The 112,855-nt window shown below is 44.0% G+C and overlaps 2 protein-coding genes and 1 pseudogene across 13 annotated transcripts in view; 2 read left to right on the top strand and 1 right to left on the bottom strand.

Annotated features, from left to right (window-relative positions):
- Shc4 (SHC (Src homology 2 domain containing) family, member 4) overlaps positions 1-11,911 on the top strand; it is a 96,710-nt gene extending 84,799 nt beyond the window's left edge. For 3 of the 4 annotated variants that reach the window (XM_006499656.4, XM_006499655.4, XM_006499657.4), the window contains 2 exons: positions 1-86; positions 9,580-11,911. The exon at positions 1-86 is cut by the window's left edge and continues 168 nt beyond it. In XM_006499656.4, coding sequence (XP_006499719.1) covers positions 1-86; positions 9,580-9,735 — 242 coding nt within the window. In that variant the 3' untranslated portion in view covers positions 9,736-11,911. The remainder of the gene's footprint in view (positions 87-9,579) is intronic. The other variant, NM_199022.2, reaches the window with a different exon arrangement.
- A 2,264-nt stretch (positions 11,912-14,175) lies between these two features.
- Cep152 (centrosomal protein 152) lies at positions 14,176-89,486 on the top strand. 9 transcript variants are annotated; one of them, XR_001783212.2, is made up of 29 exons: positions 14,184-14,474; positions 18,084-18,177; positions 18,960-19,063; positions 19,281-19,353; positions 19,460-19,684; positions 20,809-20,977; positions 24,919-25,062; positions 26,274-26,413; positions 28,142-28,342; positions 33,867-34,014; positions 36,417-36,508; positions 38,038-38,201; positions 44,279-44,477; positions 49,118-49,240; positions 49,785-49,894; positions 51,329-51,457; positions 51,623-51,749; positions 52,876-53,019; positions 55,286-55,558; positions 57,523-57,654; positions 59,326-59,976; positions 62,495-62,636; positions 67,517-67,681; positions 69,699-69,795; positions 70,423-70,526; positions 72,661-72,817; positions 73,029-73,141; positions 83,526-83,690; positions 89,280-89,486. XR_001783212.2 is itself a non-coding variant. In XM_011239870.2 (28 exons), exons 2-28 carry the CDS (start codon positions 18,091-18,093, stop codon positions 75,948-75,950), a joined length of 5,208 nt encoding a protein of 1,735 aa, XP_011238172.1. In that variant the 5' UTR covers positions 14,201-14,474; positions 18,084-18,090; the 3' UTR covers positions 75,951-76,262. The 9 variants fall into 9 exon arrangements, 6 of the variants coding, with proteins under 6 accessions (XP_011238172.1, XP_017174843.1, XP_006500537.1 ...); XR_001783213.2 differs by lacking the exons at positions 83,526-83,690; positions 89,280-89,486 and adding an exon at positions 74,953-76,262 and having other exon boundaries at positions 14,176-14,474; positions 62,454-62,636; XM_011239870.2 differs by lacking the exons at positions 83,526-83,690; positions 89,280-89,486 and adding an exon at positions 74,956-76,262 and having other exon boundaries at positions 14,201-14,474.
- On the bottom strand, positions 41,326-41,756 carry Gm34949 (predicted gene, 34949; annotated as a pseudogene).
- Positions 89,487-112,855: the final 23,369 nt, after the last annotated feature.

The raw sequence follows: 112,855 nt of genomic DNA, 5'->3' as shown, positions 1-112,855 counted from the left end.
GTGTGACATCTCCCGGCCAGTTTGTACTGAGTGGACTGCAAGGTGGCCAGGCCAAGCATCTTCTCTTGGTGGATCCAGAAGGCAAGGTATGACTGAGTTCTCATTGTGCTCCACACTTTGCATCCACAGACAGTGTATGGGAGAGGTCAAGGCTAAGTGCTAACGTCTTCTGGAACCATATAGCCAGTACTAGTGGTGTGGTTAGCATTGGAAGCTGCCCTGGAGTGCCATGTGGAGGGCGGCTCCCTTGTATCCTTCTCAGTTCAGTTCAGCGGGACAAACCTGTAGCCATAGTGGACTCCTGCAGGTGAATAAGATCACACCCAAATTACAGTAAAGCAGAGTTAAATGCGTAGAGGAGAGAACATGGTTTGTGGTGTGTGATACTAAGAATTGCAGCTTTCCTAAGGGTTAAGAAAACTGACAAACTTTTAGTTAAAATACAAATAAAATAGGAAATGTACTACAATGGATATCATGTAATTATATAATTTTTTTGGAGACAAGGTCTCTCTGTATTGTCCTGGCTGTTGTCCTGGGCTCTGTCAACCAGGTTGGCCTTGAACTCACAGAAATATGACTGTCTCTGCCTCTCAAATGCTGAGATCAAAGACATGTGCCACCACCACCTGGTATAAAAGATTTCCATATGCAACTGTATGGCAACAAATTGAATAAACTAGAAGAAATGGACAGGTGTATAAAAACATATCACACCCCAGGACTGAGTCCCAGGGACATGGAGAATCTAAACATAATAGAACGAAGAGAATTCTTAAGCTCAAGCTGAGAGGAAGACTTGAACTTGTTTGAGGAGGTGTTGTCCCAACACCATGGCCCTATTTAGGGAGGACCTCACCTTAAATGATCTAATCAAGCAACTCCTTCACAAGCTCGCCCGGCTGCTTGGCTCTTAGATGGCTCTAGATGGAATCAAATTGACAATCAAGATTGGCCATAACAAGTGGGAAGAAGAATAAAAACTGTGTGATCATCTCCATGAACATAGAACAGTCATTCTTCGACAGAATCCCACACCTTTTCATGATGGAAACACTTTAAAAAAGAGTAAGAAGACAGGAAGAAATTAATAGTAAGAAATGGATTTTTTTAATGCAAAATAGGTTGAGTCTCTTACATACATACAAAAACTATCAAAAGGAAATGAAGAAAACAGTCACAGATATAACGGTGCAATAGGAAAAAGGAGCTCAGGACTAAACTCAACTTAGAAGAGATGCTTCCGCAGCGAAAACTATAAAACATCAGTGAAAGGAACTAAGGAGACAAAATACAAGGAAAGACATCTCCTTCGTGTGTTCAAAGACTGAGCATTACTCAAGTGTTCACACCACTAAAGCAAGCCACATACACAATTGCAATTTTTAAAAGAGAATTGTATTTGTATATTCTAATTAATAAGACATTTAAATAATTCTAAATTATTTTGTATTATTTTATTAATAATATAATAATATTCTATTATTTTGTTAATTATATTGTTTAATTATTTTAATAATTAAAATAATTTTAAATTATTTTTAATTGCATTTTTAATCTTGATGGCATTTTATAGACACAGAAAATCTTAATATTTGGTCAACTGATACAAAGAAGTCTGAATAACCAAACACTTTGTTCTGGAAGAACAGTAAAGCTGAAGACCCGGTGATGCTACAGAGCTACGCTAATCAAAACAGTAGTGTTGACATAGAGTTAGACATTCAGGCCAACGGGACAGTGTAAAGAACCCAGGGATGAAGTCACATGGCCTGTCAAGTGATCATCAGGAAGATCACTCATTCTTCCTAAAGTAAACCCTGGGGAAAGGACGCTGTCCAAACGCAGATGGGAAATGAATACACCCCTGCAGAAGGAGGAAACTGGATCCTTGCACTAGTAAGGAAATTAACTCAAGTGGGTCAAAGACACAGGAGAACGCACAGGGCGGTGCTTTCATAACAATGGTCTTATAAATTGTTAGGTAAGACTGTCAGAATACAAGCTTTAAAAAGCAAACACAGAGGAGTGGCTCTGTGTTAAACTAAATGCCTTTGCACTATAAAGTTTATATCAGCCCAGAGAAGGAGGTCAACATTTGCAAGTTATGAGTTTATAGAGTTAACATTCAAAACACAGAAGGAAATTCTGCAATTCACAAAAACAGAGCAAAACAAGACATTCCCTCCAGGGTGAGACATTTCTCCAGAGGAGAGGAGAGGAGAGGAGAGGAGAGGAGAGGAGAGGAGAGGAGAGGAGAGGAGAGGAGAGGAGAGGAGAGGAGAGGAGGCCCGAGATAGAGTAGCAGCTCCGTGAGAGGGTGCCCAGCATTTCTAAACAACAAGAAATGGAAGTCAAAGCCTCTAAGAGCGGAGTCTCTTAAGCTGGTGATTATCTAAAACCAGAAAACAGTTTGCAAAGTAGCAGTCTCACTTCTGGGCAATAGTTTAAAAAAAGAATGGGAGCCACCATCTTCAGGAGAGTTCTACTCGTGCTCATAGCAATGATATTCCAATGGCCAAGAAGTGGAAATAATTTCCGAGTTCATGGACGAGAGGAGAAAGAAGATATGCTGCATACATACCAAGGAGTACTGTCCAGCCACGTGAAGGACAGCACGCTACATGCTGTTGAGGATGTTGAGGGGCATTTTGTTAAGCAAAACCCAGCCAGGCTCTGGACAAACCACTTGATCTCACTTAGATGAGGCATCTTAAAAAGTCAGACTCCCCAAAACATAAAGTGGAATGATGGCTGCTTAGGTCTGGGGGAATGGAAAGTCATGGTTTTGAAAGTAGCAGAGTTTCAACTGGAGAAAGTTTGAGTTGACAGTATCGGACTACACACTTACACACTTCGTCTCATGTAATGGCCTTTTAAAAAAGTCACAGGACTCTTAAAAGCTTTCGTGGATGGGGTTGCAAAGGCAAATGTTTGTAGGGCCTGACCAGTACATAAAGAAGCGGAAGTGTGTAAGTAATGGAGTGAACAGAGGGTGTGGCTGACTCTGCTGAACTTCAAAACAGTCACCACTCAGCTCTACCCAACTGCTGCCATGCAGACGAGGGGCCCAGGAGTGCCGGGCTTATTTTTGCCAAGCCACCAAGTGGAGTTTTCTGTGCATGCTCTCCAGTTTCAACTTAGAATACTTTAAAGCTTCTGATATAATGACATCTGGTGCATTTGTCCAAAGTGGCCGGTTTTGGTCTTCATACTAGAAGGGTTATCCAGACAGCTATCTGCAGGATTGCCTGGAGGGCATAGTGGAGGGTATGGGGCAGGCAGAGACAACAACTGTGTGCCCCAGGGTAGGAACTGCCAAATCCTGGACCAGAGTGTTGGCTGGAGAGACATGGAGGAAGAAGATAGACAAACTGGGATTAAGAGCACAGCAGGATTGGTCAGCTACACTGGAGCAGGGAGAGAAACTTCATTAAGGTTCGAAGGCCTTAGGGAACACACTAAAGCCACTGTCTCCTTATCTTAAACGCGTTCTCACGACCGGCCAGGAAGAACACAACAAACCAGAATCTTCTGCGGCAAAACTTTATTGCTTACATCTTCAGGAGCAGGAGCGCAAGCCCCCAGCCCCAAAAACGAAAGCCCCCCGCTTACATCTTTAGGAGCCAGAGCGCCAGCGCGCCAGCGCGCCAGAGCGCCAGAGCGCAGAGAGCGCAAGAGCGCAAGTAAGAGAGAGAATGGCGGAAACCCCGTCCCCTTTTAAGGAGAATTATCCTTCGCCTAGGACGCATCACTCCCTGATTGGCTGCAGCCCATGGCCGAGTAAAGGCAGAGTACATGTAGTGGAAAATACCCTTGGCACATGCGCAGATTATTTGTTTACCACTTAGAACACAGGATGTCAGCGCCATCTTGTGACGGCGAATGTGGGGGCGGCTCCCAACATCTCCCCCTTTCCTTTTAATAAGAGCAATAGGCCACCCATATTAATGAGAGTGGAGATAGAGGTCAAATCTCCAGTGTGCAGGTAAAGGAGCCATGTACAGGATTAGCTCTTAGGCTCACAGGCTTTTACCCAGAGCAACCCTGACCTGCTCCCGTGTCGTTTTGCCTGGAGAGAAGGACACTTGGACACTCAACCTTCTTGAAAGATGACATGTCTCCCTAGAATAGGCTCATATATGCCGCAGAGCCCTTCTACTGCAGTGCTTAGCCGTGCAACTCTCTTGGGCTGCTGAAGCACACTCACTCTATCCCGTGCAATGAGTCTAGCCTCGTGGGATGCAAGAGCTGAGTGGCCAGCGACCTATTGCCTAAGCATAGATATATCAGGGGAAGCACCATGTTCTAGAGCTGCAAGTGCCTGGGCAATAACCACCTTGTCTCTCCTAGTTTGGGCCTTAAGCTTACAGACCAACCAAAGAAGCAACACTAATCCACAGCAAAGTGTATCTCCAAATAATATCAATCCCACCCATTCTTTAAAGAAGGGAAATGCTGAGGAGATCCAATTGGGTAATCCTTTGGTCAGGGACAGGTCCAAGCGCGTGGAGTTGACCTGAAGTCTCAATTCCCGAAGGATCTGTTCAAATTCAGCCGTCCAATTCTGTAACATATACTGAAAAAGACTTTTTGACAAATTAGCTGCCCTAGTAAAATTCTCATACTGAATGGAAGTAATGGACAATCCCGGAAACTTTTGTTCACATCCCAGCTGAGCTATTTGCCATAATACATCTAGTTGTTTCTGGACAAGATCTATGAGTTGATTAACCAGCATGAGACCACCCTGTATCTTGACATTAGCTGAGGCCTGTTTATCTATGACTGTAGTCACTGAGGCTGACAAAGTGTTAATGGTGTCAGTCGTCTGGACCTGTCCAGACAGAGCCAAGGCTGTCTGAATCAAGGCCAAACCCAGTTCCTAGTTAGTGGTAAAAAAGCAGGGGAATACTTGAGCATTATACATCACCGTCATTAGGAGTGGAAATGTCGACATTATCCCCCAACGCTGCTCTCTCTTTATTATTGACGCCCTGGACATCACCAAGATGAGGGACATCAGTATTCCCTTGGTCAGTCTGGATTTTTCGGGTGAGTCTTTCTGGTATCCAAAATGGGTTGTCTTCATTCTGTGGGAAAACACAAACCGCTCCCCTGGATCTTATCAAAATAGGATCCGGGCCATACCATTTATTATCAAGGACATTTTTCCATTTAACCATTTCATTGGGCCTATCTGGCTCTGAACAATGACGTTCAGCCGCAGTATGGCCATGAACATCAATATTTAAAAAATTGAGTGTAAAGAGTGCCATAGACACAGACACTCTTGGTACTCGGGGTAGAGTCTCCTCAATTCCCCTCTTCTGTTTTATAAGATAGGCTTTGAGGGTACGATGCGCACGCTCAACAATACCCTGTCCTTGAGGGTTGTATGGAAGTCCAGTCAGGTGGGTTACGTCCATCTGACGGCAGAACTGCTGGAATTTTTGAGATGTATAAGCTGGTCCATTATCAGTCTTAAGGAGTTTGTGTTTCCCCCAAGCACTCCATGTCTCAAGACAATGTTGAATCACATGTGAGGCCTTTTCTCCGGTTAACGGAGAAGCAAACATGATGCCAGAACATGTGTCAATGGACACATGGAGATATTGAAGTTTTCCAAAGGAAGAAACATGTGTAACATCCATTTGCCAGACCCGTAGAGGTCGAATATCGTGTGGGTTAATTCCCACATGAGGAACTGGCAAGAACTCACAGCAGCTTTGACATTGAGTAACAATGTCACGGGCTTCTTTTCTTGTCAAGGAGAAACGACTGCGTAATGTTTCAGCCGTCACATGAAAATTGTTATGAAAATTTCTTGCAGCCTCTACCGGGGATGATAGGGCAGCAGCCACCACTTTAGTGGCCTTATCTGCCAAATCATTTTTCAGAGCCATGGGGCCAGGTAGGCCTGAATGGGCTCTAACATGAGTAATATAAACAGGAAATCTTCTAGATAACAAAACTAATTGTATCTGCTGAAAAATATTGGCAACTCTACTGGAAGGCTTAATCACTCCAGCCACTTCTAAAAGATTTACTGCATTAACCACATAACAGGAATCTGACACAATATTAAGGGGTTCTAAAAAGGTTTTTAAAACTTCTAAAACCACTAAACATTCTACCACTTGAGGTGAATTTTCATTATATTGTTTGGATACCACTTTACCATTAGCCACATAGGCACCTATGCCAGTTTTTGATCCATCAGTATATACCACAATCCCATTTTTAAGTGGGTTTCTTACTGTTATTTGTGGAAACACAACAGATTGATTTTGGGCAAACTGTAAAATTGGATGTTTTGGATAATGGTTATCTATTTGTCCTGAAAAGGAGGTAACTAAAACTGCCCAATCATTAGATGTGGCTGCCAAGGTTTGAACCTGTGCAGCGGTATAAGGTACAATTAAAAGATATGGACTTCGCCCAAAGTGGGTGATTGCTGCTTTTAGGCCTTTAAGGGCAAGCTGTGCAATTGCATCAGGATACCAATCTATTATTTTAGCTGGGGATACGTTTGGATGGATCCACAACAATGGCCCATTTTGCCACAAAACTGCGGTTGGCAATTGTGCTGTCTTAAAGACACACAAACTGAAAGGCTGCGAATCCTCAATACGTTGTAATTGTGCATTCTGTAAGGCTTTTTCCACCTTTTGTAAGGCCTGGTTAGCAGCTAGAGTAAGAGCCCTAGGGGAGGAGATATGAGGATCTCCTTCTAAAATACCAAACAAAGGCCTTAACTCAGCGGAAGGAATCTTTAAAAAAGGTCTGAGCCAATTAATATCTCCCAACAGCTTTTGAAAATCATTTAAGGTATGGAGGTGATCTCTTTTTATCTAAACATGTAAATATTGATTTTTCTCAAAGGAGGAAATATGTGTGACATCCATTTGTCAGACCTGTAATGGCCTGACGCCACGAGGGTTTACCCCTACGTGAGTAGATAAAATTTGACAACAATCTAAAGGCATTATTAAGTAATCAGAATCATTTTCAGTAGAACCAATCCCTCTTGCAGCTCTAGGAATACCAGAGGAAGAAAAAACAGCCATGTAGGCTTGGCAAAATTATTAGTTGAGCTATTCTGTCCCTTTGTGATATAGAAAAGACAACTTGAGGACAAGAACAGAGAACCTGAAGTTCCCCTTTATAATCCTGATCTACAACTCCAGGGTGGACAATAAGACCTTGTAGGCTGCAAGAGCCTGCCTCTGTCATTATTGTCCAGTGGCTTTACCTGCTCGGGAGAGCGCCTTCCAGGCCCTAATAGCCTTTTCATCTGATTCAGAACTATTAAAAACTGGCTCCTTGAACTCACCTAGTGATGAGTATAGGCTCCTTCTCCTAGAAACCTCCGCTGATTGATCTTTTTTCTTTTTTTTTTCCTTCTCCTTCCTTCTAATCTCTCCCCAGGTATTCTTACCTAACCTAAACTTTTCCTCGGGTTCAAGACCCGTGGAAAGGCCTGTATGCTTATTTTGTGTACCATATTTTCTCTTTGCTCCTATTCTCTCTCCCCGCTTTACTTCTGATAGATTGTCCTGAATTTCATCCAGAATCCTCCCTGCCTTAACCACTTGATAACATGTGAAAAGGAACAAAAGGGCTTCTAACACTAGAGAAAGTTCAAGGCCAAACATACCTTGTAAAGCTATTTTCCACTTTACTTCTGATAGACTGTCTTGAATTTCGTTAGAAAGTTCAAGGCCAGGCGTACCTTGTAAAGCTATTTTCCACTTTACTTCTGATAGACTGTCTTGAATTTCGTTAGAAAGTTCAAGACCAGACTTACCTTGTAAAGCTGTACTCACTGGTACTCCTGTTCCCCAGCTGAAAAGTTCTGAATTCATGCAGTTGAATCCTTCTCAACAGTCTGTTTTACGGGAACACTTTATTACCGCCATTCCCCAGCTGAAGAGTTCTGAATTCACGCAGTTGAATCCTTCTCAACAGTCTGTTTTACGGGAACCTTCATTACCATAACCCGCAGTTCTGGTTCCGGAATGAGGGATCTTCCTTGAGCCGGTGATGGTTAACTCCCGTCCCGAGTTTTTCTTCCCGGGTTTCCGGCACCAACTCTTAAACGCGTTCTCACGACCGGCCAGGAAGAACACAACAAACCAGAATCTTCTGCGGCAAAACTTTATTGCTTACATCTTCAGGAGCAGGAGCGCAAGCCCCCAGCCCCAAAAACGAAAGCCCCCCGCTTACATCTTTAGGAGCTAGAGCGCCAGCGCGCCAGCGCGCCAGAGCGCCAGAGCGCAGAGAGCGCAAGAGCGCAAGTAAGAGAGAGAATGGCGGAAACCCCGTCCCCTTTTAAGGAGAATTATCCTTCGCCTAGGACGCATCACTCCCTGATTGGCTGCAGCCCATGGCCGAGTAAAGGCAGAGTACATGTAGTGGAAAATACCCTTGGCACATGCGCAGATTATTTGTTTACCACTTAGAACACAGGATGTCAGCGCCATCTTGTGACGGCGAATGTGGGGGCGGCTCCCAACATCCTTATCCTTGTCTTGTGTGCTTACAAAACTAAGGACACTCTCTCTCATAGCTCTAGCATAATAATCAAAATCAGGAAATTCAATTATAGACATTGTCATCTGATTTATAGCCCCTATTCAACTTGTACTAGTTATTCCAATATGGTCAAACCAATATGCAGACAGAGCTCTGACTCCCATGTAGGCAGGTGGCAGAATTATTAAGTAGGTGTGCTGCTAGTTGTAGGCCTTCCCTCTCCTGGCAGGTTGCACTGACTACATAGGAGCCCATGGACAGGGAAGCATGCAGGATAGATGCACGGTAACGTGAGGAGGAGATTCTGTAAATCCACTTCCTCCAGCAGGCAGGCAGTGAGGACCATGGAGAAACAGGTATTTATGAACCAGCTATTGTTAAAGAAGCTTGCAGGAAGATGACTCCCGGTGCCTCTTAAGAGGGTCTTGGAGGAGACAGGATTTGTGTTGAGGTTCTAAGGAGAGGCATGATTTCTCTGAGGGGTCTGCTTTGAGCAGAGATGGGGCTAATATAAAAGCACTCCACTCTACAGAAGATAGTTGTAATCCTGGGACTGTGCCTGAACACACATCAGCTAGATATTTATAGAAGCATTGAAGTGACAGAATCCATCAAGTGCAGCACTGTAGAGAGGCTGGCTGCAGATCTGGATTGAATGACAAGTGCTTGCCATTGTCTGAACTTGTAAGACTGCTACTGCAAAGGGGAATGGGCAAAGATAAACTGGTGTATTAAGGAAGACAGAACTGAAAAGCACCTGTCCTTCACTCAACAGAATAACTTCTTTAGGAACACTCCCCCGCAATTGCTTACATCTTTCAGAACTGTTATGTTTGTTTGTTTGTTTGTTTGTTTGTTGAGACAGAGTTTCTCTGTATAGCCCTGGCTGTCCTGGAACTCACTCTGTAGACCAGGCTGGCCTCAAACTCAGAAATCCACCTGCCTCTGCCTCCCAAATGCTGGGATTAAAGGCATGCGCCAGCACTGCCTGGCTCAGAACTGCTATTATTCAACCTAAATATATGTATGTTCCTTTTCCAGGTGAGGACCAAGGACCATGTGTTTGATAATGTTGGCCACCTTATCAAATACCATATGGATAATAATTTGCCAATCATCTCTTCTGGAAGTGAAGTACGCCTTAAACAACCAATAAGAAAATATGATAACACAGGACTTTTGCCCCCCAAGAAATGATGACTCCCGGAACTGTGTCAGTGCTATGAGAAGCATATTCCTTTGGTGCCAGGAACAGTGGCCGCTCAACCCTTTTCTTCACACAAAGTAGAACATAGACTGTGAAACATGTCTTTCTTAGACCGCCACAGACCAGGTCTTTTATAAAACATAGAAGTAACAAACTATCTTCTGAGTATGAAAATCAGAGAATAATAATTTTGGTCCATTTGGAAATGCGATACTCATCTGCACGGAGGTCACTTTTTAAAGGTCACATTGCATTGGTGAAAAGCTAAAAGCACAACTTCAATTTCAGATGCTAAAGACAACTTGAACTGCTCAGGCAGTGGTACGTGCCTTTACCTTGATAATCCGGGGACATTTTCCTATGGGGGAGATTAGTTACACGTGTCTTCACGTTCTATAGCTACAGAACCAGTTGCCAAAAAAGTTCTTCCTTGCTAAAAACAGCAAGAAGCAGCATTTTGACTAGTAGTGTTGACTTTATTACATTTTGTTTAGTAGCACTTTTTGCTGCCATGTTAACAATGACACTGACATCAAATTCAGACTGTGCCTGTGCTTGTGGAATGAAAGCAAACACCGCTGATGGTTTCCCAATTCTGTCTCATTTGCTGATTGAGAGGCTGGGGCTCAAATTCACTGGCCAGCGTTCCTCAGTCTTTGCTACCTGAACTGTCCGTAGGCAGCATGGGACACATTCAGGAAGCCAAATCTCTTGGTTAGTTCTGATTTGGAGTATTTGGTTATAAAAGACAGCAAACAAAGCCATTGTTCTTCATGCTCAGCCCATACTGGTGCCATTGAAAATGCATTAAGGCAATCTAAAGTATATGAAAATCTCCTTGTGATTGGCTGCCACTGCGCCCTGGTGTCACCTCGGTATGTGTCTTATCACCATCTGTACGTGTGATCAGACAAAATGCAGAAGGGCTGGGAAAGGTCTGCTACACACCGGACAATGGTTCAACCAGTGGTGAGATTAAGAATTCTCAGAGAAGCCCAAGGCTCAGACTATTCACCACTGTGAGTCTTGGCAGGTCGCTAAACCTGTCTGGATTCCAGTTTTCTTGTCCATAAGATGAGGGAGCTTGAGGTGCACTCAGAGGGCCGTTGCTATCCTAACATAGTAGTTTTTTTCTTTGTTAAAAGTTAACACTGATAAGCAGACTGTGCAGTTGAGGGCAAATATTTAGGATTTTTCCCTTTATTCTGTGTCTATACTCTACAGGTAACAGGTTTAGCCAAATTACACTCTCATAGTCTGACCCCAAGTGTTTCAGCATAAATCAGGTAATGTTGGTTTAGTGGATCTGGTTGTCTTTAGTAATAGCAGAAATGCTTCAGTCAGTCCTTACTTGCCTATGCATATAAAGATACAGTCACTACAGGAGAGAGAGAGAGAGAGAGAGAGAGAGAGAGAGAGAGAGAGAGAGAGAGAGAGAGAGAGAGAGAGGAGAGAGGAGAGAGGAGAGAGGAGAGAGGAGAGAGGAGAGAGATCCTAAGCTTTCTGGATAGTTATCTCAACACCACTTCATTTTGGCTAAGTAGAGACAACTTAACCTTTGTGATTATGATGTATTTGGTAAGTTTTAAGTATAGTATGGGATCGTTCCTATGGGTAGAAATCATCAGAAATCAAGTACATTGAAGCCTGGCATTTTTACATAACAACTCACCATTTTATTTCTGTCGCCACTGGCTTCTTAGGTAAGTTTGTTTCCTTTCCACAGCTAGAAAGTCGTGCATATTCCATTGCTTTTCCTCCATCTATCTTAGGTCTTAATCATTTTTCTTCGTAAGAGGGATCAGCATAGTGATAGGGACTCATAGGTAACCTGCAGCAGAGACAGGGCGGGCCTACTGCCTCCTTCCAGCTGGGGAACGCAGACTGGGTGGCCAGCGGAGTTCCAGATGCAGGGGGCACTGTGGTGTGAGCCGCACGCATGGGCAGTCAACACTGGACTGGTGCTGTTGTAGCCTGGGAGGCAGATGCTGCACTTTCAGATGCCATAGACACTGTTCACCAACCCTAAAAGATGTAAGAAATGTCTGCATGCGGTTTTAATCTCATAGTCTCAACCTCTATTTTAAAATGGTGGTTCATTTGCCTATAAATATCTGTAAATGAGTTTTCTTTAAAAAAATAAATGATTATTGCTTTATGACAGCTGACAATGTGTGGTGTTTGGGACTTAGACATTTTATCAGGAATGTGATGGATCAGTGTCTCTGCAGGAAACAGATGGCTCATTCAAACTGGGTAATTTGAGGCGAGACTAATAAAGGAGATTTAAGGTACAGGCAACGTATAGAGAAACCACAGGCAGAGTGCAGTGGTCTAGGGCCCAGGACAAGGGAGAGGGTGGGAACAGTTACTGATCATGGAGAAGGACTGTCTGACTACATGGAGGAGCTGTGGACAATACAGAGGTAACGGCTGATCTCGGTGATGCAAAAGAGATTAGCTAAGTCATTAATAACCTAATTTTTTTCTATTCCCATCTCTGATCTACTGGGATTCTTCACTGATTGAGATAACATAAAGGCAGAGTTGGGGGGTGGTGGTGGAGGGGAGCTTGTCTTGAAGGTCAGCTTCCTAGGGCACAGTGGAGTGAGACCAGAGAAAGCAGGGTCTCCTGCTGGGGTTCTTGGTGTTCTTAGTAAAACAATCTAAGAATGGACTCAAACCAAGCTTGAGGACAATGAGACTTAGAGTTCAAAGCAAAGGTTCAGGGTAGGCAAGCTGTAAATCATGGGGCTGCCCAGAAGAGGAGAAAGAGCCATGCTCTTTGAGTTTGGCTGGTTCACAGGTCAACCACACGGTGGACCAGCAGCAGGATGGGGGAGGGGGAGCTTTAGAGAAAGAGTGAAAAAGCTCAAAGTCCCAGAGAAAACTGACTTGGGCCAGCATCCAAAAGCAACAGCTGGGAAGCAAGAGGAAAAGTTAACACCTGCTGGGCTCAGGACTCACAAAGGCAGGTGGGCCCTGCGGAACTTCGTGGCGGATCCAGACTAAGTACACTAGGGACAGACATCCTGGAAGGAAAAGTACACTATCTCAACACAGAGCAAGTTATCCCCCTATGTCCCCTGCCATTCTCATGCACTATTGCATCGTAGACCTCAGCATGGGGCACTGGACATATCTTTCTCATTAGCCGATACTTGGATCACCTTCGACAAGTGCCATTTCCCCGAAGGCCTTTCATTAGTCTTTTCTTGACCAACATCTTCATTTGCCCATTCCTTCATTTATTCACTAATGAGTTAACACAGTTGTTTTGAGTGCCTAGCATGGGCCATGAAACATGAAGACAAATGCTCAAGTGAATACCCCCAAGACGTTCATATTGTTCTACCAGTGAAGCAGACACACGGTAACAGATCGTAGTAGAAGAGAAATCCATCTTCTCTTGGGGTCGGTATGCACCCTGTGTACAGTGGTAGGGAGATCCAGTTCCACTGAGTGACGTCATGTGTTTCGAGGGCTGAGTGGGTGAGAGGTGGGGCAATTGACTCGAAAAGCAGCCCAGGAGATGGGGTGGGAGGAGGGGAAACAGGAGCCATCCCAGAACTATTGGTAGTGCAGCCTTGTGACTTGGTTCTGTTTCTCTCACTCAAGCTCTTATTCTGTATCAGACCCCTAGCTGAGGGTCAATGTCAGCCGTACAAGGATAGGATGCAGGTGGCAGACTTAGCAAACAGCCAGATTTGGAAGAGCCTTGGACAAGTATCTTACTCCACACGGTACACAGGGGAAAGATTTAAAAAGATGTGGGCATCCAAGTCACCAAGTTCTTGGCATGCACTAGAGCCCTTCTTACCAAAGAAGCCAGAGACAGCAACTGTTCCAGAACTCAGGTCTCGAACATGCCAGGTCCAGCCACCCTCAACAAGCCAATCAAGAGACACACATTAAAATTGAACAGCCAAAGTGATATTTATCCATTGTGTTTGCGATCTCCAAGTTCGATGATATAATGGGATTTAACGACAGGCTAACATCTAAGAACATTCGCGGAAATTCGAGTTTTAGGGAGGAGGCACCTGGGAGCTCCTCCAGTTTTATCAGTAAAGAAACACAAATCTTAACCAGCCAAGTCTGAAGATGATGCCAAATTTAACAACGACCAGGGCTGGCAGTGGCACTTCAGAGAGCAAAAAGGGCCATTGGATGAAACTTAGACGTGTAAGGGGAAAAAAAGGAATGTCCTAGCTAACCTCTGGGAGGGCAAACAGTCCGCCGTATCTAAGCAACCGTAGTCCTCTAGGAGGCTTTTGTGATTGGCTCACTATTTCCCCAATGGAGGCTCCGGGAAGCTTCCCGCCGCCACTGGCGCCCTCTTCGAACAGCCGCGCTCTTGCAACTGCGGGCGACTTCTCAACCGACCTTGTGGGAGGCGGGTTTTCCGCCCCATAGCTCCGCCCAGCCGTCAGGCCCATCGAGCAGCGGCGGCGATTGGAGGAGGCGGCTGCTCGTCGAGTGGCGGGGTTCGCGGGCTAGGGTGTAACCGGGAAGGTGCTCGCGGCTGGAAGTCAGGGCAGCGGGTTGCGGGTTGCGGGAGGTGACTGCGGTCTCCCGGCCAGGCTGGCGGCTGCGGGATCGGGACCCGCGTTCGAGTCTCCTACACCGGGGCTGTGCTTGCTGGCTCCCTTCTCGATCTTCAGCCTGGGCGTCCCATCGGCAGACCTGTGCGCGCCCGTGGTTCTTGGACCCCGGGCCCAGTTCTTTGGTAAGGGCGCTGCGTGAGTACACCCAGTCGAGGGGGCTTCCTGTATTTTGGGGTTACTGTCTTCTGCTCACCTTGGTTTTCCATGCTGCTATCGGTACTACCGAGCTCAAGAGATTGTCATTGCCCCCTCCCTCCGTACTCTTTGTAGTAGGAACAGGATTTGGAAAGTGTCTAAAATAGACTGTTGCGTTCTGGCTGTTTCCACCCTGTAAGAGAAGTTAGTGTGTAAGCTAGTGCGTGCAGTTTTCTAACTCCCAGGGCAATTACATTTAGTCCATCTTGTAGTCATGCATTTTTCAGTGTGATTTAAGCTGAATTTCACTTCGTAGCTTCACAATTCTTGATTGTTTGCATGTAAATAAAGGCTGAAGTTTGAAGCCACAAGCAAAGGATATAAGCCATGCGCTCTGGAAGTGGCCAGAATGCACTTTGGATGGAGCAGGCATCTAGAGGAGGGCGGAGTCCTTATCCGGGAGTTGTAAGGTTTCCCACACCTATGATGTTTTCACCGTTTCATTACTAAAGAAACGGAAGCAGTTACGATTGCACAGCTGCCAGAGCTGAGGATCTTCAGTTCTTAATTGCTTACAGCCATATTACATCCTTTGGGATGCAAACAAACAAACAAACAAACAATTTGGAATGTAAACAAATAAAAAGAGATCTGCCTAAAGACCCTATCTACTCCGGTGGGAGTAGATAATAGTTTCAGCAGTTAAGAGATTGTCAATGCTCTTGCAAGAGGCTGTGAGTTCATTTCTTGCACCCAAATTGTATAGGTCACAACTACGTGTGACTCCGGCTCCAGGGGAATCCTAAGGCCTGTGACCCAATGGATATATTCACTCATAATGATGATGATGATGATAAATATTTTTGGAAAGGAAAATATACACTAAAGTTTGCTCACAAAACAAGTAAATATTTTTCCCTCTATGTGAGGGGGTGGAAGGGGGTGACCAAAAACTACCAGGGACAGTGCTGACAAGTATTGTCAGACAAGTATTGACAAGCTGGGTCAGAGGTGTAAGAGAAGACAGCTGTGCTTCTTGTATTCTTGTAGTGGGGTTAGGAAAAGTTTCCCGGCTAGAGTGAGACTATTAACCAGGGAGCTGTATTTTAGGGAGCACACTGCCCACGTTGATCCCTTGGTTTATGTTTTAAGTGGTCAGCTCTCTGGTCAAGCATAGGAGTAGGCCACTGTTCCTACTAATGGCATAATTTTGCCATATTCACCAAGATACAGTTTTACTATGGCAAATGCACATTGCTATCGATTGTTTTCATGATGATCTGTCAGCACACATCTCACCAGCAATTTATTTATTAAAGCCACAAAAAAACATAGAGTTGTGGCCATTTTCAATGTAGTAGTTGAAGGTAGCACGGTGCTACTTAGAGTACACTTCCTGAATTCTTCATGGACTTAACCTCTGTGTGTGTGTGTGTGTGCGCGCGCGCGCGCGCGCGAGTGGATATTTGTATGGCTCCACCCTGTTAGAGACTGGTATCTGTGGCTGTTCAGTGTTTAGGCCATGCTAGCTGGCGTTGCCCAGGACGTTCCAGACAGCCTCTCACCTGTGCCTCCCCGTCCCGTAGAAGTGTTCCTTACAGATGCCTGGGCTCTCTGTCTGGCCTTAATGTGGTTTCTGAAGATTTGAACTCAGGTCTGCACACTTGCATGGCCACTTGCACTGAGCGATCTCCTGAGCCTGATGAACTCAGACTGTAATAATATTCAATGAACATTTATATTTCTTTCTAAAATGGATTTTTATGCTATTTTCTCATCTTAAGTTGTCATTTTCTTAGAAAAAAATGTTTACTGATACTTTTTATTAAGTGATTTGTAAGTAGTTTTACAGTTTTGTAATTTCATCTCTTGACTTTGTAAATGTGTTCTGTGATATATACTATTTGATTGATGGAAGTGGCCAGAATGGACTTAGGATGGAGCAGGCATCTAGAGGAGGGCGGAGTCCTTATCCGGGAGTTGTAAGGTTTCCCACACTTATGCTGTTTTTTTACTGTTTTAAAAGGCTGATATCTTTTGCTTGAAACAGTTTAAAAATTTTATTTTTACTTTGTATGCCTGAGTCTTTTACCTGCAAGTTTATCTGTGCACCACTTGTGTGCCTGGTGCCTGTGGAGGACAGAAATGGGCCTCTGGTCTCCTGAAACTGAAGTTATAGACATTGTGAGCTGCCATGATACTGGGAATTGAATCTTGGTCCTCTGCTGAAGAGACAAGCACTCTTGACCTCTGAGCCAACTTTCCAGTCCCGGGAAGGATCTTTGTGTCTTCTGGAAGATTGGGTGCCTTTGGCTTGGCTTTGTCTCACATCTTTAGGGTCATAGGTTAAAGTGTATCCCGGTTTCCATCATCTGAGACTCTGTAAGTCTGATGTCTGTCTGGAGCTATGAACTAAACCCCGATATGAGAGAAATGTTTTCTCCTCACCTTACAGCGGTCTTAGATTGTTGTATTCTCACCTTTCTCTGATGATCTGTGTATGAGAATTCCAGTAGGCTTTGAGGAGAGACAAAGCGTACATCCCAGTGAGTGTGCATGTGCTTCATGCCATGTCTGGTTAAGAGCACACATCTTCTATTCACATTTTAACAGCTATAAAACACTCAGTATTTTAATAGTGGTGTTGTTTCATAATTGGTTTCTTCTTCTTAATGTACAAATGGGCCTACAACCATGCAGTCACAGGTGTCTTAGATCTGTTAAAGTGTGTGTGTGTGTGTGTGTGTGTGTGTGTGTGTGTATGTACGCAGGGCTCATGGTTACAAAGTTTATGATGCAGTTCACAACTGTCAACAACAGGGAATTATAAGCTTTATGGTAAAATGCATTTGTGTTGCTGGGGTCCTTATACTTCTTATGTGACACAGTTTAATGACATTTTACAGCCTGGAAATTGTGGTGAATGAGTTGTGGCTCAGACCACACACAAAAGTACATTTCCCAGGTGTGAGGAGCCTGGATTGAAGAACAATGTTAGCCAGGCCACTGGTAGCACATACTTTTTTTTTTTTTTTTTTTTTTTTTTAGATATTTTCTTCATTTACATTTCAAATGCTATCCAGAAAGTCCCCTATCCTCTCCCCCACCGGCCTGGTAGCACATACTTACTACTACTATGTCAAAGACGACCACATTGTTGTCATCATTGTCGTCATCCTCCTCTTTCCTCTTCCTCTTCTTCCTCCTCCTCTTCTTCCTCCTCCTCCTCTTCTTTCTCCTCCTCTTCCTCTTCCTCTTCCTCTTCCTCTTCCTCTTCCTCTTCCTCTTCCTCTCAGGACTGGGGAGTTCCCTTTTGGGATGCATGAACTTGGTATTTGTGGAATTCAGAGCATGGAGCAGACTCTGTAGGACCCTCACTGTGCCCTGTACATAAAATTGAGGCTTTGCTTGAGCTATTCTTAAGTTTTTTATGTCTTTCAAGTTTTAAGTTTTTTGTTTGTAGATATCTTACTGTTGAAAATATCCTTTAGCCACTTGGGGACCCTGGTTACTGTTTTGTTGACTGTTTGCATTTTTTTCTTTGCCATGAATTGCTGTCATATGGCTGCTTTTTCATGAGTCCCAATTCTTCCCAGGAGGACCATGTCATTGGAGTTTGGCAGTGTAGCACTGCAGACACAAAATGAAGATGAAGAATTTGACAAAGAAGACTTTGAAAGGGAAAAAGAGGTGAGTTTATTGGAAAAAAAGCTCCCGAGCCCAGTGTTCAGCAGCACATTATAATTCTATCATCGTGTGTCATTTTGAAATGATTTATAATTCACCTAATGTCAACAAACAAAACTTATAACCTGATTGAGACTGGACTTTTAAACAGTAGAGGAACTGGGGCTGGCAAAATGGCTGTGTGGGTTCTAGGGACCCCTATTATTATTATTATTATTATTATTATTATTGCATAGAGATGTTTGGTTGTTTCAGTGTATGCCTTTGTGTCTTCTGAGCGCAGAGTATCACGTAGCGCTTCGTCCTGGGCTTAGATGATTGCCTCTAATTATTCACTCCCTAGAGGCTCTCGGGTGCTTTACCCGAGCTTAAGGGGGCCCTGGACATCTGTGCTGCTGCTGCTCCCACCACCTGGGCAGATGTCACTCCCCCAAGGTCGGGTTACTGGTGAAGCGGGATCCTGAGAGGCAGGTCTCTCTGTGGAACCTGACACCGTGGACGAGTACCGTGATTTATGGTTGGCCGGGCTTCCATAAAGAAGCTTTCAGTTGTGATGTGCGCGCATAAACCGGACACCTCTGTAGAACAAGTAAAGCCTGCTGCTCATTAATCCTGGCGTCTTGCTTTCCCCTTCCCTCAAGTGAAATTGTGGACGTGATGCACATGCAGTTTAAGAAACTCATTAAGAAATCTCTTTGTGTCCATTCACTCATTGGCTTCAGGGCAGCTTGGGCAGTGCCTTGTGTTTCAGGCCGTGTGACACTGATGTGACTGCCCTTACTCAGTTGCAGCAGCTACTCACAGACCTCCCTCACGACATGCTGGACGATGAGCTCTCCTCTCCTGAGCGCCACGATTCTGACTGCAGTATGGACGGCAGAGCGGCAGAGTAAGGACCTCAAGTCACTTCCTCTTGTATTTTTGCACTCCGTAAACCTTCCCTTGAGTCTCTGCTGACAATAACGTAAACTAAAACTTCAGACTGATTTCTAAAACTTTTGGGTTAAGGTCAAGGGAAAAACAAATACTAGAATCTTGGGTTTCTTTTGTGTTATTTCTGACCAAATATGCTAGAGTATGGACCTAAAGTATTGATTTTTCTCAAGACCGCATCCTTCTGAGCATCTGGAAAGGAAGTGGATTGAGCGGGATATACTGCCCAAGCCTCACAGCATGAACGTAAGTGTCGTGACCACAGTGCTGACGCGCTTGGGTAGATCTTAGGGCTTTTGTTTTACTCTTGCTGACTAATGGGACTGTATTGAACTTATATTTTGGAGAACAGTGTGGCAATGGCTGGGAAGAAAATCGAAGTAAAACCGAAGACCAGCATCTTGGGTACCACCCTGGAGAAGGTGGGGATGAAGGCGGAAGTGGCTATAGCCCTCCAGGTAAACGGGAGCAGGCAGATTTGTATCGCCTTCCTGAAGACTTTAGGCCATACACCGGCGGTTCGAAGCAGGCAGCCAGCGTGATTACGTTTTCAGATCCTCAGAGGGACAATTTTCAGGTATGGTAAGAGTTTGACTGTGAAGAATTTGTGTGTGTGCAAGTACATGCATGTTGTTTGTGTGTTTAAGGAAGTGCATGAACGCAGTGTACAAATGATTTAATAACTGTTTCTCCAAATCTACTCACTCGGGTTCCTGCTAAATCAGCTAGGCTGGATTCTGTTTATAATTTAATGCAATTGCAGTGCCAAGCCTAGCGTTTAAAATGGAAGCTTTTTGGAAGTAGTTATTTAACCCTGAAGGTTGGGTCTGTCAGGGAGTAGCCCCTCAGTTACTGTTGCTTCTGGCTTCTGTGGGCCTGCTTCCCCCGAGAAGCATACAGTGCCTTGTAGCAGCAACTTCATGTAGATCACAGTTCCTTCCTTTCCGTGCTCTCCAGTTTCATGATGAATTTAAGTCTAATGCCTCAGACCCCATCCCTGCACTGTGTGGTGTCAGAGCTGGGGGTGGGGTAATGGGCACTGTGCACTGACTGTGGGGAGTTCTAAAAAGGCATCAGGAGACAGTATGTATTAGAATTTCTCAATGACAAGCAGTGCCTCATTTTCCCAATCGCTATTCTGTATCACTCATTGGCATTATTATTATTATTAATTATTATTATTATTGATTGGTCCACTGGTAGTTATTTTCTCTATCTCTGGAGAATGTTATTCACTGACAAACAATAGAATTTATTATACATAAGATGGTATCAGATATTCTCATTTATTGACCATGTGCATCTTTTATGCTCCCAAGGTAGTAACATTATCTTGATCATTTGTGATACAATAGTTATATACAATCTCATTGCAATTCCTAAGTTTTATTTTTGAAATTGACTCCACTGTGTGCTCTAAAGGACTGTGAAACAATTCATAGTGTTCAATATGGTGTGTACTGTTTTTGAGCACAAGCTGTCTATGAGACGTTGGTTGAGCCGGGAGTGTAGGTCAGTTGGTAGAATGCTTGCCTAGCACCCATGGTGCCCTGGAATCGATCCCCAGTACCACAGAACCAGGAGTGGTGGTGCTCATGTGTAATCCCAGCACTTAGAAGGCAAAGGGAAGTGTCTAGTAAGATTATTTTGGAAGAAAAGACCAAATCTTAATTGTTAATTTTATTTGTCATCTTTTAATAGCAATTTGGTTTATCTCGAGGACCCAGCTGTGGAGCTTTGGAGCCGTATAAAGCTGTATATAAGCCTTACCGTAACTCCTCTGTGCAGAAGAACAGCTCGCCAGCCCAGGAGGTAGCAGCAAGTGACATGTTTGAAGGCTTGCAGCAACAGTTTTTAGGAGCTAATGAAAGTAGGTGTTCTGTGTCTATTTATTCACTTAGCTGTTCTTGCTGTTTTGTTTTGAGCTAGGGCCTTGCTGTGTTGCTCAGGCTGGCCTCACACTCATGGCAATCCTCCTGCTCCAAGCTCCCAATTAGAGGCACATGTTGCTACACCCAGCTATTTTATTTTTTTATTAAGGTAATTGGGGAATTTTAGTAGATAGTTGTATACACTTTCAAGAATTAATATTTTTAAAGTTACTTTCAAAAAGCCCCTGTTTCCTATTTTAAATGTATATACTGAGGTATTTATGAACAAACTAATACACTCTTGGATGTTCATTTCAAAATACTATATTGAACTCTAAAGTGGTGGTTCACTTATAGTCCTAGCTCTTAGGAGGAGGGTCAGGAGGATCTGACACCAGTTAGGGTCAGCTTGAGTATACAGTGGCAGCACTCAAGGTCAGCCCGAGTACACGGTGGGAGCACTCAAGGTCCGTGTGAGTACACAGTGGGAGCACTCAAGGTCCCTGTGAGTACACAGGGGGAGCACTCAAGGTCAGTGTGAGTACATGGTGGGAGCACTTAAGGTCAGTGTGAGTACACGGTGGCAGCACTCAAGGTCAGCCCGAGTACACGGTGGCAGCACTCAAGGTCAGCCCGAGTACACAGTGGCAGCACTCAAGGTCAGCCCGAGTACACAGTGGCAGCACTCAAGGTCAGCCCGAGTACACAGTGGCAGCACTCAAGGTCAGCCCGAGTACACAGTGGCAGCACTCAAGGTCAGCCCGAGTACACAGTGGCAGCACTCAAGGTCAGCCCGAGTACACAGTGGCAGCACTCAAGGTCAGCCCGAGTACACAGTGGCAGCACTCAAGGTCAGCCCGAGTACACAGTGGCAGCACTCAAGGTCAGTGTGTGTACACCGAACACTCTAGGCCAACCAGAGTTGACTGGTGCCTGAATTGTCTGGTGAGACGGCTGTACTTTGTCTCAAAAAAGCCAAGGGTTGCAGCTGTGACTGCTGCTCAATGGTAGGGGCATGTGTCTCATTTGTAAGGCCCTCATTTTCATTCCCAGCCCCTCACGAGAAAATGTTGGTAGGGAGCTTTGCTGGTGGGATAAAGAGAACATAAAACTGAATCCTAACTGCTTCTTTGGGAATCATTGTGTTGTGCTCCCTAATGTAGCAATATTTGACACCAAAGTGTCTGAGGAAAGCTTTTGTCCTGCGTATTTCAGTACACTAAGTGCACCCTGAGCTTAGTGCTTTTCTTGTCTGCTTTGGAACATGAATTCCTTATCTCCCCGGGCTTAGGTTTCTCACTCTGAAACGTGTAATTAACACTTCAGCCATGAGTTTCTTCATTTTTCCTTTACTTTTACATTTTTTAGCGTGATGATTGTACAAACTTGCTGTTCAGAATCGATGCTGCTCTCAGGTTTAGTTATGTGTTACTTGCCCCCTGTCCATGGTCACTGTTTGGTTGCTATGACGAGGCATAATGACGAAGGCAGCTTTGTAAAAGGAAGCTTTTAATTGAGCCTCACCTAGAGTTTCAGAGGTGTAATCCCATGGTGTGGAGCATGTCTGTATCCTTGCTGCTATTGGAGCAGTCGCCGAGAGCTACATCATGATCTGTAGGCAGAGAGCGACAGACAGACAGACAGAGACAGACAGAGACAGAGACAGAGAGAGGCACACACACTGGGCTTGGCATGGGCTTTTGAAACCCCTAACCCCCAGTGACACATACCACTTAAGGCCTCCTAATCCTTTAAATTAGTGCCATTCCCTGGAGACGAAGTATTCAGAGTTTAGGGGGCCATTCTTACTCAAACCACCATACTCCCCAGCCCTTTTCTTTGATGTAGAGTATGTATAAATATGTCCATAAGGAAAACACTTGAAGCAGCTGGAGAAATTTGAGCTGAAATGTTAAAGAAAGAAAGAAAGAAACAAAGAAAGGAAGGAAGGAAGGAAGCAAGCAAGCAAGCTGTACAGTGACTATCGTTAGTGTTTTCATGGACAGAAACTCTTATCACCAAGCTCCTGGTGAATGATTGTGAGCATTGAAGCGCCAGTGTGGCTCGAGAGTGATTGGGTAAGCTGTCCTTAATACTGTAGGACTCCAGGGCTAGGCCAGAGAGAACCCTGGACTACTTTGTCTGGACACAGTGTTGCTCTAAGCTTGTTTGGGCCACAGGATAGCTGTAGAGTACAAGAGCTCCTTTGCCTTGAGGCATCAACATCCAGTGTGAAGAGGCTTCTCCGTATTTGAAGCACAGTGAAGTACAGGGAGCATGTGGTGGAGGTGGAGTGGGGTGACAGTCACTCCCGATCTGCTCCTTCGGGTCCCTGCAGTCACATGCTTTATGTCTTTCGTAACTGTTCCTAAAAGTCTGCATTTTACCAAGTTAATGTATTGCTAAGGCGATTGATTAGACATCTTTTTAAAGTTGACATTTAGAAGTTAATGAATAACTGATGGTAGTGCCCAATTTTCCAGCAATAGCAGTTAAAGAATGAGTGCAACCAGGGCCACAGAACCTCATGAAGAAAACCATGCATGTTCTCCTTCATACGGGAACTCAAGCATAAGCGTAATATATGGCCTATGTGCAGTATAGCATATATGTAAACAGATATGTAAACATGAAGAAAGACCAAGAAAGGCTAATGTTGGGGAAGAAGAAAGACGGGCTAGGCAATGAGTCCAAGCTCCGAAGGGAGGCCTGACCTCATCCCTTGTCTGTTCCTGGCTCGGACTCTGTTTTTGATGGTGGATAAGTACACGCGGCATTTGATAGTGAACTGTACACTCCAATGTTCTACAGCTTCTGTTTGAATGACTACTGCTTAGAAGTTTATTGTAAAGACTTGGGACTGGCTAGTTTTAGTATATGACTTTTTCTAGTGTCATTTTTTTTTTTAATAATAAAGTTTAAAATTAAAAAAAAAAAGGAGTGAATTCGGCATGATGAAGCTTTGAGACAGTTTATTTATACTCCCTTCTGTAAGGCAGAGGGATGCTTTTAATGTTCAGATTTTTTTCCTTCTTCATTTTTAAAGACCAGGTCTTAGTACATAAAGCCTTGGTTTGGAACTTGCTCTGTAGACCAGGATGGCCTCACAGACGCCTACCTTCGACCTGAGTGCTGGGATTAAAGGCATGTACCACCATGCCTGGCCTGACATTTTGGTTTTTAAATTTAAAAAAGAGTACAAATTGCTTTGTTAATAAGTATTTACAATTTTCTATATGTATTTATTGATGTAAGCTTACAGAAGCATTAGACAAATGAAGAGTGTCATTATGGAGTTGAAGTGTTAGTCTTCTGATACCTGTCATTTGGCTTTCTCCTCTGATCTAAGTGTTTTTTCTACAATGACTTTGTTTCTGAAGAAGGCGTCAGAGGTCGCTCCTCTCTTCATTGGTTAATTAACATGGTTAATTACTATTTTATTACTATATTGGCCATTTTGTGCCAATATAAACATAAAAGACTGCATTTCCTTTCTACTAAAGAGAGCCTTTGGCAGGGCTATCGGGTGTTGTCCCTTTCAGGTAACGTGAGAGCAGGTTCCGTGCTTGTTTCACCCCTCCTGTGGCGATGGCACATTGCTGTATTGCAGCTGTGTGTTAGTTGTCCACATTTAGATAGTGAGTCAGGCTTTAACCCAGAGATGTTCTGCCTATCCTGGCGGTAACCCATGGTAAAGCGTGTAGTATGTCCTGCAGTAGTTCTCACGTAAGTGGAACCAAAGCTTCACAAGTCCTCACTATACAATGTTCTGATGTATTCTAGATAACTTGTCTTCATAGTCAAAAGGATGCTAGTCACAATCCACTGAATTGGTTTCATGATATTCTACCAAGTTGTTTAAAAAGCTTGAAATACATTACCCTAGCTGATCACAGATCTTAGTATGTTTTTATCTAATAAATTGTCTCTAATTCCAAAGCAGACTCTGCAGAAAATATACATATTATTCAACTCCAGGTTCTTAACAAAGCAAAGGAGAGACAACTGGACAGCTTGGTTGAAAAGCTGAAGGACAGCGAACGCCAGGTTCGGTATCTGAGCCACCAGCTGCTGATAGTCCAAGGTGAGGTGACGTGGGCCAGGCAGCTGGTGTCTGAAACTCGCTTTGTTCTGCTTTAGCTTCCTGGGATTTTCATTTCCAGGACCCTCATTTGACCGAGGCAGAGAACTCACATGGGTCAGAACAGATCCCAAGCCCAGGACTTCTGTGCCTGGTGTTTGGAGACATTTTTCTTTTCTCCTTTTCTTCTATTTCCCTCTTCTTCCCAGGTATTAGACTCAGTGAGCTAGTGAGCAGTGCCCACTGTGCGGATGGCCTTCCACACTAACAGCTGTGCATGTTGTCATTACCTTCATAAAGTAGTCCACTCCTAGGTGACATATTTCATTCATAACGCAGCAGAAGTTAGGGGCCCTCATTGCCATTTCTGTGTAACCATATGGAGGACGTGCATCGGGTCCTGGCTGCTTATTCTTCTGTGCTGTCGCTTTAGTCAGTGTTGAGTGTCCATTTGTAGAATAATTTTGTGACAGCTCATTTCAAATTGAATTGATAGTGAAGCAATAGCTCTTTTTTTTTTTTTTTTTTTTTTTTTTTGGTTTTTCCAGACAGGGTTTCTCTGTATAGCCCTGGCTGTCCTGGAACTCACTTTGTAGACCAGGCTGGCCTCAAACTCAGAAATCTGCCTGCCTTTGCCTCCTGAGTGCTGGCATTAAAGGTGTGCGCCACCACGCCCGGCTATGCAATAGCTCTTTCTGTAATGTTCACAAGCTCTTTTGGGAGAGATGAATAGTGTATTTGGAAGGACCAAGGACTGGGGATTTCAAGAGTTCCTTCCAGTTTATGAAGGGGTGATTGGCCCTAGGTACCTGGTTTTGGGAGTTAGGGCCTTACTGTGTGGCCTCGTGATCTTCAACCCCTCAACCCGAGTACTGGGATCACTGGTGTGTACAGCTATGACCTGCTCTAGGACACCGTTTTGGTTGACATGAGCGTGTACCTGTGGAGCTCCTCAAGTGAACAGATGCAGAGGCATTGGGGATCCTTTGCCACGAAGGTTACAATAGGGATTTACAGGCTGTGCCTCTGGTTCTTTAAGGTTTTTTTGGCATCAAATATTTTTTAAATAATTATTTTGGTTTTTCTTTTTTTCAAAAGCCACTAAAATTCATTTGTCTGAATTGAATTTCATTCAGATATAGATCTCATAGCAGTTGTGACAATTATTGTCTCACAATGGGGACAGCATTTATGTAATATCTTTCACGCTCCAGATGAAAAGGATGGCTTGGCCCTCAGCCTTCGGGAATCCCAGCAGCTCTTTCAGAATGGCAAGGAGAGGGAGATGCAGCTTGAAGCTCAGATTGCAGCACTGGAGGCGCAGGTCGAGGCCTTCCGAGTTAGTGAAGAGAAGGTAAGCTTTAGCTCAGTCATCAGAACCTCAGGCTGGGGCTGGGGCTGGGGCTCAGGGCTTAAGAACACAGGCTGCTCTTCGGAGGACCTGGGTTCAATTCTCAGCACCCACGTGGCAGCTGGTAACAGCCTGTAACTTCAACCCCAGGGGATCCCATGCCCTCTTCTGGTCTCTGTGGGCACCAGGCACATGTGGAGCACAGGGCAAAACATTCACAGATTAAATAATTAAATAAAAAATTAAATTTAGTTTGTATAAGGCCAAATTGAGTGGAGCTCTATCACAGGTGTCCTGTCCCTCACCTGGGATCACCTGTGGGTGCCAGAAAGAGATGGCAGCTCTTCCCTGTTGACACCCGCATTTCCTGCATCTCCATCCTTTCTGGGTTTTATGCTCTCTAAAGTCTCAACTACTCTAGCTATACCCTTTCTGCAAATTCTCTTCTTGCCGCCCAAATAATCCTTCCAGAATATGGTGCTAACTTTGTTATTCTCTTACTTAAAGGCTTTGCAGGATGTGGTTTACTGTGGGATAAGGGGACCTTCCGTCCAAGGTCATCTCTTCCTCCTCTCTTAGTTTTGTATGCCTCTCCTTGGGAGTGCCTGTTCCATAGCCACTGCCATCTGACTAACTAGCTCCGCTTCCCTTGTTTTACTGCCAACACTCTCGTAACAGAGTTCCTAGAAGGTGCCATGGGGCTAGTCTCATGCTTGTAGCTCTGCCATCCAGGCCAGTATTTGGCTAATAGTCGGTGGCCAGTATGTGCTGCATGTTGCTTAAATTAACTTGTATGTATGTATTCTTATGTATTTTTCTGTTCCTATGTGAAATTTGTCATGATGTAGTTAGTTATGGTGTATTTTTAAATTGACAAACAAGGGTTGTCCCTGTTCAAAATTCTTTTAATTTCCCCCTCATTTTTTCTTTAGATTTTTGTACATCAATATATGTTTTATAAAACAAAAATCTGCTTGGAATTCTGATTGCAAAGGCACTGGGCTGTATCATTTTATCCGTGTGCCATGCAGGTCTTAGCAGGCCAGTTACCTGCTCAAGAGCATGAAGTCAATTACTGACAAATTCTGAGAGCATAAAGATCTTGAGCCAAGTAGTTCCCTTCCGAGTCTCCTTATTTTAAGGTTATATGATTAGCAGATTTAATCCCATCTGCAACTTAATTTTCTCTTGCTGTAAAGCTTACATAATTGCAGATTTGGGGCATCAGGAAGCCATCCGTGGCTAATCACCCACAATACCAGCAATGTTTTCAGAACTCTTAGTGCTGGGGAGTAGTGGCATGAGCCTGTACTCCGTAGCTACTCAGAGGATTCAGGTGAGAGATGATCACTTGAGCGTGGGAATTTGAAGCCAGCCTTGGCAGACAATGGTGCCCTGTTTCAAAAAAGAAAACCAGAAAACATTATTTAGTAAGTGACCATTCAGAGGTCCGCAGTCTTGGGAGGAGCAACACATTTTTCTGTGACCCTGCAGTTGGGTTGCCCCTCACTTTGCTCAAAGAACGATGCAAACAATGTCAGGGCCAATATTGCCCCAGCACCACCTTGCTCTTCAGAATCCTCATTCTCCCGCAGCATGGAACTGTGCAGCCCAGCTTCTCAGTGAGTGGCTGTTCCCAGCAACTGTGGGCTTGAGAATAGCAACCGGGGGAGGGTCAAGGAGCAGAGAGGTAAGATGCTATCAGTGTGGTACCCTGTGTGTGTTTGCTAGCTCACCAAGAAGCTCAGAACAACCGAGATCACCCTGGAAAGCCTGAAACAGCAACTGGTGGAGCTCCATCATTCTGAGTCACTTCAGCGAGCCAGAGAGCACCATGAAAGCATCGTTGCCAGCCTCACACAGAAGCACGAAGAGCAGGTGTCATCCTTACAGAAGAATTTGGACGCTACCATAACGGCCCTTCAGGAACAGGTCAGGCGATTCCTAATGAGCAACTGTCAGTTGAGTAAAGTTGGATATTTTGTGGTCCTCGAGGTAGAAATTTTTTTGGTAATGATAGGTATAAAATTGTAAGTGAGCCTGAGTGTGTCTCCAACCCTGTTTTTGGATACTGTCTTAGTCAGGGTTTCTATTCCTGCATAAACATCATGACCAAGAAGCAAGTTGGGGAGGAAAGGGTTTATTCAGCTTACATTTCTATACTGCTGTTCATCACCAAGGAAGTCAGGACTGGAACTCAAGCAGGTCAGGAAGCAGGAGCTGATGCAGAAGCCATGGAGGGATGTTCTTTACTGGCTTGCTTCCCCTGGCTTGCTCAGCCTGCTCTCTTATAGAACCAAGACTCCCAGCCCAGAGATGGTTCCACCCACAAGGGGCCTTTCCCCCTTAATCACTAATTGAGAAAATGCCTTACAGCTGGATCTCATGGAGGCATTTCCTCAACTGAGACTCCTTTCTCTGTGATAACTCCAGCTGTGTCAAGTTGACACAAAACCAGACAGTGCAGATACCTTTCTTGTAGGATCCACTAGTACCTTCTCAGACCTCACAGTGTAATATATGTGTGTGTGTGTGTGTGTGTGTGTGTGTGTGTGTGTGTGTGTGTGTGTGTGTATGTGTATGTATATATGTATGTATTGGCCTTGTCGTCATAGAGTAAATGCCAGCTGAGAGGAATGGGTATACTGGCACTGGTCAGAACCTGAGCTTGACCCGGGAGCTTGATCTTTTGTAGGTGTCTGAGTTTCCAGCTCTCAGTAAGGAGTGTTGAGAAATGGTTCTTTTGAGAATAGAAGTTGGATATCTTGAATCCAGTATTCTAATGGCTGACCATAGAAATTTGCACCCTAGAACTCTTGCGGACAGGTTGTAGTCAGTATTATATAAGAAAAATCTTTGAACTAAGTGTATTATGTATATACATGTCCTGGCTAGTTTTCATGTCAACTTGACACAATAAGCTAGAGTCACTTGAGAAGGGGGAGTCTCAATTGAGAAAATGCTTCCATAAGATGGGCTGTGGTCAGGCTTGTAGGGCATTTTTAAAATTAGTGATTGATGAAGGAGGGCCCAGCCCATTGTGGGTGGGGTTACCCCTGGGCTGTTGGTCCTGGTTTCTATAACCATGCCATGAGGAGCAAGCCAGTAAGCAGCACCCCTCTGTGGCCTCTGCACTAGCTCCTGCCTTCAAGTTCCTCCCTGCTGAAGTTCCTGTCCTGACTTCCTTTGATGATGGACAGTGATGTGGAAGTGTAAGCCAAATAAACCCTTTCCTCCTCAACTTGCTTTTGGTCATGGTGTTTCAACACAGCAATAGTAACCCTAACTAAGATAATAATAACATTAAGTAAATTTCATGTTTAATCTCGAGTGTCCTCCCTAACATAACTGTATGTTTTCAAATTTTCCAAAAGTGAAGGGTCTCCCTGGATACTCAGGCTGTATAATGTACAAAACAGGGAAGAAAGCCCGATACAGATGGGCTGCTTGAGCATATTGTACAACTGACTTTTGTGTTTGTGTCTAAGAAGGAGTCAGTGTTGAAGGCTCTGCATCAAGTAGCAGCTTACCTGCCTTGTGTCCAGAGCCCTAGGTTGAATGAATACAGTTTCAGGTTGAGTTTTGAATTTGGGTTGAATTTAAGAACTAATTTAGCCCTAGAGACGAAGGGAAGAAACTAAGACAGGAGGGTGGAACAAACCTCCCAAGATTCCCTCTGATTGGGGCTGCCATCTCTGTCTTCGTGGCCAACTCTACCTTTTCCCGGGTTCAGTAGACCCATAATGACAGAGTAATTGTTTGTGTAACATTTTATTCTGCTTTTTTTATGTTATATGTTTTATTTTATTTATGACTCAAGTCTCACATAGCTCAAGCTGTCCTTAAACTTGCCCTGTAGCCAACGGTGACTTTGAACTTCTCATCTTCCTGCCTTTGCTTTCTGAGTGCTGGGCTATGACATGCACACCCTTGTTCCAGTTACATGCTGCTGCTGTGTGCCCCGGGTTTGGTGCATGCCAGGCAAGCCAGCATTCTCCCTACTCATTCCCAGTTTATTTTATTTATGTGTTTTATTCAGTTTGTTAATTTTTTTCTTTTACATAGAAAATATTGTGAATTTGGTGATAGTGGGGGGTTTCTAGGGTGGGAAAAGATAAAGGTATGCCCAGTTGAAGAGTCTGCTGTATAGAAACACAACTAGAACAAACTAGAATTTATTGTTATTTTACTTTTTTCTGCCAATTGTCTAAGGAATTTTTTATTTATTTAATTTTAAAGTAGGCTTTATTATAAAAAGACATAAAATATACTGAAATTAAGCAAATCTAAAGTCTATACAGTTCAATGACCTATATATAGGTAGAAATCAGTTGTTATTTTATTTTTTAAAATGTTGTTTATTCATATTACTTTTGATTAGCACAGTGGTATTGCACAGCCATCAGTGGTCCTTGGCCAGTTTAGGACGGTGGAGTCTGTCAGCTCCTGTGTGGTGTTTGAAAAGAGCGTTGTCTCTGCTGACTTGACGATCTCACTGGGATGTGGGGGAGGGTTCCCAGTGGGTTTGGAAACCTTCCTTGTAGGAATGGTTGGTACAAATGTTGGCAAAGCCCACATGGCTCTCAGGACAACCCCTGGCTTTGTCTACTCTAGGACAACCACTTCCGTCCAGTCTTTGGTCATTGCAGGACAGGTCATGATCAAAGCTGTGCCTCTTTATCTGTTCCCATGCTTGCCATCACCACTTCAGGAGAGGGACTTAGACCAGAAGGTAGAATAGAATCTTGGATCTGTGCAAAATGAGCTTCCGGTTCCAAACCATGAGCTATATTTACTGTGACTCCTCCCCATACTCTGGAGTGTCTGTCTACCTGGCAGTGTTTATATGGCATCCCCTTTGTAAACTTGTGATCAATTGGCTCAGCAATATTTGTAATAAGGAGTCAAATACTTGTACCCAATCTGTATTATTTTATAATCCAATTGCTATTTCTAATTGGAAGAGTGCAACAAAAGACAGGTTCACAGCAAAAGTGAGAGAGCAACAAAGAATTTCCCATGATCCCACCTCCTACCCCTGGGCTTAGTTCCCTTGTTCTCACAGCTTGACTTTCACATGCTCATGGGATGTGTATAAACTATAACTTCGTATAAACTTAAGGCACTCAGTTTGTTGACACCCACAGGGTAACTTGCTGGGATGTCAAGAGTACATGGACTATGTAGGTCTCACTGGGAGCGAGCAGCATCTCTACGATATTGAGCGTTCCTACCACAAAGATAGAGTATCTGTCCAGTTATTTAGTTCTTTATTGATTTTGCCAGAGTTTTGTAGTTTTATATTTCTACTAAAGGCCCTCATTTTTGGAGTGGTATTGTAAAGGACATGACGGTTTTTAAATTTCATATTCTATTTGCTCCTTCCTCCCTTGGGAGACAGCGACTTTTTTTTTTAAAGATTTGTTTATATATTTTATGTGTATGAGTACACCATTGCTTTCTTCAGACACACCAGAAGCTCCCATTACAGATGGTTGTGAGCCACCATGTGGTTGCTGGGAATTGAACTCAGGACCTCTGGAAGAGCACTCAGTGCTCTTAACCACAGAGCCATCTCTCCAGCCTAGACAGTGACATTCTGTAGTAGCTTCCTTGCACTCCTGCAATTGCACACTCGTTTAGTGGTTTCCCTCCTGGTGTTCTGTGTAGCAGAGCAGAGCATTCATGGACAAAGCTTTAGTGTCTCTTTGCTGTCTGTGTTCCTTTTATTTTCCTTTCTTACCATAGTGCATTGGTGAGAACTTGTAACATGATGCTCCAAGGCAAGGAAGGGCATCACTTCCCTGGTCCTCACCCTTGTGGGAAAGTTCCAGGTTTTCCTGTTAAGTATGCCAGTCTCAGAAAGTTTATAAGGCTTAGTTTTCTTTTAAATCACAAATGGATGCTAGCTGTATTTTGAAAGATAGAGTTCAACACAGAGACTGCCCAGTTGCATGTAATGGGAGGTGTGACAGTCTGACACAGCTGAGTTTTTGAAGGTCTGTGTGTGCCTGGTGCCATTTGAGAACTACATGGTAATAACCTATTATAACCTAGAGCTATATAGGTTATAACCTATTATAGACCTAGAGCTTTCCTTAAACACCAGGTCTTTCTATGTAGAAAAGACTGTATATACAACTTATTGTAACAACTCAAAACTGCCGTGACCTCTAGACCGTGAGTCTGAGTGTCTCGCCGTCCCTCACGACAGGCGTTTGTGTGCATTCCCATTAGCTCATCGTGCTGCAGGCATGTTATGCTGGCTTGTTAGAACCGTGCTTCCCAAGCTGGCTGGGGAGCAGCAGCAGCGTGCCAAGAACTTTGCAGCACTAAATAAACAGGCACTGCCTTCCAGAAGCTTCATTTTGCTAAAACTCTGGTAGAAAAAATTTCAAGCAAACACAGCTGCATTGTGACATAGAATACAAAATGCCCAGGAGTTTCAAAGCAAAGCGAGAGCCCTCAGAGCCCCTTGCCTTCACACAAGGACACTCCTGTATTATTTACGTTTGGGGTGGGTATCACAGCATTCATGCTGAGAGCATTACTGAGGTTGAGGACGTGGAAGGGAATCTGGTACCAAAGGCCCATGTGCTCTCCCGTCAGAGCTCTTGCTAATGGTTCGCTTAGGGCTTCTCTGGTCGCTGAAGACTTGCTACACTGTTCTACCTCTTCCATGCTTTGATTGACAGTCACCCCGAGCAGCTTTTAGGCGAGAAGCAATGGTTGCTACAATGATGGGTTCTTCTACCTGGGCTTCAAACTCCCATAGCTCTTTACTTCCAAATATGTTTCCTTATTGGAGAAAAGTTTTCTGTATGCACAGTTTCTCTCCACATCTACATGTAGGGGACACTGATCTTGCCCCATAGTGTGTATTGTTTATATACCCTATTGTCACACACAACAGCTACCATGTCTTTTTGTCATTAATTTTTCAAGTATCATTATAATGCTTGTTATGCATAACATATTGCAGAGATGCCATCGGACAGAAATAAGATGTGTAACTGGTAGAAGGAGGAATATCGGTGAAACAGATTAGATTTAAAAGAAACCCAGAGGAGGGTAATGTTATTTTGGCTGCCCTGGACAGAGTGAGCAGAATAGAGTTCCCGAGTGTTCTTCTGTTTCCTGGTCTGAGGATTCGGATTCCATGGCTCAAAGTGGTTTGCCTACATTTGTATCGATACGTTAACACAGCATAAAATGCAAACAGGATTGTACCGTGTTTCCTTTGGCATGAGTAGACTCTGGTTTTAGAATAACAGTATCTTACAGGTGCCCTGTTAGCTGGGCCTCCCTCTCAGGTCACAAGTGTTCTTTTCCCATCCTGCGCACAGGCTAACCTGTGAAGGAGATCATACTACCAGGTGATGATTTTGCATCTGATGGTTTTAATTTCTACCAAAACTGATGGTGAAAATGACTTGCCGCCTTTTCTTCTGTTCAGGAAAGTATTTGCACGCGTTTGAAGGACCACGTGCAACAACTGGAGCGGAACCAGGAAGCAGTCAGATTAGAGAAGACGGAGCTCATTAATAGGCTGACGAGGAGTCTAGAGGACAGTCAGAAGCAATGTGCCCACCTGCTGCAATCAGGTGCGTGTCTTGTCGGGTGTCCCCAGGGCTACTGTGAAACAGGCTGGATCCCTGAACTACAGCTGTACTTGTTATTGTCATGTACGAGGGGGCGTGGGCTTGCATGTGCTTGTCATGGTTCACATGTAGACACTAGAGGACATCTTCCATAGTTGGTTCTCTCTTTTGCCCTGTGTTCTGGAGCTGAGACTCAGGTTGTCTTGCATCCTTCCCAACTGACTTGTATTGCAAGTGCCTTTACCCACAGAGCCATCTCACCAGCCCAGGTCCCTGAGGTATAGAAGAGCTAGAAGACACAGAAAAGTCCACTAGTGGTCAGTTTCTTTTTAGAAAGGATTATATGTGCAGTTCATATTAAAGGTGCGGTTCATTTCTGTTATGTAATCTGGAATACAGGCGTGTGTAATATTCTAAATAAACATCAGCTGCAGTCCTCTGAGAAACTAGTGCTGTGGTGCCTGAAACTGCTTCCCACTGAGGAAGGGGAGTACTCGCCAGGTGGCGCTCTGCTTCCACAGATGCAGAAATCCTGTCCTCAGCCACCTTTGACTATGAGAGCTCACTGTATTTGCCTGTTTTAGACCCAATATTTGATTAAGTATTTCCGTCTTTTTGTTTAACTTCAGATTGTTTATCCACTCACGGTGATCAGTGGACACTGAGTTACATTTTTGTCGCTATGAATATTTGAGTGTGGCCTCTGTGGTATCTGAGACGAGCTTCCTATACTTTTTGTGGCCCTGGTACCTTTAATTATTTTTATAAAATGACATTAAAGGCACTAAAATGTCAAGTTGATACACAGGCTGTGGACTAGATAAAAGTCAACCTCATTTCTGGTTGACAAAATCAGTCATCAGTGCTTTTTTAATTAACTCATAGACGTACAAGTCACATTTTGGCATATGAGGTAGTGAGCCAGTTTGGCATATGAGGCAGTGAGCCAGTTTGGCATATGAGGCAGTGAGCCAGTTTGGCATATGGGGCAGTGAGCCAGTTTGGCATATGAGGTAGTGAGCCAGTTTGGCATATGAGGCAGTGAGCCAGTTGGGCATATGAGGTAGTGAGCCAGTTGGGCATATGAGGTAGTGAGCCAGTTTGGCATATGAGGTAGTGAGCCAGTTGGGCATATGAGGTAGTGAGCCAGTTTGGCATATGAGGCAGTGAGCCAGTTGGGCATATGAGGCAGTGAGCCAGTTGGGCATATGAGGTAGTGAGCCAGTTTGGCATATGAGGCAGTGAGCCAGTTTGGCATATGAAGTAGTGAGCCAGTTGGGCATATGAGGCAGTGAGCCAGTTTGGCATATGAGGTAGTGAGCCAGTTTGGCATATGAGGTAGTGAGCCAGTTGGGCATATGAGGTAGTGAGCCAGTTGGACATATGAGGTAGTGAGCCAGTTTAGCATATGAGGTAGTGAGCCAGTTTAGCATATGAGGTAGTGAGCCAGTTGGGCATATGAGGTAGTTGGAACAGGGACTGTGGTTTGATCAGGGAGAAAGCACTAAAGTTAACGGCTGTGTGTGCTCTGCTGAGGACCAGATTTGGACCCTGTTCCCTTTAGGCTCTCCTGGCCCTGCTTCCCCTTGCCATGACTTAGTGAGTCGTTCCTTGACTGTTAAAGACTCTGAACTGTGAATACTTCCCCCAGCTGTTTCTGAGAGGCCTGTTTTCATTTAAAGAAACCCTCAAACCACCCTTTCAACTAGAGTCTCTACTAGTACATTTCAGATATGAGTTTGCTGGGGATGGGGAGGTAGCTCAGAAGTAAAGGGCACTTCTGCTATTGCAGACGACTAGAGTCCCATTCATAGTACCCATGGAGTGCACAACTGCCTGCAAATCCAGCCCCAGGGAACCTGACAGCCCCTTCTGGCCTCTGTGGGTGGGTGTGTACACAGAAGAACTCACTCTGTCTGTCTGTCTGTCTGTCTCTCTCTCTGTCTCTCTGTCTCTCTCTCTCTCTCACATACACACACACACACACACACACACACACACACTAATACAAATCTTTCAGAGAGTAGTAGTTTTATGTGTGAGTTGGGCCTGTTGAAAATAAAAGCAGTTTACAAGGCAGCAAAATTCAGTTTAATTGCAGGGCAGAAATGGTAGGGTGGGACTTTCTTGGCTCCTGTAACTGGAACCTTATGTCCCCACTAGATGACTCCTGGGCTGCTGTGTTCTGTAGATGCAGCAGCGGTAACCAGGCTTACAGGGTCCAGGGCCTTGGGCTCCTGCAGGACTGGATCTCAGATACACAGGGCTTTGATGGCTCCCATGGCTCCCTATCCGTATGGCCCTGAATCATAATAGTGAAGCAGACTCCACGCCAAACTGTGGTGGCTCCCAGGCCTGTAGACATGCACCTTCTTTCAGCGACATACCCTATGTCTCTCTCGCAGGCTCTGTGCAGGAGGTGGCTCAGCTACAGCTACAGTTGCAGCAAGCACAGAAGGCCCACGTCCTAAGTGAGAGCATGAATAAGGCTTTGCAAGTGAGTACTGTCTCAGGAGAGACTTAGGCAATGCTGTCTATCGTACCTTTTTTGAACCTTAGGTTTCTCTGTGGTAAAAGTGGCTTAGACCATCTTCAGACCAGCCAGGGAAGTTTTTCAGGATCTCGCTGACACCACTGTTAGTTAGACCTAGGTGTTCTAGCCCAGTTCTGATGAGCTGCAGAGCCAGGCCTCTGCCTCCTCCTGCCAGTCTGTCCACTGTCCCTCCTGGCTCTGCAGGTGTATCCTGGAGACCAGAGTCTCTACAGGTATGTGGCATATTTAACTGGGCCCTGTTTCTCACAGATCCTCTGTCACTGTAATTTTCCTGAAAGGTAACGAAGGTGCTGGAGAGGAGCTCTAGTGTTTCTTCCACTGAAGGAGGTGCTAGGCCTGCTGATCCTGCAGGCAGAGCATAGCACACTCCTTTAGATAGAGTATAGTACACTCCTGCAGGCAGAGCATAGCACACTCCTTTAGATAGAGTATAGCACACTCCTGCAGACAGAGCATAGCACACTCCTTTAGATAGAGTATAGCACACTCCTGCAGACAGAACATAGCACACTCCTTTAGATAGAGTATAGCACACTCCTGCAGACAGAGCATAGCACACTCCTGCAGGCAGAGCATAGCACACTCCTGCAGGCAGAGCTTAGCACACTCCTGCAGACAGAGCAAAGCACACTCCTGCAGGCAGAGCTTAGCACACTCCTTTAGATAGAGTATAGCACACTCCTGCAGGCAGAGCATAGCACACTCCTGCAGGCAGAGCAAAGCACACTCCTTTAGATAGAGTATAGCACACTCCTTTAGATAGAGTATAGCACACTCCTGCAGACAGAGCATAGCACACTCCTGCAGGCAGAGCATAGCACACTCCTGCAGACAGAGCATAGCACACTCCTGCAGGCAGAGCTTAGCACACTCCTTTAGATAGAGTATAGCATGCTCCTGCAGGCAGAGCATAGTACACTCCTGCAGGCAGAGCTTAGCACACTCCTTTAGATAGAGTATAGCACACTCCTGCAGGCAGAGCTTAGCACACTCCTTTAGATAGAGTATAGCATGCTCCTGCAGGCAGAGCTTAGCACACTCCTTTAGATAGAGCATAGCACACTCCTCAGGCAGAGCTTAGCACACTCCTTTAGATAGAGTATAGCATGCTCCTGCAGGCAGAGCATAGAATGCTTTTGGCAGGTAGAGCATAGCATGCTCTTGGCTGAGCTGTCTGTTTTGTCTTCTTCTATAGTGAGGCCGGAACATCAGAGGCATCTCAGCTAAGGGGTTTTGTAAATAAGAGAGCCACAGAGAGAACCGCCTGCCTTTCTTCCTCGTTCATTTGAAAATATATTCATTTGAAAGCACAGCAGGAGCTGACCTTTATGAACTTATTTAGAATGAATGTTAAGAATGTATTTCAAGAGGCTTTTCTGCATTCTTACTGATCATCAAAATGAGGTTTGAAAAGAATGACTGATTTTGTATTTAGGAAAACAGTGAAAGTTACTTTTGATATTTTGTTCTAGGAGGAATTAACAGAGCTTAAAGATGAGATTTCGCTCTATGAATCTGCTGCAGAACTCGGAGTCCTTCCAGGTGACTCCGAAGGAGACCTGAGTATAGAGCTCACTGAATCATGTGTGGACTTGGGCATTAAAAAAGTCAATTGGAAACAATCCAAAGCTAACAGGTACTGTGTGACTAGTTTACTATAGATGAGTTTATGTTAATAAAGCTGGTGATGGAGGTATAGGACACTGGTGGCACCATCCATAAGATAAAGACCCCAATTAAGGGGACAGTGTGTCTTAGACATTCTTAATGAAATATAAATGCCTGAAATCCAAATGAATAGAAATCTGAAGTATTAATACTGTGCTTGTAGCCCTCGTCATGCAGATAGGTGCCGGTTATAGAAAGCTAGGAAGGAGTTTATGTAACTAAAATACAGGTTATGGGGTCAGGGAGGTGGCTTAGTAGGGAAGAGAGGTTGCTATGCAGGCATAAGGACCCGAGTTCAAATCCCCAGCACCTATGTTAAAAAGGTAGGCATGGCTGAGTGCACCTATACTCTCAGCATTGTGGGAAGCTGAGACAGGAGAACAGCTGAGGATTGCTGGCCACCAGCGTAGCTCCAGGTTCAGGGAGAGGCTTTGTTTCTGGGACTGAAGTAGAGTGTGCCAGAAGAGGGCACCTGATGCACAAGTGTGGGCACACACCTGTATCCATACACGTGTACACACCACGCATATTACACACATACACATTCACACACACACTCGCACAAACTATGTATGTGTTTGAACCATTGAGGTGAATGCCTGTTTTTAATGTTAGCCTTATGGGCTAAAAGTAGTTATCTTGCACATGTGACTTTAGGAATCTTGCGTATGTGACTTGGGGAAGTCTGTGTTTTAACACTGCCATTACAGATTAGAGCAGTAAGGTGGGATTTTGTTGGTTGGAATCTAAAGTCATGAGATAATCCTGCAAGGGAAGCTGCTCTTACTTAGCCTTGTGAGGCTCCATTTGCCCGAGTGTCTGCCTCCTGGGGCTCCTGTTGCTACAGATAACAGCTATGTCTGGAAGAGAGCAAGGAAGAAGGTAGCGGGGCTAGATGGAGGATTTCTGGTGGGAGCGATCCTCAGGCTCTTATCTAGGGCCGTGTCGACCCAGGTTTCTTTTCATCCCATAATTACCTGGTTGACAAATGTAGGCCACTGTGCCTGAGATGAAGTGGAGGGGACCCCTGTCAGCTCAGCCTTAGCGAGCTGAGAGCTGAGAGAGAAGTGTGGAAGGCCAGGCAATGGGAAAGTGACTCTCAGTGTGAGTGTTTTAATCCAGCCACATGGTATCGAACAAAGGCTTTCACTATGATTGGTGAATAAAAAAAAAAATTCTATTGTTTTTATGCCTAGGTACTCACAGTTTACAGTTTATGTGACTATTTGAAAACAGACTTGGTTGGGAATGCCTCCTGTTTTTGGTCACTGCCAAATGACTTCTCAGAGCCTAGAGAAAGAACACAGACTTCAGATACAAACCATTTGTCATGGCTTTGCCTCTCAGTGCTAGGCACCTGCCCTTGCAGCAGTGTCGTACGTTTTATAAAGCATTTTGGTCCTCAGTCTTGTGACAGATGTTGGCTTTACTGGAGCTTAGGAAGGTGAACCACTTGGCTCAGGTGTTACTGGTGCCACAAAACTCTCTAGGCCCAGCCTATTTTTCTGTTTGTTCACATTACATGACAGTCAAGCCTTTTTACTTCAAACTTCATTCTTCTTATGTCGAAGATTAAAGACATAGTTCATTTAAAAAACAAGTTTTTCTCCAGTTATTTTATTTTAGTTTGTACTGTGGGTGGCTTTAGAGCAGAGTGATGAGTGTGTTCATGTTGATCTCTTTCAATAGACACCCTTCGTGTGCATCCATTAAAGCGCATCCTACGTCTTGTGCTTTTTGGGGGTTGGTTTGTTCCTTGAGGTAAGATATTGCTGTGTAGCCCAGGTTGGCTTCAAATGAACAGACTGGACTGCCAGTCGCTAGGATTATTGGATGCAGGCTGTGCCTGGCTACTCTGTTCATCTCTCTTGATAAAGCATTCATAGCTACAGTGTAGCAATCCTGAAGTGTGTTCCTGTACCTGCTAGACTGGAGGCTTCTTGTTACTTCAGAGTGACTGAGCCGCCCAGCTGGGAGCCGGGGCATCTCTGAGTCAGAGTGGGGAGTTGCTAGAGCTCTGGACAAACCGTCTGACAAATGCAGCCTCCAGAGGACAAATGTAGCTTAAATCCTCACCCACCTGCCAGTGTTAATAGTTGGTCATCTATTTTTGAGAAGTATTCTTATATCAAGTTTACAGGACATAGGAAAGAAGAAATTTGTGCTTTCTTTTTTTATTTTCCTTGAGTGGACTGATTTGTTGAAGAAAAGGAAGCGAAAATTCCCAGTGTGAGTTAGTGTTTTCTTGACTTGAACTGCTTTCAAATCACTGACCCAGGTATCAGTGGCTCCCAGCTTTTACTACCAACCACCACGCCCTCAGGCTGCTTCCTAGTAACATGGTTTAGCCTCACTGTTCTATTTTACATTAATGGGAGTGGAGTAGCTAAATCTGTACACAGCTTACAGACAGCTTCCTCTCTGTTATTATAGTTGGCTGCTAAGCTCAAATAATAAACATCTAACAAGTGGAATGCCTTTTTCCTTTGGTCTTCTCAGCAGGCTTCATAAGGGACTGTAGTTTATTTGGGTTTCAGGGAAAGGATCTCTGTAGGGTGCTGTGATCCTCGGGCAGAGTGGTCACCGCTCTGCCTTTCTCTCCCGTCAAGGAAGGGAGAGATTATTGCACAAGCACGCTCTCTGCTCTCTGACTTGGCTTCTCTAGGAGTACAGAGTGTGATTCCAGTGGCCTGTGTGCAGTGGAAGAGGAATAGGGAGGGCTCGTTTGCTAGCTGAGTAAACACAGTTTACTCACACTGAGTGCTCACACTTCAGCACATCCCATAGCGGAATACTTTGTTAGGTATTTTGTTTCTTACATAGCTATACCTGTTATAGTTATGATTTCTATTTCTGTAAAAATGGAACTGATTTAAATAGGTGAGGATTTATATATGCAAACATACACATAGACTACATCTATATAGTTAGTTTTATATATATATATATATATATAAATATGTATATATGAAATATATCCATCCTAGGGAGTTCTAATTATATTGTTAAAACTAAATTTACCTAATGGTTTGTTCATCCTTTCTTCATACATTGTACAATGTCCTAACACTTCATTTATTTATTGATTTATCTTAATTTTTAATGACAAAACCAAAAATATACCTAAAAGTGAAGCTTCTGGAAAAACCAGTTGCTCTTCCCTGTTTTGTATTGCTCCTCTGACTTGACCTTGGCCTCCCGCCTGGCCTTGCGTTTCAGAGCTGAGTCTCTGAACACATCCTCACTGGCGACAGTCTTGTCCGAGGGGCTATCCAGAGTACCTGTGGGCACGGGGTGGATGTAAACATTCACAAAGGGCTTGATCTTGGGTGGCTTGCCCATGGCAGCTGTCAGTCAATTCCAGCCACGAGGACACCGCTATAAGGGCCTTCCGAGGTGCCATCGTCAATGTTCTTCACGATGGCTTTGTGTCCAGTCAGGACCAGCACCACTTTCCCAGGTTTCATGAACTTGCCCATTTCAACAGCAAGCAGCGGGCACCCAGCAGAAAGGAAAGAAGGACCTAACATTTCATTTAAAATCATCTAAAATCTTTCAATTCCAGGAGTAAAAACTTTAACCCAGATATCGTTATTTCTTTCTTAGATAGATTTTCTCCTTTGGAGAGATTATATTTTACACAGTTCTAGATGCTCAGCTCTCGTGCTCCCTGATAACATTTTGTATTAATTCTTACAATTAATGAACCAATAAATTTACATTATCGCTCATGTCTGAGGTCTCCCTGACTGTCTTTAGTTTTTACCTAATGTTTATGACTTTAACATACATATTAGCCACTAGGAAAGTGTTGTTTAGAAACGTATGTGACTGTTTTCAATGAAGAAAAAAAGAGAGGCTTTTATTGAGAGTTTCCCACTTGCATGGAATGTATTGTGACCCTGTTTGTCTCCCGGACTCTTCCTTTAGTGCTTCCTAGCTCTACTCCAACTTGATGTCCTGTGTTGTGTGTGTGTACACGAGTGTGTTTGTTTTAAATATTGAGTCCCATTTGTATTGGCAATCTATTCAAGGGTGTAGGGCTGTCCACTGAAGCATGGGCCTACCAGCATCCATGCCCTTAAAGAAAACTGACTCTTCCCCCAGCAGCCAGCAGCTCCTTAGCTGAGAGTGGGGACCTCAGAAGCACCCAGTATTCTCCCTGCTGTAATGGTGACTCATTTGATCCTGAGCAAGTCTTTTCTTTTTTTCCTTTATAATATACTTATCTTTTTTTTGTTGTTGTTGAGAATTTCACATATGCATACAAAGTATTTTGATTGTATGAATCCTCACTCCTTCCCTATCTCTTTCCTGATCTACCCTTACTTCATATCCACCTAACTTTCCGCCTTTTTTCTTTTTTCTTATTCTTTTCTTATATGTCATGTCTGCAGTTTACCCTCCCCCCCCCCCCAAGTCTCTTACTCTACCTCTCCTCTCTCCTAGGTATCCCCCTCCCCCTTCTCTCAGAAAAGACCAGGCCTCCCAGGGATGCCAGCCAAGCATGGTATAACAAGCCACAATAAGACCAGGCACATACCATCACATCAAGACTAGACCAGGCAACTCAGTAACAGAAGGGTCCCACAGTCAGAGACAGCTGTGGCTCCCACTGTTAGGAATCCCACAAGAGCAGCAAACTACTTAGCCATAACATATATGAAGAGGATCTAGGTCAGACTCCTGCAGGCTCCCTGATCTCTGCAAGGCCCTTTGGGTCCTGATCAGTTGATTCTGTGAGCCATGTTCTTGCAGTGTTTCTGACCCTTCTAGTTCCTTCAATCCTTCCTCCCACTCCGCAGGACCCCCCCCCCCCCCAATTCTGCCTAATGTTTGGCTATGGGACAGCATCTGCTCACATCAGTTGCTAGATGGAGTCTCTCTGGTCTCTCTGATGATAATGCTAGGCTCCACTCCTAAGATACTCTGCAGGCAGGACAAACTGTAGGTCGAAGGCTTTGTGGCTGGGTTGTGCAGGTCTTTTCAGGCAGCCATAGCTGCTAAGAGTTTATAAGGGCAGAGGTCTTATCATATCACACACACACACACACACACACACACACACACACACTAATAAAATGACTTTAAAAAAATTAGAATCTTATTCTAAGCCTTAAGTTTATTGAAACTAGAGTTGAGTTTCGAGACTGGGACCCAGCTCAGCAGGAGAGCACCTGGGTAGCATGCACAGGCCACTAGGTCCAGTGCTTACTACTGCAGAGAAAGGCAATGGACAAGGAGAGAGGAGAACGCGGAGTCTAGAGAAGCTTGGTTTTGTTTCAGTTTTCTGGAGGTTGCCGGGGTCCACCCAGGCTCTTGGGTCGGTCAGCTGGAAGAGAGAAGAGCAGTTGCTGGTTAGGATAGCTGATGTTGCTACTTTTTTCTTCCTAATATCTGTATCACCTTGCTCAATATTAGTATGACACATACCAAAAATCACAAGTGTGAGCTGTGTCAGGCAGAAAGACCAAGGGGGAGCATGCCACCAAGGGGAGCATGCCACCAAGGGGAGCATGCCACCAAGGGGAGCATGCCACCAAGGGGGAACATGCCATGTGTGGGGGGGTGAGCTTGCTTTTGCAAAGGTGATATCCTTGTGTATGACCGAGTTCTAACTTATTTATTTTTGTTTTATGTGTATTAGTGTTCTGCCTGTATGTTTGTATGTGCTTTGTATGAGTGTCTGGTGACCTTGGTGGCCAGAAGAGGGCATCAGATCCCCTGGAGCTACTGATGGTTGTGAGCCCCCTCGTGGGTACTGAGAATTGAATCCAGGCCTTCCGAAAGAGCAGCACATGCTCTTCATTACCAAGTTATCTCTCCAATCCCCAAGTTCCAAACCCTTTAGCAGCGTTTAGCTCAGTGTTAGAATGCTTGCCTAGCGTGTATGAAGCATAGGAAACAAAGAAACAAAATGTTCAGAAAGAAAGTTCAAAATGCTGTGACTGTAAGGGATAGAAACCATGACCACATGTGGCTAGGGCTTTATGGGTCTTTGATTTGTTTCTTGCTTTTATGCTAAACGGGCAGTTTCCCCATCAGGGTCACACAGCAGGAGTCCCCAGATGAAGACCCTTCGAAGGATGAGCTTATCCTGAAGCTGAAAACGCAAGTCCAGCGCTTGCTGACTAGCAACTCCGTGAAGCGACATCTGGTGTCTCAGCTGCAGAGCGATCTCAGAGAGTGCCGGGAGACAATGGAAGCTTTCCAGCAATCCAAGGATGGTGACAGCGGCATGGAGGTGAGACCCTGCAACCTGTACACGTAAGAAGCCCCCTTGAGACATGCGCCTTATAGATGGAAGTTACGTTTTTGGTTTCTTAGGGTTTATTTGACTCTTAGATGTAAAGCTTACAGGAAAAAAAGCCACCTGATAGATAGGCTGTTTATTGGCTTGTTTTAGGCACCTAGTAAATGAGATGCCAGTTAGGCTAAATTCTTTGTTCACAAATGAAAGGAGGACTTTGTAGAGGGGATGCGCCTTTTGTCAGGCACCTCCTGTGAGGCCCCTTAGCAGCTCTGCTCCTGAGCGCGTTCTGTTCTGTTCTGTTCTTACAACGGTTGGTCTCTGAGGAAATGAGGTAGAGAGCACTGGTCGATACTTACTTCTGAGATGTGTCTTTTAGATTTAGTGATGGTTTTACTCTGTAATCCTGGCTAGCCTTCAGGTTGTAATCTTCCGGCCCTGAGCACTGAGATTGTGGGAGTGTGCTTCCATGCCGGTGTCTGATATCCACCTCAGTGCTCTTTAGCTGACATCTTCGAGGAAAATGAAGGTAGGGGAGTCTGTGGCGCTCTGAGGTTTCACATTTCCTACATTTCTTAGGAAATGAAGTTACACTTCATGACTGATAGGGGTCAGAGTTACTGCTGGAAGCTCCTGCAGTCAGAGCTTGAGAGCAGCCTTTTTCTTCCTCATTTTGACAAACTGAACATTTGTACTGTCAAGAAAAATAATGCAGAAATGAATTGATAATTAAGAAAAGAAAGCGGAAGTTTGAAAGGCATGCAGGGAGTGTAATCCGTTTCTCCAGAAGGAAGGAAGGAAGTTTTAATCTGACTGCTGCTTTTTTATCCCCTGGTTCTTATGTGAGAGTCCTGTTCATTAACAAATCCTGTCAAAATATGTGAGATGTTCTGAGGGACCAATTTTTTGTGATATTAAAAGAAAACTTGGTTACACCCATGACATTTGTGCCACATGTGGGCATCTATCTCTTGGCATATGAATCAGTATCTTAGTTCCCAGCGTTCCCAGCTGAGTGAGACTGTTGACTTCCTCTCACCCCCATACCCCCACCTCCGACCCCCCAGCATTCTGCATAGCATCTTCTGGTAGTGTAGAAGCTAGAAGGTTGGTTTGTTTTTATTAAACATTCTAATTTGGACTGTATTATATAATGAGTGATCGACTTTCAAATACTGCGTGGACTCTTCTTTCCCAGATCTTTATAATAGAACTTGGAATTAGTCTGTAAAGTTAGAAAGCATGTTTGGGATGCCTTGGGAGGTCTATGGAGAGAGAGAGAGAATGGTTATTCATTTTTGTTTTTGAAAAGATGCGTAAGATTTTGTGGGATTTACTGGTAATAGAACTATGAGGCATACATGAATATTTAAAAGTTTGATTATGTGGAGCCACATATAACTGTAGTACTTTGGAGCATCATCTACATTTAAACATTTGTTTCTATTAAAAATTAAGCTGGCTGTGGTGGTACACACCTTTAATCCCAGCGCTTGAGAGGCAGAGACAGGTTTCTGCCAAGAGGCAGAAACTGAGTTTCAGGCCAGCTTGCTCCAGAACTACATAGTGAGACGCTGTCTCAAACAAAACAAACAATCAAAGCACATTGTTTTGTGGTATTTCCAGGCTACTACATGGTAGAGATCAGGAGACTGCTCATATACTGCGTTAGGCAGTGTTTGGGTGTAGATCAGATATGCCTTTCATTCCAGTTGACCAACTGGGTGGTTAAGGAAGATTGTAGTGCCATTGCATACACTAGCAAGATTTTACTGAAAGGACCCAGATAGAGCTGTCTCGAGTGAGGCTATGCCAGTGCCTGACAAATACAGATGTGGATGCTCACCATCATCTATAGGATAGAACACAGGGCCCCCAATGGAGGAGCTAGAGAAAGTACCCAAGGAGCTAAAGGGATCTGCAACCCTATAGGTGGAACAACATTATGAACTAACCAGTACCCCGGAGCTCTTGTTTCTAGCTGCATATGCATCAAAAGATGGCCTAGTCGGCCATCACTGCAAAGAGAGGCCCATTGGACTTGCAAACTTTATATGCCCCAGTACAGGGGAACGCCAGGGCCAAAAAGTGGGAGTGGGTGGGTAGGGGAGTTGGGGGGGTGGGTATGGGGGACTTTTGGGATAGCATTGGAAATGTAAATGAGGAAGATACCTAATAAAAAATTAAAAAAAGAAAAAAGAAAGATTGGAGTGGGGTTAGAGAGGTGGCTCAGCGGCCAAGGATGTGCAGCTGCTTTTGCAGAGGATCTGAGTTTGGTTCCCAGCACTCTTGTTGGGCAGCTTCATGGACTATGGTGCCCTCCTGTGGACACACACACACACACACACACACACACACACACACACACATACTGTGTGTGTGTCTATTATAGACTATGTAAAGATCTTAGGAAAACTATACTGACCCCCAACAGTCAGAGTCCATATACTGAATTCTTTTTAAACATAAAACACAGAAAGCTTTTTGTGTCTGATCCCTAGTAAATTTCTTTTGTATGTGTTTGTGTGGTTGTGTACATTTGTCAGTGTGCTGAAAATAAGTGCCTGTTGAGGGATCAGCCATAATATACAACATATCTACGCCACCCTCAACAAGAAGCAACCGAAGAAAGTGTAATTTTACCTCCTGGTAAAGGGTTTGGCTTATTGTGGTGGGGAAGGAAGCAGAGAAAGATGGCTGCTGGCCCTCACCCACCTTCCTTTTCCTTAACTCACTCCCAGGCTGCAGTTCACCAAATGTTGCCACATAGGTGGCCCTTCCCGTCATCCTTAGTTACACTCCATAAAAAATGCTCTCACAGGCTCGCCACTCACTGAAGTGTGACTCCTAGGTGATTCTAAATGCTCAGAAGTTGATGATCTAGACTAGCAATCCTCCTTCTGCCCTTTCTCAACTTTACACCCAAACATAGCAGCTTTAATCATAACATCCATCTCTGATGCCCAGGTAAACTCTAACTCAGATACATTCAGTCAGGAACATGAGGCCCCTCTGCAGTAATCTCTAATGTTAGTGTTGTTTTCTCCAGGCTTGCCATGTCTGTAAGTTTAAATGTATTCACATTCATTCCTTTTCCTTACAAACTGCACATTTTTAGTATCTTTCTGCTTCACCTGCTCTCTCTTACCTGATCCCTAACTGAGAGCAGCCCAGAGCAGTAAGAAGTAGCCATGTCTCAGCCGAGATGCTGTGATGTCATAACTTTTCTTTTCCAGAATGGATTATCCCATTACTTTCACCTTTAGCCTCACTCACATTCTCAGGATGCGGCAGAATGCAGGTAGATTCTTTTCTAGAATGTTACGCAATGGCCTTGTAGTCCAGTTGCCTGCTGAAACCCAGAAAGCCAGACGTCACTGTCTGCATGTCTGTTATCCTCCCACGATCCCAGCAGAATAGCCCACTGCGCTCTGCCTATAGCCATTCAGCATTTCTCTAGCTTACAGATCCAAAGTCTCTGGAATTCCTTTGGCAAATCAGTTTAAAAAGCCAATTAGCCACATGTTTATGTGGTCAGCGCAACAGGCCCCCTCCCCCCTTTAAAGCAATCTGTGACAGTTTTCTTATGACTTTGACCAGATAAAATCATGGAATAGATTACAGGTATTGTCGTAAACTAAGTAGATGTATTAATTCCCATACAGAGAGTAAGGAACTTATAGATATGGGAGCATTCGAATGGAAGGGAACACACACAGTCTTGTAAACAAAGAGGTGCCACTCTGGGGCCAGCACAGAATTCAGTCGAAAGAACTGTTAGCTTCCCCTTTCCCATCCAGCTCAGTCCCTGAGAATAATTGCTGATGTTAGCGGTCAGTCGAGAGGATGGAGGCTGTTCCTGCACCCCCTGGCAGGATGCTCGTGTTCATGACTTGCCTGGAAAGCAGTGGGCCAGCGTACATCATGTACCTTAAAACGGTATCTACTGAATTAGGTACAGAATGAGGCAGTGCTGGTACAAAGGGGCACAGAGCAGAGTATGTGGTAATCCTATGGAGTAACTATTCTCAAAGTAGCCTTCTCCTGAGGTCTGAGGTATACCTTACTAATTAGTGTGTGAGACAGCGAGTGGCAGGCGTGATGCCTGGGAGGCTCTGCTTTCAGCTGGTCCTCACTAGTGGTCAGACATGTTTTTGTCCCATGATTCTTAAAAGGAACATATATCATTTTTTAGCATTTGTGCTAGAGATGCCTATCCTGAATTTAATAACAGTAGAAAAGAAAAGAAAAAAAAAAAGAAACCCAGCAAGGAAACAGCTTACAAAGCTTAGCACGCCTAGAAAGTGCCATGGGTTTGGAAACAGACTGAAGAACTATTTCAGCAGGAGGAGACATGGCAACCAAACACCATGTGGCATAGATTTAGTCTTGGTGCAGAACGGGATGTTCGAGTGCTAGTGGGCATTTGGATAGAGCCTGTAGAGCAGGGGTCACACAGCAGCGCTAACTTCTGCCTTGAGGACAAAGAAGAAGACAGGGAAATTATCTGGTAAACACCTTTTCCTAAAGAAATTGTTTCAAATTGTGTGTGTGTGTGTGTGTGTGTGTGTGTGTGTGTGTGTATAGTTTTGTTTTTTGTTTGTTTTAAACTTAAAACCATTTTAAACTTTCAGACTAAAACAGACACCTCTGAAAAAACAACTAAGCAGTTATGGCTCGAATCTTCTGAGGCAATTAACAGAGAAGATATTCTGCAACTGAAAAATGAAGTTCAAGTTTTACAAAAACAGAATCAGGTGAACGACCTGGCATTTTATGAGCATTTTCATGGCCTTATTGAATATGAAGGTAACTTAGATGTATGTAACAGACACAGGCAATGTTAGTTGGGGGACGTGTGTGGGAAGCCCTTATGGGCTCCAGCCGTTCTCCCTTACTAGTGCCTGGGTAGTGCTTTTATTAGAAGGTTAACTGTTTCATGTGGTAGCCTAGCCAATAGATTTGCTCCTCTTCTTAGCCAGTTCTTGACCAAGATGTAAAACCTTGTTTGCTTAGATGATGGTTATTGAATTCTAAGGCTTATTTCAAGGTATCAGTCAACTAATATGTCTCTGGTTAAATATTTCTGTTTAATACATTTCAAAACAAAAACAAGATTTTGTTTACTCCTGTTTAGGATGCTGTTTACACAGAAATATGTCTGTCTTACTAGGAAGACACTTGGTCTTGTGTAGAATTATGAGATTGTATCAGATGCTGTTGTGAGGCCCAGGGTGTCGAGCGGTCAGACAGATGAGTGCGGGTGAGTTTCTTTTCTGTAATCCATTATTCTTTGCCTAGGAACTGAAAGAGGCTGAAGAAAAACTGAGAAGTACAAATCAAGACTTGTGTAATCAGATGAGACAGATGGTGCAGGAGTTTGACCACGATAAGCAGGAAGCTGTGGCTAGGTGAGTTCTCGTCCTCGCCATTCCTTCCTCCTGGAGTATAACGTCGAGCACGGAGACAGCGTTGGTGGGGGGCTGACTCTAGCTCTTCTCAACTGCTTCCCAGAAATACTGCAGCCGCTTCCAAAAGCTCAACCGGGACTCAGGAGGGGTTTTTACTTCCAAATACTGAGTTATAAATTTGTAAACAGCACATTGGAAGATGACTTGTAAGATGGAGTCTGCTGATGTCTGTGTATTAGATATATATGATTTGAATTTGGGAACTATTTCTCAGTTAGTTCAATTAAAGAATCATTTCTTTATCAACAACAATCCTTGGCATAGACAAACTAGTCTGTGTTGCAGTAAATATTTTTATTTAAAGAATTACTTATTTTATGTATTTGAGTTGCTGTCTTTAGACACACCAAAAGAGGGCATCAGATCCCATTACAGATGGTTGTGAGCCACCATGTCGTTGCTGGGAAATGAACTTAGGACCTCTGGAAGAGCAGTCAGTGCTCTGAACCACTGAGCCATCTCGCCAGCCCCTGCAGTAAATATTATTTGGGGATTTTTACCCCACCTTAGATAATTTAATTCCCAAATAAAAGACATAAAAGCCTTCATATTTATCTTAAAGCACTAGAGCTGGGCAGATATCAACCCTCTATGCTATTTTGTCTACTTCCCTGTCAATAGTCCTAACATATCACTTGCTGTGTTTCACCTGGGCCACCCCTATCCATCTGGCCCTCATGGCCATGCACTCACAATCCTCCTACCCTATGTCTCCTCTTCCTCCTTCCCTTTCCTCCTGGTCGTCTCTCCCTGAGACCCCAAGCCTGGGAACCTTCAGCTCTGCCTACCTCTCTTCTGCCCACCTCTAGGCTACAGGCATCTTTATTGACCAGTCATCGATAACTTGAGGGGCAAGGTTTACAGAGCTGGTATACATGAGGACCTGCTCATCTTGGAACAGCCAGATCTTGGGGTACAGAATTTAGCATTTGAATACACACAGCACCAGGCTGACCCATTATGATTCTGTTTGAAGTACTGGGATCTTCTCACACTCAAGGATCCAGTTTTCTCTAAAAAACATGAAGAAAAGATTCCTGTAAGACAATGGGGTTTAAATTCTTGTTTTGGTTGTGGGAAAGCAGACTGACCTAATTATAATTTGTATTAATGAAAAGCCACGGAAGGCAGGCAGGCCGGGCAGGCAGGCAGGGAGGCAGGGCAGGGAGGCAGGGCAGGCAGGCAGGGAGGCAGGGCAGGCAGGCAGGCAGGCAGGGCAGGCAGGGCAGGCAGGCAGGGCAGGCAGGCAGGCAGGGCAGGCAGGCAGGCAGGGCAGGCAGGGCAGGCAGGGCAGGGCAGGCAGGGCAGGGCAGGGCAGTTGCCAGTTCACTCTGTCCCTGGTGCTTCATTGCTCTAGTGCCTCTCTCTGGCTAGGTGTGAGAGGACTTACCAGCAGCACCACGAAGCCATGAAGGCGCAGATCCGAGAGAGCCTTCTAGCAAAGCACGCTGTGGAGAAGCAGCATCTCTTGGAGGTCTATGAGGGGACCCAGTCACAGCTCAGGTAAGAGGGGCCTCTGCTGCCTGTTTGCTTTGTAACTTGGAGGAAGTGGCTGTGACGCAGAAGTTGTATACATGTTCGAGTGTGTGTGTGTGTGTGTGTGTGTGTGTGTGTGTGTGCTTGCGCATGAGCACCCAATCCCTTACTTGCCATTTCTGTGTCGTCAAGGTCTGACCTGGATAAGATGAACAAGGAGATGGCTGCTGTGCAGGAGTGTTACCTGGAGGTATGCAGAGAGAAGGATGGGCTGGAGTCCACTCTCAGGAAGACCATGGAAAAGGCTCAGGAGCAGAAGGTAGGCTGCTCCCACCATCCCCTCTCATGCCTCATCATTTATACTAAGGCATCTGCCCCAGGGAACAGTGGCAGAGGTGTTCGTAGATGCCTTTTTTTTTTTTGGTTTTGTCATGTTAATACAGCTCACACAGTTAAAAAGTAGTGAAACAGGTTCACTCCCTTCAGCCTCGTGGCATCTCCATTTTCATCTATTTGCTACCTGTGCTTGCCCAGGAGACCCTACATAGCTTACTAGTGCTGCACAGAGTGTGTCAGCAGCTGTGAGCGCTGCACAGTGAGCCGTCAGTGGCTCTGACCACTGCATGGGGTGCTGTTAGTGGCTTTCCCCTGACACATGTCACACTCCAAGTAGATAGACTACTGGCTCTCAGGGGAGCTGGAGAAAGCAGTGTGTTCTTTGTCTCACCCGTCTGCCAGGGGTATATGCATAATAAACAGTGGTCAGCTTTGTCCTCTGGAGGTGGAGGGCTCACTCCTTGCTTGGACCAGCCTGCAGACCACAGTTTGAAAGCTACCTGCTTCAAAGCTAGAAACTAGGTGCAAAGTCCTAAGTAAATATTCTGTCCAGATGTTTTGAGTACGGAGTCTTACAAAGCAGTGTATTGCCATGAGCCAAGGGCGGGGATGAGCAAATGAGGAGTTCAGGTCACAGAATATTTTGGCCATATTTCAGTAGATGAGCCTGATGGAAAGCATGCTATGTGGGTACATGCCTCTCTGCGGAAGATGAACAGTAAAAGGAGCAGTTTTAGTCAGCGTCGGCTACCAAGGAGTTACAAAGGATTTAAAATTACTTTCAAAATGAGGCCTTAGCTTTTAGTGACTGTATAAAAATTAAAACTGGGAGAGAGTCATTGATCTGAGTGTTAGGCAAGGAACTCAGCCTGGATGCAGAATTTATGAAACGTGCAGGACCGAGGCTCATGCTGTGTTCAGGACCAAGGCCCATGCTATGTGCTGTTTTGTTTTTTACAAAGGCAGTCTTACACTGAAGCCCAGGTTGGGTTTGAACCTGCTGTGGAGCTGATAGTGACCTTGAACTCATCTTCCTGCCGCTACCACTGAAACATTTTAACTTGGTGACTGCTGGAGCTGCACAGACGCTTACTTGAGTTTATTCACAGAGACAGCTTTTGGAAGCCAGAGAAGAATACGTGCGCAAGCTGAAGTTAGAACTGGAAGAGAAGTACCAAGAAACTCTGAAGACGGAAAGGCAGAGCTGGCTGCAGGAGCAAGCTGCTGGAGCTACACAGCAGGCTGAGAAGGAGGTGATGTTAGCCCGGAGCACATGTGATACCTGGAAGGAAGGGGCTGCTCACAGTCTCCTTGTCAGTGCTTATTTTTCCAGCCTTGGCTGGCCTGGAACTCGCCATGTAGACCAGTCTGGCCTTAAACTCAGAGATCTGCCTGCCTCTGCCTCTTGAATGCAGGGATTAAGGGAATGAGACAGCACACCTGGCTTCTGGTCACTAAATACATTAATAACTGCAGACCATTCTTTCTGAACATATGACTTAAAATTAATTAACAAGTATATAAATGGTTGTCTGTCTGTCTGTCTCAGAATCTAGCTGTTGGTACCCTTTATGCCACTTTGACTTTTCAAAATTACCCATGATATTTATCCAAATTCACGATTTTTTTTTTTGGATATTTCTATGATTCCTAGAAATGAAACTATAGTCTAAATTTCTTATTATGAAATGACTAATAAGTCTGTGCCAGAGTCTCTAACTATGTAAGTATAGACATAAATAATTATTTATGGGATTAAAAGAAAAGTGATGGGCAGGCTTAGCAGCAAAAATTAATTAATTACAATTAATTTGTTTAATAAAAAATGTAGCACATGGTTTCATGCAACTCTGAGAATGTGCGTAGCATCTCGTCCAGGCACTGCCCGGGCTCGGCTTCCCCTCTTTCCTTCCCCAGCCCATGGTTCCTTTTATTCTCTGCGTTTTTACTTGTAGTCCATGTTGCCTGTATATACTTGATGTCATGTATCTTTATGAAATCTAAGACAGATGATAGATGTGTTTTCTAAGACTGACTGTGTTTTCTCGGTCTAAGTACCTTCAGTTGCATCTGCTTTTTTGCAAGTGCTGGTAACTTGGTGGTTCTTTATGACTGGGGCGGGGGGCGGGGGCACACTCTGTTGTGTGTAAATTGCATTCCCTGTTGGTTACCCTGCTGCCGACATGTGGGTTAAGCCTACATGGTAGCTGTCATATGCAGCAAGGCAGTGAGTGTCGTGCGAGTGTATCATGTGAGTGTCTCTGCCATCTGCCGCCTTGGGTGAGCACCCAGGAGTGATGCTCCAGGGCCTTTTTGTAGCTTTAGTTTTTGAGGATCCTCCATGCTGGCTTCCCCAGTGGCTGGACTGGGCTTAACATTCCTGCCAGCGGTGTCCAAGGCTTCCCTGTCATCTATGTCCTCACCAGCATGTGCTGTCTGTCTTTCCTCCCTCTTCTCTGCCTTCTGTTTGACACAAGGTCATACTTTGTAGCCTGGAACCTGCTATGTAGACCAGGCTGGCTGTGGACTATGGGCTGTCTGCCTCTGCCTTCCACTTCCACGTGTGCCACCACTGCACTAGGCTAGTTTCATAAAAATTTAAGGACCAATGTATGATCGTAAACACTTAGAAATGAAACAAAACAAAAAACCAGAATTCTAGCTTGTTTAAGCTGGATTCTGCCTATGAGCTTGCTATTCTGTTAGTTTGGTAGTCAAGAAGTACTTTTAGAACTCCAGATATTCAGTAGACGGGAATAGGCAAAAAGGAAAGGCCATTTTTGCCACTTTATAGTTTTGCCTAAGACTAATTGGAGTCCCCCACTCCCCTCTCCAGCATTGCTGAGAGTGGGGCAATCACGAGGAGGTTTTCTGTGTAATGCCTCCTTCCTGGGTGCTGTCAAATTGGTAAACCTTAGATTCTAGCAAGTGTGGTTCCGGGGTATTCAGGTGAGTGAGCCTTCCCTTACACCGCTTCCTTCTTACACCGCTTCCTTGCCCTTGTTGATGGATTTACTCAGTGCTTGCTCTGTGGAAAGGGTTATTGATGTGAAACTCTGTAGAAAAGGATTTCGTTAGTTTTTGTCATGACATCTCTATGGTGGCAGAATCAGTTTCTAGGGCCCATACTGACTGACCCTGAGGTAGTCCACCCTTAATGCTATAATTAAGTCTTTATGTAAATTCTGTTCTGTAAGTGAAGCCAAAGAGGAACTTTCAGTTGTTGCTTGGAAATTTCTGTGGGCTAAATTTTTAACCCTCATAAAATTACTGTACAGTATTTATCAGGTCCGTCCATTGGCTGTGGCACACATGTGCCCAGTGTGCAAAGCTCTAAACTCACCTAAAAATGTGGGATTATGGACACAAACTTTATCAGTGACAACTTTTGTACCACAGTGTTAGCAGAGTCTCCACACCTCCAAGGTTTTTAAGTGCACCTGTAGTTGCTTTTGAGTAACCTGTAATTCTAGTTTTTACTTTATTCAGAATTTTTCTTCTCATTGCTTCTAAAAACAGAGCAGACAAAAACTCATTCAACAGCTGGAAAAGGAGTGGCAGTCCAAACTGGATGACAGTCTTGCGGCTTGGAGAAAGACCACCTCAGACCGCGGCAGCCAGACCGAGCAGGTGGCCTGTCCTGCTGCCGTGTCTAAGGCAGAGGCAGCAGCAGTCCTGGCAGAGGAGCAGGCTCGCCAAGTCCAGCAGGAGAAGGAGCTTGCTACCAAGGAGGCTCTGAGGAAGCCCGAAGTTGAGTTGGAGCTCAAGTACTGTGAGATTATTGCACAAAAGGTGACAGAAGCCACCAGTAGAGTTTGGGACTGCCGATTTAAGAAAATCTGGGAAACACTGCCTTTGAACTGGATTATAACCTTATACATTTTTAATGTTTTAGTATTTCTAGACTAGAAAAGCTACTGCAGTTATCTCTAAAGCTTTTTTTTTTTTTAATTTCTGTTATAAAACTCTCTTTCTGTGTTATTTGAGTTTTCAAAGTACTTGTTCCCTGAGATCTGTGTGTGTATGGGTGTGTGTGTCTGTGTGGGGTGTTTTTAACATTCAAATTAAGAATTTTTCACATCTAGTTTTATTGAAAATATTCCACTAATGTATTTTTTAAATAGTAATTTTAGATTAAACTATTTAACAGCATTTGTGTTGAAATCTATGCGGAATTGAATCTGCAGGTGTGCCCCAGAGCAGAGCTTTGTTATTCCCTTCAGCGGCCAAAAGTGGGCAGTTGCCTTCCCCTCAAACACTCACAGCCTCACTTTAAACACAGACGAAACATTTTCAAAGCAAACCTGTATTAGGAAAGTGCAGCCCATGTTAATGGAATAGAGATGATTCTTTTCTTATATCTAGGTTAGTTAGTGCAGTGAGTCTCCTGAGAGCTGCACTGTTTATCCATGACAGAGATGAGTGCAAAAGGCAGGTAATGTCTTAAAAATCTGCCATGTATTTATTATTTTAGATCTTTTATTTTAAAAATAAAGAGCCTACCTGGGACCTATGTAGTGAGTCCTAGGCCAGACTGCTCTACATAGTGAGTCCCCCAAGCCAGCCTGGTCTACTTAGTGAGTCCCAGGCCAACCTGGTCTACTTAGTGAGTCCCTAAGCCAGCCTAGAATACATAGTGAGTCCCCAAGTCAGCCTGGACTACATAGTGAGTCCCCGGCTAACCTGCTCTACATAGTGAGTTCCAGGCCAACCTGCTCTACGTAGTGAGTTCCCAAGCCAGCAGTCTTCTGAAATCTTTACCAAGGTTAAGAAAATGTTGCTTAGAGAAGTGTTTAGAGTGTCTGTCTGGAGTATATGAAATTCTAGGTCATGTGAAGAAATCTAAGAAAGCCAACAGTCTGGAGGAAATGTCTCCAGAGGGACTTATATTTCAGTAGGAACTCTATCTTCTTGCCATAGACCACCTAGAGTTTATACGCATGTGCAATTAGTACTTTCATTGTAAAGTGTTTGTGTTAGCTCTGCATTGGTATGTGTATATCGGTTTTAAAAGAAAGAGAGAGAGAGAGAGAGAGAGAGAGAAAGAAAGGAAGGAAGAAGGAAAGGAAGGAAGAAAGAAAGAAAGAAGAAAGAGAGAGGGGGGGGAAGGAAGGAAGGAAGGAAGGAAGAAAGGAAGAAAGGAAAAGGAGAAAAAAAGATTTAATAAGCTATGTCCACGTAATTGGTTGATTATTATGACCAGGTCATCCTCAGAGTTCATCATACTCAGAGTTTTGGTCTGGACCTAATGGGCCAAGTGTATTCTTATGTCCACATTCATTCTTGACACTAGCAATGTGTGCTAGATATGCAGCTCTTAAAAACAAACCCCCAAAAAACCAAAAAAGCAAAAACCCCCTTCCTGCTCATGGCAGTGGTTTGCATATGTGCATGCGTCCACATGGTGTGTTGGGTGAAGAGGAGATGGTGGGCACAGTGGTTGATTCAGCTGGCACTAGGTGATACTCCGGAATTCTTTCTTTTTTTCTCCCAAGATAAATAGAACTTGGTTGGAAATGGCAGATAGCACTGTATGAAGCTTTTGATCACCGTATCACTCATCAGATTCGGATTCCCTCTTCCTGTTTTGCTGTTTGCAGGGGACAGAATATATATTTAGAAAGAAGCATTGATGCTTACTGTTTGTATAAAGTCAGTGTAGTTGTAACATAGGGAGAGACAATGTAAAATACGTAAGAGGACATGCCCTGTGAAAATTGACCCTTGCTGTGCCTCTCTCCTGTCATCTCCTGTAGGTGGAAACAGCTGTGCAGAATGCCCGAAGTCGCTGGATACAGGAGCTGCCCATGCTTGCAGAGTACAAGGCTCTGCTCAGAGCCCAGCAGCAGGAGTGGGCAAAGCAGCAGGAGCTGGCTGTGGCCCATAGGGTAAGTGCTATGCAGTTTTGTCACTGTGCTCCACCTCCACCGTGCTCCCACCTCAACTGTGCTCCCTCTTCCACTGTGTTCCCATCTCCACCGTGCTCCACCTCTACTATTCTCCCATCTCCACTGTCCTTCCACCTCCACTGTGTTTCACCTCTACTGTGCTTTCACCTTCACCATCCTCACCATCCTCCCCGCTCCACTGTCCTTCCCCCTCTACCGTCTTCCCACCTCCACCATCCTCCCCCCTCCACTGTGAACCCACCTCCTCCATCCTACCCCCTCTACTGTCCTTCTACCTTCTCTGTCCTCCCATCTTCATAGCCCTCCCACCCCTGCTCTGAGACGTGCACCAGCTCCTGGGGTTGACTTATCACACTGCACATTGAGCCTTAGCAGTGGAATCTTCTTATCTTACTATAGGGAAGACAGTACATCTCAGCACCTTAAACCTCTCCTTGTCAGGGACTGCTGTACTCAGACGTTATCTCTGCTCTATCAGCAGCTGTTGGTTGGGACTGAGGACAGGTCTCTGCTCCTCGTCATCCTTTCATACATGTGAAGACTTCCTGGGTTGTCTGTAGTCCTAGAGCACAGTGCGTTCACTGTGTAAATACCCAGCTATCTGCTCTTTACAAAGATAAACCCAGATTTGCAGCCATCTGCCATGTCCCCAACTCAATTTATGGGGCTTAAACTAATTCCAACCAAAAGACAAGCAAGCTGAAAATAACTTTAAAGTTCGACCCAGTAATTCTAAAATTCATTTTGAAAAATAAAGGACTAGACCTTTTTTACTGTTCTGGAAAAGGTATTGTAGTCCACACAACAGAATGCATTTGCAAGCAAAACCTGCCTTGAGTCACAGCAACACAGTTCATAAGGACAGGCGTTAGGGACTGGCCAGGAGGAGTAAATGTTCAACAAATGGTTTGAAAGCCTGAGAATGACCAGTGCTTTGCTCCATGGTCGGGGCCTTGTGATTGATAGCCTGCTAACACGTTGGGAAAAGTAGTTTTTACCACCTGTGTATCATGGTGAACTTTAGGTCTGAAAAATGAAGCTGTGCGGCAGTGTATGCTTTAAGTCCAGCAGGTCTGTCGCTCAGGTTGTCATCGGCCACAGAGAATGAAGCCACTGTACGCCAGTAAATAAATGTCAGTGTTGTTTGCTAGGTAACACGCAGACCATGAGTGTGTGTCACACATACACTACTCTCACACAGAACATGTTTGTGTGTCTGAAATATCTCAAAGGAAATCTTTCAGAGGGAAAGGGGTCACAGAAACAGTATGGTGCTGAGACCCCCAAGGCCAGGGGAAGGAATAAAGCTGGTTAGGCAGGAGAACACAGGAGCCTGAAGGTCCTCACGAATTCAGAAGGCACTCATACCCCAGCACCGAGGAGGCTGAGGCTGGGAGATTGCTGCACACACACACACACACATACACACACACACACACACATCAGAGGAGATCCTTAAGTCTAGTATAAGCATCTTTTCACAGCCAGATTTATTTTTCTCTTTGTATTTGAAATTGCTCATTCATTTGTGAGGTTAGCCCAGACACTTAGGAGTTGCTGATAGTAAAGACTGTCAGAGACTTCCAGCTATGTGCTGCTGTACCACGGGTACTGCTATACCTTTCAAATGTGTGCTGCTGTGTCTTTTAGCTGTCACTCGCACTCTCTGAAGCTAAAGAGAAGTGGAAAAGTGAGCTGGAAAATATGAAGCCAAATGTCATGTCTGTCAAGGAGCTGGAGGAGAAAGTCCACTCTCTGCAGAAGGAGCTGGAGTTGAAGGATGAGGAAGTCCCAGTGATTGTCAGAGCTGAGGTGGCTAAGGCCAGAACTGAGTGGAACAAAGAAAAACAGGAAGAAATCCACAAGATTCAAGAACAAAACGAGGAGGATTATCGGCAGTTTTTAGAGGATCATCGAAATAAAATTAATGAGGTGCTTGCAGCAGCTAAAGAGGACTTTGTGAAGCAAAAAGCTGAACTACTTCTTCAGAAGGAGACAGAATTCCAGGCATGTTTGGACCAGAGTCGCAAGGAGTGGACACTGCAGGAAGCCCAGCAGACACAAGTGGAAATCCGTCAGTATGAGGAAGACACCCTCACTGTACTTGCCTATCTTCTAAAGGACACGCAGCTGGAGTACGGTGGGGACTCACAGGACAAGCAGCTTTTGGAAGCCATGTCAGCTTGTTCTTCCAAATGGATATCTGTACAGTACTTTGAGAAAGTAAAAGCCTGCATACAAAAAGCTCTTCACGATATGCTGTCCTTGCTTACAGACAGTGTCGCCTCAGAGCAGGAGAAGGTATGTTCTTAGAGCTGTTGAATGCCAAGTGTGCTTAGGACTGCAGAAGGCAAGGTTGTCTGGTCTCCATTTTATGATGAGCACATTCAGATGTGTGTTTTCACCAATGATTTTAAAAGCTTTATTGCAGCAGGTCTACTGGATTGACTACATTTGTTGTTAGATTTTGTTTTTTAAATTACTTCATAGCTCCATCACTATGAGGGCAGGGCATTTAGCCTCTAGACATCTTTTACTTAGACATGTATATGTTATTTTTTTGTAAGGGCATAACATTTAGAAAGTAAGTAATTGTGTTCTTACTGTTTCATTATATTAAGACAGAGGGTTAGTTGCTTTTGTTTTGGTTTTCTTTTTTTTTCTTCTCAGGAAGAGGTTAGAAGTCAATTTCTTGTCCTTGTGAATTTATGTCTTACTTATACAAAAAGTGCCATTAAGGTCCCAAAATTGTTAAAAAGAAACAAGCAAGAGGTTTGATTCATTTACTGAAATTCCCGGAGTCCAGTTTCATAGATGTCTCATGTGTGTGCGCTTACAGAATGAATTCCCTGTGTTCTTTTAGTCACACAAATACTGCCTGAGACCAGTTAAAACAGTCTGACCAATTTACGATCACATGGGTGGAGCATTCGTGAAGATTTCAGAATCCTGTTGTAGTATATGGCCAGTCTGTTTTAGTGTTTAGGACCAGAAGTGGGGGAGTGTCTGATAATATCCTTTGGGGAAGCTTTAGACATTAGAGTTTGGGTCTGGGAAGATGTCATCATTAAAGGCTTTTCAAGGCCATTTTTGAGCATCTGGTGCTAATGCCTACTAGAAATGCTTATAAGCTGGGGATGGGTGTTCAGTGTGGGAGATAAATTAGTGAGTTGCTATGAGCAAGCCTGTGTTATGGGTTGGCCATCCAGAAAAAGAGAATCTAGCTCCCTGGCCCAGCTCCTAACCATGGTATCTGTTGTCCTGTCTGCATCCTACATATGAAAAGAGGACAGGACTTCAGAGTCAGAGGAACCGATGTGGTCAGCCCACCTCATCTTAGTATATACGCTTATTCTTTATTTTTACAACAGTGTTACTATTACATAGTTCCCAGCAATAAAAATGACTGGCGAGATCACGTCCCAAGAGCATTGCTTAATACTTCATTGAGAATATTGGGGGCAAAGAATTAAAATAAGAAAAATAGCAGTTTTAGGAGTAGAGGTGATGAAGGAATCATGCCAATGTTTTAAAAAAGACTCAAGGAGCCTTTAAAAGTAAAAAGGAACACCACCCTCACTGGCTCGTGGTTATTCTAGATGTTTATTACATTCTTATTTAGATGCTCAGGAATTTGACTTTTCCTATAGTGAAAATGCAAATTTTCAAGGCCTTCTCATTTTCTGTCAATGCAAAATTCATCTGGAGCTCTTTCAGGGCTTCGAATTGCACAAGCAGTGGGAGCTCATCTGTGTGACCTATCTGGCTCGTGGCTGTGGACATGAGACAATCAGCTAAGAGTTTAGATGTTCACAGCTGTCCTTGGGTGGGTCAAATTCCATTCCTGAGGAAGATGACTTGAAACGCCTAATCTCCAGTTTGTCATAGAAGCAGTACGTGATTTGCTTCTTGAAGCCAATACAGCTCAGGACACTGAGTGCCAGTCAATGATTCCACCTTTGCAATATACTTTCCATAAATACAAAAGACTGATTTATAGCTTATTAAACCCACAGGATTTAGAATTGCTCATGGAAATTAAGTGGACCAAAAAAAAAAAAAAAAAAAAAAGCCTGCTAAGATGGAAAGGATGCAGGAAATGAGAAAGACAATTTTTAAGAAAATATTTTATCAGACGATACTAATAAAATAGTTCTTAATAGATAGAAGAAAAAGGAAATATTCTTGGGAGAATTTCAAGCAAACTTGAGGCAGTGCTTTCTGTCCCCCTCCAGAGACAAATGAAAGATAGATAGTGACCCCACATGTTCTTTTTCTTTGGTAGTTATTAGGTGTCTGAAATCTGGAACTGGCGCTTTAATAACCATTTAACTTAGTATAATACCTGTGAGTGATGGGCACGGAGAGCCTTCAGTACTAGCGAGGAACGGGCTTGTGCCATAGGTTCACTTCTGTAAGCATCATCTGTCTGTAATCTGGCATCCAAGTGGTCTTTCCTACCTAGGAACAGAATATGTTAAAGTACTTATTTTGAATATGTTAGGAAGTAAAATATTTATATCACAGTGACTAGTGAAAGTGTGCTAGATTTTCAGGATTGATTCTGATACCATTCACTGTCTCCTGTCTTGTGGTATAGCCAGACAGGGAGGCCCGAGCATTGGCACATAGGATGCTATTCATAAGAGAGATGTCTCCTAGTTACTGCTGGCATTCAAGCAAGGTTGTTAACAGGCAGTGCTTTCTTTTTGTATTTTTAATATTGGAATTCTATGTCTTTATTCTTTAATGTTGGGATTTTAAACAACTATTTGTAGCTATTTCCCCAGGCATTAAGTATGAAGACAATTTATTTCAGAGAAAGGTGGTCAAGAGCTCTGCAGACACTGTCAGCTGGACCAGTAGCGAAGGAGACTCTGCGGTCCCAGTGCCCCTTCCTGACTCCACCTCTGTACGCTGTGCTCAGTCCTCGGCCTGGCTGAAAGCAGAAGCAGAAACTGGTACTGATTTTGTTTCCTGTCTAGATTACAGTTTTATTCAGGGGCAGGGCTCACTTAGACCCTCTTCCAGCCTGATGTGCTTCCTTCCATTCAACAATGATTCTTACAAAGTGAAGAGAGAGCGTTGCATAACCAGTCAGCCGGTCCGAGCTGTTGAGGAGCAGAGCTTTACATCCGAGAACTGCTATAGTAAATACTGGGGAGTGTGCATTCAGCTCACTTCAGTTTACTTCAGTGTTTCTCTCTTTCTTAATTAAAATACAGTTACACCATTTAGCTTCTCCCGCACCTCCCTTCATTCCCTCCTTCCTTTTACTTTATTATTATTGGCGCGCACATGTGTGTGTGTGTGTGTGTGTGTGTGTGTGTTTGTGTGTGTGTGTGTGAACTAATAGATAAATGGAACCTGTTGAGTCTATTTAGTGTTGCTGATGTGTATTTGACTTAAGAGCAGACCATTTAGTATTGGATAGTCAAAGCACTCATTCCTGGGAAAGACCAATTTATTCATTCTCTTTCTCCCTCCCTCCCCCACCCCTTTCTCCTTCCCTTCCTCTCTTTTGCATTCCTTAGTGGCCTACAGTTCTTGGTTAGGTGTGGGGCCCTGTGAGGCATACCTTATCTACTTTGGTATGTCACCTGGTATTGTAATGTTCAGGCCTTGTGGAGATTTCCTTAGTGTAGCTTCCCTGTCATATCTAGAAAACATAATCTTTCAGCAGACTTCCCCATTTCTGTGATGTTCCCTGAGCCGTGGGAGCTGTGTTGCAGATGAATCATTTAGAAATGGGTGCCCCACAAGCAGCTGTTCTCTGCGTTTTGAGCAGTTGTGGCTTCTACAAAAGGATATTCTTTGAGGAGAGGCAAGAGCTTCATTTATCTGTGGATGTAAGGATGGGCATTTACCGGTTAGTAATTATCCTGGCTTAGGAAAGTGGTAGTGGTAGATTTTCTAAGATCCACGACCTCACTAGTCACAGTGGTTGGCTAGGTTACAGCACCGGGCATGGCTTCCTCCTGCTGAGTGGGCCTCAGGTCCAGTTCCAGAGCTCTTCCTTACTGCCACATTGTAGCGCGCTGTTGCACTTTTAGGAATATCTCACCATGTTGCTCAGTATTGTGGTTTGTAGGATGAGCTGGGTAGGAGGTTTGACTGCTGTCCTCCCTTGACAGCTTGTGTATCAACATCTGGTACTAAGAAAGCTAGTTTTCAGGGAGGAGACTTGCAGTTTGGATCCAGCTCAAATCCCCAGAGTGTGTGTTGTCTTCAGCATCAGGGACTTACCTTCAACTTTGGGGAGGAAGCCAAGGGCAGTGTAAGTAGCTGTATTGTTTTGGGAGTCTCTTGGACTAACTTGACAACTAAAACTCAAAAGAAGATTTCTTCTGCCTGGTACTGGGCTTTTGATAGATCTATGACTTGTGGGAGGTCATTATCTCCCCGTGTATCATAACTTCACTTATATTGTGTATATGTCTGTGATACGTATGAGTATGTGTGTGTGTGGCTATGTGTGTGTGCATACATACATGTTTATAGTATTAGGTAAATATACAATATGATTCCTTATGGTTATTTCAAACACCTTTAGTATTTTATTGTTATTTATCCATTCTCCCTTCTGTATTGTCCCTCTCTTCCTCCCCATTTATCCCATTTCCCCCATTGTTTCTCCTTTTATATTTTTATGTTTGCCGTGTATATGTGTGCATATGTACATGCAGTGGTAGGGTAGGGACACATGGACCGTAGTGCGAGTGGAGGTCAAAGGACACCTTTATAGTCTGCTCTCCTTCCATGGTGTCCGGGGATGAAACTCAGGTAGTCAGGCATGTGCAGCAAGTGCTTCACTACGGGGCCATCCTGCCAGCGTTTTATCATGGCAGTCTTTCTGATAGATTTTTGACGGTTGTTTTAGTTGTGCAGAATTTAGGACAGGAGTGATGCTGCTCTATCTGCTTCTAACGCATAGCAAAGTTCAGGGTAATGCGTAAACATTTGATGCAGTAAGATTTTAACGTTTTCAAATAACATCTTTTACATTTAAAAATTTTTAAATTTATATGTGTGAGTATTTTGCCTGCTTTTCCATCTGTCTACCACAGAAGCCAGAAGAGGGCATCAGATCTCCTGGAACTGGAGTTCCAGACAGTTGTGAGCCCCATATAGGTGCTGGGAATCAAGCCCATGCCCTCTGGAGGAACAGCCAGTGTGCTAAACTGCAGAGTCACATTAGGAAAGCCCTGCAAAGTCCTTTATAGTACTACTTCCAGAAGTTACCACAGGGGATCTTAGATTTGGATACACTTTCCTAATCTTATTATTCTTAAGTAATTTTAACTGATGGTGAAATATTTTGATACATACCAAGACCATAAATAGCATGTAGGTAAGTAGGCAAGCTAACAGCCAGGAACTCATCATTTGATAAGCAATAGAAGGTCTGCAGTCCTCTCCTTCAGCTCCTCCCACAGCGCCTCCCAGGCTGTGCTAACAAATCTGATTTCAAAAGCCTTTTTGTTGCTTTTCTTGACGCACATGCGTGCATGCGTGCGTGTGCGTGTGTATTTAAACATGATAAAATTAATTGATGCACATTATATTCTTGTAATCTGAGTTTTTCTCTACCTGATATCATGCCACTAAGACTTTTCCACGTGCTGACATTCCAGTTCATCCATTCTTATGCATATAGACTGTTGTACTGTTCGCAGATGTTACCGTTTCTATATTTCTTGTCAGTAGACATTTTTGCCTGGTTTTTAGTTTCTCCATCAGCATCCTAGGTGTGGATTCCACATGCTGCACCAGTGTGATGCTTCTGTGACTGTGTTTATGAACAGAAACTGCATCATTGGAAGGAAGCGGGGCAGTCAGGAGGGCGACAAGTGACGTCACTGAACCTCTGGCTCTGAAGTGCTCCCCGTGTTTACCCCGTGCTCACCCCGAGTCTGCTTTCTCCTCTAGCACAGCATTTACAGTTGTAGCTACCTATCTTTCCTAACACTTTTGTATATCATTTTAACTTTGTAAATTCTGTGTGTTACTGGGAGCAATATTTTTATATATTGTGTTCTTGCTGTATGCCAGATACTATCTCAAAGGATTTTGTTTATGGCTCCCAAACATTTTAAATAAATTTTCAAATTTGGAAATAATTTCAAACTTGCAAAAAGGTTGTTACAAAAATAAAAATAGTTTCACAGAACACTCATTTAGCTAGCTGTAGCTATTGAGGACTTTTTTCACACACAACACACACACACACACACACACACACACACACACATTCACTCATTCTAGAACTATCTGAGGGTGTGGTACATTACATACATTGTGATATTTTATACCTACATTCCTCAGTTTGTGTTTTCTAAGAATAGGGATTTCCTCTTCCATACTCTTTTTTTTTATAATGCAAAACACAAGAGGGATTTATTGTTTCCATGCATTGGGGTCATCCCAGACCCAAAGGAGAGGCAGCAGCCCCTAGCAGCCTGTTTGGTGAGTTTTAATATGGTTTCCAGGGGCAGAATAGAGCATCAGCAACTAGGCACAATATGATTGGTGGAGCAGTGCGCCCTTTAAACTGATTGGTCTTTAGGGAATGAGGTAGTAGGGGCTTACTCAGCCTCTCCCTTCTGGCCTATGTGCTCTCTGACCTGTCTCTTCCAGGAGGGGGTGGGTCCAGTGGAATTTTGGAAAACTCTAAAGGTCTGAGCTGACCTCTTCATTCCCCCCTTTTCTTTATGCAGGTTTCAATCCTGAAGCTATTGCTGGTGTTCTGATAGCTCATACTCCTGGTCTTGTGTATCTAGTTCTCTGTATCTTCTGCTTTAAGAGCGTTAGCTGTACTGTACCTATGCATTCCTTAACAAAAGCGACCAAGGGGTTCAAAATGTAGGGGCCAAAAGTCAACAATAGCAGGAGAGCAGTTAGGGATCCTAACAAGGTGGATATGAGGGTGGTTAACCAAGGGAGGAGTTAAACCAGGACTCGAACCAGCCCTGGCTCTGTTCACTTTCTCTCTTCCGCTTGGCTAGCCCTTCTCTTACCTGGGCCATTGACTCTTTAACAACCCCTGAATGGTCTATATAAAAGCAGCACTCCTCAGCTAAGGCAGCACATAGCCTGCAAGGAGCACGTTGAGGACCGTGCACACAGGCTCTCATTAAAGCTTTCTCGTAGGTGTGGTGCTCACTGCTGACTCTTGCCTCAGTCCTCAGTCTCTTTACTGTACTCGTTGCAAAATGATAATTCTTCCAACTCCAGACATGTCTCTGTATTTACCAGTCTTTGCTTACTGGACCATCCATCCTACTACTTATCTATCTACCCATCTGTGTCATTATTTGTATGATTCACAGATTTTTATTGTTCAATACCTTGCTTACAAATCACTAGTGTATTTAATTGCTGCTCAAATTGCCCAGATTCCTCTAGGGAGACCCTTCCGATTATTACCTCTGTCCTTGTTCTGTGCTCATAATTTTTGGTTCTTTTCTTACTTTCTGGCTTAGCAAGATGTTTCTGTTTTATTTTGTATATACCACCTTCTATTTTTGAGGTTTGCTATTTCTTGAAAAGTTCTAGTTCTCTTTATTAAGATCTGGGCATTAGGCTCTAGAGCAATTTTAAACTGGATGCTATTATCGAGTTTTGTGTGTCAAAACATTAAGCTTTATGGAGGCTAAGAAACCATCCAGCAAATCGTGGGACTGGAGCTAGACCCCTCCTCTTTCCTGAGCACTGCTCTTGCAATTATGCTGTGGCCTTTGTCGTGTGTTCTGCCATCTGGGTTCCTTTTTTCTTGCTTGCCCTTAACCCAAACAGTTTTATAAAAAGGTCTTGTATCATTTAATTTTTTTTTATTTTACAGATAAAAAGATCTGTGAAATTAAAGGTTTACGCTGTGGACACTGCTTTCAAGAGCTTGAAAAGGAAAAGCAGGAGTGTCAAGATCTGAGAAGGAAACTGGAGAAGTGCCGTAGGCACCTTCAGCATTTAGAAAGGACACACAGAGCCGCAGTGGAGAAACTTGGAGGTTAGCTCCACCGTAGGAGGCTGGCGGATCCTGGCTGAAAAGTTCAGATGGAGTGTTTTGTTGATATGGGCACCAGTTCTTTTTTGGGGTCAATATAGTCCAGTGTTGATCTGTATTTACTAATTGAATTAAGACATGGAAGGCCTAAGTTTGTGTCAGACAGTGCTGTGGGCCCTGGAAATTGAGCTTTGCTCTGGGAGGTGGAACAAGCATAAAAAAACCGTGTAGTCTGGGCCAGCTTCTATCCAGTCTACTTGAGCATGCTGTCAGGGTTATCTGCTACCGTGGCCCATCGCCTGTCTGAGCTGTTGGCTTTACACGTTCCTCCATCTTCCTCTTCACCGCTAGCCCTTGCCTGTTCTCTTGAGTCTACGTTTGAAATGTTCCCAGTTGTCTTCTTTGCCTCTGGCTCATCACTCTTGTCGTGTGGACTTGACCCTGCCTGTTACTCCTTGGTCTAACTTACATGCTTTAAGATTAACTCACAAAATGCTGTTCCTGCAAAATCCTCTTTGGTTTTCCCAACTGCGAGAAGTGGGCACAGCTGTGTGGTCCTGTGTTTCTGCTTGGCTTTCTCTTCTCTCTACTGCCTTTCTGTATTCTACTTGCCGGAGGCCATCCAAACTCTTTCGTGAAGATATGGGATATGCCTCATCTTATTTATCTTCAGAATCATAGTACCCACAATATACTACACAGTAAATGTTTGAATGAATAATAATAATTAAAAACCCAAAACCTGAATACCAGGGTCTCAAATACTTTATTGTTAGACCCCTGCTCAGTAACTGTAATTCATGTACAGTAATCTTAATACTGTATGCTGCGATCACGAAATAGCTTTATTTATTTATTTATTTATTTATTTATTTATTTAGAAACAGAATCTCATTATATAGTCCTGGCTAGCCTGGAACTGGTTTGTAGGCTAAGTTAACCTTGGCTTCACAGAGATCCGCATGCTTCAGCCCCTGAGCTCTGAGGTGGAAGCCATCAGTCACCACGCCTATTATAAAGTAGTCATTTTGCACCAGGGCTTTTGAAGCCTATGTTTTGAATAATTCACAGACTCCAGGGAAAGTGGTGCTTCTTGGAAAACCACTGGCTGAGGAAAGGGCCAGGGCCAGAATTTAAGGCATTTGATAACTGTAGCTACATGTATAAATCTATTTGTCTATCAGTCTGTTATGTGAAATCTTCAGGTCTGCTTGTTTGTTTTAAGTTCCTTTTTGATAGCATTTACTGGAAAGTAACAGGGCAGGTGTGAAATGGCTTGTGTCTCAGTTCCTAGAGTCTGCTGGTGGGTAGCTTTGCTCAGTTACTGAGCATTGATATTGCCAGGTCTCGAAGAGGTCTTTTGTGCTTGTTGTTTTACCCATGGTGTAATCTGAAAGGTACCTAACACTGTCCCCATTTTACATGTGGGACAAACTCAGGCTCAGAAAGAGGAGTTTGCTCAGGCTCGTCTAACTAGTGCTTAAGTACCTGCACGGCACGCTTCATAGCGCCTAGGCTCTTGTCAGCCTCCCCTGAACACCTTACACTATTTTTTAAAAATGATACCTACTTTAGATTATTTTCTTTTTATTTTATACTGAGGGTCTTGCTCAAAAATGGTTTATATGGGCATAAACTCTAAGCTAGGAGCCAAGCATATGTAAAATTAGGAAACCCAGTGGGGAATGCAGCTCAGTGGTAGAGCTCTTGCATGCCCTGTGCAATGCTGAGTTCTAGCCATTGTACAGCAACAAACAAACAAACAAAGCAGACCCGTTCTGGAGAGCTTCCATTAGCTGGGAAGCTCGCACATGCACACCAGACAGCTAGACGTGAGGTTCAGGTTGTGTACAGTGGAGATGAAGATGAAACAGGTTTTAGATGCTCAGAAACCCGTGTAAAGGGAAGGGTGAGTACCAGTCTACCTGAGGAGCGAGAGCTGGGATGGAGGCATCTCCTCTGAAGCACCTGCGTGGGAACTGGAGGAAGGCGGCAGACTAATGCTGACTTTCTGTTGCAGAGGAGAACAGCAGGGTGGTTGAAGAATTAATAGAGGAGAACCATGACATGAAGAATAAACTGGAGGCACTGAGGGCCCTTTGCAGAACGCCACCACGGTAAATGCATGGGTCACGCAAGCCTTAATAGTAGAAGAAATGTCACCCTGAATAGTTGTTCTTTCACTTAAAATATAGTCACAGGAAAGGCTGATATTGTTCTGTTGTTGTACGTCACTTAGGACTTGTACGATGTTAAAAAATGGGATTTGGGGATTATTATAACCTTCACTAGCATGATTAGAGAAACATTTCCCTGTGTTCCTAGGAACCTCCTACAATGTGCCCTTCAGTAGCTCTGTATATTTTCATCATGTGGATTTGCAAATATTTACTGAGGCAGTCATAATGTTGATTTCCTTTGTTGTTGTTTTTGAGACAAGGCTTAATGTCTCCCAAGGCTAGCCTCAAATGTAGCTCAAGATTACCTTGTTTCAGCCTCAATCCAGTGAGTGCTGGGATTATAGGTGTGTCTACCATACTTGGTTTCTGGGGATGGAGCCCAGGGCTTCCTGAGTGCTAAGTGAGCACTCTCTTAACCGCTTCCTCCCGGCCTTCCTCTGACTTGACATAAGGCAGCTCCCTTGTGTGAAGTCCTGGGACAGCTCGGCGGTCTTATAGATTATATATTCCAAGTGAAGCTGTCTATTCATAGCCTCTGTGGTCTACGATCCTGTGTGTTATTAGGTCACTGTCTGCAGGAGCCGCTGAGAGTGCTGGGCCGTCATGCAGTAGGCAGGCCTTGGAAGAACTCCGCGGGCAGTACATTAAAGCTGTGAGAAAAATTAAACGTAAGTCTGAAGAGATCCTCAGGATCCTTGCTGGCGCCGGCCTTTGTGCTGTCGTGGAGTAGAAACTCAGGGTTTGCCTTTTTCTTCAGCCTGAGCAGAGATTGTTAATGCCACCTCAAATTACACAGTAATGGATTAATTTACCTAACTGACACAAGCAGGTTTGGATTTTTTTTTTAAACGTTTATTTTCATTTTATGTATCTCTCAATGTGTATCTGTGTGTATCTGTGGACGCAGAAGATGGAGTCAGATCCTCTGGCTCTAGCGTTTGAGATGGTTATGGGCCACTGTGTAGGTGCTGGGAACAGAAGCCTGCTCCCTTGGAAGAGCAGCCAGTGCTCTTAGCCATCTCTCTAGCTCCCACGAGTAGTTACTTTTATATTGTTGATTATCACTTTTTAGTTTTTGTTTAGACATTAGAATCAAACTCTCTTAAAATGTAATGTCCTTGCAGCATAAGTAAATTGTAGTAGAGAACATGCCACATGAAGACTGGGGTATGCTGAGAGGCAGAACTTCTGCATCCTGTGCAGAGGGAGGGATGGAGCCAGGGAAGGGGGAAGGAGGTGGCACCTGAGTCAGATCAGCAGTACCTCCTACTGTAGGCTCAGGAGCTGGGAAGAGGAATCCAGTCAGTATCTTTTTTCCTTATTTCAAACAGCTGTGAATTTGCCAGGGCTTTGCCAGTTCTGTCCACCTTGTAAGAGCATCTCTGGGGCGTCTCCAGAGTAAACACTCCTGTGTTCTAACTGTAAAAGTGCATGACACTGGTGTTCTCATACAGTAGTCAGGGCTTACATACAGAAACACACTTTTCTCCTAAAATTGCTTTCATTTTTAACAAGAGGCAGGAGAGGTCTCAGATAGTTTCTACGTTGTTGCGTTTTCGAGTTGCTTGTAGATGTGAAAGGCCTGCGAGCTCTATTTCTCAGTTGTCCTTCGTCCCAGCAAAGGGTGTAGTTAAAAGAAACCAAGATTCTTTTCTGTTTTCTTTCTTTTTTTGTTAGTTAATGAATTAACTAATTAGTTAACTTTACATCCCAACCACAGTGCCCCCTCCCTCCTTTTCTCCCCATCCTTCCTCCCCCTCCCCATTCCCCATCCACTCCTGTTTCTCTTCAGAAAAGAGGGGACCTCCCGTGAGTATCAACCAGCCAGCCTTGGCATATCCAGTTGCAGTATGACCAGGCACATCTTCTCCTGTTGAGGTTATACAGGGCAGCCCAGTAGGAGGAAAGGGTCCCAAAGTCAGGCAAGAGTCAGAGACAGCCCTGCTCACGCTAACAAACCACTTACAAGCTTCCAGCGAAACCAAGCAGTCTTCGTCCTGACACAGTAGGCATGCCATGCCTTAGTTACCTTTTAGAAGCTAAAATAAAGGCCATGTGGCAACCTCATTTTCATTTTCCCGTCTCCAGGAAGGAAAAGTGGAAGTGGACCCCAGTTGGCATCTGCACATATAACATGGAATTTTCAGATGCTTGCTGGCATTGACAGGCAGTTCCTGTGTGAGCTGACATTCCTAGAATGTAGTCATAGATTTAGTTTTTAAGTTAGCTTTAACCGGAAGTAGTACAAACGGAAGCCATGTTGGTGAAGAGAGAGGTACAGGTGGTGATTTTCGGTGAGTTTCAGAAAGGAACGTGATTCCTCTCACTCTGCGGGACATCTTGTACCCCCTCAACCCCCCGTGAGGGGATCACTGTCCATTAGTGCTGCTGAGCGCTGGCTAAGGATGGACTAGAGCCTTTCAGGCACAAGCATAGGTCTTCGTCCTTTCCCGTGTCACCTCTCTGCTCTCCTTCTGGGTATTTCTTTTCTCTTACCTGAGTCATGAGGAACAATAGAACACGTGCTTTCTGCTCGCTGCGTTCTTCTCTTCCCTGAGCCTTTTAGAATATGACAAAAGACATTGTTTTTCTTCCCCTGTGCAGCTGTCACTGTCTTAGGTCTAACAGTGTGCTTTTCTTTTGAGTTTACCAAACTGCCATTGTGAAGTGTTCCATTCTAAAGAACATGAGACGTACAACGTTTAAACTATGCTTTCTTCACCTTGTCTGCCAGAGGACTGGTCTGAAGTTTTCCCTGCTGTCTTTGGAGAAACAGGGAATTGTGGGTTTTCCATCCCGCAGGTGACATGCTTCGGTATATTCAGGAGAGCAAGGAAAGAGCTGCAGAGATGGTAAAAGCGGAAGTGTTGCGGGAACGGCAGGAAACTGCACGGAAGATGCGCAATTATTACCTGAGTTGTCTTCAGCAGATCTTGCAGGATAATGGAAAAGAGGAGGGGTGAGTTCAGTGCACACCTCGAGCCCCGACTGCACCAGGATGGTGTGCTGTCATTTCTGTATCCACAGAACTGTTTATGTGATCATGAGAGAAGCTTAGGCTGGGCTTCTCTCACTATTGGCAGAGCTATTAGGAAACAGTCCCAGGGCTGAGGAGTCTTGTGTTTTTTCATTTAAACTGTTTTAATTTTATATCCTGGAATTACCCACAGAGCTGAGAAAAAGATTATGAGTGCTGCTAGCAAACTCGCTACAATGGCGGAGTTGCTGGGGACGATCGCGGAGTCAGACTGCAGAGTCCGGTGTGCCCAGGCAGGCCGCTCAGGTGAGTTCTCGGTCCGCTTTATTTGGCTACCTGATGGTCTCTGTATAACACGGTTATGGCCATCCCAGGAAATGATGGACAGGATTATAAATAATGACGGGTGAGAAAAGGCAAAATTATAACTGGGTTTTGACCAGAAACTTAGGAAACCTCTGAAATCAGAAAGGTAGCATTTGAGGAAATAGGGAACCTCGGCTCCAAACTATCCAGGTCAGAGCGACAGCAGGCCTATTTCACATGCGGAGCGTGTGTCCCAGGAGAAGCAGTGGCTCATGGGTGCCTGTGGGTGATGAGCCGGCCATGCAGAACAGCGCTGAGGTGGAGGCAGGTTTTATTCCCTCCCCTCCTTTCCAGTTCCTACCCCTCCCTTCTCCCCCCTACTCCCACCCATCTCCCTCCCCTTCCTTCCCACTCCTGCTTCTTTTTTCTCTTCTGTAGTGTTGGGCTGAGTGGAAAAGGGCAGTGTTGAGTACCTGGACATCAGGGATGCGCTGTTAGCCTCTATACCCAGGGCATCAGCTGTCAGGTCTTTGTGCTTCCTTGCAACATACCTGTTCCCCTCTAGTCGTGCAGCACAGACAAACACTGCATTGAAGATATCTAAGAGATATCAAGAATCACTATATAGTTAAAGAACAGTGCCACCATGAAAGAAAGACCACAGAAGAAAGCTAAGAGAATATGTACTTAAGGCAAAAGAATACTCAAACAACAGAACCTGAAGGTGTTCAGAAGTATAGTGAATATTCTTAGAAATGTGTAAACTTTAGGAACACCAACAAAGAAGTAGAAATGAATATATAACGTCCAAACTATCAGAAGAAATCTTTTCAAGAAAAAATTTTAGTCTAATAAAAAAAAAAAGAAAGAAAAAGCTAGAAAACACACATAAACATATAAAAAGTAGATTGCAATATCAGCAAGCACTGAATGAGGTAAGGCATTTGCAAAATAGAGAGACTTCCCGTTTTTACAAGAACTCAGAAACCCTCAGTAATAGAGTGATAATAAGCAGGTGGAATAGGGCTATTGATTATAAAGTTAAATACAGAAGTGGACCATGGAGACTGTACATTAAAGGGGCACATCTCTCATGAGACCGTATAACACAGCTTTAGAGTCTGAAAAATAAACGCTGATAGAAATATAAGAAGAAACTGCTAAATTCTTAATTGGACACACTTAACATGTCCGTATGGAATTCAGCTTTTAACCTTTTGGTCTCCTGGAAGCAGGGATTGTTCAGGCACCTGAAACCTTTCTCACAGAATCACAAGCGTTACTTGTGTAAGTTTTGGATTGGTGCACTTTAGGGACAAAAGGGCAGTGGCATGTAACAAGAAAGCAGTCTTCCTGTTTGGGGGGGCAAGGTCGTGAAAATCACATTTCCAGTCTGTCAACTCAGGGTTATAGGATCACTACTCTGAGACACAGGTCTTCAAACTTCACCCTGTGGCTGGCTTTCCTCTGATCTGGTTCAGGACACTGAAGCAGAAACTTCCTGCTCGACCATCAGACTTGGAGCAGTGTTGCCCTGCAGTCAGCTCTTGAAGTGTAGAACCCACTAAGAAAGTTGATGGAGGAGCTGTGACTCCAGCTTGTGTCAAGATGACATAAACTAACATTTCAGCCACAAACCCACCATTTCTATGGATATGAATAAAGGAATATTTTTACTTGTTATTTACTTTTATTTTTACACTGATGCATTTTCTTTGATAATGCACAAAATTATAAATATATTGTTCCCTTTAGAGCATTAATTTCCCCTTAATTCTTGTGCTTCTAACTTTATGTTCCTTTGCACATAGTAGCACTTCCTTTGGCTTCAGAGATGCTGACGGGCACTGAAAGATCAGAAAGGAGTGGTGTGAATCACAATATTCCACATTACGTTGAAAGCAAACCAAACAGTGGAAAGACCCTCCCCAGGAGTGTGTGTGAGCAGCTGCCTGGGAGGAAGGCTGCGCCCAGGTCACAGAGGCGGTTAGAGGAATCGAAGCACAGAGAGATGAGACCCATGGCTTCCACAGCTTTGCCTTCAGACTGTCGCTGTGGGGATGCGAGTTGCAGGCACTCAGGCGTCTTGGCAAAGGATGTTGCTCCTGAATTTGTTCCGTGCCAGGGCGAGGGAGGCTTTGACTTGCACGAGAAGAGAGATGCACTTGGAGCTGGCTCTGAGCCGCTGCTCTATTCAGCTGCTCACTCCTTCCTTGGAGGTGCCGAAAAGAACTCTTCTCCTAGATGCATCTCAGAGTCCAGGCACACAACCCTGAGAAGTCCCAGTGAAATGCCAAGGTTAAAGGCATTGATGTGTGGTTCTCCTACAGAAACTGACAGTATTGCATCTGAGAAGAGTCAGGGAGTGGGCTCTCAGGACTCCCCAGTGAAGGATGGCGTGGGGCCCAGCAGCTCTCCAGCCTGGCCTTCTGACAGTACCTTACCCTGTGGCAGTCCTGCAGTGCTGTTTCTTGGGGATGGGTCACAAAGGACTCAGGAGATGCTGGGGGACTCTGTTCAGTGGAAACAATTCTCAGCAACCAGTTGTCATCCAGATGCCCAGAAAAGTAATATGGTTTGTCGGAGTAGTCACACTCTAGATCTGCCCAAAGAAACCCTGCATTCCCAACAAGGGAAGATGGGTGCAACTCTGGGACACCCATCTCCACAGAGCACTGATATGTTAAAGACAGATTTCAAGAGACTCAGTGGCACAGGACCATCTTCATTGTGTCAGAAGCCTTTGATAAAGTTAACTGCTCCGATGCCCAGCCAACAGGATAGTGGCTTTGACAGCCCGCTTGAGTAATTATTTGCCTTATTTCAGAATAGTCATTAATTACTATTTAAACAGGAAACTGGATGGTAATACTTGATGCTAACAAACCATTGTGAGGTCTTCCTGCCAGTTCTCATGTTTTTGATACCCTTGTATCTGAGTAAAGTATTCTCAGTTACTTGAGGCACTTGCGCTGCCTTAATGTTGGAGGCCTAAGTGATGTGCTGTGTGCTCTGCTTCTGTGTGCTGCTTCATTCAGTTACTCAGCCCTCTACCTTTATATTTATATGCTGACTTATTTTGGAGTGTTAAAATATTTAATAAAATTGTGCATAATCCGAAGATTTGTCATGACTTATTTTGTAGTTTATAATCTAGAAATGGTATGTTGACATCATGTTTGAAATCGACTCAAAAAAAAAAAAAAAACCAAAAATATACTACCCTTTGATTACTTGTGTGTTTGACCAGCCAGATGCAGTTTAAGCTCAACTCATAAATATCAATATGTTGTATATTACTTTTTTTTTTTTTTTTTTTTTTTTTGGTTTTTCAAGACAGGGCTTCTCTGTGTAGCCCTGGCTGTCCTGGAACTCACTCTGTAGACCAGGCTGGCCTCGAACTCAGAAATCCCTCTGCCTCTGCCTCCCAAGTGCTGGGATTAAAGGCGTGTGTCACCACACCCGGCAATTTACTTTTCACTAATTTTCCTTGTGACTTGTTTTTGATTGATGAGTTGTTTGGAAATGTCACTTTATTTTCAAGAATTTGGGGTCCCCTGCACCCCCGCCCACACACACCTATAGTAGTTTTCCCTATTTTCCGTTGTTTTTGGAGAGTCCCAGCTGTTCTCTACAGACATGTTTTATGGCGTGTGGTGGACTGTCTTCACCTGACAGGAGTGCATCTTCTGGTCACTGAGCGCTTTCAGCATGCATGAGGCCTCTCTGGTCGATGCCAAGCCTGCTGCGGCTGGGCTCTGGGGGCCTTTTGTTCTGTTGGGCATGGGAACTAGGGGGCTGCAGAGAGGGATCAGTGCTTTAGAGGGTTACCAGCACCCACATATGAGTGGCTCACAGCCTTATCTAATGCCAACTCCAGGGGTTCAAAGCTACCTTCTGGCCTCTGCAGATACGCACACAGACATACAGATACATATATTGATCGTCTACCATTGTGAGATACCCTTTGAATTTACTATCTGTCTTAAGGTTCCTGTTCACTGTAATGATGGTAGCCACGCCAGCTCTTCTATGATGATGGTTTGCTTGCTGTGTCTTCTGCTCTTTTCTTTTAATCCCATTTTTATCCTTTAATTTAATGGGGACTCTGGAAGCTTATCACTGGAAGTTGCTTTTATTTATCCACACATGTTCCCTCTTCCTCTCAATTCCTTTTCTTTTTATTCCCTCCTTCCTTCCCTCCCTCTCCCTCCCTCTCTTCTTTCCTTCCCTCCCTCCCTCTCTCTTTCCCTCCCTCTCTCCCTCCTCTCCTTTCCTTCCCTCCCTCCTTCTCTCCCTCCTTCCCACTTTTCCTTTCTTCCCCTTTGAGACAGTGTGTATATACTGTTGGGTGTGGGGCTCATCCTGGAGCATTGACAACCTACCAAGTGCTACACCCTAAACTAACTCCTCTCCTCACAGCTATCAAATGCTAATAGCTCCTTGACTAGGGGTAGGACTTCCCACCTTACCCCCACTTCCCAATACTAGGATCATTTCTTTCATTTCATTTCATTTCATTTCATTTCATTTCATTTCATTTCATTTGGTCTGGCTTGAGCCTATGCAGGACTTGTCCATGCTGTCACAATTCAAATGTGGCTGGTTACCCACCTCAGAAGTGCTTGGTTAGTCCTGTAACATTTGAGTCACTCTTGAAGCAGTGAGCATATCCTACCAGATATAAAAACATTTTGGAAGATTTAGGGAGTGTTATATGCAGTTATTTTTTGGGTCTTGCTCTCTCCTCTTCCTGCTCTGTATGTGATACCATGTTGTGCCATAAGTCTTTATCTTCATTGTTTATCCTATTTGTTAATTGTGACTAGCCCACTTCTGTTTTTTTTTTTTTTTTTTTTGTTGTTGTTGTTTCTATCTTGGGTCAATTTTCCCTATTCACATTTCCAAAAATAATTATATATAATTGTTTTGCAGTGTTATTTGTTTGGCTTCATGTCTCCTTGAGCCTTTGTCTTTCCTCCTCTTCCCCATGAGTCCCCCCAGGCTTCCCTTATGAGATCAGTTTAACAATGTCTTTATAGGATGGGCAGGAGATGGGGGGGGGGGGACTTTAGTCAGTATTTAAAGCAGGTGAGGTGGCTCAGCAGGGAGGGGTGCTTTGTCACCTGACACAAGCCTGACCTGAGTTTGATACCCTGAATTCATTTGATAGAAGAGGCCCGGCTCTCACAAGTTGTCCCCTTGCTTCTGCATGTGGGTCGTGGTGTGTGCATGTGAGCACCGAGTAAATGGCTCCTTTGCTGTTTATGGGCTATGGTAGTCTGTGTGGGCTATGTTGTGACAAGAAATTTACCAGCTAGCAGGAAAGCCTGTCTCATGGTAGATGTCTTTGTAATTTTAAACTTCAACTTGTTTTGTTTCATCTTAAAAATTTAAAAGGAACTTAGATATTTTCTGGTAATGTAATTTCAAAATCCCTGGATATTTTGGGATAAAACATTTAAACTTTGTCGCCTTGCACCTGGCTTCTACAGAAGAGAAATGAGGTTGGTGGTACTGTTTGTTCTCTGTCAAATTTCTCAGAGCAAGGAAGTGTGTGTCTGTCCACTCAGTTGCTCAGCCCTCTTTGGCCTGAGCCAATCACAGTGGTCTTAATTCCTTGTTCCTAATTGGTTCAGGGTGGGTCACATCCCCCCTGCAGCCTCGGATCCGCTGAAAAGCTGTGGGAAATGTTCCTTTTTAAAAACCCCACCACCTTCCATCCTGAAAGGGCCTGGCCCGTGACAGCCGGGGCTCGTGCCCTCGCTGCAGGCTGCTGCACCTAGCTGTGCCTTCTGCATCTATTGCATTCCACGCACTCCACCACAAGAGAAAACCAACCAGCGAGCAGGGGCAGGCTCTGCCGAATGTCCCCAGACTATGTGAGGTGGCACACACCCTCACTGTTGGAAAAACTGGAGCCTTCCTATGACCTGCAACCACCTTACCATGGTAGTATGTGCACAGCGGATGGAAAGCTCAAGTAGGAGGTTTTTGCGAAGGGCTTGATGATGCTCACACACAGTAAGACTTCTACATCTTAGCTCTGAGTGAATAAAGCAGTTGCAGCTGTGAAATCTCCCCTCTCTGACCCCTTCTATCCATATTCTCATTGCTTGGTAAAAATGACATGCGAGTATACCAATTCTAGGCCAAGCAGAGTATGTTCCCAGAATTCCCAGAGGCTGACCTCATATTAACTTCTAGAGGAAAAAAAAAAAAAGGATTCTTTCCTTCTCAGCTTGGTATATACCTGGCCAATTGCCAAGAAAAGGTGGCAGCTTAGAGATAAAGGTGTCACCTGCGCAAAGCCAGTCTCCCTCTTCCCGCCGCCTCCTGAATAAGCGTAGACCAAGTTGGCCTTCACAGGGCCTTTCCTTGAAGGAGAATTATTTACATTGATTTACCTGTTCCAGAGTAAGCATTTCAGTGCTGGACAAAAGAAAAATCATCTCAAAGACAGCAGGATCGCCCAGGGGTTTCCTTCAGTGACGCACTAAAGCTTTGTCCCTTTCGAAGAAGTCTGTAAAGACTTCAGAAACAGACACAGGAGTTTGATGCGGTTTGGACACGGACACCATGTGCCGCAGACACTGCCAGAATTGAAGAGGCTTTTGTCCTGAGTCCCACAGAGCATGTTACTGTAGCTGGGGGAAAAAAAAAATCTGTGGCCAAACAGCCAGAAATCTGCTAAGCTGGAAACCTTGGAGTCTTTAGCTTCTCATCCCTGGCTCAGGTCAAGCTCAGCTAGCTTGCTTTTGCCCTGCCCCAGGCGGGACCCGCGTTGGCCTCTACAGAGAAGGACGGACGGCATAAGGTAAGTGCAGGACAGGCATCCCAGTCAAGACTCAGCTTTCAAAGCATGCCTCAGATGGCTGCTCACCTCAGCAAATGGCTGAACAGAGGAAGCTTGGAAACAACAGAGACCTTCCCTCAGCTCCTTTCCAGCAAGGACAAGTATGCGATTATATAATAAGCTTTGTCTCCTGGCACCCGGAGAGCTGACCTACAATGTCAAATGTGCAACTTATTAAGCAAATTCCACTGAGCCTACAACACACACTCGCCTTCTTAGGACGTTCAGTTTCTTTACCGAGAGAGCCCTGCCCTCCATGGTCCCCGCTGGCAAACCCACTCTTCTCTGAATCCTTTGCTTTGTAATCACACAAGGTTTCTCCGTGGGTTTTTAAGAATACAAAATAAGTTGATCTGCTCCCATTGCCCTTTCTGTCCGTGATTCCAGAGACCATAGATAATTGTTTAGGCCCCGTTTCACAATGCTATTCTGTTGGAGAAAATCTTTCCATAGTAGCCTGCCTCCTCAGGCAGGCAGAGCTTTGTTTTCTTCATTGAGATGTATACCCTGACAGATGCCTGGCTTCTCCGAACGTGGGTACACAGCCGTGTTCCCTCTCTAGTCTAGAGACCTTGACTGTGCTCCTGGGTCTCTCCCCTTCCCGGTGAGCAGACAGGGTGCGTGGTTGTGCCTTATGTGAGTGGGTTGTTGTCAGTTCATTAACTGGCAGAAGTCATAGTTTGCTGAGGCTAGATTTAAAAAGCAAAACAAAACAAAACAAAAAACCCTTCACAGGGAGCGCTGTGTCCCTGTCACCACAGATTAAGTTTTGGAGACACAGATGGCAGCAGCTACTGCTGTGCACACTGATATCCAGCCTGATGCAGGTGCTGGAGGTATAATAGCATTTGTGATGTTTGTTTGTGAGCAAGTCCACATGTCTAAAATTAACATCCGTGATAGGAGCTGAAAGCAGGTAAACATGGGCAGCCCCATTTTTTGTTCTAATCCCCAGTTGGAGTCCACTCTGGAAGCACAGTCTGTATGCAGTGTGCACAAGTACACACGAAGTAGTTTATTTTGTTGTATAAGTTGTAGCATTTTACTTACAGTCATTGCTCTGTGCCTTTAAAGTCACCATATGAGTGACAGGTCACAATATTTAGTCTTAAAAAACCCAGAAGTATGACACATGCCTTTAATCCCAACACTAGAGAGGTGGAGTCAGATGGATCTTTGGAAGTTCAAAACCAACCTGGTCTACAAAGTGAGTTTCAGGACAAATGGGGCTATATCTCAAAAAAGACAACCCACAAGTAGTGAAAAATGGATTAAGAGATCAACTGTCTATGTGTATACTTACTCATAAAGCTATTTACATACACACATGATTCATACACTAAGTGTGGACAGCCTTCCAGACTCACTGGTGAAGGCCGACAAAGGGGAGCATAGGTGTTCTTGTTAGACTACCCTTCAGCCTCTTTCTGCCTCTCGTTCCTGTCCCCACTCTGCCTTTATCTCGCTGTCCTACTACCTCCAGCCCTTCTCCCAGCCTTCGTTCTGAATTCTGTGACGTATGCCTGCCCATGTCTTTTGTACTAGGAGAGGGTCATATAAAAGATGGCAGGAATGAAGAAGGCTGGGCTTGGAGGAACAGGGTGAAGTCCAAGGACCACCTGTCTTTCTTGCCTGCTCAGAGATAGGTGAAGGGTTTAGAGTTGGTATCCAGACACAAACAGAACCAATTAGATACAGAGCACACACTGTGGGTGGATCAGTGACAGAAAATATTAAAGTCTCTGATCATGCAGGATACACAAATCTAAAGCCTTGGACACTGGGAAGGGAAGAACACAGCAAGCAGGGAGCCCATGTGTCCAGTCAGAGTTAATGTTCACAGCAGCATCTGTTTGTACAGGGAAGCAAGGCTTATGTGAGATAATCCTCTAATCTGGGTTCATCTGATGCGGGACTTCTTTCACATCTGTAAAAACCCTTTGCACAGTACCTGGATTTGAATACCAGAGGCATATGAGTACAAGATGGCTGCTGTTTCCCTTCCAGCCAAATCTTGCAAGAGCAGATGTCTTGATCATTTCTTAACGATAAACATATTAGGAAGGGAATCCTGAGGATCTATAGTTTAGCCTGTACAAATTGAGAGTCTATATAAGTTACCAACATGATGGGCAGCCATAAGTTTAATGGAGTGTGACCACAGGCTTAGCTCTAATACCTATTGAGAGAAGAGGATCCAAATGTTCAACTTCTGTGCTTTTTCCACAGCACACTATGGTACTTGCAGGGTAGAGCCAGTTCACAGCTCAGACTTTAAGGACTACTCTGCTTTGAGGAAAGGAGACAGGGTTAGGGAGTAGTAAACACATGGGGGGGGGGGATTGGGAGAGAAACATACACATACAGAGAGAGGAGAGAGGGAAAGAAAAACACACGGAAGGGAGGAGGGAGAGAGAGAACCCGATGTTCTGCCCCTTGTAGCCACACCTTTGTCATGTGACTGGAGAAGACTGCATCTAGAAAGCAACTAATTGAACAAACTCTTGGCTCCCAGACTCAGAAGTTAAGAGTGTTTCAACTTTATCGTTCTGTAACTATTAGGGACCTAAGCGAACCTAAGCATCAAGGACCCCTCCCCTCCCCAGTAAGAGAAACCAAAGCATATGTGTGTGCCTGGATTCTCTTAATCCCTGACTCCTGGGGCTAGTTCTCCAGTAGAACCCCAATGGGACAGCCTCTTCCTCTACTGCTGCTCTTTCTCTGGAATTGGCTTCCAAGAACAAGCACCCAGGGCAGGGGTTCTCAACCTGTGGGTCCTGCCCTCCTCTAGGAAATTACTGAATGACCTTTTCACAGGGGTCACCTAAGACCATCAGAAAACACAGATAATTATATGACGATCCATAACAGTAGCAAAATTACAGTTATGATGTAGCAATGAATTAACTTTATGGTTGGGGGGTCACCACAACACTTATCAAAGAGTCACAGCATTAGGGAATGTTGAGAACCACTGCTAGAGGCAAGGAACTTAGAACCCATTCTTAGATCCCTGAAGGGACTGTGGCCACGTTCCATAAGGATTTGTTTTCAAGATCTGGCTCTTCTGAGAATTGGTTTTGTCACCATGAAATAGAACTGGTGCAAACGTGCGCATGTGTCTGGGGAGCAGTTCTTGCTGGAGGAATGTGTGCTCTCAAAGAGCTTGGGGCAGGCTTCCATATGGAAACGGGGAATCCCATATTTCTTGGTGCTTTGAAGCAGTTAAGTGTGGTCGGTTGGGAGCAGCAGACACGCAACACCTGCAAGTGTAGTCCACAAGGGTTCCAATTTGAGCTGTATCTTAGTCTCATTCAATGCTTTACTCCCCTCTAGTGGTCTCATACAGCACGCGATACTATCGCAGGGTAGAGGGTGACAGATTTTAGAGGGACAATTTTTAAAATGTGTTTAAAGCTTGCTCATGTATTGTAGAATCTGTTCAAGTCTGTAAAGTATCAGTGTAAAAAGTAAAGATCATCTTTAGTTCATCCATCCTTCCCACCCCCCATCCACCCCTGCACACAGGTAAATGATAAGACAAGAAGGCAAATGGCTCGCCCAGGGCGAATACTCTTCTCACAGCTGACTGCAGTATTTAACCTACAAGCATGTGTTGCCCGAAGAACACCTGCACTCCGATGCTCACCAACTCACCCAGGGGAGGCGTGAGGAAGTTGGAAGTCAAATTTAGTAAGTATATCTGGTATTGCTGCTCTGGGAGGGGAGGGCCTTGCCCCGGGAAGGAAAGGGTAGAAATATCAAGAGCCCTTAGAGATGAACATACTAACCAGGAGGGCCCTGCACTTCCCCTTTGCCTTTGCTGCCTGCAGTGTTTGCCCAGCAGTGGCTCCCGTTGCTCCTGCTCTGTAGTATGAAGCTCTGCTGTGGGATTCTCAGGGCATGTTCCACGGGGCTTAGGTAAGGGTGAAGTAACAGATGGAGGTTCTGGCGGATGGAGCAGAACCCAGCCCAGCCCTGACCTGCTCCTGTCCACACTCTGCGGCTGGGATCCAGAGTCACCCAGCACAGGAGAGTCAGGACAGCAAACACACATGATCATGTCGCTGACATCAGATTAAAAAAAAAATCAAGGTGGCTTATAATAACTACACAATGATGTAAAGGAAAATATGCTTGTAATAAATGAAAAGATAGGACATTTCAGCAAGGAAATAAACCCTGAAAAAAGCCAAAACCCAAAACTTTGAGCTACAGATTAAATTATCTACAATATAAAATTTATCTGATGGACGTAGCAGCATCAGGAGATGATGGGAAAAGTCCCTCAGCTTGAACACAGACCTACAACACAGTGATTAGAGACGTAGAAGAAAGAGAACCTCGGATGTATAGTAATATGTCAGAAGGCTTAATGTATAAATGATTAGTTCAGAGGAGAAGGGAATAGAACATTTTGAGTAATGCAGGCCAAAACACAAATTTTGGTGTAAATTATGTTTACAATTCTAAAAAGCTCATAACACAGCGAGATTTCTGAAAACTAAAAATAAGTGGACCCTCCTGGAAGTACCCAGAGAAACACAGCCGTTATTTCTTTGGAAATAATGATATGGATATAATTTAAATCTCATTAGAAGTAATGGGACCAGGGGCAGTTGTGCTGGATAATTTTATGTCAGCTTGATATATATATATATATATATATATATATATATGTATATATATACATATATATATGTGTGTGTATGTGTGTGTGTGCACGTGCGCATGTGTATGTATGTATGTGCATATGTATATATGTAAAGTTTTAGAAACATATATATAATATATTATATATTTATGTTGGGATAAGACTCAAAATTAAACATGAAATTTACTTAATGTTAGTATTGTCTAATTTTGGAAACATATACATAAATATATATACAAATATTATATATATTATATACATGTATATAATATATATAGTTTCTAATTTTTTCCAAAATTGAAACATTTCTCATGTTGGACACTCAGTTTATAAAATGTGTAAAATAGGAAAGAAAGTTTGATCCAAATAAACTGCTTGTGACTCTAACTTTGAGCATATTTCACAGTTGGTTTTTATATTTGTGTCCAAGGAGTAAAAAATGAAAGCTGAGACAGATAGCTTTGGTCATGGTGTTTCATTATAGCATGAAAATCCTAAGACAACAGGAAGCTAACCCTGTGTGTGTGTGTGTGTGTGTGTGTGTGTGTGTGTGTGTGTGTGTGTGTGTGTGTGCGTGTGCGCGCGCGTGCGCGTGTGTATGCATGTGTAGTGTTGGTGCATGTGTGAGCACATGCCTGTGCAGGTCAGAGGTGTCCAGACAGCCCCCAGGGACCCTCCTGCCTCTGTTTGCCTGGTGCTGGGATTAAAGGCATGCGCCACCACTGCCCAGCTCACACTCAGCTTTTTGATATGGGTTCAAATTCCAGTCTTCATCTGGCACTGCGAGCCCTTTACCATCTCCTCAGACTTGACAGCATCTTTAAAGAGCTTCACGGGAAAAATATCTGTCAGTTTAAAACTACATTCTACAGAAACATTGAATAAAGTAGGGAAGTTAGGTATGGTAGATCACACCTATAACCTGAGGCAGAATTTCCTTGAGTTTGAAGGGTGGCCTACTGTTCAGTGAGTTCCAGGCCATCCTGGACTACAGTGAGGTCCTGTCTGAAAATACAAATGAGAGAGGCTGTTGAGAAAGGGAAGAGAGAGAGGAAGAGGAAAGAGAGAGAGAGAGCAAGAGAGAGTGAGTGAGAGAGAGAGAGAGAGAGAGAGAGAGAAGAAAGGAAAGATGAAGGGAAGGGAAGAGGGCAGGAACAGAAGGGGACCTAACATCCAATCAGAAAACAGTTACCCCTGTCATAGACCTGCCCCTAATGTAGTAGGCACATCTTGCTTGTCCAGTTAATAATGTTGCACTCAGAGTCCACACTGAGGAAGGCTGGCAGTTCTCTCCTAGTAGTCCGCAGAGAAGTTTTCAGCACTGAGGGCTAGACAGCTGGGAGGAAGCTTGGAGCCTCATATCTGCTGTATTTTTCCGTGTCCCACAATTAGATGTGGTGTATGTGTGTGTGTGTGTATGCGCACGTGTGCCCACGTGCACACATATGTGTGTTTGGCAGTAGGATTGTCTCATCTAGTTCTGATGATAGCCACCATCAGTGGAAATTGTCAGTAGTGCTTTGGAGCCTTAGGGAGGTGGTCCACCCTTGCCACGGAGGTTTTAATTTAGCAGCCTATGGCTTTTGGCAGCAGCTTTGTCCACTCATATAGGGTATTTTTCTTTAATTTTATGATTTGACTAGCTTGCCAAGAAACTGATTTCTTCTTTATTGCTTTCTCTTGCGTGGTTATTTTTGGTTGGAACCCCCTTCCCGCCCATCTCCCTGCCTGACTCAGACCTTTCGTCCGCAGTGAGCCACCTTTGGCTTTTGTATTACATGCGTTTGATTGTTCTTCCCCACCCTTTAGAGAACATTTTCCTTTTTCGTGGGCTTTTTCTAGCTTCCCAGGAGCTCTCTACACAACTCATTCCCACATAAATGTGCATTTTTAAAAGGTAGAATATACAGGCTCTGCCTGAGAGAGAACATACTATTTCTGAGCTGAGAGATTTCACTTTATAATATTTTGAAATATTATATGAAATTTTCCAGTTTCATACATTTTCCTAATTTTCATTTCATTTTTTTATGGCTGAATAAAATTCCATTATGTACATGTGTGTGTACATACACACATATATGTATGTATATGTAGTATGTATCTATTATGTATATCTGTTAAGTACATGTATACATCTGTATCCATTATGTATACATATGTATCCATTATATTTATGTACATTTCCCTTATCTGTCAATGGACATCCAGGCTGATTCCATTTCTTTGTTATTGTGATGACTGATTGCAGCAATAAATATGGATGAGCAAGTATCCTGTGGTAAGATATAGAGGCCTTTCCATTATTGTACCCATAGGCCAGTCTTGAATCCTTTGAGTGGTATAGGTGAGCTATAGATGAAAGTTCTCTTGTTAGAGTTTTGGTTTTTGTTTCATTTTTAAAAAAAGATGCATCCATACTGATTTCTATAAGTTGTACCCATGTACAATCCCACTAAATGTGACTATGGTTCTTCTTTCATTATGACAGCCACTCCAAGTGGGGTGAGATAAACTCCCAATATGGTTTTAATTTTCATTTTTTCTGACGGATAAGGATGTTGAATGCTTTTGTTTTGTTGAGAGAGAGTCTCTCTATGTATCCTAGGCTGTCTTGGGACTCACCAAGATGTTCCCCCACTTCATAAGTGCTAGAATTAAAGGCATGCATCAGCAAGGCCTGATATTGAATACTTTTTGTTTGTTTGTTTGTTTTTGTTTTTGTTTTTTGAGACGGGGTTTCTCTGTGTAGCCCTGGCTGTCCTGGAACTCACTCTGTAGACCAGGCTGGCTCGAACTCAGAAATCCACCTGCCTCTGCCTCCCAAGTGCTAGGATTAAAGGTGTGCACCACCACTGCCCAGCCTGATATTGAATACGTAAAGCAATATTGGTTATTCATTGGTATTTCTTTCACTGAGAATTCCCTATTTAGTTCTTAGCTCATTTTTTGATTGGATTATTTGTTTTCTCATTGTTTAGGTTTTTCCCCCCCAGTTCTTGGTATATTCTGCATACTAATCCTCTGAGATGTAGGTGTCAAAGGCTCCTCCCACTCTTCAGGCTGTCTCTTCACTCACTGGCCCCCTGCTGCCTTTAGATCACTTGTATACCATTTGGTGATGATTTGCTCATTTTCTGGGGTGCTGAAGCCCTGCAGAGAGCCCTCACCTGCCCAGTGTCTTGCGGCGCTTTCCTACTTGCTCCTCTAGGGGCTCAGACTTTACCTTGATGCCTTCCGTACATTTGGAGTTGATTTTTGTGCAGAATGAAAGATAAAAGTACTATCATCATTCTACACATGGAAATCCAGTTTCTCAGAACCATTTGTTGAAGAGGCTCTTTCCTCTAACATATATTTCTGGCATCTTTACAAAAGAGTCAGCTGGCTCTAGCTGTATGGGCTTGTGCCAGGGTCTTATTCTGTTCCATTGATCTGTGTGTCTGTGTGCATGTGTGTGTACCATGTTGGTTTTATTATTATAGCTTTCCCATATAATTGAAGTCAGTTATACTGATATCTCCAGCAGAATTTATTTTGCTTAGGACAGCTTTGGCCATCCAGGGTCTTTGGTGATTTTATATGAATTCTTTGATTCTTTATTTCTGTTTTGTATCTGTTTGTTTTCCTTCTCTTGCCTTATTGCTCTCACTAAGACTTCAAGCACTCTATTGAATACAAGTGGAGAATGTGCCCCCTTGCTTTCTTTCTGGTCTTGGTGAAAAATTCTTTGAGTTTTTTCTATGTAGCTTGATATTGACTATAGGTCTGTTATACAGAGCCTTTATTAAGTCAGTGTTCTGTGGTGGTTTGAGTGAGAATGGTCCCCCCACAGGGTCATAGTTTTGAATGCTTGGTACTCAGTTGGTGGAACTGTTTGGGAAACATTGGGAAATGTGGCCTTGTTGGAGGAAGTGTGTCACTGGGGCAGGCTTTTATCAAGAGTCTCCCTCCATCCCCCATTGCCAGTGAGCTCTTTGCCCCCTCTTGTGGTTGTGAAGTGAGTTCCCAGATGTTCCTGCTGCCATGTTTTTGCTCCATCATCATGAACTCTGACCCCCTGGAACCTTAAACTCAGTTGTCAGTTGTCTTGGTCACGGTGTTTTATTACAGCAATAGAGAAATAGCCAGTGCAGATAATGTTCACTGTATTCCTGATCTCTTTGGGGCTTTTATTATGAAAGGATATTGGATTTTGTCAAAACCCTTTTCTATATGTACTGAGTTGATCACATGATTTCTGTCCATTAGTCCATTTCTGTGATATACCACATTTTTTGACTTACATATGTTAAACCATCCTGCATGTCTGGAGTGAAACTAACTTAAACATGATGGGTTATTATTTTTTTGATGTGTTCTTGAATTGAATTTGCAAGTATTTTGTTGAGAGAGAGAAACAGAGAGAGACATACAGAGAGAACTTCAAATCATGATTCTGCTTGAAATTGCCACCTGAAGAGTGTGAAGCAGGCGAGTTTCATCACACTCTGCCTCTGTGGACTTCCATTTTTTATTCTGTATTTTGCAGTAGGGTACTGCCTACCACAGGCCTTACACTATGTCCAAGTCTGGTGTGGTTCACTGTGATGAACCTGTGACTTTTTTCCTGTCTTCCTTCCCCACAGGCCACCAGGGACCGACTGACACCTTCTTCAGCTTCAGCTGTCCTGTGACTGGGGATGAAAGGAATTCCCTGGGATTATTTGTCATATAAACTCTTCATTTGGTAACACAGGCTTAATACAGAAACGTATGTGAATATCAAGTCTGTTACCATAAAACAGACTATATCAGAAGACACTTTCTAGCCCCTTAGTTTTGTGTTGAAGACAATGCTTTTCCATTCCTGGTTCTCCTTCTTCCTTCTTTTCTTCTTTTCTTGTGTTTTCATTTCTCTTGTCATTGTATTTTTAAAATTTTCTTCCAGTGCTCTCCTCTTTTTCTTTCTTGTTCTTTATTTGGCTTCTAGTTTTCCCTTGCTCTTTTTTTTTCTTTCCTTTTTAAAAAGTTGCCCTTTTTAACACAGGTTTAAAAAGTGTTCTTAGTCTAATATAGAAGGTGATTTAATAATATCTATCTTGAAAATTAACCTGTTAATTAATTAACTAGGACAGTGAAGTGCAGTGCACTGGAATTATATCACACTTACTGAGTAATATTTTCACATAATAACTGCTCATTAAATTGTTTTCTTTTGAATGAAACTTCATGAGAAATTCCAAGTCTGTGGCTAGCACATTGTGAGGTCACAATGTTGCCAAGCAGACTGTACCTGTGACTCAGTTAGCCTAACCCAAGCTGACAGAGAAACTGATGGAATGTTAATTGATAGCAGCTGGGTGACTAGCAGGCCTGCAGCCACTGGGCAGGGCCAAGGATCTCTCAGCAACTATAAAACTTATATTTGTCAAAGACCCCAGAGGCTGTCTAATGAGAATGACCTTTGGTTAAAACTAGAAAAAGGGGGAAATAAAGATAGTGATTTGGGGACTTGGGATCTAGCATACTTTTCACTTAATAGTTGCCAACTTAGGAGATAAAACTCATGGAATTCGTATAGCTACTCTGCTGTGGCTTTAATGATCTCAAAACCTGGTTAGGTGGGCTCATGAGCTGTTGCTTGGCAACACTGGAAACATACACTGAGGTGTGTGTGTGTTGTGGGGGGTAGGGCTGGGGTGACAGGAAGAGTCCCAGAATACAAAGTAGTTCTGTGGGTACCTTGGCTGAGGGAAAAGCAGGTTGTAGTGATTGGATTTGCCCATTAGGGGAGTCCCAGAGTGGCAGCTGGCTGCAGGTGGAAGACTTGGGATATATGATTCAGAGGTGTGCATCACCAGCTGGATATGCACCAGTAAGGACCCCTGCCTCCTAATCTATGAATGACTCTAAGTTAATACCTGAATAAAGAAGCAAGGCTAAATTTGTTCACTCTGGTTCCAGGGCATCTTTTGGTAGGGTCTCTGAACAGCTTCCTCCTGGGGCTTGAGAATCCCTGAGGAAGCAAAGGTCACCTTGTCCACTAAATGAGAGAACTGGCTGCCGGTATGTGTGAAGCTGGGCGTTTGCCCTGGTGGCCACATGCTAGTCAGAGTTTGGGTCAGCTTTCAATGCTCACGTGGGCGAGCAGAGCCTTGATCTGAATGAAGCTGAGCCTGGGTCTGTCTCGACCTCCCCGCCACACAGCTTCATTTCCCTCCAATCCAGGTCCCTCATTTTTCCTCCCTTAGGAATACTTTTGTTCAATAGAGTCTCAAGGACTATATTGAATGCCAGTTCTTTCTTCAGAAGTATAAGGTCCCTCTGTTTCCCCAGAGTCATTTCTAAATATAGATATTTTGAACCTTTTAGTTTATTCTTTTAATTTGCAAAGTGTTGCTGCTAGCATTCCACACTACGATAATTTAGATAGGAAGAGTAAACTTGAATATCTGACCAACGTGGTCCTGAGAACCAAACCCGGGTTCTTTGCAACTGCACCACATGCTCTTAACCACTGAGCAATCTCTTCAGCCCTAACCACTGAGCCATCTCTCTAGGCTTGACCACTGAGTAGTCTTTCCAGGCCCAAATAGTTCTTTCTGAGTGCATATTCCCAGTGACCTGGAAACCACCTTTAGGCTCTGCCTCTCAAAGGTTCTATCATCTCTTAATGGTAGCATGCAATGAAAACCAAGCTTCTAAGACATGGCCTCTGGGGGAAGTGAGATGTAAGCTACTGCAAGTGGTATTCCAGGCATTTTGGAGAGTCAGATAGGCAGTCAGTATGTAATAATATTTGGCTTTTCCTTTCTCAAATACATATATACATGCTTTCTGTTTTCTTCTCCTCTTCTTCCTCTTCCTCCCCTTCCTCCTCTTCCTCCTCCTCTTCTTCCTTCTCCTCCTGCTCCTTCTCATGTCTAATTGTTTTGGCTGGCACTTTAGAATGACATTAGTTCCCAGTGATGGCAAATTATTTCTGCCTTATATCTGATTGCAAAGAAGATATTTTTATAGCAATGCTTCCCAAAGTTTCTTAAGTTATTATTTTAAAAGTGAAGAGACCTGACTGTAGCTGTCCCTTCCTCTTCTTCCCCCAGTTCCTCCCTACCTCACCTCCATCTGAACCCACCTCCTTTCTGTCTCTCATTAGAAAAGAACAGGCCTCTAAGAGATAACAGCAAAGCATAGCAAAATAAAATATACTAAGACAATACAAAAAACATATGTTGAAGATGGACAAGACAACAGATGTTGAAGATGGACAAGACAACAGAAAAATAAAAGAGTATCGAAAGCGGGCACAAGAGTCAGAGATCCCCTTGTTCACACACTCAGGAGTCCCATAAAGACACCAAACCAGAAGCCTATAATGTATGCAGAGGAACTGGGGAACTGGAGCAGACCCGTGTAGGCCTTGTGCTTGCTGCTTCAGTCTCTGCAAATTCTTAGGAGCTTTCCTCAGTTAATTTGGAGGGCCTTGTTTGAGGGGAAGGATTTAATGGAGAGGAAACTGTAATCAGGATATATTGTATGAGAAAAGAATCTATCTTCAGTAAAGGGGGGAATAAACCAACTATATGGACAGTGGGACCACTCCCAGTTATATGGCCAAAGGACACTAAGTCAAGTTACCACAGAGATGTTTGCACATCCATGGTTACTGAAGCACTATTCACAGTACCTAAGTCATAGAACTAACCTATGTGTCTGTCAACATCTGTCTGAACATGTACAGGAAATCAGGCATAAATACACAAAGGACATATTCAGCCTCAAAGAAGAATTATGTCATTTGCAAGAAAATGGGTGCAACATTTTAAATTAAATAAGATAGGCCAACAAAGATATCACATTTTCTCTCAATATTTTGGATCTTAGATTAATTACAGGAATTGCTTTGACTTCTGTTTGACTATAATTAAATGCTAAATTTATAAAATATATTTTTAGTGTTTAATCAAGATGATTGAATATATTTTTCACTTTGCCAAATGTGCTGAATTATATTAATATATTTGTTATTAAACCACTTTTGAATTCCTAAAATAAACCATTTAATGACTATGGGTTTTGTTCCTTTAATGTTCCTCCATATTTTGTTTATTGCTATTACATTTAAGGTTTTTCAATTCCTACAGTTAGAAGTTATAATCTCTAGTTTTCTTTGATATGTCAGTATCAGCTCATACTTATTGCAGGATACTTAATCACACTGTAAAACCCAGGATTGTGTTGTTTACTGGAAAACCCTGTTTCTAGTTGTGGTGTGGTTCAGCCTTAGCTCACACCTCTAATCCCTTTGGGTGGAATACAGACTTGCCCTTAGTAAACACCTCTAATACCAACCAATGAAAGTTAAATTAGTTTGTAGAAGGAAACACCCATGTTTGAAAGCAATGGCTAATTGAGTGGTAGACAAAGTGATGAAACAGAGAAAGATTTCACAGACTGGGACATGCCCAACTCTCAAGACAATAGAGAAAGGTTACTTAAGAGAAAGCACCACAAAGAAAGAAAAAGGAGAGGGGGCAGTCTTACCAGGACAGTTGTACTGAGAGACCAGACTGACTCCATCTTGGATTCAGGCTCCATCTTAGAGAACCTGACCTAAGGTTGAACTTGAGTTAACAAGCCTGTACCTAGCACTAGACTCCAGGTCACTCCTTAACAACCATCAATCAGGAGGAAAGTAGAAGTTACAGTTACATCTAAAGAAATTTACTTATGAAGGTTTATGGTTTGGCTCCCAGTTCCAGCCAATCATATTAAAGGGCAACAAATTCTATAATAGCCCCTCAATCAAATGTGTGCCAAACTAGAAACCCCTTTGCTTGTTTGCTTGCCTCTATAAACGCTTGCATGAAACTGGGGCTTCACTCTCCTGTCCTGCTGCATCAGTGACAATGGTGTGGCCAAAGCTTGAGCTTGAATAAAGACCCTAGTGTGATTGAATCAGAATTGCCTCCTTGGTGGTCTTTTGGGGTTTGTGAAAAGGGCCCAGTACAGAGATAGCAATCTGACACGGGTGAAGATAGGAGAAACAGAATGAGTAGGGGCCAGATTAGAATAGATTACCAGAGTTAGTTTGAGGTCAAATAGAATAAAAGGTCAGAGGCTGAAAGAGCAGCCGGATTGAATCAGTCAGCCTGGAGAGGAGCTTGAGCCAGGACAGCTGAGCTGACCAGCCAGCTAGAGATCGGGCAGAACTAGAAAGGGGTGAGCTTGTTCAACAGTAAGTCTCAGAGGCTGAAACATTCTAGGCCTAGATAAGATTGTATGAAGGCTAGAATCTAACAGGACTGGGCCTAAGTTAGCAGATGGAGGCAGAAAGCCTCAGAAACAACAATTATATCAGGCAAATAAAAGTTATGTTTACACGTACCAGCTTCATAAAATGAACTAGAGTTTTTCACACTTGGCATAAGTCCTCACAAGAATTATGACTTTAAAAATACCCTGGGGTATTTGGGGGAGTTTGAAATCACTGACTGGTGAAACAGGGAGGTAATATTGGCCATGAAGAGGATGTTTGGAAGCTGGCCTAGTCTTCTGAGCACATCTAGAGTTCCTTGTAGCTGATGATTCGGCAGTGTGGTCACATTGATGTGTGGGAGTAGAAAACTGGGATGGGGGCATGGGGGCCAGTCCAGAGAAAGAGTGAGGCCAAGATGTGTCCAAACTCTGAAAATCTTGTCCTGAGACCGCCAAGTGTAGGACTGTTTTCCTCCTGCTGTCCTGACCCATGTAGCCTGCATGACCCCCACCTCTGCTACCCTCAAGGCAGTAACGCAGCCTGGTGGCCGAGTTATGGCTTTAACTTTCTCTCTTCCTAAAAGGACAATGCTCAACAAGCACCTGGAATTCCTCTTCATGCAAATGAAGCATTCTCAACACCTCAGCACCAGCGAATAATGTACACTCACCCTGACAACCCCTACCCTCTCCCCAAGGTTTATATAGCTTTTGTTACCCCCAATAAAGAAGAACTGTTTCATTAAAAGCCAACTTGGAGATGGCTGTTGCTCCCCACACTCACTTGCTCCCCACACTCACTGCCAACCAAGGTCCTGCATGATGCACCCCCCTGGATAAACTTCCTCCAGTCCTGCCTGGTGGATAACAGTGCTCATACCCTGAGGGCAGAAGCAGAAGCAGATGATGGACATTGATGGACACAGTGGCTCTCCTGTATCCATTCATAGTTTTCATTTCAACTCAAAGCAGCCAAATTCGCAACTTAGCTTGTCCAAGAGACTCTCATGGGGGCAACATGTGCATTTATAAAGCCCAGACCTTACAATGGCTTGTGTGATTTCTTCTTATCCTTAGAAATCTGCTGTCTCTATGTGAATCACCCCAGGCTGGTCTGCTGGAAAATGAGGGAGCACATGAAGAATTATGTCTTTGACTGTCACCCTCTCTTTGACCCTTCGCTCTCTGTGTAGAGGTCCAGCAGAGAGGAATGCCTTTCCGTTTTGCCCCCAGAGGTGTCTATGTTCATTCACACTGTTGCCTCTCATACAGGCTGGGTTCCTGACTTGTGCAGATACCATCACAGTTCATGTTTTTATTGTTGGTAACATCTTGGCTGGAAAAGACTAGATGTGAACTTTCATCTGAAAATCACAAAGAATTTCAGCTTTTTACACTATCAGTAATAGAATTAGTTTAGGAAAAAAAATTTGACATGCCTTATCCAATTTTGCTAGGTTTTAAAATTAATAAACACTGGAAGAAAAGGGAATTAGTTATGGTCTGTTGATCAGCTGGGGCAAATTACTGCTTGTCAAAATGATGAGGTGAGGAAGGAAATATGTTTTGGGTAAATAAGTATATTGTGTAACTGTAAATCTGCATCCAGTTCTGACATAGATAGGCAGGGAAAAAAATCGTCCTGACTTCTGTTGTAGAGGAAGCATTCTAACACATAGTGAGATAGTTTGTATGTGCTTGGTGAAGGGAGTGGCACTATTAGGAGGTGTGGCCCTGTTTCAGTAGGTGTTTCACTGTGTGGGGGAGCTATAAGACCCTCATCCTAGTTGCCTGGAAGTCAATATTCTGCTAGAAGATGTAGAACTCTCAGCTCTTCCTGCACCATGCCTGCCTAGATGTTGCTGGTTCTCACCTTGATGATAATGGGCTGTTTCCTCCATTGCTCTCTTCCTTTTAATTTATTTATTTGTTGAGATAGATTCTTACTATGTAGCCTTTGCTACCCTGGAACTAGCTATGTAGACTAAGCTGGACTTAAACCCACAGAGATCTGCTTGCCTCTGTTTCCCAAGTGAGGAGGTTGAAGGTGTGGCCACCATGCCCAACTTCCACTTATTTTCTAAGACACACTCTCTTCGCTGGCCCTGGAATTTACCGTTCGTTCCAGGTAGTCTGGCTGAGAGCTCCTGGAAGCGGCCCGGATCTTCCCCTGCACTGGGATACAGATACGCCCAGCTAGCCATGCTCAGGTTTTTCTGGATGCTGTGGGTCCCAAGCTCTCATGGTGAACTGACTTTGGGCAAATGCGAAATGTCTTTTTTTTTTCCATTTTTATTAGGTATTTAGCTAATTTACATTTCCAATGCTATACCAAAAGTCCCCCATACCCCCCCCCCCACTCCCCTACCCACCCACTCCCCCTTTTTGGCCCTGGCATTCCCCTGTACTGGGGCATATAAAGTTTGCAAGTCCAATGGGCCTCTCTTTGCAGTGATGGCCGACTAGGCCATCTTTTGATACATAAGCAGCTAGAGACAAGAGCTCCGGGGTACTGCTTAGTTCATATTGTTGTTCCACCTATAGGGTTGTAGTTCCCTTTAGTTCCTTGGGTGCTTTCTCTAGTTCCTCCATTGGGGGCCCTGTGGTCCATTCAATAGCTGACTGTGAGCATCCACTTCTGTGTTTGCTAGGCCCTGGCATAGTCTCACAAGAGACAGCTATATCTGGGTCCTTTCAGCAAAATCTTGCTAGTGTATACAATGGTGTCAGCGTTTGGAAGCTGATCATGGGATGGATCTCTGGATATGGCAATCACTAGATGGTCCATCCTTTCGTCACACTTCCAGATTTTGTCTCTGTAACTCCTTCCATGGGTGTTTTGTTTCCTATTCTAAGAAGGGGCAAAGTGTCCACACTTTGGTCTTCGTTCTCTTGAGTTTAATGTTTTTAGCAAATTATATCTTATATCTTGGGTATCCTAAGTTTCTGGGCTAATATCCACTTATCAGTGAGTACATATTGTGAGAGTTCCTTTGTGATTGGGTTACCTCACTCAGGATGATGCCCTCCAGGTCCATCCATTTGGCTAGGAATTTCATAAATTCATTCTTTTTAATAGCTGAGTAGTACTCCATTGTGTAAATGTACCACATTTTCTGTATCCATTCCTCTGTTGAGGGGCATCTGGGTTCTTTCCAGCTTCTAGCTATTATAAATAAGGCTGCTATGAACATAGTGGAGCATGTGTCCTTCTTATCGGATGGGGCATCTTCTGGATATATGCCCAGAAGAGGTATTGCTGGATCTTCCGGTAGTACTATGTCCAATTTTCTGAGGAACCGCCAGACTGATTTCCAGAGTGGTTGTACAAGCTTGCAATCCCACCAACAATGGAGGAGTGTTCCCCTTTCTCCACATCCTCGCCAGCATCTGCTGTCACCTGAATTTTTCATCTTAGCCATTCTGACTGGTGTGAGGTGGAATCTCAGGGTTGTTTTGATTTGCATTTCCCTGATGATTAAAGATGTCGAAATGTCTACAGGCCTAGTACCAGGCACCTTGCTAATCTTGTTTTCTGTGATCTTGCTGTGAGTTCTGTCTGATCCACAGTGACCTTTCATAGATCTGTTGAATAGAAAAACAGAAGACGGACTCCTTTTTGTATTGTTTAGTCAGGAACAACAAACACATTTAAGATTAGCAAAGCAGTGTGGAAGTAGATGTCCCAGCACAGCCGAGTCAGGAGAAGGACCTTCAAGCAGCAGATACCAGTCTGAGCTGCACAGAAAACGTTGTTGTACTCTCACGGAGAAGGCTTGCCTCTGACTCATGTTCCCAGGCTACTGTAAGCAGGAAGAATTCAAGCAGGTGTACATAGTTCATTGAGTAGACAGGTGAAGTGCATGCTTCCAGGTTCTCAGTGATATTTTGTGTCGTTTTTGCATACTGGCTGTGTGTGTAAGGGCGTGTGGAGGTCAGAGGACGAATCTCACCATCTCTGAGACAGGCTCTCTTTGTTCTCTGCCTTATGTACCAAGCTACCTGGCTCATTAACATCTTGGGATTCATCCGTCTGTGTCTCCCATCTCACAGGGTGAGCACCAAGATTTCAGATGCACGGTATCTGTCCAGCTTGATGTGGTTTCTGGATATCCGGCCCGTGTACTGACATGGCAAGCACTTACTGCTGAGCCATCTTGATAGCTCTCAAGACTTTATGTGGCCCTTATTGTCTTGACTAAAGGAACGCTTTCATAGTGTTACATGCAGGTTTCTGTGAAAATATATCAGAGTAAAAACAAACACAAAAACTCCTGAGCACTCTCTTTTCATTAGAAAGATGTGTGAGCCCAGTTGTGTTATTTTAAAATAGCCTGAAAGTGACAGAGCAGTGCTCGGGTAGTATATTAAAAAATAGCAAAGCCAGTGTATATTAAATTTTTGTTCTGTACCAGGGACTATGTAATGGGGACATTATGCCGTGAAATTCTTACCATTCTAGGGGATTTAGCTGAATTTTAGGGACCACCATCCTCAGAGAAGTGGAGAGTAAATATTCCAGCGTTTTGGAGAAAGACAGCACAGAGCAGTGGCTCCAACCTAGTTCTGTCTTGCTCCCAGCTGCGCTTTCGGTTACTCTGGCAAAAGCCAGTGGTGACTAATTGTCTAATCATGTATCGAGCCCTTAATTGTTGCTTTCTGTTTCCTTGTGGCCAGAGATTTATTTTAATTTTTCCTGTGGTTGATGGTCCATGACCTAAGATTCCACAGTCATATACTTCGAGCGCAGGATGCTTGTGTGGATGGCCAAGGAAAACTTCCTCTCCAGGTCCCAATCACTCAGACATTTGCCTTTACTCTCCAAGCTCATGTTTACAGTTGGAATGGAGACGCATCCCTAGTGATTCCTAGATGTTCATTTATTTTTAAAATGTTTTGAGTATATTTCAGGCACATTCTGGACACTGGGGATATTGATGAAGACCCCCCTCCCCTTTCATGGAGCATCCAATCCCATTGGATTGGACATATGAATAAATTCAATCAGGCACATCTGGAGTGGAAAGTTGGCCTAAGTTCAGGGAGAGCAATGTTACAGACAGCAGCAGCTTCCCATGTTCCTGAGTGTATAAGCTGTCTCTTGAAGGTGGTCTCAGAAAGCGTTAGGATCAGGTGTCATCTGAGCAAGGATCTAAAAAAAATTTTAGGTAGAAGAGTCGTGTGCGGTAGCATTTTCTAGGAAAAGGTGCAAGCAGATGTAAAGGTCCTGTGAGAAACACAAGGAGGGGTCCTGATGTGGCGTGCTGGGCAGGCATGGGCTGGATAGGAATGGTATGAGTTAGTGAAGGCACTATCACAGGGGCCTCATAGGCCCTGAATAAAGACAAACTTTATTCAGAGTAAGACATCATGGGGCACTTTTAACAGGGGTCATATGATGTGGGTCACTTTCCAGGAAGGTCCGTGTGGCTTTGGGGACCATAGTGTGGGGAAGCAAAGACAAGGTGGGAACCATCTCAAAGAGAAGCATATGGAAGCAGCCCAGATGACATGGATGTCACTGTCGTCATTACACATCAACTGTGATGGTTGCTGCTGAGAGACTGGGGTTGAGTGGTTGATTAATTCAGGAACCATAGTTGGCTTTTATAATGTTGAAATCATTTGCAACCTTGAACAAGATGTTTATGCAGATAGCAGCACTGCCTTGTGGGAGCCGAGACAGCTGAAGCACTGCTGGCTTTTCTGGAAAGTTCTACAGAGAAGTTCAATGCAAAGATAACCATGAAGGTTTTTTTGTTTGTTTGTTTTTTGTTTTTGTTTTGTTTGTTTGTTTGTTTTGGTTGTGGGGGTTTAGGGTTTCACTGTGCAGCCCTGGCTAGCCTCCACTCACTATGTAAACCAGGTTGGTCTTGAACTCACAGAGACCCACTTGCCTCTGCCTTTTGAATGTGTCACCACACTTAGCTTTAAAAATCTTTTCATTTATTTTTTTAAATATATGTTTATTCTTAACTGACACATAAGAATTGTGCAAATTTTGTGGGCTAGACTGTGATATTTCTGAACCACATTTGGAAATATGTGTATGGTGTGTACCAGTCACATAATAAACTTTTATTTGGTTTTAAAGACAGGATGGCAGCATGTTGATTTGTTGAAGGGATCTAAGAGAAGGAACGTTTCCTTAGATTGGAGTGTGGATTGTCCACCTTTAAAATTGTTCTGAGAACCTGAAGTTCCACTATTTTCCTTTTTCATTAATGGCTGGTCTTCTGTTTCTTAATCCCCCGGGGATAGAGCGAAGCACACGTATTTAGCACTCAACTATTTCCCAAGCATCCCAGGAAATGCAAAGCAAGTGACATTGCAGGGAGCACGATATACCGTGGCATCTGCTTCATTTGGACCTTTCGGAGTCTGTTCTCTGAGTGATAAAATAAACAAACAAACACAAAACCTACTTTCTTACTCAGTTAAGCACAGAATGGGTGGTTCTCCTGAATGTTCTAGTTCTGAAATTAGATCCATTTACCTAACTCCCCGTCACCAACATGCGCACCGACATGCGGTATCCGAGCACACGTTATTTGAATTGAATCCACGTAGCACTATTAATGGGCTGACTCCTGCCAGGCTGACGTCATGAGCTGTTGAGCCCCAGGTTTCCTTCTGCATTGGATAGCATTGATAGCAAACCTCTGAGGGAAGTAATTGCTTGATTATGTCTTGGAATTCTAGGACACCAACTCACAAGAATAGCAAGCAAATTCTAGCTCCCACTTCACCCATTGGAATAGTCTAAAAAGCCTATGCCGAAAAGCTTCAAGTCTTAGCTATTGATCCCCTCCCCCCACTCTCCCGGCATTGGATAGAAAAAGTCAGCTTGATATAATATTAAATTTTAAGATTGTTATGAAGTGTTTCGGAAAGCTGTCACCAGTTCATGATATTCTAGAAACTTCCCTGCCTCTTCTGTGGCACATCCTCTGTGTGGGTGGGGCCTTGCCAACCTTTCTCATGGGGCTCGCCCCTCCAGTCATCACCCTAAGAGTGACATAAGGTAAAGAGTGTGCATAAAGCCTGTCATTTTTGTTACTGAAACGAGGCCAATCTTTTCAAACTATACAAAGTAAACCTAACACCATAGCTGAAAGGGAGAGAGAGAGAGAGAGAGAGAGAGAGAGAGAGAGAGAGAGAGAGAGAGAGAGAGAGAACTGCCTTGGAGGACAGCAGGCAGGGTGACAAAGACCCCAGAGTGAGTCCAAGAATGTTGGTCATTAAATAACATCTGCAAACATCCAGCTAGCGGTGGTTCAAATGTGGGTCATTTGCTCCCCATAAGTCTAGGAACAAATTTCATTATTCTATTAAGTCACTATAGCTTTAAGTGCCCAAGAGGACATTCAATGTTTCACACATTTTCAAGTATTTGGATGGTTTCATAGAGTCCACCATTTCTGAGCTGATGTTACACAGATGCTAATAGTCTGACACAAATATTCCTTGATGAAATATGAGAGATTATATTATTTCAAAATATTTTAATATGTTACTATGTATGTTTTGAGGAAAGCACTCCACCACTGACCCAAATCCCCAGCTTTCACACGTATGGTTTAAAGCACATTAATTAACTAAGTGCTTGGACCATGTTTACTAGGACATATCTACACACTCCAGCATGGTGAACTTATCAATAGCTAGTTTCATTAGTAGTTTAAATAGTACAATCCCACATGTGTGCTATTAACAACTTGTAAGCCTCAAAGCTTAGTGTGTTGCATTTTCTTGCTTTGTTTGTTGATATAAGAGAGTTCTGTTGGTTCAGGTCCTGGAATACTGTCTAGGGGCATCCAGACAATCTCACTGAACCCTGGATTGTCAGGAGGTGGACTGTGGACTGACTCCTGCCTCATGTACACCAGCATCCACTTGAGTGGCTCCTTCCAATCTTCCCCCTCCTCTAGGAGGTTTTTGTTCTACTGTCTTGACTTGGAGAGTTAGTACAGTATTCTCACCCTTCCCAGCCTTTTAGATCTTTGACAGTTAAATGGCCCGAGTCCCATCTTCTGTGATCATTTTTTTTCTTTATCCATGTTGTATTTTTCACCTTTGATGACCCATTTCTGTTACTGATTTTCAATAGTCATTTTTAAGGAAATTATGATGACCTATTAAGACTTAGAGATCTGAACACACCCTAGTGGCCTAGTTTATGTTGTGCGCATGAGGCAATCACTAATCACATCAGGATCAAGCCCAAAGATTACAAGCCTCAAAAAACCACTGGCGTAGTTTTTCAAAAGAGCCAGAAATTCTTTTTTTATTTTATCTTGTTTTATTGGTTTTCCGAGATAGAATTTCCCAGTATAACCTTAGCTGTCTTGGAACTGGCTGTGTAGTCCAGGCTGTCCCCAGAAAGATTAGCCTGCCTCTGCCTCCTGAGTGCTGGGATTAAAGGTATGCACCAAATTTTGTAATTTATTTCAAATTATATTTACCCTCCCCCAGCTCCTGGCCTTTCCACATTCTCTGAAAACCTCATGTCCTTTTTTTCTTATTTAAATAACCCATTGAGTCAATTAGTAGTGCCCATATATACTCGGATGTGGGGCCATCCACTTTAGCACAATTAAACTACCAAGGATGACACCCCAAAATTTTCTAGCAGCCACCAAGCATCAATAGCTCCTCAGCTAAGGGTGGGTCTTCATAAGCCCCTCCCCTCTCCGTGTTGCTGTGGCGACCAGCTTGATCTTGTGCAGGTAACCACAGCTGCTATGAGTTCTCCAGAGCAGAAGACAGCACTTCACTTTGGTTCTCCCCAACCTCTGGCTCTTAAACTCTTTCTGTTTCCTCTTTGCCAATATTCCATGAGCCGTGAGGGAAGGGAGCGTGGTCCCGTAGACTTTTATTCTCTATATTTTGCCTACTTGTGAGTCTGTATTAAAAGCCATTCATTGCATAGAGGTTTTTCTGAAGAGGTCTGAGGGCTCCACTAATCCAGGAGTGGCGAGTGGTCATCTCACAGGGCAGTTTGATACTGTGTCCGTTTACTGGAAGAATAGTAGTATATTTTCTCCTAGACCCAAGATCTCCCCAGTCATGAGTTCTTTTCCAGATTTATAGTACCAGAAACAAGTCTCTTTCTATGAAGAAACTAGGTTATTCTTTGAGTACCAAATGCTTTAGAAGCTAAGGAATGCCATGCCGTAGGAAATGCCATGCCGTAGGATACCAAAGCACTAGTGAGTCATAGACTTCGTTTAGATCGATAACATAGAGCAGATATTTATATACCATCCACCTTAAAACTTAATCTCTTGACTTGTAATTGGAGCATTTCTGTGGAGATCTGTCTTAAAATATTTACTGAAACATTTTTTTGTTTGTTTATTTTCTGAGACAGGGGCTCACATTGTAGTTCAGGCAGGCCTGGACTTCACTCTATAGACCTGGAAGGTTTGTATTGGAATTTATAAGAACTATTGAATTATAGTTATGAATGCTTGGGACAGAAAGCTGCATCCTTTAAAAAATGTATGCGGAAACTCTGTCCTTAGAAAGCCAATCATAACATGCTAGTTTCACCTGCCAGTCTCCGTAAGATCCACCCACTCACTGTACCTGCTAGTTGGAAAGTTGAGTCAACTCATATGAAGAGACTAAAAGACTCACAGACCCGTAGACACATCTAAGTAGCATATCACTTTGAGAGTTCTCTGGTACAACTAAAATGGCTACAACAGATAGTCTTGAACATTTGTGGTAGAAGCCCTCTTTCCCTCGGTACAGTTCAGATAAAGATTTTCTTGGAAAATTCATAGTCCCAACAGCACCACCACACCTTTGGAACCTAAATTAAACCACTTCTTTTCAACACAGGGATGCAGACTTCCCTGCCATGCGCACCTGCTTCCCCAGGGCTGTCCTTTCAGGGCAGGGATGCTTCCGGCCATGGAAAAGCCATCCTAATGTATCTCAGGAAGGAAGACCAAGTAAGAACAGCTCTGAGGGTTCAGGACTGTCCTAGCCACACCGCCCAGCCACGTCCTCTTGCCTAGGTTTTTCTATTGCCTCTGGGTTTGCTGCCACCTTTAATTTGATAGGCATCATCTTTCTTGTTGTGGGGACACATGGGAGCTAGGACAATGTCTACATGTCCAACCAGTGCTTGTATTCATGGCCCCAATACTCACCTTCCCTCCCAGCCCCTCTCGTCCTCAGGAGCTACTGATCACAGTGAGGGTAGAGGAGTCTGATATTAGACACTGGGATCCACAGAGAGTGAAGGAAGCTGCTGTGTTGGTGTTCACCAATGGGCATTCGCATCACTGTTCATCCTTCAACAAGCCCTTCCCTACAGCAAAGAGGAGGCCAAATAGCTAACAGATCCTGTCTAGGTACCTGAAGGGATGGCGTCTCCTGGCTGGGTGAATCTTTGTCACCACTCCCTGTAATTCTCCCTTCCAAGGCTACCTCCTGATCCTTCCCGTTTCTCTCACAGTTCCTCAATAACATATGAATCACAACAGACTCTCTGAAGACGTTTAGAAGTATTTTATAATTGTGCCTATACTCGCCAGCTTTGTGAGGTCAGCTGGGAGCCTTGAGCCGTTGGGTCATTTGTATTTTGTTGGGCCACCTAAGAGGGTCCTGGCTCTGTGGATGCATAGCATTTCCTGTCTTCCTGGGGTATCTGGCTTCAACTTCCCTGCGATACCTCAGAGTGTGCCCCCTTAAACTTTGCTTTAACCACCCAACTGTTAGTTTGAATCAAGACTGCTTCAATATCCTAGGTGGCAAAATTTAATAAGTAGATTTTTATTAATTCCTAGATAATAAAACATAAAAATAAGTCCTAAGATGCATTTAAAAATGTGTCATATATTATTTTAGGCTCTTGAGCTATGAAATAATGGCAATAATGATGTGTTTAAATCTACTAAATCATGGGGCCAGTTGAAAGCACTCCATGAAGTAGGGCAGAGGGAATAACTATAGGTCAGACTGAACTGAAAGATGACCACACAGAGACTGGGGAGGCTCAAGGATGTGTGTATCTTTCTGAGACAAGAACCATGGTAACTGAATCTCTGAAGTGCACAGAGAAGATATTAGTTTATAAAGCTTGAAGGTCCAATCACTTAATAATGGAAGTCCCATTCACAGAAGACAGTGAACAGTGCTTGTTCTTCCATAGGCTTGGTCAGTTCTCCAGAATCTGGTAGGTCAGGGAACTTGGTGTGTTTGTTTGCTCTTAGGTGCTTTAGATAACAATATCCCACTCGGTTTTCTAGTGAACCCTAGTGATGTAGGCAGAGTGAATGGTTCTCTCACCTCACAGAAGAAAACAATGAAGACTGAAGCCTGTGAAGTACCTCTCAACCCTTCAGATCTGAGGCTTCTGTTGAATGCAGCTTTGGCTACAGTAGGTCTAGAATGGAGCTGGAAAACAATACATAGCTATGACGCTTCCATCCGAGGTTGCCGCTCTGTAGGACCGAAGACAGCCTGAATGCATCCAGCTTGCTTGGCCGAGAAGAATCGCAACGTTTCAAGGCATCGGGGAGAAGCAAATGGGTATCATATGTTTTCTAAATTAGTATCTTGGTGCTACAGGCCGATCTTATTTAAAATCAGCATCTGGGCTAGAGAGCTGGCTCAGTGTTAAGAGAGCTTACCCTTCTTGCCGAGCGCCTGAGTTCCATGGTGCCTCACCACTCTGTAACTCCAGTTCTAGGGACCCATCTGCCCTGCTTGGGCCTCTGCCGGCAACTGCAGATCAGTAGAGTCCATAAACTCACACACACACACACACACACACACACACACACACACACACACACTAATAAATCTAAGAAAAATAGTGCAGACCCCTGTAATAGAATCTGTCACTGTCTTTATAATGGCTCTTCAATGTACTGCTTACAGGGCAGAGATCTAGGGCTATAGAGGATCCCTTGTAGCTGGTCCTAGAGCCCATGCATGTCTTGTTCAGGATAAAGGCCCTTACTTACTGCTCCCTGTCTTTTAACTGATGGTGTAGCCCTGAACTGGAGCAGCTTCTGCTTTTGTGAAATGGATACTTAATCTAAGAAGCAGCTGAATTTTCTAGTAGCTATCTCAATAGGAGAACAGGCTCCCCTGACAGAATGTCTCTTGAACGAGATGGATAATTGTTCTGCTTAGTGGTTTTCAAACAAATGTTGGTTGGGAAGAACAGACCCGGAGATCAAGTTCTGGACTCTTCTCTGTCTCATTCATATGCTGGAGATCTGTGTAGGTTCTGAACAGAGAGTTTTCTCAGGTGGCATGTATGTTAAAAGCCCATAAGCTAGATGGGCTTGAGACTTGTCGAAAGCTAATATTGAGTGGTTTGGGCAAGTCGCTGAGCACTAATTCTGAGTTTGAATTAGAACTGGACCAGCTGTTCTTTCAGCCCATTCTGTCCCGAAGCCTAGACTTTGTATTCTCTTCTCTCAGAGGTTCACTGACAGGTCTCTTCTCAGGCTGGGTGGTTCAGGGGAAAGAAGAGAACAGGGATTATGACACAAAGCTAAACTAGCCATGGAAACTTGTACAATCACTTTCTTACCCATCAACTGTTTATTCTGCCCCTCCACTTGGGGGCTGTTCCTTGCACTGAGAATAGTATGGTAAACAAGACTAGACATGGCATACCTCTCACAAGATTCACATGTAAAGGGTAATACATAGACGAACAAATAGATAAATATAAAGGATGATTTCTACTAGGAAGGACCAACCCAATGGCTCATACATCAAAACATGTGATCATGACAGGTGAATTTGGGACCATTTTAGATAGGGTAGGGGTCTTAGTAAGGGTTTCTATTGCTGTGATCAGACACCATAACCATGGTAACTCTTATAAAGGAAAACATTTAACCGGGGTTGGTTTACAGTTTCAGAGATTTAGTTCATTATTGTCATGGTGGGAAGCATGGCAGCATGCAGGCAGGCATGGTGCTGGAGAAAAAGCTGAGAGTTCTACATCTTGATCCACAGGCAGAAGAAGTGAATATCACACCAGGCCTAATTTGAGCATCTATGGCCTCAAGGCCTGCCCCCACAGGGACATACTTCCTCCAACAAGGCCATACTTTCTCCAAAAAATCCACACCTAATAATGCCACTCCCTATTGGCCAAGCATTTGAACACATGAGTCTCTGAGGGCCATTTCTATACAAACAACCAGAGCAAGTTAACTCCCCTTGACATTTGGACTGAAACCTGAAGGAAGAACATTCATGTGATGACCTGGTGGAGAAAACAAGAAAAACTTCTGATGACTGAGGTGGCATTATACCCACACTCAAAACATAGGCACCACTTTCACAGTGTGGAGACTAGAATGTACCAATGCAGATAGAAACAAGTCTGTATGGGGTAAGACTAGAGGGGTAGCCATGGCCAACTTTTCAGTGCCACGGTGTCCACATTGGCTCTGCTTAGAGTAACATTTGCCAGAGGCTGAGATGAGACAATGGGAGTGGGAATCTTGGAGATGAGAGTGAGTCTTGGGCTGAAGTAGATGTTTGTGAGTAATCATTTATTTTTCCACCCTCTAACAGCAGGAAAATCCCCCATAAACAGACAGAAATGAAGTAAAAATACCCCCCATCTCTCTTTCTGTATGTGTGTGTTTCTTGACACAAACTCAGTGGGGACCAGCAGAAATGTTGAGACTTCACCTTTGGAAGTTTCCTCCTGTGTGCCCTGGACTGAAATGCTCAGAAAGAATGCCCCATACATAGCTGCAAAGTATTCCAGGCGCCCCTCCTCCTTGGCTTTCACAGCATGCCCAGGCACTGTGGAAATCTCACAAGAAGTAAAGATGAGGAACTTGATGGATTTTAGAGAACAGAAGGTCTGAAGGAAACTATCCATTTTACAGACAAATGAGATTCCAAGAGATCAACCTTAACACAAAGCCATTTGATGTGTGCAGGTATCTAAAATCCTGAGTCTCCTGATTCCCAGTGAAGAGGAATTCCTTTGTCTCTTTAGTTCATGTGTGTGTGTGTGTGTGTGTGTGTGTGTGTGTGTGTTTGTCCAACCAACATGGATTGTAAAATGCTCCACTGTGAGCCCTGTGGGTGCAGCATCAGGTCTGATAAGAACTTACCCATTGGCACACTCATCTGCCCAGTCATTGTCCCCATGCATTTAGGACTCTAATGACAGAAGGTCTCCAAGATGCTTTCCAATCTCCCAGTGTCTGACCCCAAGTCTTTTCTCATCAGGCATTTGGACAGCAGACAGGATTCCTGATGGTGAGAGAGAACCTTTTGGACCGACTTACCTCCTTCTGGCAGAAACACCACCCATCAAACCAGAGGGGAGTAAGAAATTACAAGAGTTTAGTCATCTAAATTCAGAGAGGCCAACGTCTGAGTAAAGACAGACTCAGCTTCTTAAATGTAACTTCTCGGAAACCACCCGACAAGATCAAGATGGTGAACCCCTTAAGGGCTGGGAATTAAGGGCCCCTTTTAGCTAAGACTCCACCCTTTTGGGGAGACCCTTGTATCACACATGCAGAAAGTATGCGAAGCTGGAACATGATGTTTTCTGGGATGGCAGCATCCCAGCGGGTTCCATCTGAAGCTCAGGGCTGGGAGGGGTGATATTGCCTTGGCTGGAAATTAAACAGTGACTGTGCAGGCTTGAGGGAATTCTACTAAGGATGAGGTCACCCCGCTGTGCCGGGCTCTTCACACAGCATGCTATCTGTCACAGAGGGTTAGGGAAGGAAACTGTCAACATTCCAGCAAGTCTTTACCCCTGAATGATGGTCCCTCTCCAGCCATACAGGAACCCCGTGTGTGGAGCACGGGTTCCAGATACAGCCGATTTTACTTCCCGTTCTCTACAGCAGAGGTGTGAAAGGCCGCCCATGGTGGCTCACCTCTTTAATCCCAGCACTTGGGAAGCAGAGGCAGGCAGATCTGAGTTCCAAGCCAGCCTGGCCTATATAGTGAGTTTCAGGACAGCCATGGCTCCACAGAGAGTCTTTGTCTACACACACACACACACACACACACACACACACACACACACACACCACAAAACAACAACAATGAAAAAGAATGCAGCCTTTGCTTTCACTCAGTCCATGGTTTTCAAATGCCAACTCGATGACACTAAAGAGGTGGGACATTTGAGTGGTGGTCAGGACAGATGCTGTCCCCTCCTCCCCCCACCCCCCTGAAGACTTGTAGAGGAGAGTTGATTAGGAGGGTGTGGTAGCTGAATCCCATGTCCCTGTGTATTGTCTTGTCATGTGATGCTTTCTACTATGTTATGATGGAACAAGAGGGAGTCCTTGATCTTGGACATCTCAGCTTCTAGAGCTGTACACTGAACGAGTCTCTATTCATTATAACTTCCGCAGTCTCTTGTATTGTGTTCCAGCAACTGAAAGACTAAGATACCATATCCACTGGGACTGAGTAACAACAGTGTGATTTTTCCAGGTTTCTTTCTTCCTCCAATTCTACAGTGGAGGAAGAGCTTCCAACAGGTTAGGGCTGTCCTAAGTAAGCCTGACACTTCCCCCGAGGCTCCCTTCTCCCCCTATGGTGTAATCTGGCTTACACAGAGAGGATGCTGCTGCTGCTGCACTCTTGGCCCTCTGGAACTGTGACATATATGAACTTCTCTTCTTTACAAGTACCTGAATTTGGGTACTTTGTTATCGAAACAGAAACTAACCAATACTCTACGGTACTACCAAGCATCCCCCCATCAAATACACTGCTACCGCACTTGGGAATCCACATTTGTGCACATGGATGCATTATATATTCCCAGGCACAGCTTTGCTTTGGTGTTTCTGACTACATAATCTATGTTCACTTGAAAATGTTAATTAAATCAGTTAATCCCTGTACTCAGGATGCAGAGGAAGGTGGCTCCTTGGATATTTGAGGCCAGCTTGGTCTACAAATTGATTTCAGGGCCAGCCAGGGCTACACAGTGAGACTGTGTGTGTGTTTGTGTGTGTATGTGAGAGAGAGAGAGGGGGAGGGGAGGGGAGGGGAAAGGAGAGGAGAGGAGAGGAGAGGAGAGGAGGAGAGAAGGAGAGAGAGAGAGAGAGAGAGAGAGAGAGAGAGAGAGAGAGAGAGAGAGAGAGAGAAAGAAAGAAAGAAAGGAAGGAAGAAGGAAGGAAGGAAGGAAGGAAGAAAGAAAGAAAGAAAGAAAGAAAGAAAGAAAGAAAGAAAGGAAGGAAGAAAGGAAGAAGGAAGGAAGGAAGGAAGGAAGAAAGAAAGAAAGAAAGAAAGAAAGAAAGAAAGAAAGAAAGAAAAGAAAAGAAAGCAAGCTGGCTCTTAAAAAAAAAAACCTAGTAATTTAATCTTCTCAGAAGAAAAGCAGTTAGTCTCTTGGAGGAGTTCAGGCATCTTCAGAAAAGGTGCTTGCTTATCAACGAGTTCAGACTGCACACACATGTGCATAGGAGAAGAGTCCTATTATGGCTGTAAACATGAGATTTGCCTAGAAGAAGTGGAATATGGCTCTAATCCTTTGGCAATATATTTAGCTTCAAACCCAATGAGCTAAAAAATCTGTTCCTCCGTGAATATAAATTGACTGTCATGAATCTGAGTACTGAGTGAGTATGTGTTTATTTCTGTCTTCATTCGTGTGTACTATGTATTGTATAACATTACCTCATATGCTGTAATCATCACATGTCATATATGAGATACAGAAACCACACCACCAGTGTCCCACTAGGTATCAAAGCCATCCAAGTCTAATTAAATTATTGTACAGAATGTGCAAACCTCAGAAATAAGAAACTGAATCCAAATATTTGAATATCCTCTTCTATAAAATCACAGCGCTGCTATTTATTAATTTTCTATAATTTTAGTTTAGATACTTTTTTGTCCCTCTTACTTTTAAATATCACCTCAGAACAAACTAATGAGTGATCTGCAAGGCAGTCCTCCCACTGAACTAACTCAGATGTGAGTTATTGCTTAGGGACTGGCCATCATTTTACTTCACGGTTCTCCAAAGTCAAAAGGCTCCATTCAGTGCAGAGCGAAACCACGCTCCTTTTCACTCGATATCTATGTATATAAAGAACTCAAGAAGGTGGACTCCAGAAAATTGAATAACCCCATTAAAAAATGGGACTCAGAACTGAACAAAGATTTCTCACCTGAGGAATACCGAATGGCAGAGAAGCACCTGAAAAAATGTTCAACATCCTTAATCATCAGGGAAATGCAAATCAAAACAACCCTGAGATTCCACCTCACACCAGTCAGAATGGCTAAGATCAAAAATTCAGGTGACAGCAGATGCTGGCGAGGATGTGGAGAAAGAGGAACACTCCTCCATTGTTGGTGGGATTGCAAGCTTGTACAACCACTCTGGAAATCAGTCTGGCGGTTCCTCAGAAAATTGGACATAGTACTACCAGAGGATCTCGCAATACCTCTCCTGGGCATATATCCAGAAGATGTCCCAACCGGTAAGAAGGACACATGCTCCACTGTGTTCATAGCAGCCTTATTTATAACAGCCAGAAGCTGGAAAGAACCCAGATGCCCCTCAACAGAGGAATGGATACAGAAAATGTGGTACATTTACACAATGGAGTACTACTCAGCTATTAAAAAGAATGAATTTATGAAATTCCTAGGCAAATGGATGGACCTGGAGGGTATCATCCTGAGTGAGGCAACCCAAAGGAACACAAAGGAACTCACACAATATGTATTCACTGATAAGTGGATATTAGCCCAGAAACTTAGGATACACAAGATATAAGATACAATTTGCTAAACGCATGATACTCAAGAAGAACGAAGACCAAAGTGTGGACACTTTGCCCCTTCCTAGAAATGGGAACAAAACACCCATGGAAGGAGTTACAGAGACAAAATTTGGAGCTGTGACGAAAGGATGGACCATCTAGTGATTGCCATATGCAGGGATCCATCCCATAATCAGCTTCCAAATGCTGACACTATTGCATACACTAGCAAGATTTTGCTGTAAGGACCCAGATATAGCTGTCTCTTGTGAGACTATGCTGGGGCCTAGCAAACACAGAAGTGGATGCTCACAGTCAGCTATTGGATGGGTCACACGGCCCCCAATGGAGGAGCTAGAGAAAGTACCCAAGGAGCTAAAGGGAACTCCAACCCTATATGTGGAACAACAATATGAACTAACCAGTACCCCGGAGCTCTTGTCTCTAGCTGCATATGTATCAAAAGATGGCCTAGTCAGCCATCACTGGAAAGAGAGGCCCTTTGGACTTGCAATCTTTATATGCCCCAGTACAGGGGAATGCCAGGGCCAAAAAGGGGGAGTGGGTGGGTAGGGGATTGGGGGGGTGGGTATGGGGGACTTTTGGGATAGCATTGGAAATGTAAACAAGGAAAATACCTAATTAAAAAAAAAAAAGAAAAAACTGTCCTCCCATAACCCCTCAAACTGGTTCTCTTTGCCTATCTAGGGCATGCTAAGGCATTTGGTTATCTGAAATTTTCATGACCTTGAAGATCATCAGACCCAGAACTTGGTAGGTTGGTCACAGAAGAGTGTATGGTGTGGCTTGGCCATTGCTGTGGTTTTATCTACAGAGGTTAGACGAGAGAACACGAACTCTGGCCCATGCCTTTTTGTGCAAGCCCTTTATCCTCCAGGGCCCACACCCTATAACACATCCTTTTACTACATGGCCACGCCCCTCTCTGACACACACGTTATGAATTCTCCATCTTCCCTGTATGTCTCAGGGTGGGGAACAAGCAAGAGAGACACAAGAGGTGGATTAAGATACTTGTGTCTAGAATAGTTCTGTGCTGCTTGCCTGCCTCGGAAGAAACAGAGGGCAGAGGGCCTCTCAGAACTTGTCTCAATCAAACCAAAACCAACAGGGACAAGAAGCCCTTCTTCTTAGAGGCCCTCTCCCCTTCTGCCGCTAAAGCAAGGTCTCAGGGTTCCTGA

Source organism: Mus musculus, chromosome 2 (assembly GCF_000001635.26).
Source record: "Mus musculus strain C57BL/6J chromosome 2, GRCm38.p6 C57BL/6J".
NCBI classification, from domain to species: domain Eukaryota; kingdom Metazoa; phylum Chordata; class Mammalia; order Rodentia; family Muridae; genus Mus; species Mus musculus.
This window is presented reverse-complemented; position numbering and strand designations above follow the sequence as displayed.

Coding starts and splice junctions, on each gene's coding strand:
- Cep152 (NM_001081091.1), top strand. CDS start 18,091: ATGTCATTGGAGTTTGGCAGTGTAGCACTGCAGACACAAAATGAAGAT. Junction 51,750..52,875: donor AAAAGGCTCAGGAGCAGAAG/GTAGGCTGCTCC, acceptor GTTTATTCACAG/AGACAGCTTTTGGAAGCCAG. Junction 53,020..55,285: donor CACAGCAGGCTGAGAAGGAG/GTGATGTTAGCC, acceptor TTCTAAAAACAG/AGCAGACAAAAACTCATTCA.